The following is a 130,228-nucleotide window of genomic DNA, read 5'->3' on the forward strand; positions in this document are numbered from 1 at the left end:
GAGCCAAGATGGGGGCAAGGTGGCTTCAACACAATGGTGAGGGAGAGCCAAGATGGAGGCAAGGTGGCTTCAACACAATGGTGAGGGAGAGCCAAGATGGAGGCAAGGTGGCTTCAACACATCAAGTGTATTTATAAATAATATATAAATCAAAGCATACTTAACTGGAGTACACTGGCACACTCTGATAATAAAATGGTGCATCTGGAACAAATATGGCTCTGGGCCAATGGAGGCTCGTCAGAGGAGGAAGGGGAGGACCATCTTCCTCTGTGAATTTCATAAAAATAAAATAGTGAAACATTCAAAACTGTTTTCCTTTTTTAGATAAAAACCATTTTTTGTAATGAAGGTCTAGAGTCACCTCAACAGCACTCTCTTGGGTAGCAAATCAAATTTGATTGGTCATATACACATATTTAGCAGATGTTATTGCGGGTGTTGTGAAATGCTTGTGTTTCTAGCTCCAACAGTGCAGTAATATCTAACAATACACATATGTGTATGTGGATAGAATATTTAGTATATCTGTAGAATACGTAGGGTAGAAATGTATATACTGTATTGTAGTCAAGGCCATCCTATTCAACTACTGCTATACATATACTAATGAAGTGGGTAAAACAGTATGTAAACATTATTAAATGTCTTGGGCCGACTTGTGTTGACTGTTTAACAGTCTGATGGCCTTGAGGTAGAAGCTGTTTTTCAGTCTCTCGGTCCCAGCTTTGATGCACCTGTAATGACCTCGCATTCTGGATGGTAATGTGGTGAACAGGCTGTGGCTGAGATCCTTGATGATCTTCTTGGCCTTCCTGTGACACTGGATGCTGTAGGTGTCCTGCGTTGGGCTGACCGCACCACCCTCTGGAGAGCCCTGTGGTTGCGGGCGGTGCAGTTGCCGTACCAGGCGGTGATACATCCCAACAGGATGCTTTCAATGGTGCATCTGTAGAAGTTTGTGAGGGTCTTAGGTGCCAAGCCGAATGTCTCCAGCCTCCTGAGGTTGAAGAGGCGCTCTTACGCCTTCTCCACCACACTTTCTGTGTGGGTGATCCATTTCAAATCAAATGTATTTTATTGGTCACATACATATTTATCAGATGTTATTGGTCACATACACATATTTAACAGATGTTTTTGGTCCATACACATATTTATCAGATGTTATTGGTCACATACACATATTTAGCAGATGTTATTGCGGGTGTAGTGAAATGCTTGTAAAATGCTTTCAGATTGTCAGTGATGTGTACACCGAAGAACTTGGAACATTTTCACCTTCTCCACTGCGGCCCTGTCGATGTGGCTGGAGGCGGGCGTGCTCCCTTTGCTGTCTCCTGTAGTCCACGATTAGCTTCTTTGTTTTGTTGATGTTGAGGGAGAGGTTATTTTCATGGCACCACTCCGCCAGGGCCCTCACCTCCTCCCTGTAGGCCGTCTCATCATTGTTGGTACACGTGTGGCCATGCAGTCATGGGTGAACAGGGAGTATACCATCAGTATTCATGCAAAAAAAAAAAAAAAAAAAAAAAAAAAAAAAAAGCATCATGCAAAATATATTGCCACACTCCACTTACCAAGACTATTCCCAAATAAAGTTACTCGTTAAGGTAAGCTAGGACAACAACATAGAAACCGTGTCACAGTCATATTAAGTCAAGTAAATTGTAAGTAAATAAGTAAATTGTTCACCAATAAAGTAATTATCAGCGCTATTGGGAAAAGACAAATTGTAAGCGTTATTTTTACATATCTTACTGAAGAGTCACCTACAATAACTGGACAAGATTTCAGAAACGGATGTGCTACCATAGGACATGTTTAAACCGGTGCCAGAGCCAGAGGCGCGCGGAATGTCAACACCGCTGCGATTCCACAAGAGGCCACTGTAGAAGCCGTGTGACGTCACGAATTTAACTTCAAATGCCTTTAAAATCCTCTCGTTTCTCGCCGGGCGCAGTGGCGTGCGCCTGTAATCCAAGTTGCTGGGAGGCTTAGGCTGGCGGATCGTTTGAGCTCAGGAGTTCTGAGCTCCAGTGGACTATGCCGATCGGGTGTCCGCACTAAGTTCGGTATCGATATGGTGCTCCTGGGGAGCCCGGGACCACCAGGTCGTCTAAGGAGGGGTGCACCGGCCCAGGTCGGAAACGGAGCAGGCCAAAGCCCCCGTGCCGCTCAGTAGTGGGATCGCGCCTGTGAATAGACGCTGTGGTGCAGCCTGAGCAATATAGCGGGACACAGTCTTTTTGAGCACAACATTTGTATTATTATTTTTTTTAAACGTTGTTTTGCATTTGTAACATAAATATTCTGAAACTACATTTAGTGTTGAGTATCATCAGGAAGATACTGCGATATCCATTATTCGATTAATTTCTAAAGATAATGTTAATTTCTTTGCTTAATTTTTTGCCCTTTTCTCTGATTTAGCCACGATGTTGTGAAAAACTGTTCGTAGATGGGAGTCCCTCGACTGCCTCCTGTTGGTGCTCCGGTGTAAATTACTGGTTTTCTGATCAGTTCCTCGCGAGCTCCAGTAATGGACGCTGTTGTGGTAAATTAATATCACTGTAAAGCAATAGTAATGTAAAAAAAAAAAAAAGTTGTCTATAATTTCAATGGCGAAGCTGCATAAATGTGGGAGGAATGCAGATGTGACGTCATTGTTTTAGCACATGGTTCAATGTGCCAATAAAGTCACCACAACCGAACTGTTTAGTTTTTTTATTTTTCAAAATGCCGCTGTCTTGGGAGCTAGAATTGGGACGATCGTGTATACTGCGTTAATGATACAAAAAAGAGTAATGGAGAGCACTGCAAACGTAACATTTGAGGTAATGGAGAGCACTGTATAACACGGCAAACTTAATATTTCAGGCATTTGTGGTAAGTACCTGAGGGCTGCCATCTTCATGCATGTCAAATCAAATTGTCGTCACATGCCCCGAATACAACAGATATTCCTTACCTTATGTAAGCACGTTCATCTGCTTACTTACTTAAGCCCTTTAACCAACAATGCAGTTAAGAAAATACCTCTAAAGTATGAGATAAGAATAACAAATAATTAAAGAGCAGCAGCAAATTACAATAGTGGGGCAAAATACAGGGGGTACCAGTACAGAGTCAATGTGGAGGCTATATACAGGGGGTACCGGTACAGAGTCAATGTGGAGGCTATATACAGGGGTACCGGTACAGAGTCAATGTGGAGGCTATATACAGGGGGTACCGGTACAGAGTCAATGTGGAGGCTATATACAGGGGGTACCGGTATAGAGTCAATGTGGAGGCTATATACAGGGGGTACCGGTACAGAGTCAGTGTGGAGGCTATATACAGGGGGTACCGGTACAGAGTCAATGTGGAGGCTATATACAGGGGGTACCGGTATAGAGTCAATGTGGAGGCTATATACAGGGGGTACCGGTACAGAGTCAATGTGGAGGCTATATACAGGGGGTACCGGTATAGAGTCAATGTGGAGGCTATATACAGGGGGTACCGGTACAGAGTCAGTGTGGAGGCTATATACAGGGGGGCTACCGGTACAGAGTCAGTGTGGAGGCTATATACAGGGGGTACCGGTACAGAGTCAATGTGGAGGCTATATACAGGGGGTACCGGTACAGAGTCAATGTGGAGGCTATATACAGGGGTACCGGTACAGAGTCAATGTGGAGGCTATATACAGGGGGTACCGGTACAGAGTCAATGTGGAGGCTATATACAGGGGGTACCGGTACAGAGTCAATGTGGAGGCTATATACAGGGGGTACCGGTACAGAGTCAATGTGGAGGCTATATACAGGGTGCTACGGTACAGAGTCAATGTGGAGGCTATATACAGGGGGTACCGGTACAGAGTCAATGTGGAGGCTATATACAGGGTGTTACGGTACAGAGTCAATGTGGAGGCTATATACAGGGGGTACCGGTACAGAGTCAATGTGGAGGCTATATACAGGGTGTTACGGTACAGAGTCAATGTGGAGGCTATATACAGGGTGTTACGGTACAGAGTCAATGTGGAGGCTATATACAGGGGCTATCGGTACAGAGTCAATGTGGAGGCTATATACAGGGGTACCGGTACAGAGTCAATGTGGAAGCTATATACAAGGGGTACCGGTACAGAGTCAATGTGGAGGCTATATACAGGGTGTTACGGTACAGAGTCAATGTGCGGGTGCACCGGTGTCGAGGTCATTGAGGTAATTATGTATATGTAGCTAGAGTTATTAAAAGAGGCTATACATAGATAAATAACAGAGTAGCAGCAGCTTGTAGGGAGGGCAATGCAAATAGTCTGGGTAGCCATTTGATGAGCTGTTCAGGGGTCTTATGGCTTGGGGGTAGAAGCTGTTTAGAAGCTTCTTGGACCTAGACTTGGCGCTATGACTAGAGTGGCTGGAGTCTAAGCATTTTTTGGGCTTACAGCCTGGTATAGAGGTCCTGGATGTTAGGAAGCTTAGCCCCAGTGATGTACTGTGCTGTACCCACTACCCTCTGTAGTGCCTTGCGGTCGGAGGCCGAGCAGTTGCCATACCAGGCAGTGATCCAACCAGTCATGCTCTTGATGTTGCAGCTGTAGAACTTTTTGAGGATCTGGGGACCCTTGCCAAATCTTTTCAGTCTCCTGAGGGGAATAGGTTTTGTCGTGCCCTCTTCACGACTGTCTTGGTGTGTTTGGACCATGTTAGCTGGTTGGTGATGTGGCCACCAAGGAACTTGAAGCTCTCAACCTGCTCCACTACAGCCCCGTTGATAAGAATGGGGGCGTGCTCAGTCCCCCTTTCCTGTAGTCCACAATCATCTCCTTTTGTCTTGATCACATTGAAGGAGAGGTTGTTGTCCTGGCAACACACGGGCAGGTCTCTGATCTCGTCCCTATAGGCTGTCTCATCGTTGTTGGTGAACGGGCCTACCTCTGTTGTGTCATCAGCAAACATAATGATGGTGTTGGGAGTCGTGCCTGGCCACGCAGTCATGAGTGAACAGGAAGTACAGGAGGGGACTGAGCACGCACCCCTGAGGTGCCCCCGTGTCGAGGATCGTCGTGGTGGACGTGATAAGCATTAAAATTAGAACGCAGCCCGAAACAAATTCTTAAAAATTGCAGCAAATCAAGACTGTATAAAAACATAAGTGGTTTCACAAATCATTGACAAACCAAAACACACTAAACCTTTTTATTATTATCATTATTTTTATTATTATTATTATTATTATTATTGAGTATTGTCTGCATATCATTACAGGTCGTGGTCCTCAGGGTGGTAGAGCTCACTCATCAGCCGGTAGATGTAAGAGGGAGCGTTGCCGCCGATGTTAGAGATGAACAGAGTGATGAGTTCAGGAGGAACGTAGTCGAACACTGGGCAGTGCACGTTGACCTTGGATAGAATCTCTCCTACAGAGACAAACACATAGAGGTCAGAATCTCTCCTATAGAGAAACAGAGTAAAGTCACATGTTGAACACAGGGCAGTGCACGTTGACCTTGGACAGAATCTCTCCTATAGAGAAACAGAGTAAAGTCACATGTTGAACACAGGGCAGTGCACGTTGACCTTGGACAGAATCTCTCCTATAGAGAAACAGAGTAAAGTCACATGTTGAACACAGGGCAGTGCACATTCACCTTGGACAGAATTTTTAAAAACATGTTTTTGCTTTGTCATTATGGGGTGTTGTGTGTAGATTGGGGGGGAAATACTAAAATACATTTTAGAATAAGGCTGTAATGTAACAAAATGTGGAAAAAGTCAAGGGGCCTGAAAAGTTTCCCATAATGCACTGCAGGTGAGAAAAAGGATGGGCAAAGAATGCAAGTTTACCTTCTGTGAAGGGAAGCACCTCGTGTGGGGAGACAAACTTATGGAATGTGTCCTCTTCATTGGGAAACTGAGAACACAAAACCAAAAATCCAACCAGTCAAGTCACACAGTGATGAATATAACAGAAGACAACGTCACAGTCCGAGGGTGTTTGGCCTCACCTATCAGTGAAGCAGGGCTCACTGACAAGCACACTTCTATTCAGAAAGTCACTATTCTGTTCCTGACGACTGTTGTTATGACTACCTGAGGAGAGAGCTTGAACATGGGAGCGCAGACGATGAGCGGAGTCGAGTGGTGCCTGGCTGCTAGAGCTACAGTGTGGGTTCCGTTGACCGCCCTGAGCCCGCCATTGGCCAGAACCGTCTGTGTTCCGATGATGACCTGGTGAGAGGATAACCAATAGGAGGAACAGAACAGATTCAAAACTGGTTTAGTTGCGTTGACAACAGACAAGCGTCCTCTAGTGAACAAAAGACTAAGACAAAAAACAACAAAAAGTCATTGTTAAGTAAATCAAGAGTTCTGATGAAATAATAATTTTGAATTAAAATGCATCGATATTACTAAATGTTCCGTCTGTGTAAAAAAATTTTTTTTTTTTAAATCAAAATAAAGCAACAAACAGTAAAAGTGTGAAATTCACCTTATTCACTCGGGACATCACTGCAAATATGGCGGCGTCGGCTATTACCGTGGTCTCGATGCTGGCTTTGGAGAGATTCGTAGCCATTTCATGACCCTTGGGAAAGAGGCAGGCAGAAGGGTCGTTACTACGGTGTGTTGCCCAAATGTAAAATGTTCATTATTCAATAACTTCCAAGAGAGACAGTAAATTCATGAAATAGATTAAAACATGGGGGGGTATGACATTTAAATGTTTTTTAATTAAATTGGGATCGTTAATGTTAAGAAAATATCACGAACAGAAATGTTTAAAATCACAGTGCAGTTATCACAAAATATTAAATAATGTGTGGTTTGAAGGACGGGTGGAATAAATGGGAAAACAATGCATTAAAACTCCATAAAATATATAATTCTATAGAGAGCAGGGCCTTAATATAACAAACAAAGTCAAGGGGGTCGGTCTGAAAGCACTGTATCTAGAACCAGTGGGTGGGGGACAGCAGCTAGGTGAGCGCCGTCTGGTAGGTATCCAAGACTGTGGTAGATTGAACTGCACTGACCCCTAGCAGTCATAAGTAGGACCAGATTTGAAGAGTGAATTCACATCATTTTAATGATTTTTTCACTCTCTCTTATCTTTTAGCACGAGAAACACGAAAGCAGCCATTTTGACTGGTTATGAATTGTATTGTTTTTTTCTTACTCCGCCATTTTTAAAGTCATGCCTCCCTCTGTCCTTGACTTGTCCTAAACTAATCTATACAAAATACTGTCTAAATCCGTCTATATAAAATACTGTCTAAATCCGTCTATATAAAATACTGTCTATACAAAATACTGTCTAAATCAGTCTATACAAAATACTGTCTAAATCAGTCTATACAAAATACTGTCTATACAAAATACTGTCTAAATCAGTCTATACAAAATACTGTCTAAATCCGTCTATATAAAATACTGTCTATACAAAATACTGTCTAAATCAGTCTATACAAAATACTGTCTAAATCAGTCTATACAAAATACTGTCTATACAAAATACTGTCTAAATCAGTCTATACAAAATACTGTCTAAATCCGTCTATACAAACACACTGCCGTTGGAATCTTAATATCACAAACAGAACTGGAACCAGTTTTAGGAGGCCATGTCATTTTAATGGTTTTCCCCAGCTCCTCCTCCCCCTCCTCCCGACAGCGAGGCCTGCTCCCCCTCCTCCCGGCAGCGGGGCCTGCTCCCCCTCCTCCCGGCAGCGGGGCCTGCTCCCCCTCCTCCCGGCAGCGGGGCCTGCTCCCCCTCCTCCCGGCAGCGGGGCCTGCTCCCCCCTCCCGGCAGCGGGGCCTGCTCCCCCTCCTCCCGGCAGCGGGGCCTGCTCCCCCTCCTCCCGGCAGCGGGGCCTCCTTCCCTCCTCCTCCTATCTCCCGGCAGCGGGGCCGGCTTCCCTCCTCCTCCTCCTCCCGGCAGCAGGGCCTGCTCCCCTCCTCCTCCTCCCGGCAGCGGGGCCTGCTCCCCCTCCCGGCAGCGGGGCCTCCTCCCCCTCCTCCCGGCAGCGGGGCCTGCTCCCCCTCCTCCCGGCAGCGGGGCCTGCTCCCCTCCTCCCGGCAGCGGGGCCTGCTCCCCTCCTCCCGGCAGCGGGGCCTGCTTCCCTTCTCCTCCTCCTCCTCCTCCCGGCAGCGGGGCCTGCTTCCCCCTCCTCCTCCTCCTCCTCCTCCTCCCGGCAGCGGGGCCTGCTCCCCCTCCTCCTCCTCCTCCTCCTCCAGGCAGCGGGGCCTGCTCCCCCCCCCGGCAGCGGGGCCTGCTCCCCCTCCCGGCAGCGGGGCCTGCTCCCCCTCCCGGCAGCGGGGCCTGCTCCTCCTCCCGGCAGCGGGGCCTGCTCCCCCTCCTCCCGGCAGCGGGGCCTGCTCCCCTCCTCCCGGCAGCGGGGCCTGCTCCCCCTCCTCCCGGCAGCGGGGCCTGCTCCCCTCCTCCCGGCAGCGGGGCCTGCTCCCCTCCTCCCGGCAGCGGGGCCTGCTTCCCTCCTCCTCCCGGCAGCGGGGCCTGCTTCCCTCCTCCTCCTCCCGGCAGCGGGGCCTGCTTCCCTCCTCCTCCTCCCCCTCCCGGCAGCGGGGCCTGCTCCCCCTCCCGGCAGCGGGGCCTCCTCCTCCTCCCGGCAGCGGGGCCTGCTTCCCTCCTCCTCCTCCCGGCAGCAGGGCCTGCTCCCCTCCTCCTCCTCCCGGCAGCGGGGCCTGCTCCCCTCCTCCTCCTCCCGGCAGCGGGGCCTGCTCCCCTCCTCCTCCTGCTCCCCTCCTCCTCCCGGCAGCGGGGCCTGCTCCCCTCCTCCCGGCAGCGGGGCCTGCTCCTCCTCCCGGCAGCGGGGCCTGCTCCCCTCCTCCTCCTCCTCCCGGCAGCGGGGCCTGCTCCCCTCCTCCTCCTCCTCCCGGCAGCGGGGCCTGCTCCCCTCCTCCTCCTCCTCCCGGCAGCGGGGCCTCCTCCACCACCCGGCAGCGGGGCCTGCTCCTCCTCCCGGCAGCGGGGCCTGCTCCTCCTCCCGGCAGCGGGGCCGGCTCCCCTCCTCCTCCCGGCAGCGGGGCCTGCTTCCCACCTCCTCCTCCTCCTCCCGGCAGCGGGGCCTGCTTCCCTCCTCCTCCCGGCAGCGGGGCCTGCTCCTCCTCCCGGCAGCGGGGCCTGCTCCCCTCCTCCCGGCAGCGGGGCCTGCTCCCCTCCTCCCGGCAGCGGGGCCTGCTCCCCTCCTCCCGGCAGCGGGGCCTGCTCCCCTCCTCCCGGCAGCGGGGCCTGCTCCCCTCCTCCTCCTCCCGGCAGCGGGGCCTGCTCCCCTCCTCCTCCTCCTCCCGGCAGCGGGGCCTGCCCCTCCTCCCGGCAGCGGCGCCTGCTCCTCCTCCCGGCAGCGGCGCCTGCTCCTCCTCCCGGCAGCGGCGCCTGCTCCTCCTCCCGGCAGCGGCGCCTGCTCCTCCTCCCGGCAGCGGGGCCTGCTCCCGACAGCGGCGCCTGCTCCTCCTCCCGACAGCGGGGCCTGCTCCCGACAGCGGGGCCTCCTCCCGACAGCGGGGCCTCCTCCCGACAGCGGGGCCTCCTCCCGACAGCGGGGCCTCCTCCCGACAGCGGGGCCTCCTCCCGACAGCGGGGCCTCCTCCCGACAGCGGGGCCTCCTCCCGACAGCGGGGCCTGCTCCCGACAGCGGGGCCTGCTCCCCCTCCTCCCGACAGCGGGGCCTGCTCCCCCTCCTCCCGACAGCGGGGCCTGCTCCCCCTCCTCCCGACAGCGGGGCCTGCTCCCCCTCCTCCCGACAGCGGGGCCTGCTCCCCTCCCGACAGCGGGGCCTGCTCCCCTCCCGACAGCGGGGCCTGCTCCCCTCCCGACAGCGGGGCCTGCTCCCCTCCCGACAGTTGAAGGTGCCGTGCCCAGTTGACAATCACCCCTATAATTACCTCAAAATATAATCTCAAAATGGTATGTACCCTCTTATCAGTCCACCGAATCACAGAAGTCTTATCAGTCTACTCTGGCCTACTAGGGAGTACACAATGAGAGTGTGTGTAATTTACCACGGCAATAAGACCCAAGACGAACGGATGCACATGCTCTGTTAGTGTCGCTACAAGATCTGAATGAAAACGCCTCCGATGGAAGAAATGAATCATGATGTCACTGATGATTATTCTGCCTCTGAGCCTCAGTCTGAACCTACACCTCCGAGGCCTATGTGCAAAAAAAGCCAGAACAGTATGCACTGAGCAGGTGCCCGCGCCACCACCCAATAAAAGCAGGTGACAAAGCTACGGGCCGATTATCAGCACAACATGGTCCTCACAGAGAGGGCAGGCCTTACATCTCAAGCAAACATCAACAGCGCACTCACCAGCTTTGGTTGTTTATGTGACATGCTACAGTACATCAGGGACTGTGGCTGAGACGCACAGGGAGCAAAGAGACACTGCCTGTGAGCGTTTATTTAAATGCTGTACGGCTCAGTACATCACTGGGACCACGCTTCCTGTCTATCCAGGACCTCTATACCAGGCGGTGTCAGAGGAAGGCCCTAAAAATTGTCAAAAAGACTCCAGACACCCAAGTCATATACTGTTCTCTCTGCTACCGCACAGCAAGCGGTACCGGAGCTCCAAGTCTAGGCCCCTGTATATAGCCTCCACATTGACTCTGTACTGGTACACCCTGTATATAGCCTCCACATTGACTCTGTACCGGTACCCCCTGTATATAGCCTCCACATTGACTCTGTACCGGTACCCCCTGTATATAGCCTCCACATTGACTCTGTACCGGTACCCCCTGTATATAGCCTCCACATTGACTCTGTACCGGTACCCCCTGTATATAGCCTCCACATTGACTCTGTACCGGTACCCCTGTATATAGCCTCCACATTGACTCTGTACCGGTACCCCCTGTATATAGCCTCCACATTGACTCTGTACCGGTACCCCCTGTATATAGCCTCCACATTGACTCTGTACCGGTACCCCCTGTATATAGCCTCCACATTGACTCTGTACCGGTACCCCCTGTATATAGCCTCCACATTGACTCTGTACCGGTACCCCCTGTATATAGCCTCCACATTGACTCTGTACCGTAATACCCTGTATATAGCCTCCACATTGACTCTGTACCGTAATACCCTGTATATAGCCTCCACATTGACTCTGTACCGGTACCCCCTGTATATAGCCTCCACATTGACTCTGTACCGGTACCCCCTGTATATAGCCTCCACATTGACTCTGTACCGGTACCCCCTGTATATAGCCTCCACATTGACTCTGTACCGTAATACCCTGTATATAGCCTCCACATTGACAATGTACCGTAATACCCTGTATATAGCCTCCACATTAACTCTGTACCGTAATACCCTGTATATAGCCTCCACATTGACTCTGTACCGGTACCCCCTGTATATAGCCTCCACATTGACTCTGTACCGTAATACCCTGTATATAGTCTCCACATTGACTCTGTACCGTAATACCCTGTATATAGCCTCCACATAGACTCTGTACCGTAATACCCTGTATATAGCCTCCACATTGACTCTGTACCGGTACCCCTGTATATAGCCTCCACATTGACTCTGTACCGTAACACCCTGTATATAGCCTCCACATTGACTCTGTACCGGTACCCCTGTATATAGCCTCCACATTGACTCTGTACCGTAATACCCTGTATATAGCCTCCACATTGACTCTGTACCGGTACCCCTGTATATAGCCTCCACATTGACTCTGTACCGTAACACCCTGTATATAGCCTCCACATTGACTCTGTACCGTAATACCCTGTATATAGCCTCCACATTGACTCTGTACCGGTACCCCCTGTATATAGCCTCCACATTGACTCTGTACCGTAATACCCTGTATATAGCCTCACTATTGTTGTTTTACTGCAGCTCTTTAATTACCTGTGACTTATTTATTATTCTTATCCCCAAAAAAAGGAAACAGCATTGTTGATTAGGGGCTTGTAAGTAAGCATTTCACTGTACCTGTTGAATTCGGCGCATCTGACTAATAAAATTAGATTTGATGTGTATGTGGAGCACTCTGTGGAGAAAGCATGTACATGGACAGCTTCTGGTCAGACATGTACTGTATGGGATACGTTACGGGATCGCTCTAGAGATCCTACTTTACGGGATCGCTGCAGAGAGATCCTACTTTACGGGATCGCTCTAGAGATCCTACTTTACGGGATCGCTCTAGAGATCCTACTTTACGGGATCGCTGCAGAGAGATCCTACTTTACGGGATCGCTCTAGAGATCCTACTTTACGGGATCGCTCTAGAGATTCTACTTTACGGGATCGCTGCAGAGAGATCCTACTTTACGGGATCGCTCTAGAGAGATCCTACTTTACCTCCGTTTTGATGGCAAAGAAATTAGAATGAGACGTCTGGAACTGACAAATTGAAAATGGTGTCCTACGTTTGGAAACTGACAAATTCAAAATGGTGTCCTACGTTTGGACCAAGTATAGACAATAATTGACTCCTGTCATATCAACACTTACGTCTATATTCATTATAATGCCATTATTTATTTTGTGCTGACTAACTATTTATTTAAGTTTAGGCTACTAACGATTTTCTTTGCGTTTTAAATTATTTTATCGTTATAAAAATAAGCTTTTACTGTTTTCCAACTCATACAGTATGCTTTCTGTTTCCTAGTTGTAACAAAGGCACTCGACTAAATAAAATTGAGTGAACACTTGAATTGTTTTGTTTTGTTTTTCCCATGTAGCCTTACATAAAACATAAACTAATACGGTAGAATTTGAAATAAAATTTTAAAAAATGTATTCCAATGTATTAACACACTGAATTTGTTCAGCAAGAATGACTGCTCGTTAGCTTGAAGAGGGGTTCCTCGAGGCACAGCGTTCGTAGTGTTGAAGAGGGGTTCCTCGAGGCACAGCGTTCGTAGTGTTGAAGAGGGGTTCCTCGAGGCACAGCGTTCGTAGTGTTGAACATTTAAACCATTTTTTTTTTTTAAATGTCAGTTTAAACTTTAAAAGAACATTTGACATTTGTCACATGATCCCCAGCTCCCATGTGTGTTCCTTTTGTGAATATACAGGCGTGGGATAGAGGCAAGATGGAGGGGGTTGATGGGAGTGAATGAGGGATGAAAGGATGGCGTATACCTGGCAGAAGGGGGCACACTCGGCCACGATGACGTGGAACTTGCGTTTCCTCGCTGCGTCTTTGAGGAAGGCCTCGACGGTGCGTGAGCGGCCGACAGTCATGATGACCTCGTTGGAGTGGATGTGCTCCAGGGCCTGCATGGCGATGTTGTCTGTGGTGCCATCTGGGAGAAAGAAGAAGACCGTTAGCTCAGTGCTGCTTGACCATGATTATACCCATGGGGAGGTGTAGTGTAAAAACAACAGAGACAATTGGTTTAAACTAAATGAGACGTTCGTTTGAATCATTTGGATTTCAGCCACAACCAAGTATAGAACTATGACCTTAATAGGTCTATGAAGGAGGTGGAGAAGAGAGAGACTGATGGTGGAGTATGTGTGTGTGCTCTAAGACAGTGTTTCCCAATTCTGGGTCCTCCAGTACCCCCAACAGCCCGGACAATCATACTCAATTCAACTCATTGAGGGCACAATGATTAGTTAACAAGTTGAATAGGGTGTGCTTGTCCGGGGCTACATAAAAATGTTTTAAAAAATACTTTGGAGGGCCAGAGTTGGCAAACACTGTTCTAAGTGAACGTGTCTTACCTAGCTCTGTGAGGAGTTCATTGATGGCCTCTATGACATTAGCTTTGAGATGAACAAAGTGTTGTCTGAAGTTCTCCTCGCTCAGCCCCCCTGACGTTAGCAACTTGTGAAGGGATTCCTGCTGGTCTGTCTCCTCGCTGCTACCACGAGACCTAGGGGATACACACACACACACACACACACACACACACACACACACACACACACACACACACACACACACACACACACACGGAGAGAGAAAAAACTTCACATTTCCAAATATTGCATCATTTGGCACCTTGCCATGGCAACTATTGTTGTTGAGTTCCACAGAACACAAGCAACGTTAGCAGCAGACGCTCAAACAACTTCAATCATTTGTGGTTGTTGCTTGTAGCTGCATGTCAGCATATTCATAAACTCACCTGGCATACTCCTCCTCCTCCCTGATGATAAACTCACCTGGCATACTCCTCCTCCTCCCTGATGATAAACTCACCTGGCATACTCCTCCTCCTCCCTGATGATAAACTCACCTGGCATACTCCTCCTCCTCCCTGATGATAAACTCACCTGGCATACTCCTCCCCCTCCCTGATGATAAACTTACCTGGCATACTCCTCCCTGATGATAAACTCACCTGGCATACTCCTCCCTGATGATAAACCCACCTGGCATATTCCTCCCTGATGATAAACTCACCTGGCATATTCCTCCCTGATGATAAACTCACCTGGCATATTCCTCCCTGATGATAAACTCACCTGGCATATTCCTCCCTGATGATAAACTCACCTGGCATATTCCTCCCTGATGATAAACTCACCTGGCATACTCCTCCCTGATGATAAACTCACCTGGCATACTCCTCCCTGATGATAAACTCACCTGGCATACTCCTCCCTGATGATAAACTCACCTGGCATATTCCTCCCTGATGATAAACCCACCTGGCATATTCCTCCCTGATGATAAACCCACCTGGCATATTCCTCCCTGATGATAAACCCACCTGGCATATTCCTCCCTGATGATAAACCCACCTGGCATATTCCTCCCTGATGATAAACCCACCTGGCATATTCCTCCCTGATGATAAACCCACCTGGCATACTCCTCCCTGATGATAAACCCACCTGGCATACTCCTCCCTGATGATAAACCCACCTGGCATATTCCTCCCTGATGATAAACCCACCTGGCATATTCCTCCCTGATGATAAACCCACCTGGCATATTCCTCCCTGATGATAAACCCACCTGGCATATTCCTCCCTGATGATAAACCCACCTGGCATATTCCTCCCTGATGATAAACCCACCTGGCATATTCCTCCCTGATGATAAACCCACCTGGCATATTCCTCCCTGATGATAAACTCACCTGGCATATTCCTCCCTGATGATAAACTCACCTGGCATATTCCTCCCTGATGATAAACCCACCTGGCATATTCCTCCCTGATGATAAACTCACCTGGCATATTCCTCCCTGATGATAAACTCACCTGGCATATTCCTCCCTGATGATAAACCCACCTGGCATATTCCTCCCTGATGATAAACCCACCTGGCATATTCCTCCCTGATGATAAACCCACCTGGCATATTCCTCCCTGATGATAAACCCACCTGGCATATTCCTCCCTGATGATAAACCCACCTGGCATATTCCTCCCTGATGATAAACCCACCTGGCATATTCCTCCCTGATGATAAACCCACCTGGCATATTCCTCCCTGATGATAAACCCACCTGGCATATTCCTCCCTGATGATAAACCCACCTGGCATATTCCTCCCTGATGATAAACCCACCTGGCATATTCCTCCCTGATGATAAACCCACCTGGCATATTCCTCCCTGATGATAAACCCACCTGGCATATTCCTCCCTGATGATAAACCCACCTGGCATATTCCTCCCTGATGATAAACCCACCTGGCATATTCCTCCCTGATGATAAACCCACCTGGCATATTCCTCCCTGATGATAAACCCACCTGGCATATTCCTCCCTGATGATAAACCCACCTGGCATATTCCTCCCTGATGATAAACCCACCTGGCATATTCCTCCTGATGATAAACCCACCTGGCATACTCCTCCCTGATGATAAACCCACCTGGCATATTCCTCCCTGATGATAAACCCACCTGGCATACTCCTCCCTGATGATAAACCCACCTGGCATATTCCTCCCTGATGATAAACCCACCTGGCATACTCCTCCCTGATGATAAACCCACCTGGCATACTCCTCCCTGATGATAAACCCACCTGGCATACTCCTCCCTGATGATAAACCCACCTGGCATATTCCTCCCTGATGATAAACTCACCTGGCATATTCCTCCCTGATGATAAACCCACCTGGCATATTCCTCCCTGATGATAAACCCACCTGGCATATTCCTCCCTGATGATAAACCCACCTGGCATATTCCTCCCTGATGATAAACCCACCTGGCATACTCCTCCCTGATGATAAACCCACCTGGCATATTCCTCCCTGATGATAAACCCACCTGGCATATTCCTCCCTGATGATAAACCCACCTGGCATATTCCTCCCTGATGATAAACCCACCTGGCATATTCCTCCCTGATGATAAACCCACCTGGCATATTCCTCCCTGATGATAAACCCACCTGGCATACTCCTCCCTGATGATAAACCCACCTGGCATATTCCTCCCTGATGATAAACCCACCTGGCATATTCCTCCCTGATGATAAACCCACCTGGCATATTCCTCCCTGATGATAAACTCACCTGGCATATTCCTCCCTGATGATAAACTCACCTGGCATACTCCTCCCTGATGATAAACTCACCTGGCATACTCCTCCCTGATGATAAACCCACCTGGCATATTCCTCCCTGATGATAAACCCACCTGGCATATTCCTCCCTGATGATAAACTCACCTGGCATATTCCTCCCTGATGATAAACCCACCTGGCATATTCCTCCCTGATGATAAACTCACCTGGCATATTCCTCCCTGATGATAAACTCACCTGGCATATTCCTCCCTGATGATAAACTCACCTGGCATATTCCTCCCTGATGATAAACTCACCTGGCATATTCCTCCCTGATGATAAACTCACCTGGCATATTCCTCCCTGATGATAAACTCACCTGGCATATTCCTCCCTGATGATAAACCCACCTGGCATACTCCTCCCTGATGATAAACCCACCTGGCATATTCCTCCCTGATGATAAACCCACCTGGCATATTCCTCCCTGATGATAAACCCACCTGGCATATTCCTCCCTGATGATAAACCCACCTGGCATATTCCTCCCTGATGATAAACCCACCTGATGATAAACCCACCTGGCATACTCCTCCCTGATGATAAACCCACCTGGCATACTCCTCCCTGATGATAAACCCACCTGGCATATTCCTCCCTGATGATAAACTCACCTGGCATATTCCTCCCTGATGATAAACCCACCTGGCATATTCCTCCCTGATGATAAACTCACCTGGCATATTCCTCCCTGATGATAAACCCACCTGGCATACTCCTCCCTGATGATCTTGAGGACGCGCAGTACCATGTTGCCCACGGTGGTCTCAGACGGCTGGGCGGCTGTCATTCTCCTCCCTTCCTTGCGAATAATTTCCATCAGGTCGCCTATCATCAAATACAAGAGGATATATTTTATCATACAATTATTCCTAGTAATGAATTGTGTTTTTAGACATGGCTAAATCACGAACCCATTGGACCTGTTCCAACAATTACAGACGAAATGACAGTCTATCGTAGCAGTTCACATTTTGACATAGAAAATCGATTTGATTAAAAAAAAAAATAACCCGTGGCAGATATACTATCAAACGTTAGCGAGGAGGTAAATTAACTAGCTAACTACCCGAAAGTTAAGCTATCGAATAAACTGAAAATTCTCCTATTAACTATAAGACTTTAGATAACGTTACCTGCGCTGCTCCATCGTGCCTGGGCTGTTACTTTCCGGAGCAAAGCTGTCGTTTCTCTGGCGGTTTCTCCCGACCCTCGGATCGGTCCTGTCCCACAACCTCCCCGCTTTAAATCGGCCAGAAAAGCCTCAATTCGCTCTGTTAAATCTGCTTCTTTGTCAGCCCCGGGCATTCTGTTATCTGAATTCACCAGCTGACCTTAACTCGATGCTTTATCAAAACAAGTTGGTGTTGTCGACATAGAAAATGATAGAGATCTCTAGTAGCCAAAAGGCAATTTTAGCATGAACTTTTAGCACGGGCAGCGCCATTTAGGGCTTCCGCCATGCTTCCGATATTTTAAAGTAGTTCATTGGGTGAGGCGTCCTATGTGTTGTAGCCTCAATGGCGCTGCCCATGCTCTCACAGATGCCGTAGTGGAACAAATATAAAGACGAGTACTCTATCTATCTCTATGGTTGTAAAGCATTTGCATAGGGAAGTCACGTGAACCGGAACCAGATTGCGCGTGAAAGGAGGATGCTTCCGGTACATTATTCTAGTCCAATGCTGATTGGACCAAATTATTAGAAGGACATCTTGTAATATTTTCAGATTTCATAAAAATAGATTTCACCAGTTTTCGCATAAAATAGACATTTAACCAATACCATTTACTTTCTATAAGAGTATCTATGTCATGAGCCTTTGCTAGGTAAAGCCCTGCCTTATCTCAGCTCACTGGTCACCATAGCAGCACCCACTCGTAGCACGTGCTCCAGCAGGTATATTTCACTGGTCACCCCAAAGCCCATTCCTCCTTCAGCAGCCTTTCCTTCCAGTTCTCTGCTGCCAATGACTGGAACAAACTGCAAAAAAATCACAGAAGCTGAAGACTCATATCTCCCTCACTAACTTTAAGCACCAGCTGTGAGAGCATTTCACAGATCACTGCACCTGTACATAGCCCATCTGTAAATAGCCCATCCAACTACCTCATCCCCATACTGTTATTTATTTTTCTCCTTTTCACCCCAGTATCTCTACTTGCACACTCATCTTCTGCACATCTATCACTGCAGTGTTTAATTGCTATATTGTCATTATTTCACCACTATGGCCTATTTATTGCCTTACCTCCCTTATCTTACCTCATTTGCACACACTGTGTATAGGCTTTCTCTATTGTATTATTGACTGTATGTTTGTTTATTCCATGTGTAACTCTGTGTTGTTTGTTTTGCACTGCTTTGCTTTATCTTGACCAGGTCGCAGTTGTCGATGAGAACTTGTTCTCAACTAACCTACCTAGGTGAAATAAAATAATAAAATAAAATGATCTAAAGTGAAACATTAAACCTATTTCCAATGATAATATAGACAGACATATGATGGACCATGTGGTGTCCCTCCCTTAGAGGTTATTCAAATCTACAAGCAACACGTTTTGTACATCCATCCAATATTTTATTGAATAAAAGCCCAAACACAAACCTTTACAAATTGATATCAATCAATATAGAAATCATTGATTGAAAACATTGCAAATGTTCACTGTTAAAAATGTATGTATCCCACATGGTTTTCGTTTTTTTTTTTAAACGATTTGGTGCTATTTTCACAAATATGTACAGAACCCCAAACTGGTAACACTTGTAATGCAGCCAGTCTTATATTCAAATCCTTTCAATATTAATGTATTTGGTTTGTAGACATCGTTCACTACACAACCATTAATTCAAAATATAAGTTTACTGTGAAATAAGAACATTGGTTTAATCACCAAAACACAACCTAATGACATCTCCTTAATTTAGTTATTTTAACCAATTAATCCAAAAACACGTTTAAGATACGTTTCAATTTGCTCTTTGAATGTAGTATGCTCCAGTAGTGTAAATTACAGTACATGACACTGTTTCACATTCGGCAATACACTTGCACTACCCATTAAAATGAACTGGACTTGAAATGTCAATAACTTCTATCCCATGTCTGATCATTGAAGACATGGGATAGACATGGGGAACTCTGGTAATCTTTCATAAGGTAATCAAAGGAAAGAAAAGTTTAAGGCGTTAGATTGCATCAAACCTGTCTGGAACATTTGTCCGTAGGTTCTCATCGAAATCACAGTAAATATCCTAATTGTTCATGCACCAGGCCTGATATAGGTCTGGATTGACGTCATTGCATGAGTCATCCATGGCCTAGAGGGTGGTGGTTCGCTCGTGGGGGTGGAAGTGTCTTCCACGTGTACAGGTGTACTTAATGTATTGTACTCAGGTGTACTTAATGTATTGTACTCAAGTGTACTTAATGTATTGTAGTGGTTCTGTACGTGTCTGTTTTTTTTACCTTTATTTAACTAGGCAAGTCAGTTAAGAACAAATTCTTATTTTCAATGGCAACAGTGGGTTAACTACCTGTTCAGGGGCAGAACGACAGATTTGTACCTTGTCAGCTCGGGGGTTTGAACTTGCAACCTTCTGGTTACTAGTCCAATGCTCTAACCACTGCCGTCACTATAGTTCATAAGAGCATGGCACTAGCAACACCAGAGGTGTGGGTTCCATTCCTACTGGGATCACGTACCAAAAAGTGGACTGTTGTCGCTTTTGGTAAAAGTGTTTGCTGTGTAAATGGACCGTACTACCCAATGCTATTTTAGTGAAGCATTTATTTATTGTTAAGGACTTTCTGGATTATTTGCGTATTGGCATTGTATTACTGCAACGCAGGAGCTAGAAACACAAGCATTTCGCTGCGCCTGCTGTGACATCCGCTAATCTGTGTACGCGACCAATAAACTTTTTAATTTGTAACATATAGTACGTCTGACTTTGTCAATATCAGATTTGTTTTACTTACTGTGAAGTAAAATCATAATAATAATACATAGTTACTTACGTTTCTACAGACATCCATTGTCATTATTTAGTTCTCAAAATCTGTAGTAGACAAAATGTAAAATCGATCCATTTACCAAACGTTCCGTAGGTTTAATCAAACGTTCCATTGGTTTAATCAAACGTTCCATGGGTTTAATCAAACGTTCCATGGGTTTAATCAAACGTTCCGTAGGTTTAATCAAACGTTCCGTAGGTTTAATCAAACGTTCCGTAGGTTTAATCAAACGTTCCGTAGGTTTAATCAAACGTTCCATGGGTTTAATCAAACGTTCCATGGGTTTAAGTGATCCCTGATAAAGAGCAGTTGGATTATGTAATAGGAAAACCTCTTAAAAGAGAATCATACCTAAAGTAATGTGAGCATTGAGAAAAGCAATGACTGTATATGAACATGTATTGCAATGTGAAACATGCATTTCTAGATGAAACTGATTAAATTTGGTGTAAAAATAAAGTGACTGTTGTACTTAGTCAATTGAAAATGTGCTTAGTTTTGAAACGGGCTTTTTGATGATCTGTTTCGAATTTCGTATTAAGAGTTGTGGAAATATACCACATACATGTGAAAATTGCACCAATGAGATTTAAAAAATAAAATAAAAAACATTTTAAACCAACCCCAAATCCTCACCTAGCCCAAACCACAGAATTATCTCCAAAAGAAAGCTGGATGGATCTTGGATGGTTGGTGTAGATTCAAGGGGTCTCAAAAGAAGAGACATTTCCCAAAAGGCCCTGCAGCTCTACTCGTCTTATAATCTATTCAGATGGAAAAGTACATAGATGTGGCTGTTATCTTTTGTACATCTTTTAAAAACTTAAAAGCGTGCCATGGTTCCGCTATAAAATGACCTAGTTTTCAAGATTATATTGACTGCATCTCAAATGCCACCCTATATAGTGCAGTACTACCCTGGTCAAAAGTAGTGCACTAGGCCTATATAGGGAATAGGGTTCCATTTGAGAGATAGCTACTCTTTCCCTGAACTTATTAACCCCCCCAATAACTGCCCTGCATTTACAATCAAAACAAACTAAAGCCACTCAAATTTAGCTACCAAACATGTATGCAAATTAATTAACTGGCAAAAGCATAAAAGTTCAGTGGTCGCCGTGGTTTCTATTCTGAGTGACAACACATTCCACCTGTCGTTCATAGAGGCCTTCAATTTTAAAAAAATATTTTAAAAAAAAGGTCCCCAAGAATATCGTCTATGCCCAAACGGTACCCTAGGGAATAGGTTGCCATTTTGGGCTGAACCCTATATCCTACAGGTCGCTTGGCATGGCAAAGATTTTATAAAACGATATAAAGGGGGAATAGACCTTTCTCAAAGGTGCATCCATTCATCCCAACAAAATCAAACTCCAGATCAAACTATACAGGTTAAAAATGTCAAATTAAAATCAACAAAGCATCAGGTGCTTATTCAGCAGGATGATAATACATTTCAGAACAAATTGCAGATTGAACAGACGTGCACGTTTCAAGCCTGGACTTGAAATCTGTGTATATTCTACATTGGTTTGTTAATGTTTCACTCCACTGAATGAGTCCCAGGTGTACATGGCTTTCAGAGAATAAGCTACCCTCAGTGCTCTCAGCACCACAACCCTGAATCCTTCCCCGGCTCATTCTTTTTGTTGTCATTATAGGGTATGTCCAAAACACCATCTTACTCCCTATACAGTGCACTACATTTGCCAGGAGGGTGGGGGAACCAGGAGCCCTATTGGGGGGGGAGGGAAAACCAGGAGCCCTATTGGGGGGAGGGGAAACCAGGAGCCCTATGGGGGGAGGGAAAACCAGGAGCCCTATGGGGGAGGGAACAGGAGCCCCATGGGGGGGAACAGGAGCCCCATGGGGAGCCCTATGGGGGGAAACAGGAGCCCTATGGGGGGGGAGGGAAAACCAGGAGCCCTATGGGGGAGGGAAAACCAGGAGCCCCATGGGGGGAGGAGGGAACAGGAGCCCCATGGGGGAGGGAACAGGAGCCCTAGGGGGTAGGGAACCCCTATGGGGGTAGGGAACAGGAGCCCTATGGGGGAGGGAACAGGAGCCCTATGGGGGAGGGAACAGGAGCCCTATGGGGGGAGGGAACAGGAGCCCCATGGGGGGAGGGAACAGGAGCCCTATGGGGGGAGGGAACAGGAGCCCTATGGGGGGGGAGGGAACAGGAGCCCTATGGGGGGAACAGGAGCCCTATGGGGGGAGGGAACAGGAGCCCTATGGGGGAGGGATGGGGGGAGGGAACAGGAGCCCTATGGGGGGGGGAACAGGAGCCCTATGGGGGGAGGGAACAGGAGCCCTATGGGGGAGGGAACAGGAGCCCTATGGGGGGGGGGAACAGGAGCCCTATGGGGGAGGGAACAGGAGCCCTATGGGGGAGGGAACAGGAGCCCTATGGGGGAGGGAAACCAGGAGCCCTATGGGGGGGGGAAACCAGGAGCCCTATGGGGGGAGCCCTATGGGGGGAACAGGAGCCCTATGGGGGAGGGAAAGGAGCCCTATGGGGGGAGCCCTATGGGGGAGGGGGAAACCAGGAGCCCTATGGGGGGGAACAGGAGCCCTATGGGGGGGGAAACAGGAGCCCTATGGGGGGGAGGGGGAACAGGAGCCCTATGGGGGGGGGGGGGAACAGGAGCCCTATGGGGGGAGGGGGAACAGGAGCCCTATGGGGGGAGGGGGAACAGGAGCCCTATGGGGGGAGGGGGGAACAGGAGCCCTAGGGGGGAACAGGAGCCCTATGGGGGGAACAGGAGCCCTATGGGGGGGAACAGGAGCCCTATGGGGGAAACCAGGAGCCCTATGGGGGGGAGGGAGCCCTATGGGGGGAACAGGAGCCCTATGGGGGAGGGGGGAACAGGAGCCCTATGGGGGAGGGGGAACAGGAGCCCTATGGGGGGGAGGAGCCCTATGGGGGAAACAGGAGCCCTATGGGGGAAAACCAGGAGCCCTATGGGGGGGAACAGGAGCCCTATGGGGGGAACAGGAGCCCTATGGGGTGGGGGAACAGGAGCCCTATGGGGGGGGGGAACAGGAGCCCTATGGGGGAACAGAAGCCCTATGGGGGCTCTGGTAAGCAAAAAATAAAACATGTAGAGCACTCAAGGAAATATGGTGTCATTTAAAAACACAGGCTGCTGTCCTCACTCCTGAATAGTGGTGGTTCCAGGTGTGTAAGGGTCAAAATAAGAACACTGGAAGAGATCGAGACTGGCACACTGTCCAATAAAGGACTACAATTATTCCCGTTTTGCCTCAGGTTTTGGATTTATTCCTTCTTTTTTGTCTCTCGACAGTACGCGGGTCTCCATCTCCTCCAGTCACAGCGCTAGTTTTGATGACGTTAGTCCGAAGATGGTGGAGATTGATCGGGTAAGCATTTGGCTGCTCTCCCCGGGCAGAGTGGTGATGCCTCTACTCAATGAGCTTCTTTGCCTTGAAGAAACGTCGCAGGTAGAAGACCTGCCAGGTGGCCAAGCCGATCAGACAGCACATAGAGAAGATGCTGAAGTACAGGACACGTGTGTTGGTGGACTCTGGAAGAAGGAGAACAGAGTGAGAAATATACTAACATTACAGAAGAGACTTGTTTTGTTTCATTTTTTTTCTCCTCCAATTATATTCATTAGTATTTATTTTCAAACTTTATTGAGACTTTGTTATACACATACTTTATATAAATTGTGACTTGTTAGAGATGCGTAGGTGATTTTTACAATGAGCTAAGACTAAGCATTAGTGGGCCAATACATAACTCGAGAAATGTAACAGCAAGTTCCACAAGAATCGTGCATGTATTGACAACAAATGGGGAGGTTTGTGTTTAAATTTGAGTTCCACAATCCTTTACCAAGTTAGGATCAGGCTAGAATACATTGTGGTACTACTTTATCGGTACAAGTGCTTTTTTTACCGTTGGTATCCCTCATCTCCTCCTCTCTCCTCTTCATGTAGGCAAAGTCATTGACGATGGACTCCGATAGGTCCTCCAGCCGCCTTAGCTCCACCTCCAGGGGCTTCAGCTTCTCCACCTTGGCGATCTGATTGGACGAGAGACAACAAAATCAATCAACAACGCAACGCCACAATCCATCCCATGTCAGTAGGTGTTTATTGGATTGGATGTTTGATGGACGGGAACAAATACATTAAATTGTTTTAAAAGTTTGAGAAATGTGAGTGGTCTTCTGTAGTTCAGTTGGTAGAGCATGGCACTTACAATGCCTGGAAAGTGGGTTTGATTCCAGGGATCAACCAAATGTAAAAATGTATGCATGTATGTATGCATGCATAACTGTAAATCACTTCGGATTAAAATGTCTGTTAAATGGCAAATATTTTGTATTATATTATTCAAATGAGGCTTGGACTGTGCTGTGACCCAGTTTGTCCAGTTGGGGTCGCTCTTGAGCTATTCAGCAGTACTGCCAGATCGCAGCAGAGAACAGCTTGTGTTCCTGTTGAACTAATCTGTCTGGTATGTAGAACGCTCTACCCTTCCTCCTGCTTTAGTTTAGCAAACGTATTGATTCCCAAGCAGAGAATCTGGTCACACATGCTACAACTTTTTTTTAAAAGGATGTGATATGATTAGCAGATGTTGGAAATCGTTTCGTTCAGAACAGAACCGTTATTATTTGTGTCCTGTTCCGACCAGCAAAATAAAGTTCTGAACCGGGTCGAACCACAAAAATGTACTGGTCTATATCGTTCCTTTTTAAACCTCATATATACACACACACACACACACACACACACACACACACACACACACACACACACACACACATAGCTATATATAGAAGCTTGCTGTGGAGTGAGTGCCGCTAGAGAAGTTGCTGTGGAGTGAGTGCTGATTAGAAAGCTTGCTGTGGAGTGAGTGCTGATTAGAGAAGCTTGCTGTGGAGTGAGTGCTGCTAGAGAAGCTTGCTGTGGAGTGAGTGCTGCTAGAGAAGGTTGCTGTGGAGTGAGTGCTGCTAGAGAAGGTTGCTGTGGAGTGAGTAAACAATTTCATCTGTATTGGAAAGTCATTAAATGCAAATACTATTTTAATCATAATGGAAGGCTAACACACTGTGCTGCCAGTCAGTGTTGGGTGCGAGTGCAACTGACATTTTTAGGGTTGCTGGAGATGGAGGCTTGGAGCGCTGGACATCTTGTGATGACTGCATTATACCTACAGAGGAGGCTTGGAGGCTGTTTTAGGTGGAGGGCTGCTGGAGGGGAAGGTTGCCTTTTAGTGGAGGGGAGGGGCTAGTGCTGCTGGAGGGTTGCTGGTGGAGGAGGGTGCTGCTTTTAGGTGGAGGGGGAGGGGCTACAGTTGCTGGTGGGGGAGGGCTATAGTAGCCTTCGGTGGGGGGGCTAGGGCCTTCTACAGTAGCCTTCTGGGGAGGGGCTACAGTAGCCTTCTGTGGGAAACGGCTCCTATGGAGGAGCTTTGAATGTCTTTATAAACTTCAGAGTTGGTTTAACGTTGGATCAGAGCAAACGTTAGCTTTTAACAAGCTTCTGTGTTCAGAGCGGCACCAGAATAAAAACACATCTTACCTTTTTGTAGTTAATAAATCCAATGTGAAATGTTAAATGTTAAAAATGTTAAATGTTGTTAAAAATATCTCCCTAATTTTTACGCGTGTAACGCCGTCAGTATGCTACAGTAACCTAGGCTGGACAGTAACCTAGGCTCCAGAGGGGGGCTACAGCTGGCTCAGAGGGGGTCTAACCTGTCCAGAGGGGGGTCTACAGTAACCTAGGCTCCAGGGGGAGGCTACAGTAACCTAGGCTCCAGAGGGGGCTACAGTAACCTAGGCTCCAGAGGGGGGCTACAGTAACCTAGGCTCCAGAGGGGGGCTACAGTAACCTAGGCTCCAGAGGGGGGGCTACAGTAACCTAGGCTCCAGAGGGGGAGTCTACAGTAACCTAGGCTCCAGAGGGGGAGGCTACAGTAACCTAGGCTCCAGAGGGGGAGGCTACAGTAACCTAGGCTCCAGGGGGAGGCTACAGTAACCTAGGCTCCAGAGGGGGGGGTCTACAGTAACCTAGGCTCCAGGGGGGGGCTACAGTAACCTAGGCTGAGGGGGGGCTACAGTAACCTAGGCTCCAGAGGGGGGGCTACAGTAACCTAGGCTCCAGAGGGGGGGGCTACAGTAACCTAGGCTCCAGAGGGGGGGGCTACAGTAACCTAGGCTCCAGAGGGGGGCTACAGTAACCTAGGCTCCAGAGGGCTACAGTAACCTAGGCTCCAGAGGGGGAGGCTACAGTAACCTAGGCTCCAGAGGGGAGGCTACAGTAACCTAGGCTCCAGAGGGGGGCTACAGTAACCTAGGCTCCAGAGGGGGGGCTACAGTAACCTAGGCTCCAGAGGGGGCTACAGTAACCTAGGCTCCAGAGGGGGGCTTAACCTAGGCTGGAGGGGGGGCTACAGTAACCTAGGCTCCAGAGGGGGGCCTACAGTAACCTAGGCTCCAGAGGGGGCTACAGTAACCTAGGCTCCAGAGGGGGGGGCTACAGTAACCTAGGCTCCAGAGGGGGCTACAGTAACCTAGGCTCCAGGGGGAGGCTACAGTAACCTAGGCTCCAGAGGGGGGCTACAGTAACCTAGGCTCCAGAGGAGGGGCTTAACCTGGCTCCAGAGGGGGCTACAGTAACCTAGGCTCCAGAGGGGGCTACAGTAACTTAGGCTCAGAGGGGGGAGGCTACAGTAACCTAGGCTCCAGAGGGGGGAGGCTACAGTAACCTAGGCTCCAGAGGGGGAGGCTACAGTAACCTAGGCTCCAGAGGGGGAGGCTACAGTAACCTAGGCTCCAGAGGGGGGAGGCTACAGTAACCTAGGCTCCAGAGGGGGAGGCTACAGTAACCTAGGCTCCAGAGGGGGGGAGGCTAAGTAACCTAGGCTCCAGAGGGGGAGGCTACAGTAACCTAGGCTCCAGAGGGGGAGGCTACAGTAACCTAGGCTCCAGGGGGGAGGCTACAGTAACCTAGGCTCCAGAGGGGGAGGCTACAGTAACCTAGGCTCCAGGGGGGAGGCTACAGTAACCTAGGCTCCAGAGGGAGGGGCTACAGTAACCTAGGCTCCAGAGGGAGGGGCTACAGTAACCTAGGCTCCAGAGGGGGGGCTACAGTAACCTAGGCTCCAGAGGGGGGGCTACAGTAACCTAGGCTCCAGAGGGGGAGGCTACAGTAACCTAGGCTCCAGAGGGGGGCTACAGTAACCTAGGCTCCAGAGGGGGCTACAGTAACCTAGGCTCCAGAGGGGGGGCTACAGTAACCTAGGCTCCAGGGGGGGCTACAGTAACCTAGGCTCCAGAGGGGGCTACAGTAACCTAGGCTCCAGAGGGGGTAACCTAGGCTCCAGTCTACAGTAACCTAGGCTCCAGAGGGGGGCTACAGTAACCTAGGCTCCAGAGGGGGGCTACAGTAACCTAGGCTCCAGAGGGGGGCTACAGTAACCTAGGCTCCAGAGGGGGGCTACAGTAACCTAGGCTCCAGAGGGGGGGCTACAGTAACCTAGGCTCCAGAGGGGGGGCTACAGTAACCTAGGCTCCAGAGGGGGGCTACAGTAACCTAGGCTCCAGAGGGGGGGCTACAGTAACCTAGGCTCCAGAGGGGGGGGCTACAGTAACCTAGGCTCCAGAGGGGGGCTACAGTAACCTAGGCTCCAGAGGGGGGGCTACAGTAACCTAGGCTCCAGAGGGGGGGGCTACAGTAACCTAGGCTCCAGAAGGGGGCTACAGTAACCTAGGCTCCAGAGGGGAGGCTACAGTAACCTAGGCTCCAGAGGGGGGGCTACAGTAACCTAGGCTCCAGAGGGGGCTACAGTAACCTAGGCTCCAGAGGGGGGAGGCTACAGTAACCTAGGCTCCAGAGGGGGCTACAGTAACCTAGGCTCCAGAGGGGGGAGGCTACAGTAACCTAGGCTCCAGAGGGGGAGGCTACAGTAACCTAGGCTCCAGAGGGGGAGGCTACAGTAACCTAGGCTCCAGAGGGAGGCTACAGTAACCTAGGCTCCAGAGGGGGAGGCTACAGTAACCTAGGCTCCAGAGGGGAGGCTACAGTAACCTAGGCTCTACAGTAACCTAGGCTCCAGAGGGGGAGGCTACAGTAACCTAGGCTCCAGAGGGGGGCTAGGCTACAGTAACCTAGGCTCCAGAGGGGGGGCTACAGTAACCTAGGCTCCAGAGGGGGAGGCTACAGTAACCTAGGCTCCAGGGGAGGCTACAGTAACCTAGGCTCCAGAGGGGGCTACAGTAACCTAGGCTCCAGAGGGGGGCTACAGTAACCTAGGCTCCAGAGGGGGGCTACAGTAACCTAGGCTCCAGAGGGGGGGCTACAGTAACCTAGGCTCCAGGGGGGGGCTACAGTAACCTAGGCTCCAGGGGGGGCTACAGTAACCTAGGCTCCAGAGGGGGCTACAGTAACCTAGGCTCCAGAGGGGGGGCTACAGTAACCTAGGCTCCAGAGGGGGGCTACAGTAACCTAGGCCCCAGAGGGGGGAGGCTCAGTAACCTAGGCTCCAGGGGGCTACAGTAACCTAGGCTCCAGAGGGGGGGGCTACAGTAACCTAGGCTCCAGGGGGGGGGCTACAGTAACCTAGGCTCCAGAGGGGGTCTACAGTAACCTAGGCTCCAGAGGGGAGGCTACAGTAACCTAGGCTCCAGAGGGGGGGGCTACAGTAACCTAGGCTCCAGAGGGGGGGGCTACAGTAACCTAGGCTCCAGAGGGGGAGGCTACAGTAACCTAGGCTCCAGAGGGGGGAGGCTACAGTAACCTAGGCTCCAGAGGGGGGGTCTACAGTAACCTAGGCTCCAGAGGGGGGGGCTACAGTAACCTAGGCTCCAGAGGGGGCCAGTAACCTAGGCTCCAGAGGGGGGAGGCTACAGTAACCTAGGCTCCAGAGGGGGGGAGGCTACAGTAACCTAGGCTCCAGAGGGGGAGGCTACAGTAACCTAGGCTCCAGAGGGGGAGGCTACAGTAACCTAGGCTCCAGAGGGGGGGGGCTACAGTAACCTAGGCTCCAGAGGGGGGCTACAGTAACCTAGGCTCCAGAGGGGGGCTACAGTAACCTAGGCTCCAGAGGGGGGGCTACAGTAACCTAGGCTCCAGAGGGGGCTACAGTAACCTAGGCTCCAGAGGGGGGCTACAGTAACCTAGGCTCCAGAGGGGGGGCTACAGTAACCTAGGCTCCAGAGGGGGGCTACAGTAACCTAGGCTCCAGAGGGGGGGCTACAGTAACCTAGGCTCCAGTAAGTAACCTAGGCTCAGAGGGGGGGCTCAGGCTACAGTAACCTAGGCTCCAGAGGGGGGCTAAGTAACCTAGGCTCCAGAGGGGGGGGGCTACAGTAACCTAGGCTCCAGAGGGGGAGGCTACAGTAACCTAGGCTCCAGAGGGGAGGCTACAGTAACCTAGGCTCCAGAGGGGGGGCTACAGTAACCTAGGCTCCAGAGGGGGAGGCTACAGTAACCTAGGCTCCAGAGGGGGGCTACAGTAACCTAGGCTCCAGAGGGGGCTACAGTAACCTAGGCTCCAGAGGGGGGGCTACAGTAACCTAGGCTCCAGAGGGGGGGGGCTACAGTAACCTAGGCTCCAGAGGGGGGCTACAGTAACCTAGGCTCCAGAGGGGGGGCTACAGTAACCTAGGCTCCAGAGGGGGGGCTACAGTAACCTAGGCTCCAGAGGGGGGGCTACAGTAACCTAGGCTCCAGAGGGGGCTCCTAGGCTCCAGAGGGGGGGGCTACAGTAACCTAGGCTCCAGAGGAGGGGCTACAGTAACCTAGGCTCCAGAGGGGGGGCTACAGTAACCTAGGCTCCAGAGGGGGCTACAGTAACCTAGGCTCCAGAGGGGGGGCTACAGTAACCTAGGCTCCAGAGGGGGAGGCTACAGTAACCTAGGCTCCAGAGGGGGAGGCTACAGTAACCTAGGCTCCAGAGGGGGCTACAGGGCTACAGTAACCTAGGCTCCAGAGGGGGGCTACAGTAACCTAGGCTCCAGAGGGGGGGCTACAGTAACCTAGGCTCCAGAGGGGGAGGCTACAGTAACCTAGGCTCCAGAGGGGGGGCTACAGTAACCTAGGCTCCAGAGGGGGGGCTACAGTAACCTAGGCTCCAGGGGGGCTACAGTAACCTAGGCTCCAGAGGGGGGTCTACAGTAACCTAGGCTCCAGAGGGGGGCTACAGTAACCTAGGCTCCAGGGGGAGGCTACAGTAACCTAGGCTCCAGAGGGGGGCTACAGTAACCTAGGCTCCAGAGGGGGGCTACAGTAACCTAGGCTCCAGAGGGGGGGCTACAGTAACCTAGGCTCCAGAGGGGGGGGCTACAGTAACCTAGGCTCCAGAGGGGGCTACAGTAACCTAGGCTCCAGAGGGGGGCTACAGTAACCTAGGCTCCAGAGGGGGGCTACAGTAACCTAGGCTCCAGAGGGGGGGCTACAGTAACCTAGGCTCCAGAGGGGGGCTACAGTAACCTAGGCTCCAGAGGGGGGCTACAGTAACCTAGGCTCCAGGGGGTCTACAGTAACCTAGGCTCCAGAAGGGGGTCTACAGTAACCTAGGCTCCAGGGAGGGAGTCTACAGTAACCTAGGCTCAGAGGGGGGGGCTACAGTAACCTAGGCTCCAGAGGGGGCTACAGTAACCTAGGCTCCAGAGGGGGAGGCTACAGTAACCTAGGCTCCAGAGGGGGAGGCTACAGTAACCTAGGCTCCAGAGGGGGGAGGCTACAGTAACCTAGGCTCCAGAGGGGGAGGCTACAGTAACCTAGGCTCCAGAGGGGGGAGTACAGTAACCTAGGCTCCAGAGGGGGAGGCTACAGTAACCTAGGCTCCAGGGGGAGGCTACAGTACAGGCAGAGTTGTACTGGCTCCAGAGTACTCACCCAGGCTCCAGGGGGAGGCATGTTGGGGGAGGCTACAGTAACCTGGCTCCAGAGGGGGCTCACCCACTCAGGCATGTTGTAGGCTCCAGAGGGGGAGGCTACAGTAACCTCTCCAGAGGGGGAGGCCCAGTAACCTAGGCTCCAGGGGGAGGCTACAGTTAGGCTCTAGGGGAGGCTACAGTAACCCAGGCTCAGAGGGGGCTATGTTAGGCTCCAGAGGGGGGAGGCTACAGTAACCTAGGCTCCAGAGGGGGTCTACTCACCCACACAGGCATGTTGTACTGTAGAGTACTCACCCACACAGGCATGTTGTACTGTAGAGTACTCACCCACACAGGCATGTTGTACTGTAGAGTACTCACCCACACAGGCATGTTGTACTGTAGCGGTACTCACCCACACAGGCATGTTGTACTGTAGAGTACTCACCCACACAGGCATGTTGTACTGTAGAGTACTCACCCACACAGGCATGTTGTACTGTAGAGTACTCACCCACACAGGCATGTTGTACTGTAGAGTACTCACCCACACAGGCATGTTGTACTGTAGAGTACTCACCCACACAGGCATGTTGTACTGTAGAGTACTCACCCACACAGGCATGTTGTACTGTAAAGTACTCACCAGTAGCCGGTGTCTGTTAAGGCATCCCCACTCATGAGCCTCGAGCTCAGATCAGTATTAGATTCTCAATACAACCCATGATATGATCACACACACACACACACACACACACACGGTACCAGCAGCTTGTCCAGCACACGCATTGTGTAATACCCAAATTACACTCCCTCGGCTGTCTCCTGAAGTCCACGATCACAGTATAGGGCATACAGTATAGGGAAGACAGTATAGGGGGAGACAGTATAGGGGGAGACAGTATAGGGAAGACAGTATAGGGAAGACAGTATAGGGAAGACAGTATAGGGGAATACAGTATAGGGAAGAATACAGTATAGATTGATTGAACTTCAGGAGACAGCCGAGGAGCACTGCCCTCTGGTCAAATGAAAGACTTCGTCTCTACTCACCTCCTCGTAGTTCTTAGCCTCTACACCGTGCTTCATGTCCAGATTAACCAGCTGGTCGGGGACTCTCCCAGTTCCTGGGTGACAGAACATACACCTTTATTCAGTACATTTCCATGCAAAGGCTTTAACTCGCTCATTTAATAACAGCAAGCAATAACACCAGTTGTCAGGACTCGTTCCAGTCACGTGGAGTGCGTTCAGCAGGACGCAATGTTTTGTTTCACTCGGATAGAAATGGGATATGTTGAAATGCATTGTTCAGCTACTGAATGTTAACCCCGCTCTAGATAATTTCCCAATCCACTGGTTTCTTGCACTTCATATTTCCAAATAATGAATCTCATGTCATATACAGTGTCAACGTTCATAATCACTACGTTATCTGTGCATGGTGACACGGTGTCGTACTCTGGGTTGTTCTGAACACAATGAGCCTGTTTTGTCGTGTCTCACACACCTGAATCCTCTCAGGACTCCTTTCTATGGGCACCAATGGGATGATCTGTTTCCCTGAATTACACGTGAAAGCCCAACACTGTAATATGTTTTATAACAACTCATGTTGGCCATAGAAGAAGCTTTCAAATGATGCCCACCTGACCCTGATTGGTGATTTATAAATGGTCTGTTTTAGGGTTGCCTAAACGACAGTTGTGGGGATGCTGTTTTGTGTCCCAAACAAAACAACTACAAGTGTCCTTGCTCTAGTTCCTCGACGACTCAGCGAGGAGCTCAAAAAAGCAACTTATAGATGAACTCTTTGAGTCATAAAAGTGCATTGAAATGACTTAGGAACTGTGTACACTGGAGAGAGGAGTGGGGCCACTTGGAGACACCAGTTTGTCATCTCAGAACCCAGAACCAAATGTAGCATGTGCTGGCCAGCCTATAGATGTGGTAGAGGGGTCAATGGAACACAGACCGCGGGGAGACAAAAGGAGGACGCCGGATTGGCGCACATTCAACAAATATGATCAAAAACATGTGGATTTATCAAATCTGTCATGATTTACGTATTGTAAAAGGCAGTGTGGAATACACATATAAACAATAGCCTAAATGTAGGCTAACTTTGCAGGGGGGCAATGAGAAGATCCGGGAAGATCTTTCCCACAAGCGTTTCCATGGCATTTCCATTGTTTGGGTCAAGTTCCATTGACTTCTTGACCGCATTGAATGCCTGAAATCTAGAACCTGTTTTGCTAACATTTCACTCCATGTACAGTGCCTTCAGAAAGTATTCAGACCCCTTGATATTTTCAACATTTTGTTACGTTACAGCCTTATTCTAAAATGTATTATGTTGTTTTTTCCCCCCTCATCAATCTACACACAATACCCTATAAAGGATTAAGCAAAAACAGGTTAAACATCACATTTACATAATTATTCAGACCCCTTTCTCAGTACTTTGTTGAAGCACCTTTGGCAGTACCTTTGATGATTACAGCCTCAAGTTCTCTTGGGTACGAAGCTACAAGCTTGGTACACATGTATTTGGAGAGTTTCTCCCATTGTTCTCTGCAGATCCTCTCACGCTCTGTCAGGTTGGATGTGGAGTGTTGCTTGCAGAGCTATTTTCAGGTCTCTCCAGACATGTTCAAATCGGGTTCAAGTCCGGGCTCGGTCTGGGACACTCAAGAACATTCAGAGACTTGTCCCGAAGCCACTCCTGCATTGTCTTGGCTGTGTGTTTAGGGTTGTTGTCCTGTTGGAAGGTGAACTGTCGCCCCAGTCTGAGGTCCTGAGCTCTTTGGAGCAGGTTTTCATCAAGGGTCTCACTGTACTTTGTTCATATTTCCCTCGATCCTGACTAGTCTCCCAGTCCCTGCCATTGAAAAACATCGCCACAGCATGATGCAGCATGATGCTGCCATCACCATGCGTCACTGTAGGGATGGTGCCAGGTTTCCTCAAAATGTGACACTTGGAATTCAGGCCAAAGAGTTCAATCTTGGTTTCATCAGACCAGAGAATCTTGTTTCTGATGGTCTGAGAGTCTTTAGCTGCCTTTTGACCAACTCCAAGCAGACTGTCATGTGCCTTTTACTGAGGAGTGGCTTCCGACTGGCCACTCAACCATAAAGGCCTGATTGGTGGAGTGCTGCAGAGATGGTTGTCCTTCTGGAAGGTTCTCCCATCTCCACAGAGGACCTAAAGAGCTCTGTCAGGGTGACCATCGGGTTCTTTGTCACCTCCCTGACCAAGGCCCTTCTCCCCCGATTGCGCAGTTTGGCCATGTGACCAGCTCTAGGAAGAGTCTTGGTGGTTCCAAACTTCTTCCATTTAAGAATGATGGAGGCCACTGTGTTCTTGGGGGCCTTCAATGCTGCAGAAATATTTTGGTACCCTTCCCCAGATCTGTGCCTCGACACAATCCGGTCTCTGAGCTCTATGGACAATTCCTTCCACCTCATGGATTGGTTTTTGCTCGGACATGCACTGTCAACTGTGGGACCTTGTATAGACAGGTGTGTGCCTTTCCAAATCATGTCCAATCAATTGAATTTACCACAGGTGGACTCCAAGTTGTAGAAACATCAAGGATGATCAATGGAAACAGGATGCACCTGAGCTCAATCTACACTTATGTAAATAAGCAATTTCTTTTTTTGTAAATATATTTGCACAAAAAAAAAACAGTTTTTCGCTTTGTCATTATGGGATACTGATAAGGAAAAAAATATTTAATCAATTTTAGAATAATTTTGAAACAGTCAAGGGGTCTGAATACTTTCCCGAATGCATAGCATTACAAAGAGTGGCAAGGAGTGGCACGATAACTCATTTGTTAACAATTTGTCACAAGACACTACTTGTGGATGGCATAATGCAGTTAAACTATCAATTACAAACATCTAGGTGAAGGAGTACCCATCACTCTCTGTAAAACACAGAAGAAAAACTATACACATTATCTATGTCCCAAATGCCATCAGGGAACTACTTTTGACCAGGGCTCATAGGCCCTGTGGTCAAAAGTAGTGCACTTAAATAGGGAGCCATTTTGGGACGTAGACTGACTTACCCATTGGTGACTTGCTCTCAAAGCACACTTCAAACATGTCATAATCTTCTGTTGTGAAGGCAAACTTCCCTTTCGTTGCATCTTCCTTCAAGTAGAGGATGTGTCCCGATGAGTCTGTGATCTAAAAACAGTAGACAAACAAAATGACACGAATAAAAAAAAGTTGAGAGATACATCACACGTTATGACGGCTGCTGTATCACGGCAGTCGCTGTGGGCAATGTTGTGTTTACTTAAATGACGTGTAATGAAAAATAACTCACAACACGATAATGTGCTAAATGTAACCGTATAACTTTAGACCGTCCCCTCGCCCATTACCCGGGCTCGAACCAGGGACCCTCTGCACACATCAACAACAGTCACCCACGAAGCATCGTTTACCCATCGCTCCACAAATGATGGCAAATGATATACCTATTTTAAATCCTGCGTGCCCTGTGCTGACATCCACATGATAAATCTACAGCATGCTAACATAGCTAGCCTAGCTAGCAGGTTACACGTATCACAGAGTGGTTGATGGGGGGGGGAGTTAAGACTGACGTGTAACATCCTGAATGAATGTTCACCAACTCAACTGACACTAAAACATTTTTTTTTTTTAAATGGGGTTAGCAACACAATAACAGTTAGCTCTGATCTGCACATTTTTTTCCCCCAATTCCTTTACACATGTAATACTTCATGAACTTGGTTTGAGAAATGTACAATCCTACCTATTTTAATGTCAACAAACACATTTTCACAGGGTAAGAACCAGGAAGGATGTGTCACAGGCCCAACCAAGCTAACCATAGCTAGCAAAGCTAACCATAGCTAGCAAAGCTAACCATAGCTAGCAAAGCTAACCATAGCTAGCAAAGCTAACCATAGCTAGCAAAGCTAACCAGAGTTAGCTACAAACTAACAACAGTCCGCTATTGGAAGCAAATACACACAGATAACAGGGCGCTGAGGTTATCATATCCACGTATTGCATTTCGTTGTGATAACGTTACTTCTCATCGGGAAATAATATGACCGAACTACGTTTTGGGCCTTCAATGCTAACAGTTAGCAGCTAACTAGCGTAGCCGAGCAACGTCGGTATTACCCAAACATCATCAAACTCACCTTCAGGTTGGTTTTAGTGTTGGACTCGTCGTTGATATCATACTCCCCCGTGACGAGCACGTCTTTGTGAATCTCTTCCCGTAGACATTTTCTTGAATTTACAGGTAGAAAGAAAGAAATAGAAAATACAGATTCAATGAGAACAGGTAAAAGCAGTAAGGCAGCGAACCGAGCCATGGCTACAAGCCGAATAAAACACGAGCGACAACTGCAGCTCCGCTGAAGAGCTCCCTCTTACACCTCGGATTTCTCCACAGCGCCGCAGCTGTCAGGGAGGGCTACTGACAGTTTGGTCTGATGATAGATAGATAGATAGATAGATAGATAGATAGATAGATAGATAGATAGATAGATAGATAGATAGATAGATAGATAGATAGATAGATAGATAGATAGATAGATAGATAGATAGATAGATAGATAGATAGATAGATAGATAGATAGATAGATAGATAGATAGATAGACAGACAGACAGACAGACAGACAGACAGACAGACAGACAGACAGACAGACAGACAGACAGACAGACAGACAGACAGACAGACAGACAGACAGACAGACAGACAGACAGACAGACAGACAGACAGACAGACAGACAGACAGACAGACAGACAGACAGACAGACAGACAGACAGACAGACAGATAGACAGATAGATAGATAGATAGATAGATAGATAGATAGATAGATAGATAGATAGATACATAGTCTTAACTCAAGCAGCTCTGTCGCATGCTGGGTATGTACATAGTCAATGGTAGGCTTCGAGGGGACTCCTATGGTAGGTACACCTATAGCTCATCTCTTGGTGACCTCAACCCAGACTCTCAGAGCGTTCAGTCAGCCCACTGACACCCCTATCAGATCAAAGCAAAATCACAGTCTACTTGAACAGAGGAATACTCAATCATGAGGCATCAAAGCCAAAGGAACTGAGTAACATTAAGAAATGCTATAAGATATAAGGAATGCAGTTTGGAAACCTACCAAAAAACAATTAGGCAACTACAAATTCAATCCCTTTTAGACAATTTCCTGGGTAAAACGTTCCACTGTAATAGTGAAGGTGTAAACTTGGCAGTAGAAAATCTTAACAGTTTTTTGACCTCTCAGCTTCCCTATCAAATCTAAAAAATCTCAAGTAGAAAACTGAAGAAAATGGACAACAATGACAAATGGTTTAATGAAGAATGCTAAAACCTATGAAAGAAATTGAGAAACAAAAACTAGTTCAAACTAAAAACTAAAACAATACAGAAACCCAGAAAATCTGAGTCTACACCTTCACTATGATGAATCACTAAAACAATACAGAAACCCCTGAGAAAACCTGAATCACTAAAACAATACAGAAATACAGAAAACCTGACACCTTCACTATGGTGAATCACTAAAACAATACAGAAACCCAGAAAACCTGAGTCTACACCTTCACTATGGTGAATCACTAAAACAATACAGAAACCCAGAAAATCTGAGTCTACACCTTCACTATGGTGAATCACTAAAACAATACAGAAATACACCACAGAAAACCTGACAGAAAACTAAAACAATAAGGAACAGCATGTCAGAAATCAGCTCAATGTAACTGAAGAATCCATAGAATCTACTCACTTCTGGGAAAATTGGAAAACACTAAACAAACAAGAACACAAAGAATTATCTATCCAAAATGGAGATGTATGGGTAAACCACTTCTCCGATCTTTTTGGCTCTATAACAAAGAATAAAGAGCAAAAACATATGCAGGATCAAATACAAATCTTAGAATCAACTATTAAAGACTACCAGAACCCACTGGATTCTCCAATTACCTTCAATGAGCTACAGAACAAAATAAAAACCCTCCAACCCAAAAAGGCATGTGGTGTTGATGGTGCCCTTAATGCAATGGTCAAATATACGGACAACAAATTCCAATTGGCTATACTAAAACTCTTTATATCATCCTTAGCTCTGGCATCTTCCTCAATATTTGGAACCAAGGACTGATCACCCCAATCCACAAAAGTGGAGACAAATTTGACCCCAATAACTACCGTGGGATATGCCTCAACAGCAACCTTAGGAAAATCCTCTGTATTATCATTAACAGCAGACTCGTACATTTCCTCAATGAAAACAATGTACTGAGCAAATGTCAAAATGGCTTTTTACCAAATTACCATACGACAGACCACGTATTCACCCTGCACAGCCTAACTGACAAACAAACAAACCAAAACAAAGGCAAAGTCTTCTCATGCTTTGTTGATTTCAAAAAAGCCTTCGACTCAATTTGGCATGAGGGTCTAATATACAAATTGATGGAAAGTGGTGTTGGGGGTAAAACATACGACATTATAAAATCCATGTACACAAACAACAAGTGTGAGATTAAAATTGGCAAAAAAAACACGTTTCTTCACACAGGGTCGTGGGGTGAGTCAGGGATGCCGCTTAAGCCCCACCCTCTTCAACATATATATCAATGAACTGGCACGGGCACTAGAAAAGTCTGCAGCACCTGGCCTCACCCTACTAGAATCTGAAGTCAAATGTCTACAGTTTGCTGATGATCTGGTGCTTCGGTCACCAACCAAGGAGGGCCTACAGCAGCACCGAGATATTCTGCACAGATTTTGCCAGACCTGGGCCCTGACAGTAATTCTCAGTAAGACCAAAATAATGGTGTTCCAAAAAAGGTCCAGTCGCCAGGACCACATATACTAATTCCATCTAGACACCATTGCCCTAGAGCACACAAAAAAACTATACATAGCTTGGCCTAAACATCAGCGCAACAGGTAACTTCCACAAAGCTGTGAACGATCTGAGAGACAAGGCAAGAAGGGCCTTCTTTGCCATCAAAAGGAACATAAAATTCAACATACCAATTAGGATCTGGCTAAAAAATACTTTAATCAGTCATAGAGCACATTGCCCTTTATGGTTGTGAGGTCTGCGGTCCGCTCACCAACCAAGATTTCACAAAATGGGACAAACACCATATTGAGACTGCATGCAGAATTCTACAAAAATATCCTCAGTGTACAACGTAGAACACCAAATAATGCATGCCGATACCCACCAATCATCAAAATCCAGAAAAGAGCCATTAAATTCTACAACCACCTAAAAGGAAGCGATTCCCAAACCTTCCATAACAAAGCCATCACCTACAGAGAGATGAACCTGGAGAAGAGTTCCCTAAGCAAGCTGGTCCTGGGGCTCTGTTCACAAACACAAACACACCACACAGAGCCCCAGGACAGCAGCACAATTAGACCCAACCAAATCATGAGAAAACAAAAAGATAATTACTTGACACATTGGAAAGAAATAACAAAAAAACAGAGCAAACTAGAATGCTATTTGGCCCTAAACAGAGAGTATACAGTGGAAGAATACCTGACCACTGTGACTGACCCAAACTTAAAGAAAGCTTTGATTATGTACAGACTCAGTGAGCATAGCCTTGCTATTGAGAAAGGCCACCGTAGGCAGACCTGGCTCTCAAGAGAAGACAGGCTATGTGCTCACTGCCCACAAAATGAGTTGGAAACTGAGCTGTACTTCCTAACCTCCTGCCCAATGTAAGACCATATTAGAGAGACATATTTCCCTCAGATTACACAGATCCATAAAGAATTCGAAAACAAATCCAATTTTGATAAACTCCCATATCTACTGGGTGAAATTCCACAGTGTGCCATCACAGCAGCAAGATTTGTGACCTGTTGCCACAAGAAAAGGGCAACCAGGGCAACAAACACCATTGTAAATACAACCCATATTTATTTTCCCTTGTGCACCCTTAACCATTTGTACATCGTTGCAACACTGTATATATACGTAATATGACATTTGTAATGTCTTTATTGTTTTGAAACTTCTGTATGTGTAATGTTTACTGTTCATTTTTATGGTTTATTTCACTTTGTATATTATCTACCTCACTTGTTTAGGCAATGTTAACACATGTTTCCCATGCCAATAAAGCCCCTTGAATTAAATTGAATAGATAGATACGATAGATAGATAGATACCATAGATACCATAGATACATAGAGGATACATAGAGTCCATAATAAAGCGCCTATAAAATCATATCTATCTATTATAATTTGGGGGTGGGGGTGCTTATATTTGTCAAGTGTTTTGGCATATCTAAACTCTCCTTGAAACACCTGCAGTGGAGTGGGATCACAGCCCAGGTCACCCTTGTACAGCAATTATGTTTAGTGCCTTGCTCAAGGTCACAGTCGGCTCCGGTATTCAAACTAGCAACCTTCCAGTTATTGGCCCAATGATCTAACCTCGAGGCTACCTGCCACCCTTTATCTAGCTAGGCCTGTATTGGCCTCATTTGAAACTGTATTTTATCACTCTTTTGACAGTAGCTACGTGGTCCTACCAGTTAACTGAAGAATTCATTAACCATGTTTGGTGAAAAGTAGCATTTCATTTGATTACGTAATGACCTAACAAACCAGAGAGTACAGTAAGTGGTTAATCCTCAACAGCATTACACAACAGGACGTATCACATTCACAGTCACTGGGTATCCTGAAGATCCCCAAAGCTATTATTTTGTTGTCAGCCGCAGCTCAGGGATTACCCAATTAGGATTGATGGAGCTGTCCGGTTTCCAGGGAAACCTCCACTTCCGGATCCCCTAGAGAAGACCCAGCACTCCAGTCGGGCCCGCTAAGAGCAGAGGCAGTCACTGAGTGAACACTAATCATTAGACAGGTAAAGCTGTGTCTCCCACTGGTGTTATGGCTGTACGTCAATTCACCCCTCTGAATTTGTCACTCTCACTGCCACTATTCTGAATTGCCATTACCCCTATGTTTGATGGTATTTAACCTCTATTTATCCAGGTTAGTCTCGCTGATTAAGATCAGATCTATTTCACCACAAGAGAGGTATGCTATTCTGCTGCCAAAATTCCCTAAATGAAATTGCAGTGACCTTCCATTTCTACGAGAGCCATAGATAAAGCTACTTGCCAGCCTCTGTAGAGCCATACAGTAGATAAAGCTACTGACCTGCCTCTATAGAGACATAGATAAAGCTACTGACCTGCCTCTGTAGAGCCATAGATAAAGCTACTGACCTGCCTCTGTAGAGCCATAGATTAAGCTATTGATCTGCCTATAGAGCCATAGATAAAGACCTGCCTCTATAGAGCCATGACCTGCCTCTATAGAGCCATAGATAAAGCTACTGACCTGCCTCTATAGAGCCATAGATAAAGCTACTGACCTGCCTCTATAGAGCCATAAAGCTACTGATCTGCCTCTATAGAGCAATAAAGCTACTGATCTGCCTCTATAGAGCAATAAGGATACTGACCTGCCTCTATAGAGCCATAAACCTACTGACCTGCCTCTATAGAGACAGTATATAGCTCTGGTTTTCAACCTGGGAGTGATGAGGGTAATAGAGCACTTATGACCTGTTACGACCTGCTATGACCAGATACGAGCTGTTATGACCTCTCTAATGCCTTGGTCCTGTGACAAATGTCATTATCAGAGCCAGAGGTTGAGGATTATGACACCTCTCACTAGGAGTGGATGGCGGGATGACGTCAATCGTGTTTCCACACCTTCTAGGTAATGGCCCTCCCTACCTGAGACCGTGTCGGTGACCTTTATTGCAGGAGCTCCTATACAAACAAACTACAACTGGAGAGACTCTAGACATTGATACTGCGTGTCACTCAGGATGAAGCAATAGTGCTGTGGATACTGTACATAATACACTTCAACAGCAGAAACCAGACTGGTCATGCGTGGTAATTGCATTGTGACTTCCTGAAAAATGTTTATTTTTATCCAGCCCCCTATATATGAATGTTAACAGAGGTCCAAATGGGTCTGCTTTCTTGTCTGTCTCAAATATGATGTTGTCATCATCTCCTATGAAAGCATGTATGAGAAATATGGTTCATTCATAGGAAATATTGACACGTGACGCAAATCCCATATTGTCATTATACATTTATATATGAGACATTACCAACTGTGACCTGTGGTGGGTTGTTTTCTTAGTGCGTGAATCTATTTAAGATAATCCTCAAACAGACATACGGACACAGGAAGAGAGGCTGAGGCAACTGCTATTGGATTTCTGACGAATTCATCCATGTCCTGACTCCTGGGAGTTGAGAGGAGCCAAACGATGAGGATGGGGCTACCATGAAGATGGTGCAGAACCAAACGATGAGGATGGGGCTTCCATGAAGATGGTGCAGAACCAAATGATGAGGATGGGGCTACCGTGAAGATGGTGCAGAATCAAATGATGAGGATGGGGCTACCATGAAGATGGTGCAGAACCAAATGATGAGGATGGGGCTACCATGAAGATGGTGGGGCAGATGGTGCAGAACCAAATGATGAGGATGGGGCTACCATGAAGATGGTGCAGAACCAAACCGTGAAGATGAGGGATGGGGCTACCATGAAGATGGTGCAGAACCAAACGATGAGGATGGGGCTACCATGAAGATGGTGCGGAACCAAACGATGAGGATGGGGCTACCATGAAGATGGAGAGGAGCCAAACGATGAGGATGGGGCTACCATGAAGATGGAGAGGAGCCAAACGATGAGGATGTGGCTACCGTGAAGATGGAGCGGAGCCAAACGATGAGGATGGGGCTACCGTGAAGATGGAGAGGAGCCAAACAATGAGGATGGGGAGATGGAGAGGAGCCAAACGATGAGGATGGGGAGATGGAGCTGAACCAAACGATGAGGATGGGGAGATGGAGCTGAACCAAACGATGAGGATGGGGAGATGGAGCTGGAGCCAAACGATGAGGATGGGGAGATGGAGCTGAACCAAACGATGAGGATGGGGAGATGGAGCTGAACCAAACGGGGAGATGAGGATGGGGAGATGGAGCGGAGCCAAACGATGAGGATGGGGAGATGGAGCGGAGCCAAACGGAGATGCTTGTTGGCACAAATACGAATTCAGTTCTCCCTCTCATCACTGCACTCTCTCTCTCTTCTTAACTCTCTCTCTCTTCTTTACTCCCTCTCTCTTTCTCTCCCTTCTTCTCCCTCTCTCTTCTCTTCCCTACCCCTCTTTCTATCTCTCTCTACTCCACCCTCTCTCTTCTCTTCCCTACCCCTCTTTCTATCTCTCTCTACTTCCCCCCTCTCTACCTCCCCTCTCTGTCTTATCCTTATCCCCCTCCACACCCCCTCTCCCTCCTTTTATTTTGTTCCTTTTTTTCTCAGGCAGACGCTACTGCCTGCTTCCTCCCCTGGGTTGCAGCATCGACGCAGGTTGGCGTCAGAGAGGTCTAATTTTACTGCTGTTGATGCTGATGCTAAAAGAAGTGACGAGCACCTGCTATTACTGCCGACGCTCCTTCTCCTCGGGGCTGGCAAGGCATATTAATAGAGTGATGAATGACACACTGATGGAGCTGAAGACAAGGCATATTAATAGAGTAATGAATAACACACTGATGGAGCTGAAGACAAGGCATATTAATAGAGTAATGAATAACACACTGATGGAGCTGAAGACAAGGCATATTAATAGAGTGATGAATAACACACTGTTGGAGCTGAAGACAAGGCATATTAATAGAGTGATGAATAGCACACTGATGGTGCTGAGAGCAAGGCATATTAACAGAGTGATGAATAACACACTGATGGAGCTGAGAGCAAGGCATATTAACAGAGTGATGAATAACACACTGATGGAGCTGAGAGCAAGGCATATTAACAGAGTGATGAATAACACACTGATGGAGCTAAAGACAAGGCATATTAATAGAGTGATGAATAACACACTGATGGAGCTGAAGGCAAGGCATATTAATAGAGTGATGAATAACACACTGATGGGGCACTGAGCACTTACGACATGAAGAGGATTGGGCCAATAGGTCTAGTCTCTCATACTCCAAAACAAGGATGCTTGTGATTGAACCTGAGGAGTTCTATCAAGAGATTTGAGCAGATATGCACTATCACGGCTAGAGAGGAAACTATAGCATCAATATTGGTGCAGGGTTAGCGGGTAGCCTATAGCATCAATATTGGTGCAGGGTTAGCAGGTAGCCTATGTCATCAATATTGGTGCAGGGTTACAGGGTAGCCTATAGCATCAATATTGGTGCAGGGTTAGCGGGTAGCCTGTAGCATCAATATTGGTGCAGGGTTACAGGGTAGCCTATAGCATCAATATTGGTGTAGGGTTAGCAGGTAGCCTATGTCATCAATATTGGTGCAGGGTTACAGGGTAGCCTATAGCATCAATATTGGTGCAGGGTTAGCAGGTAGCCTGTAGCATCAATATTGGTGCAGGGTTACAGGGTAGCCTATAGCATCAATATTGGTGTAGGGTTAGCGGGTAGCCTATAGCATCAATATTGGTACAGAGTTACAGGGTAGCCTATAGCATCAATATTGGTGCAGGGTTAGCAGGTAGCCTATAGCATCAATATTGGTGCAGGGTTAGCGGGTAGCCTGTAGCATCCATATTGGTGTAGGGTTAGCGGGTAGCCTATAGCATCATTATTGGTGCAGGGTTAGCGGGTAGCCTATAGCATCAATATTGGTGTAGGGTTAGCAGGTAGCCTATAGCATCAATGTTGGTGCAGGGTTAGCGGGTAGCCTATAGCATCAATATTGGTGCAGGGTTAGCAGGTAGCCTATAGAATCATATTGGTGCAGGGTTAGCGGGTAGCCTATAGAATCAATATTGGTGGGTTAGCAGCCTATAGCATCAATGTTACAGGGTAGCCTATAGCATCAATGTTGGTACAGGGTTAGCAGGTAGCCTATAGAATCAATATTGGTGCGGGGTTAGCGGGTAGCCTATAGAATCAATGTTGGTGCAGGGTTAGCGGGTAGCCTATAGCATCAATATTGGTGCAGGGTTAGCAGGTAGCCTATAGCATCAATGTTGGTACAGGGTTACAGGGTAGCCTATAGCATCAATATTGGTGCAGGGTTACAGGGTAGCCTATACCATCAATATTGGTGCAGGGTTAGCGGGTAGCCTATACCATCAATATTGGTGCAAGGTTAGCGGGTAGCCTGTATCATCAATATTGGTGTAGGGTGAGCGGGTAGCCTATAGCATCAATATTGGTACAGGGTTAGCAGGTAGACTGTAGCCTCAATATTGGTGCAGGGTTACAGGGTAGCCTGTAGCATCAATATTGGTGTAGGGTTAGCGGGTAGCCTATAGCATCAATATTGGTGCAGGGTTACAGGGTAGCCTATAGCATCAATGTTGGTACAGGGTTAGCAGGTAGCCTATAGCATCAATATTGGTGCAGGGTTATTGGTGTAGGGTTAGCAGGTAGCCTATAGCATCAATATTGGTGCAGGGTTAGCGGGTAGCCTATAGCATCAATATTGGTACAGGGTTAGCAGGTAGACTGTAGCCTCAATATTGGTGCAGGGTTACAGGGTAGCATATAGCATCGGTGTTGCAATCTACTGCAAAGATAGCCTGCAGAGTTCTGTCCTACTTACTATCCAGGTCTGTACCCAAACAATTTGAACTTCTACTTTTAAAAATCCACCTCTCTAAAAACAAGTCTCTCACCGTTGCCACCTGCTATAGACCACCCTCTGCCCCCAGCTGTGCTCTGGACACCATATGTGAACTGATTGCCCCCCATCTATCTTCAGAGCTCGTGCTGCTAGACGACCTAAACTGGAACATGCTTAACACCCCGGCCATCCTACAATCTAAGCTTGATGCCCTCAATCTCACACAAATTATCAATGAACCTACCAGGTACCACCCCAAAGCCGTAAACACGGGCACCCTCATAGATATCATCCTAACCAATTTGCCCTCTAAATACACCTCTGCTGTTTTCAACCAAGATCTCAGCGACCACTGCCTCATTGCCTTCATCCGTAATGGGTCAGCGGTCAAACGACCTGCACTCATCACTGTAAAACGCTCCCTAAAACACTTCAGCGAACAGGCCTTTCTAATCGACCTGGCCAGAGTATCCTGGAAGGATATTGATCTCATCCCGTCAGTAGAGGATGCCTGGTTATTTTAAAAAATGCCTTCCTAACCATCTTAAATAAACATGCCCCACTCAAGAAATTTAGAACCAGGAACAGATATTGACCTTGGTTCTCTCCAGACCTGACTGCCCTTAACCAACACAAAAACATCCTATGGCGTTCTGCATTAGCATCAAACAGCCCCCGTGATATGCAACTTTTCAGGGAAGCTAGAAACCAATATACACAGGCAGTTAGAAAAGCCAAGGCTAGTTTTTTCAAGCAGAAATTTGCTTCCTGCAACACAAACTCAAAAAAGTTCTGGGACACTGTAAAGTCCATAGAGAATAAGAACACCTCTTCCCAGCTGCCCACTGCAGTGAAGATAGGAAACACTGTCACCACTGATAAATCCACCATAATTGAGAATTTCAATAAGCATTTTTCTACGGCTGGCCATGCTTTCCACCTGGCTACCCCTACCCCGGTCAACAGCACTGCACCCCCTACAGCAACTCGCCCAAGCCTTCCCCATTTCTCCTTCTCCCAAATCCAGTCAGCTGATGTTCTGAAAGAGCTGCAAAATCTGGACCCCTACAAATCAGCCGGGCTAGACAATCTGGACCCTTTCTTTCTAAAATTATCTGCCGAAATTGTTGCCACCCCTATTACTAGCCTGTTCAACCTCTCTTTCGTGTCATCTGAAATTCCCAAAGATTGGAAAGCAGCTGCGGTCATCCACCTCTTCAAAGGGGGGGACACTCTTGACCCAAACTGCTACAGACCTATATCTATCCTACCCTGCCTTTCTAAGGTCTTCGAAAGCCAAGTCAACAAACAGATTACCGACCATTTCGAATCCCACCGCACCTTCTCGCTATGCAATCTGGTTTCAGAGCTGGTCATGGGTGCACCTCAGCCACGCTCAAGGTCCTAAACGATATCTTAACCTCCATCGATAAGAAACAATACTGTGCAGCTGTATTCATTGATCTGGCCAAGGCTTTCGACTCTGTCAATCACCACATCCTCATTGGCAGACTCGACAGCCTTGGTTTCTCAAATGATTGTCTCGCCTGGTTCACCAACTACTTATCTGATAGAGTTCAGTGTGTCAAATCGGAGGGTCTGTTGTCCGGGCCCTGGCAGTCTCTATGGGGGTGCCACAGGGTTCAATTCTTGGACCGACTCTCTTCTCTGTATATGTCAATGATGTCGCTCTTGCTGCTGGTGAGTCTCTGATCCACCTCTACGCAGACGACACCATTCTGTATACTTCCGGCCCTTCTTTGGACACTGTGTTAACAACCCTCCAGGCAAGCTTCAATGCCATTACAACTCTCCTTCCGTGGCCTCCAACTGCTCTTAAATACAAGTAAAACTAAATGCATGCTCTTCAACCGATCGCTGCCTGCACCTGCCCGCCTGTCCAACATCATTACTCTGGACGGCTCTGACTTAGAATATGTGGACAACTACAAATACCTAGGTGTCTGGTTAGACTGTAAACTCTCCTTCCAAACTCACATCAAACATCTCCAATCCAAAGTTAAATCTAGAATTGGCTTCCTATTTCGCAACAAAGCATCCTTCACTCGTGCTGCCAAACATACCCTTGTAAAACTGACCATCCTACCAATCCTCAACTTCGGCGATGTCATTTACAAAATAGCCTCCAATACCCTACTCAATAAATTGGATGCATCACAGTGCCATCCATTTTGTCACCAAAGCCCCATATACTACCCACCCCTGCGACCTGTACGCTCTCGTTGGCTGGCCCTCGCTTCACACTCGTCGCCAAACCCACTGGCTCCAGGTCATCTACAAGACCCTGCTAGGTAAAGTCCCCCCTTATCTCAGCTCGCTGGTCACCATAGCAGCACCCACCTGTAGCACGCGCTCCAGCAGGTATATCTCTGTGGTCACCCCCAAAACCAATTCTTCATTTGGCCGCCTCTCCTTCCAGTTCCCTGCTGCCAATGACTGGAACGAACTACAAAAATCTCTGAAACTGGAAACACTTATCTCCCTCACTAGCTTTAAGCACCAGTTGTCAGAGCAGCTCACAGATTACTGCACCTGTACATAGCCCATCTATAATTTAGCCCAAACAACTACCTCTTTCCCTACTGTATTTATTTATTTATTTTGCTCCTTTGCACCCCATTATTTTTATTTCTACTTTGCACATTCTTTCACTGCAAATCTACCAGTGTTTTACTTGCTATATTGTATTTACTTCGCCACCTTGGCCTTTTTTTTTGCCTTTACCTCCCTTATCTCACCTCATTTGCTCACATCGTATATAGACTTGTTTCCACTGTATTATTGACTGTATGTTTGTTTTACTCCATGTGTAACTCTGTGTTGTTGTATGTGTCGATCTGCTTTGCTTTATCTTGGCCAGGTCGCAATTGTAAATGAGAACTTGTTCTCAACTTGCCTACCTGGTTAAATAAAGGTGAAATAAATCAAATAAATAAAAAATATTGGTGCAGTTTAACCCTTAACAGTTGGATCAATCATTAAACTTCTCTGAGAGAGTTTTGGAGTGTGGTTCTTTGGAAGAATACACAATAAGGAGATAGAGATCAGGTGAAGCAATAAAGAACCACTGTGAAACATATGTCTTTGTAACTATTGCACAAAAGGGTGCGTCTATGACAGAACAGTCAGTGAGAGCAGTACATTGCGTCTTTTAGTGTGTGATTGCCGACTTCCTCTTACCGACCCGCCCTCCTCTACGTTCACTAGAGCACGCACAAAAGCATTTCCTGAGTCACAGTCATTGAGCAAACTGCCTCCGTTTAAGTATATACAAGGGAAATATAGGGGACATAGGAAATGAGCGAATGGGTTTGAATAGATGGCTGGTGCTGGGGTAGGAAGGAGGTGGATGAGAGTACATCAGTACATGAGAGTAAAATGATACGCTGCAGTGACAGAGATGTGTGATATATAGGCCCTCTGGCCCTCAATTCATAATCTGGCCCTCAATTCATAATCTGGCCCTCAATTCATAATCTGGCCTATCATGGCCACCTAATCATCCCCAGCTTCCAATTGTCTCATTCATCCCCTCTCTTCCTGCTGTAAACGAGAATATGTGCTCAGTCAATTTACCTGGTAAAATAAGGGTGAATAATAAATAAATCCCACCCGACTCTTCCTCTTTTATGGCCTGTGGATCATGATATGGGATTCACATTTACATCATTCTTATACGTGCCATGCTCAAAGGCACACTGGTAGATGTTTTATCTAGTCGGCTCATGGGATTCAAACCAGTCTACCTTTCGGTTACTTACTCAACACTCTTAATCGCTAGGCTACCTGGCACCTGTAATGATAGGGTTGCTAGGCTACCTGGCACCTGTAATGATAGGGTCGCTAGGCTACCTGGCACCTGTAATGATAGGGTCGCTAGGCTACCTGTAATGATAGGGTCGCTAGGCTACCTGTAATGATAGGGTCGCTAGGCTACCTGGCACCTGTAATGATAGGGTCGCTAGGCTACCTGTAATGATAGGGTTGCTAGGCTACTTGGCACCTGTAATGATAGGGTCGCTAGGCTACCTGCCACCTGTAGTGATAGGGTTGCAAGGCTACCTGCCACCTGTAGTGATAGGGTCGCTAGGCTACCTGGCACCTGTAGTGATAGGGTCGCTAGGCTACCTGCCACCTGTAATGATAGGGTCGCTAGGCTACCTGCCACCTGTAGTGATAGGGTCGCTAGGCTACCTGTAATGATAGGGTCGCTAGGCTACCTGGCACCTGTAATGATAGGGTCGCTAGGCTACCTGTAATGATAGGGTTGCTAGGCTACTTGGCACCTGTAATGATAGGGTCGCTAGGCTACCTGCCACCTGTAGTGATAGGGTCGCAAGGCTACCTGCCACCTGTAGTGATAGGGTCGCTAGGCTACCTGGCACCTGTAGTGATAGGGTCGCTAGGCTACCTGGCACCTGTAGTGATAGGGTCGCTAGGCTACCTGCCACCTGTAATGACAGGGACTGGCGCCACAGAATGGACTCCAAAGTCAAGTATAGCATTATCAACCTCCTACTCATCATGGGACCGACCAGGGTTGGGGTCAGTTGCATTTAAATTCCAGTCAATTCAGGATGTGCACTGAAAGTCCAATTCTCTTCTATGCTTTTCAATTGGGAAAAGTGGAATTTGATTTACTTTCTGAATTGACTGACTGGAATTTAAATTCATTTGACCCCAACCCTGGTACAGACTTCCTAGGGGCAATCTGAGCTTGCAACTTTGCTGTCCTAGTCCGTTTTCTTCTGGCTTTTGTTCATTTAGTTTAGTTTGTTTTATAAATGCTTGAGTAACTCTCTGCTGTTCCTAGTTTGCCATTTGAATGAAGAGACATTCTCTTCAGTGTGACCAGACTGTGTGGCCTGCATACCTTAATAAGACCAGCATCAGAGGAAACTAGAGTAGGTTTGTGGGGTGTATGAATAATTCAATAAAACATAGCTTTGCTCTTAAATCGGAAGTCTTCTTACTCAGACCATCACTCTAGTTCACTGTTATATCTGCCTGTGGCCCTACTTTGTCCATTATGCCCAGACTAGTAGACATAGTGTAGAGGTTTCTGCTTTCAAATACAGCATTTCAAATATAGACCAACAGCAGCCCCATTTTCTTGAGAACTTTTCTTCTCTTGTTCAAATGTTAGACCAGGGCTCTCCAACCCTGTTCCTGGAGAGCTTACTGTCCTGTAGGTTTATACCAGGGCTCTCCAACCCTGTTCCTGGAGTGCTACTGTCCTGTAGGTTTATACCAGGGCTCTCCAACCCTGTTCCTGGAGAGATACTGTCCTGTAGGTTTATACCAGGGATCTCCAACCCTGTTCCTGGAGAGCTACTGTCCTGTAGGTTTATACCAGGGCTCTCCAACCCTGTTCCTGGAGAGCTACTGTCCTGTAGGTTTATACCAGGGCTGTCCAACCCTGTTCCTGGAGAGCTACTGTCCTGTAGGTTTATACCAGGGCTTTGTTCCTGGAGAGATACTGTCCTGTAGGTTTATACCAGGGCTCTCCAACCCTGTTCCTGGAGAGCTACTGTCCTGTAGGTTTATACCAGGGCTCTCCAACCCTGTTCCTGGAGAGCTACTGTCCTGTAGGTTTATACCAGGGCTCTCCAACCCTGTTCCTGGAGAGCTACTGTCCTGTAGGTTTATACTCTCCAACCCTGTTCCTGGAGGCTTACTGTCCTGTAGGTTTATACCAGGGCTCTCCAACCCTGTTCCTGGAGAGTTACTGTCCTGTAGGTTTATACCAGGGATCTCCAACCCTGTTCCTGGAGAGCTTACTGTCCTGTAGGTTTATACCAGGGCTCTCCAACCCTGTTCCTGGAGAGCTACTGTCCTGTAGGTTTATACCAGGGCTCTCCAACTTGTTCCTGGAGAGCTACTGTCCTGTAGGTTTATACCAGGGATCTCCAACCCTGTTCCTGGAGAGATACCCTGTAGGTTTATACCAGGGATCTTCCCCTGTTCCTGGAGAGCTACTGTCCTGTAGGTTTATACCAGGGCTCTCCAACCCTGTTCCTGGAGAGCTACTGTCCTGTAGGTTTATACCAGGGCTCTCCAACCCTGTTCCTGGAGAGCTACTGTCCTGTAGGTTTATACCAGGGCTCTCCAACCCTGTTCCCAGAAAGCTACTGTCCTGTAGGTTTACACCAGGTCTCTCCAACCCTGTTCTGAGGTGTTCCTCATATTTGTCCTGTTTACAAAAAATTAAATGCATATTACCAAGAAACCATTTCAGGCTATCAATCAAATTAGAGTAGCTAGACTGTCTGACTATCTTAGCAGGCAATAACTAAACGTAATGAAATTCCTTTCAATCTTTTACCCAGATTTTAGCAGAGATGCAGAGAAGCATATTTTGTTTTTTTAATAAAGAACCACAAGTCAGGATACAGACAGCTCAAAAGGTGTGCTTAGATATGTAATAATATATATATATATATATATAGCATTAAGAATAATGATTATGACTCTAGATTGCAGGAAAAAGCTGTTTCAAGTGTTTGAAAAATGCTACATTCTCCAATTTACTTAACGGGGAATACCTCCCTGGACCCACTTCCAGCCATTCTCACATAACTTGCGCCCCCTCTGATCTTTATGCAACATTATATAAATCCCTTTTAGAGGGTCAGAAATAGACCTAAACATTCTGCAGGTGGACTTAAACAAAAATCCAGTCGTTTGATCATGCGAAAGCTGTAGCTGTTGCTCTAATATTATCCGACATGGCACGTTGTGTTCCTGACTGGGACGTATAGATCTGTTACAGTAGTAGGCTAGGCTGTAGCTATATAAAGCAGACGTGCATCTAGTCCTACTGACTGTAGCCTAAAGCATGAGCTTCATAAATGAGTGAAGAAATATTAGAAAATAGACCATCTTCATTATTTAGCTGGATTCCTAATAAATTACCTCCACATGCGGTTTGCTGTAAACATAAATCTCTTGCCTAGAGGCGCTATTATCCCTAGTAGCCGAACGCATGATCGAAGATGTCAATATTCACCATTTTAGAGACAAAGTTGCTCGAGGAAACAGATTGTAAAGTGCAAAATAATTGATTGCCAATTCGATTGAACTTCAACACGCAAAAATATGTTCCAGAAATCATTTCTAGCTGGGTAGGTTGAGGCAGCAATATCTATATTTGGGCACGGAAAAGAACGTCACAGCGACCGCGTTCGGTGTCAAGTTAAATAAAAAAGAACGTTTAAGCACGCACAGACGTCAGAGCGCTCTGACGTGGAGTCAACCTTGGCAACAGAGCCATGGAACAATAAACAGCGCACGGAGAGGTGCAGACCACTACGTTATTAATAATGACCCAATTTTAGACAATTGTGTAACTGCCCCCTATAGAAAACTCATTCACTTTCATAGTCTATATAAAGTGTAATTAGTTATACATTTCAGTGCAAAAACTGATGATTTGTCTGTGTGTATTTTTTAAATTATAGGTAGACGTGAATAAATAATTTAATAATATTTTATTCGTTCAACAGTTTATTTTTTTTAAACATTTTACAAAGGTTGTCCTTTGTAGTATAAAAATAATTTGAAATTTCACAAAAGAAAAACGTTTTCACAGAAAACTTTCATACTAGGAGAGACCAACCAGACATGGCTAGACAAGCACATGATTATTATTAAATATCACAAACATACAAGAAGCTCACATTCCATCAACCAGAAAACAAACAGGTCAAGATAACTATTGCTCTGAACACAGAAACAACTGTTATCTAGCACCATAAAAAACAACTATTTTGTAAACCCAAACTATTGGTTTTATTAGTTAAACATGCTTTAATCAGCTACATAGTCAAAAGAGGCAAGTAATAGCCTATTATAGTCCATACAAAACAAATATATTTTGCTTCCTGGTTGTGTGAGTCCAAGTCCATATCTCTGCGATCATTCTGCAGTCACCACAGACTGGTACTGTACATGGGGGAAGTGCTAAATGTGCTCTAGAGGAAATGGTGTTGTGTGGAAGAATGTGCCTTCCCCCAAGCGCACTACTTTAGACCAGAGCCCTATGGGACAAAAAAAGCAATTAACTAGGTCATAGGGTGTCATTTGGGACACAGCTATAGTTTTCCTGCTCACAGGGCTAGGAGTATAGGGGAGCTGAGGGACTAGGGTTCTCCTGCTCACAGGGCTAGGAGTGTAGTCAGAGCTGAGGGACTAGGGTTCTCCTGCTCACAGGGCTAGGAGTGTAGTCAGAGCTGAGGGACTAGGGTTCTCCTGCTCACAGGGCTAGGAGTGTAGTCAGAGCTGAGGGACTAGGGTTCTCCTGCTCACAGGGCTAGGAGTGTAGGGGAGCTGAGGGAGTCAGAGGATTGATCGTTGCTGCTGCTCCCTCTCTGTTGGGCTACGCCACAGGTAGGCAACGCCTCCGCCTCTGGATAGCTGAAGACGAAGGAAGATGTGTACGTGGTGCAGGCTGGGGTGCAGGTGACCACAGGGGTGCACAGGGGCTCAAAGTCATTATTGGCTGTGCTGTAGAGAGGCTCCCAGTCCTGGGTGTACAGGGAGCTGGTAAGGTCTACATCGGGCACCGACCGGGCTGTCTCCATCTCCGTCTTGACGAGGAGAGACAGGGACTCCTCCAGGCAGGCTGTGTCCAGGTCGGCCATCTTGACGTCGGAGACGGTGGACAGGAGGGGGCTGCTGGAGAAGATTGAGGCTGAGAGGTTGGAGCTGGCGGTCAACGGAATGGAGGTGAGGGGAGTTGCAGAGCAGACGGAGCTGGAGACCATGCTTTGAGGCTGGGGTGGAGACAGCTGGATGGAGACCCCGTAGGAGTGGGAGGGGAAAACAGTGTCCATATCAGAGGGGATCTTGCAGATGGGCTGGTGGGCTGCCAGGATAAACTCCAACTTCTCCTTCTCTTTGAGCAGGTTGGCGATGTCATTCTGGAGAGCGGACTTCTCGTCCTCCAGCTCGTCAGTTTCACCCTGCAGAGTGTCGGTGAGTTCCTTCCTCCTGTTGCGACATTTAGCTGCTGCCTGCTTGTTCCTCTCTCTACGGAAATTCTTCTTCTCCTCCTCCTCAGGAGAAAGCTGTAGAAGAAAAAAATAGAAGAAAATGAATTCCCCACCATCTTTGAATGCAATGTCATCATTAAATCCTACATGCACTGTTCTCCATATTCAAAACCAAATGAATAATTATACAATGCTTCTAGATCAGGTCTAAGATCAGTTAAGATATTTACCTGTTCCATTTTGGCTCTGCGCCCAGAGCTGTGGCCCTTGTTCCTCATGGCGCTAGTGTAGGTTGGGGGGCTGGCACTGTAGGGATGGACTCTGTGAGAAGGGGCCACGGAGGATACGAGCGGCTGGTCCATCCACTGCAGGTCTGGACTGGCAGAGATGGCCGTGACAGTAGGGATGAAGGATCCACTGGACGCTGAAGTCAGGTCTGTGAAGTCCTGTTCCAGAATGAGGAGAGAATTCAGTAGTCAATACAGGAGCATTTCTATCCAGACAGGGTAGGCTACTAGGGTGGGTGGGTGATGCTGCTGAAGCAATGCACCGCATCACGTCCCTTCATGCATATGAATGAAGCCAGTTGGTCGGTCTATTAAAAAGCCATACGGTCTATAAATATCCCTCCTGATGTAAGCTACGACGCAGAACTTTTCACTGGAGTTTCCTCGCTAAATGAATTAACTATAGGAGTATGTTGTCAGTGTTGCAGAGCAGAACCGAGTCTGATGCTTTATTACGCTTCGACAGCTAGGCTACTATAAGGAGACTTCATGCACTGTTATAGCCTAACATGTTATTGTTTATCTAATAGAATTACAGTAAAAAAAAGGATTACTGTAATGTTAATACACTATAGTATCAGTGCTGGACTTGAACTGAAGTAGGTGCTGATGCGGTTTATAAAATTTATCTGCGAGAGTTCCACAATACATTCGAGCTAATATTCTATAAAGGAGTACAGGAGCGTTGAACTCAAACAGTATTACATTTGAGGTGTCGATACTCAGCTCTGGTGAGCTCCTTCCCAAGTCAAGCGCTGACTAGTAGTACAGTTATCAATGACATTGTAACTAAGGAAATATGCCATAATTGATCGATCAACGTACCTGAGATTGCGGAGAGCATATAGTGGAGTAAGATCCGGCAGGAGAGTTGTAGTAAGCCAGGTTGTCGCAAGGAGAAGCGGTACTGCACCGGGAAGAGGAGTCACAATCTGTGTTGAAAGCGGAGTACATTATCGTTTCAGGAGATCACGAAGAAACTCGGCAAAATCCAAAAAGCGTCGGATAAAGTTGTCAAAGTTAAGTGATCCCTTTTGGCAGGTTAGCTGTTGTTGATAGAGATCCTGTGTTGAAGTCTAGTTCGTATCTTTGCGTTCTCTTTTTAGCTGCTAAAAGTTTGACTGCCGACTCTGACAGCTCGCTGGGTTTTTATAGTTTTCCACCCGACTGGCGAGGAAACACTCATGACGTAGACATGGATCGTACCTCCATGAGCAGCACGACATAACAACAGTTTTAAAACATACTAAATATTCATTTTGACACTCGTAACACGTTGCATAGTGTAGAATAGTTCAAATATGTGATTTAACGTGCGTTTGATGTGTGTTTATTGTATAAGATAAAAAATATAAAAGTTGGAACATCGAAGTTACCATTCCTAAGAAATGGAATGTTCCAAAAGGAGATCCCGTCGACGTAATTTACCTTATATGGTGTATCCTGTTAAATGGGCGTGCCCTGCTTGGAAACACCAAAACTATCCTGAGATCAGCTACAATTGGCCGACAGTAGCATAACATTATAATGTAACGACAACCAGTGTTGGGGTAGCTACTCTGAAAAATATACATGGCCTTACACCAAACCATAGGAACACCTTCATAATATTGAATAGTTCACTATATCCAAACTACTTTGTGAAAAAGTATCATATATCTAAATCTGCAATGTCATAGACTACAAATTGCAAGGACAGATCACACTGGAGTCAGATGTTAATAACAGAATGTGTAATTTCGCGTATTAAACACATAAACTATGTTTCAAGTGAGAATTAATTGCACGTTTTAATGTCACGGGCACAAGTACAGTGAAATACCTTTTCTTGCCAGCTCTAAATCCAACAATGCAGTAATCAGTATAGCACAAAAAAAGACCACATGGTAGAACATAAACACACGAGAAATAAAAATAAGAAATGAGAAGAACACAAGAAATTAAGAAGCTGTATACAGGGTCAGTTCCAATACCATAATAACAATGTACAGGGATACTGGAGTGATGGAGGTAGATATGTATAGGGGTAAGGTGACTAGGCATCAGGATATATGATTCTATGTGAGTGTGTGTGCATGTGTGTAGAGTCAGTATAAATGTGTGTGCATGTTATGTGTATGTGAGCAAATTAAGTGAGTGAATGTGTGTGTGTGTTTTAAAGTTGCTCCAAACATCACATTTTTCACACCCTGGGTTGTTCCTGATGCTCTGTATCATCCCATTTCTCCAAACATCAAATTTCTAAAGTTAAGAGTTCAATTTAGGCCCTCATTCTGATTGGTTAAGGTAAGATTTAAGGTTTGTGATAGGGTGAAAACATAAAGTAAAACCACTGTTCACCAAATATGTTATGTCCTCGGTTAAGGAGGGTCCCCAAGGACTATGTAGCGTTTCACATTACATCCGATTTCAGTTAAGTCATTGAGAAGATACTAAAGCACCTCACCAGTGTGAACCGATTCAACACAAAGGTAGTACTTATAACTGAAACAACGGACCAATAACCTGCGTATAGAATAGAATAACTTCTGATTGGCTGGGCCTAGCTCCCCTGTGGGTGGGCCTAGCTCCCCTGTGGGTGGGCCTAGCTCCCCTGTGGGTGGGCCTGTGCCCTCCCAGGCTGCACCCCTGCCCAGTCATGTGAATTCCATAAATTCATTTACAGCATAGAAACAAAAGCTTTATGGAACTATTGTGCAGATCATAAACAGAGGGCTAAATCATAATAAACAGCCGCTGAACTGAAGCCAACAACATCTCCTAGACTACGCATGTACTTTGGCCCAAGGCAACTGAAGCCAACAACATCTCCTAGACTACGCATGTACTTTGGCCCAAGGTAATGTTTGTACCTGTTGGGCCTACCTGTGGAATCCAGGTGAGGTGATGGGAGGGCGTGGCAGTAAGTGGAACAACAGGTACAGAGTAGATTCTTGATGAAAACCTGTTCCAGAGCGCTGAGAACCTCAGACTGGGGTGAAGGTTCACCTTCCAACAGGACAACGACACTAAGCACACAGCCGAGACAATACAGGTGTGTCTTCGGGACAAGTCTCTGAATGTCCTTGAGTGGCCCAGCCAGAGCACGGACTTGAACCCGATCTAATATCTCTGGGTAGACTTGAAAATAGCTGTGCAGCGACGCTCCCCATCCAACCTGACAGAGCCTGAGAGGATCTGCAGAGAAGAATGGGAGAAACTCCTCAATTACAGGTGTGCCAAGCTTGTAGCGTCAAACCCAAGAAGACTCCAGGTTGTAATCACTGCCAAAGGTGCTTCAACAAGGTACTGAGTAAAGGGTCTGAATACTTATTTAAATGTGATATTTGCATAAGTAAAAACCTGTTTTATCTTCATCATTATGAGGTATTGTGTGTAGATTGACGAGGGGGGAAAAAAACTATTTAGTACATTTTAGATTAAGGCTGTAACGTTACAAAATGTGGAAAATATCAAGGCGTCTGAATACTTTCTGAAGGCACTGTGCGTCTCATATTTAATATATTATCTATATTATATTATATATGATGATTCAATTCCATGTTTATTTTTTGACTCAACAAGTCCTGAATAAGTTAAAATAGATCCAAAAATATACCTCCCCGTGTAGGCTTCATAACAAACTTTATTTATTCTGCAAAAGTTTTGATAAACATTCTTAAATAGTTTAAAAAAAACATCACTCTCATAGACCAGTAGCCTATATATTAGAAGAGGGTTCCCCGCCCCCCTTCCCTCTCCTCCCCAGTGGCCGTGTTGCCCTGGTTTCTGTTTTGTTGAACATTCTGCGTTGTCCCGGCAACGCCCCACCCCTTAGCGTCTGTGACGCTCTGGTTTTTCATAGCGGTCTTTCAGAGCGGAGCGGTGGAATGCAACGCATGGTTAGTTGATCACTGTTTATTTAGGTAGCCAGAGTGATTGGCAGACTCGAAATACACAACATCGGACTTGATTTTGAGGGGATTTCAGATGTTTGTTTATGAACATAGAGTCAAATGCAATTTATTTAGGCTATAGCATACGTAGAAGTTGTAAAGAAGGTTTTAAACAAGGTTAGGCTATACTCTCCCATCAATGATTTTTTCCCCCAAATGGTTATACACAAGAGCAAGCACATTTTTTTGCCGAACAAAATATAAAATGCTTGATTTATTTTCTTCTGTCATCATATATCAATTTTAGAAATAGTTTTATGGGAGTTTTAATAGAAAAAAATGCGAAGTAAAAGGATTCCTTGTGAGCGTTCCCATAAGCGTAATCAATCAGAATTTGCCTTTCCATAAATGCAAATTAAAAGTAAGCGGGATGTAATCAGTCCTTCCTTTGAATAATTGCTTCTCAATTCTATTCAATAGTGCACAAACAGTTCCCTATTCAGACCTCTCTTTCAACAAGGGTCTGCTCAACGATTTCATCTGCCTGGTTTGTTGCCTAAAATGCCAATGATGTCATCTGTAGACCCTAACAGGCGTTTGGATCTAAACATAGAACTCCTTTCAAAGCATTTCTCACATTCACACTTAAGTGACCAGAGTGAAACAGGGGACATGGCTGCTGGTAAACACGAGGCATACCCTCTTTTGGCAGGTAGCCTAGCAGTTAAGAGCAATTTTTTTTAAATATTTTACCTTTATTTAACTAGACAAGTCAGTTAAGAACAAATTCTTATTTTCAATAATGGCCCTAGGAACAGTGGGTTAACAGCCTCTTTAGGGGCAGAACGACAGATTTGTACCTTGTCACCTCAGGGTTTTGAACTTGCAACCTTCCGGTTACTAGTCCAACGCTCTAACCACCAGTAACCGAAAGGTCGCAGGTGGGAATCCCCAAGCCGGCAAGGTGAAACAATCTGCCATTCTGCCCTTGAGCAAGACAGTTAACCCCCAACAACTGCTCCCAAGCAATGTTCCCTCTCATTTATTTTAATCACTGAGCAAATTTCAGGTCTGCTGAGTGCAAACTTGAGCATTGTGAAAATTATGTGCAACTTCCAGTGTGCATTTACTGTGAACACTGAGGCTGTACCCACTTTAAGTTACAGTTTTAACATTGGTCAAGTAGGATTCTGTGGCTATTTGATCATAACGTAGGCCTACCAGAGTGGCCTACCATCAAAAAACAATGGAGAAAATGCATCCCATAACATTTTAAAATGGAAATAGCTGTTCTATCGTTCAGCCTACAGTAGCAGCCAATGAGTGGTGTTCAATGCCTACATTCCATGAGACTTTGGAGAGAAAAAAACAAGCAGGGCTTGACATGAACCTGTTTATGCACTTGTCCTTCAGGCAAGAAGGTGACTGAAAATTATGTTGTTTGATGCATGAAACCACTTTACTAAATAAAATGCATCATTATCCCCATACCATTATTACATAGAATCAGACAAATGATGATACCTTCTGCCTATTGGTTACTTAGCTTAATCAAGCCTGTCTCAAAATACAACACTGCTCCTTTAAGACAAAAACAAAAAACATTTCTCAAAGATGTATAGAAATACATATGTTTTCTGCTCTTGAAGGAAGGAATCACACCCCCATTGCAGACTACAAATGATCTGTACCTGGGCTGATAACTCACTAACTAGCAAAAGATATGAACAAAATGTACAAATGATCTATAACTGGGCTGATAACTCACTAACTTGCAAAAGATATGAACAAAATGTACAAATGATCTATAACTGGGCTGATAACTCACTAACTAGCAAAAGATATGAACAAAATGTACAAATGATCTGTAACTGGGCTGATAACTCACTAACTAGCAAAAGATATGAACAAAATGTACAAATGATCTATAACTGGGCTGATAACTCACTAACTAGCAAAAGATATGAACAAAATGTACAAATGATCTGTAACTGGGCTGATAACTCACTAACTAGCAAAAGATATGAACAAAATGTACAAATGATCTATAACTGGGCTGATAACTCACTAACTAGCAAAGGATATGAAGAAATGTACAAATGATCTATCATTCAAAACTAGCAGTATTTCTCTTGATTCGTCATTCGGGATAATGGGATAATTAGGAGTACACTGCTATCTCCCATCTCTGGATCGAGGTATGTTTTCTGAGCCATATCTCATGCCCATTCCACACGGTCCTTATCATAGCAGCCTTGTTCCGTCTAGAGAGAGATTGTAATGAACATCTAGACCTTTTTCATTCAGGCCTCCCTTCCAGGATTGATGCACTACCCAATTTCTAAATTGCACCTTGTGCATTCTACTATTACAACATTCAAGAGTATATTGAAATCTGGAGTATATTGAAATCAGTGGTTGCCACAGTTTGGCAACCACTGATCAGTGGTTGCCACTGATCAGGCAGATATGCTACTTTAAAAACATTTGGACAACACTGGGCCAATTGTGCCCTGCCCTATGGGACTCCCAATCACATCCAGATGTTTATTTTTTACCTTTATTTAACTAGGCAAGTCAGTTAAGAACAATTTCTTATTTTCAATGACAGGAGCAGATTTGTACCTTGTCAGCTAGGCAGATTTGAACTTGCAACCTTCTGGTTACTAGTCCAACGCTCTAAGCACCAGGCTACCCTGCCGCACCAAATATGCTTCAGCCTGGATTCAAACAAGGGACTGTAGTGACGCCTCTTGCACTGAGATCCAGTGCCTTAAACCACTGTGCCACTCGGGAGCAAAACATGCTGCCAGTAATATTCTTAAAGAAGCTGTTGAGAATAAGACCATTCATCTGAGCAAGGAAAGTGTCCCAAATGGCACCCTATTCCCTACAAAGTGGTACACTACTACCCTATGGGCCTTGGTCAAAAGTTATTCTGCTGTCCCCATGGGATAACCCTTTTTGGTTCCAGGTAAGAACCCTTTTTTTGGTTCCATGTAGAAACCTGTACCTGGAACCAAACAGGGTTCTTCAAAGGGTTCTCCTATGGGGACAGCCAAAGAACCCTCCTAGGTTCTAGATAGCACCTTGTTTTCCTCAGAGTGTAGGCTATATAAGGAACAGGGTACAATTTGATTATGGGATGTAGACATATTCGATGATACACTCCATCTCCTGGAGAAAAATATTGCAAGAATAAGATTGAATCATTATAATATGCATGTAGCCTATTCTAAAAGTTAGGACTTTAATAGAATGAATGACTGACACGGATTCATTTCATTGTCTATTTCAGTTTTTCTCTAGGGAGTGTTTGAATGGTCCACTTAGCTCAACACTCAAGGCGGCCTGTGAACGGAAACTCCATATATGGTCCTAACGGTCTCCACTCTGATTGGTTCTCTGGCTGCAGCGACAGGTCTGTTGCTTGAGCAGTATTTGTCAAGTTTAGGCAATATGTAATAATTATAATCACAGCTTTAATCTCACAAATAATTACAGAGAGACGTCTCTGTAGCAGGTGTGTATAGTTGGCAAACCCTCAAGAAATCTATTTTCAATGTCCTTTCTATTTAAACATGGAACGATGTCCATCTGTAACACACGTATGGTTATGCTATGAGTGGATGCAGAAACCCCGCCTGCTATTCAGATATCGACAACAATACAAGTGTTATTAAAATGATTAAAACAAATAGCAGGTGTATTAAATATTAGAAGACTAGATTCTGTGTGGATTCTGTGTGGATAGTCTCCTACACAAGATTGCTGTGTTTTGGAGGACATTTAAGGTCGGAGGTGTATATGAAATGATACGATTGGCAGATGATTTCATTCGACATGTTTTCCATAGGAACAGCCTAGAGATATAGGCTATATATAGCGTGGTACATATGTGTTCAGTGTATGATCTGAAACGTGGCCATGTGTGTATTACGAAACAATGTTGTTATTTTTTACAAAAGGAACGTAGGCTTTAACGTGCCTAATGCAAATGCTGCATACTGTAGGTTGCTATATGATGTGACGTAGATCATTAATACGTTGGTGGTGGTTACAAAGTAGGTATCTATTTCTTGAAGAGGGGTGCTTAATATGTAAACATTTGGTCATATTTTAATAGTGGGCCTAATTAATTTGGATAACAGTTAGACTGCTCTCAACTCTCAGTTAAAATGTATAGTTAATATTGCTGCTCCATTGATAAAACAAGCCTGTTGATTCTACCCAACAACACCCTTCTCTCTTTGTGGAATGGTACGTTCTCTCCACACAGATTTCATTCATAAAATTCCAGCTCACTATAAAAGGAGGCGCGCTCCACTATCTGCACCAACTACCATTCACGTGAAAGAACCCAGAAAAAGTGATGCACAGAGGTGATTGAACAGCAGCGCGGTCGATAATAGCCTATAATATAGGAGGAATAGTGATTTGTTTTTATGCTTTATTGATACACATCATCATGTATCCAGACTCGAGCCCAAACTACAATGTCTCGAGCTCGTCCGGCAGCAGCAGCAGCAGCAGCAGCAGTTTAGCATCGCCTACCGGAGACATACCCGCGTGCAGTCAGCGGTCTCCAAGCTCACTCACGAGCGCATCATCAATAGACAGCAGCACGTCTCAGGTACGAATGGATTCTTAATAGAAAAAAAGAAAAAACCCGCTTGGAATTGCGTTGGAGAATTATTTGGAAATGTTAATTGTGTCTGTGTTGCATTAAGTTTGTGGCAAAATCAATCATTTATATATATATTTTTTTATTGCATATTAATTTAGAGTGATTCTGAATCTGCAGCCTATTTGCCTACTAGACCGTGAACCGATCGTGATAGAAAATATGTAGGCTCCAATGTCAGCTCCGTTACTGCGACACACAGCCTATCCAGATGTTTATGGCTTGTTGAAAAAGCCCTTATTGAGAAGGTACCATATAGGCCTGCCTACATGCCACCGTCGTCAGACTGTTGGCTGATCACCTTCAAATTCCTGACATTCCTGGAGCGCTATAGGCGGTCCATGTTTACCAAATGATCATTGAAGACTTGAATGATGCCGTCATGCCAATAGATGATGAGGATGGTGATCATCATGAAGATGGTGATGACGATGATTTGTGATGATAATGATTGGTTTAGCTTTTATTGGCAACATGAGATGGACTGTCGTGTTTTTACGGTTGTGTTACTGTGATCAGGGCACTCTTGTGAATGAGACCCTGGCCTCAATACGTTTCCCCTTGAATCATAAAATAAAAATTGCGTGACATCAAACCCTAATTATTGATGTTGTAAATGAGTACATACTTAGCTATAGATACAACATCAATTGTGCTATAACCAAATCATTGATGCACATCACGCCCTTTTTGGAAAGGTCAACCACGCATGTCATCGGAGTCTATTAAGATTTAATCGATTCAACATTCCTTGTGTTGTTTTTGCAGAATGTCTGCGGTGAAACAGACTGTCCACGGCAGTCTGCCGTTGTTCCTACAGTGACTGCGATCTCAGCCTTCTCGGATCTGCAGTGGATGGTCCAACCGACCACCGTCATCTCAGCATCTGCCTCCCCCTCCTCCCCTTCCAGCAGCGCAAAGCCTACAAGAGCTCATGGCGCAACCCAGTCATCTTCAAGAGCGGGAGGGAACACGGAACAATCCACCAGCACGAGAGGGAAAAAACAGGTAAGCTGTGTTTTATATCATGGACAATTTCGATATAATTTTTAATATGCAGTCCTGAATGGTCGAATGTGCTGTGTGTGCACGTGACTGGATAGACTGTGCCAATGGTGCAGCATAAACACAGTGTTCTAGAGGTCTAGTATCGAGCTTGTTACTCACTCAATGTGTAGCCTAGCCAAGGAAAGTCTACAGTCAGCAACCATGGGATATTTTCTGACACCGCATCACAAAAAAATGTATAGGCTATTTTAAGGCTCCCTTTTGCCAAATATTGAATTAGCCTTAAGGGTCCAAGTGATGCATTGGCAAGATTCCTTATGCATTTATAGTGTTCTCTTTTGTTGTGACTGATCCAGGCTACATCAGAAGAGGATGAGAGGAGGAAGATCAGGAGAGAGAGGAATAAAGTCGCAGCGGCCAAGTGTCGCAACAGACGGAGGGAGCTCACCGACACCCTGCAAGCCGTAAATACACCTTGTTCCCATGTCAAACTGTCATGCGGAGATGCTTAGCAGAATGAATTTGCAATGGGTTTTTAAAAAAACTTTTTTTTTTAACCTAAAGTGATTGATGCTCTCTATACTTCTTACTTGACCATGTATCGTCTTTTTTTAAATTGGCATTTCATAAACATGGTAATTGATTAATGTGTGGTTCTCTCCTTATAGGAAACTGATCAGCTTGAAGAGGACAAAGAGGCCTTGCAGACAGAGATAGCCCACCTCCTGAAAGAGAAAGAGAGTCTGGAACAGATCCTATCCGCCCACCAGCCAGCCTGCAAACTAGCCGCAGCTGAAGACAACAACGTGGAGGAAGACATCGACGAAGACATCGCCGATGACATCGACCGCATGCTCCAGGACCCTCCGGATTCCCCCCAGCTGCTCTCCATCTTGGAGAATGAAGACAAACTCCAACTCCCAGAGGGAAATGCAACACTAGTGAATGTGTCTGACACTCCTTCGCTTCAGGACATGGAAACTGTTGTGGTTCCCTCGAACATCTCCATCTCTGCGTCAGCCATCTTGGGTAACTCCAACATCCTGCTGTGCTCCAGCGCTGAGGAAGAACCCATGGACGACCTAAACTTCGACCGGGATGACTTAGACAACCTGGTCCCTAGCCTGGAACTCAACATGGCTGTGGCCCCTGAGACTGCCCCGTCTGTTCCCGACATCGACCTCCTCGGAGGCCCCTTCTGCCTCTCAGACTGGGAGACCCTGTACAAGTCGGTGGCCAACAATCTGGAGCCCCTCTGCACCCCCACGATGATGACTTCCAGTGACAGTCCTACCTGTAGCAGTTACCGCTCTGTGTTTAGTTTGAATTACACAGAGATAGACTCTTTGGCGGGGACAGGAGTTGCAACTCCAGCTCTGAGACCCTCAAATGAGGTGTTGGTGGTAGATCTGATTTGATGAACGGTAATCTGAACTCTCCCACACTGTTGACCTTGTGACACTGTTATGGGACTGGTGGGACATATACATATAGGGCTAGTTTCCCCTACTCACAGATTGAGCCTTAGTCTTCGATTAAAAAAGCAGTGTTCAATGAGGATTCTCCATTGAAAGTGCCTCTTTAGTCCAGGACTAGGCTTAATCTGCGTCTGAGAAACACGGCCCTTGAGGTTGATATTGAACCAATAAGCTATGGTCTATTCATCTACCTCCCCCCTGATGTTTTGTTGTGCTTGTTATGATGTTTTGTTAACATTTAACCTTTAGCACCAAATTAAATGGTTACTGTGACTATAACAGTATCAACATCTTCCATATATATATATATATATATATATATATATATATATATATATATATATATATATATATATATATATATATATATATGGAAGATCTATATATATTGGTGCACCTGTGAGGGCTGTTCACGCTCTTGAAAAATATATCTATTTGTTGTCCTTGTATCAAAATTAAATGCATGCAAAATCATACCATTTGATTAAAAAGGGGTGCTATATCTTTGTTTTTCCATCCTTAAATATAAATGTGAAACTAGACTGTGGTTTGTGAGGATACTGATATCAGATTGTGTCTTATTAACAGGTGAAATTACAGTTTGAGTAATGTGGACATCATTTTTACTGTAAAGTGACATTTCTTTCTGGTTTTCCATGAAAACAGAGCACCTTGTATTTTATCAAGATGTATTTTATGACATAGTTTATTTTTTTACCTTAAAAAGTTTTGACTAATTGTTGGTAACACAGACAAATAAAATAATAAAACTGGTTGTTTGGACCCTGTATACGGATTGTTTGCTTTGAGGGAGTTGTATAAATCTACCGTCTGCCTCTACGACATGTACAACGATGTATCATTTTACAAACGCGATCTCTCCCGTGCCAGTAGGATAGCTAGCCCAATAATTAACGTGAAACAAATAATCCAATAATTTCAACATAGAAACTGTAAAACGTCAACAACAACAAAAAGAGACAAGCATAGGCTTTCACTAACCAGCGCCAGGTCCATGGACAGGTCTTCACTGATAACGTCACCAACTAGCTTGGTTAACTCGGACTGGCCAACCATAATAGTCGTTGCCTTTGTACGTCATTGGATATTCATGTATTCATAATTTAATGAAGTTGTATCTCGTCATTGAATCTCTGTTATAGCCCTAAAAAGAAAAGGTTCCCGGTGGATGCTTTAGGGTTTCTTCAAATTTAAACTGTGGGGGAACCCCTATAAGTTCTTCAAAGGACCCTCATTAATGGTTCCACAAATAAACTTTTGTGTTTCCTTTTTAATAATCAGCATAACAATAACAACAATGTTTTAGTTGTCAGTGTTTATTATGATTTTAGCGGCTAAGCATAATTTAAAAAAAAATCTAAATATGAGATAAACTCCATGCCCCAAGTCCAATAGGTATATCCTCTGGCGTGTTGATGTTAATGTGTTGGTGTTCTCCGTATCCATCGGCAACATGGTTTTTCAGTGCATGGGGATTGAACAGGTGTCCTGTTATATTCATCAGAGGTGTAGGGAGGGTGAAGTCTGTGAATACCAAAAAATATATAATTATTTAGATTATTATCAAAAGATGCACATAACAGTATTCATATATTTTTTGTTTGTTTTTGTGGTAAACATTATGTGAATTACAAAACTGGTACACTACCTTGTCCTCAGTGTAGAGCCCTCTGGTACACATACCTTGTCCTCAGCGTAGAGCCCTCTGGTACACATACCTTGTCCTCAGCGTAGAGCCCTCTGGTACACATACCTTGTCCTCAGCGTAGAGCCCTCTGGTACACATACCTTGTCCTCAGTGTAGAGTCCTCTGGTACACATACCTTGTCCTCAGTGTAGAGCCCTCTGGTACACATTCCTTGTCCTCAGTGTAGAGTCCTCTGGTACACACACCTTGTCCTCAGTGTAGAGCCCTCTGGTACACATACCTTGTCCTCTGTGTAGAGTCCTCTGGTACACATACCTTGTCCTCAGTGTAGAGCCCTCTGGTACACATACCTTGTCCTCAGCGTAGAGCCCTCTGGTACACATACCTTGTCCTCAGTGTAGAGTCCTCTGGTACACATACCTTGTCCTCAGTGTAGAGCCCTCTGGTACACATACCTTGTCCTCAGTGTAGAGCCCTCTGGTACACATACCTTGTCCTCAGTGTAGAGCCCTCTGGTACACGTACCTTGTCCTCAGTGTAGAGCCCTCTGGTACACATACCTTGTCCTCAGTGTAGAGTCCTCTGGTACACATACCTTGTCCTCAGTGTAGAGCCCTCTGGTACACATACCTTGTCCTCAGTGTAGAGCCCTCTGGTACACATACCTTGTCCTCAGTGTAGAGTCCTCTGGTACACATACCTTGTCCTCAGTGTAGAGCCCTCTGGTACACATACCTTGTCCTCAGCGTAGAGCCCTCTGGTACACATACCTTGTCCTCAGTGTAGAGTCCTCTGGTACACATACCTTGTCCTCAGTGTAGAGCCCTCTGGTACACATTCCTTGTCCTCAGTGTAGAGTCCTCTGGTACACATACCTTGTCCTCTGTGTAGAGTCCTCTGGTACACATACCTTGTCCTCAGTGTAGAGCCCTCTGGTACACATACCTTGTCCTCAGCGTAGAGCCCTCTGGTACACATACCTTGTCCTCAGTGTAGAGTCCTCTGGTACACATACCTTGTCCTCAGTGTAGAGCCCTCTGGTACACATACCTTGTCCTCAGTGTAGAGCCCTCTGGTACACATACCTTGTCCTCAGTGTAGAGCCCTCTGGTACACGTACCTTGTCCTCAGTGTAGAGCCCTCTGGTACACATACCTTGTCCTCAGTGTAGAGTCCTCTGGTACACATACCTTGTCCTCAGTGTAGAGCCCTCTGGTACACATACCTTGTCCTCAGTGTAGAGCCCTCTGGTACACATACCTTGTCCTCAGTGTAGAGTCCTCTGGTACACATACCTTGTCCTCAGTGTAGAGCCCTCTGGTACACATACCTTGTCCTCAGTGTAGAGCCCTCTGGTACACATACCTTGTCTTCAGTGTAGAGCCCTCTGGTACACATACCTTGTCCACAGTGTAGAGCCCTCTGGTACACATACCTTGTCCTCAGTGTAGAGCCCTCTGGTACACATACCTTGTCCTCAGTGTAGAGCCCTCTGGTACACATACCTTGTCCTCAGTGTAGAGCCCTCTGGTACACATACCTTGTCCTCAGTGTAGAGCCCTCTGGTACACATACCTTGTCCTCAGCGTAGAGCCCTCTGGTACACATACCTTGTCCTCAGTGTAGAGCCCTCTGGTACACATACCTTGTCCTCAGTGTAGAGCCCTCTGGTACACATACCTTGTCCTCAGTGTAGAGCCCTCTGGTACACATACCTTGTCCTCAGTGTAGAGTCCTCTGGTACACATACCTTGTCCTCAGCGTAGAGTCCTCTGGTACACATAACTTGTCCTCAGCGCAGAGTCCTCTGGTACACATACCTTGTCCTCAGTGTAGAGCCCTCTGGTACACATACCTTGTCCTCAGTGTAGAGCCCTCTGGTACACATACCTTGTCCTCAGTGTAGAGCCCTCTGGTACACATACCTTGTCCTCAGCGTAGAGTCCTCTGGTACACATAACTTGTCCTCAGCGTAGAGTCCTCTGGTACACATACCTTGTCCTCAGTGTAGAGCCCTCTGGTACACATACCTTGTCCTCAGTGTAGAGCCCTCTGGTACACATACCTTGTCCTCAGTGTAGAGCCCTCTGGTGTACATACCTTGTGTAAGTAAGCAGTCCTGTCATCTGCGCCCAATGCAGCTATATAGCCTTGAAGAAATGAATATTTATTTTTATATACATTTTTTACTTTACCTTTATTTAACTAGGCAAGTCAGTTATTAAGAACAAAATCTTATTTACAATGACGGCCTAGGAACAGTGGGTTAACTGCCTTGATCAGGGGGAGAATGACAGATGTGTACCTTGTCAGCTCGGGGATTCGAGATCTTGCAACCTTTCAGTTACTAGTCCAAACCACTAACCACTAGGCTACCCTGCCGCCCCTCCACTCTAACCACTAGGCTACCCTGCCGCCCCTCCACTCTAACCACTAGGCTACCCTGCCGCCCCTCCACTCTAACCACTAGGCTACCCTGCCACCCCTCCACTCTAACCACTAGGCTACCCTGCCGCCCCTCCACTCTAACCACTAGGCTACCCTGCCACCCTCCACTCTAACCACTAGGCTACCCTGCCGCCCCTCCACTCTAACCACTAGGCTACCCTGCCGCCCCTCCACTCTAACCACTAGGCTACCCTGCCGCCCCTCCACTCTAACCACTAGGCTACCCTGCCGCCCCTCCACTCTAACCACTAGGCTACCCTGCCGCCTCTCCACTCTAACCACTAGGCTACCCTGCCGCCCCTCCACTCTAACCACTAGGCTACCCTGCCACCTCTACACTCTAACCACTAGGCTACCCTGCCCCCCTCCACTCTAACCACTAGGCTACCCTGCCACCCCTCCACTCTAACCACTAGGCTACCCTGCCACCCCTCCACTCTAACCACTAGGCTACCCTGCCGCCCCTCCACTCTAACCACTAGGCTACCCTGCCGCCCCTCCACTCTAACCACTAGGCTACCCTGCCACCCCTCCACTCTAACCACTAGGCTACCCTGCCACCCCTCCACTCTAACCACTAGGCTACCCTGCTGCCCCTCCACTCTAACCACTAGGCTACCCTGCTGCCCCTCCACTCTAACCACTAGGCTACCCTGCCACCTCTCCACTCTAACCACTAGGCTACCCTGCCGCCCCTCCACTCTAACCACTAGGCTACCCTGCCGCCCCTCCACTCTAACCACTAGGCTACCCTGCCGCCTCTCCACTCTAACCACTAGGCTACCCTGCCGCCCCTCCACTCTAACCACTAGGCTACCCTGCCACCTCTACACTCTAACCACTAGGCTACCCTGCCCCCCCCTCCACTCTAACCACTAGGCTACCCTGCCACCCCTCCACTCTAACCACTAGGCTACCCTGCCGCCCCTCCACTCTAACCACTAGGCTACCCTGCCGCCCCTCCACTCTAACCACTAGGCTACCCTGCCGCCTCTCCACTCTAACCACTAGGATACCCTGCCGCCTCTCCACTCTAACCACTAGGATACCCTGCCGCCTCTCCACTCTAACCACTAGGATACCCTGCCGCCCCTCCACTCTAACCACTAGGACACCCTGCCGCCCCTCCACTCTAACCACTAGGCTACCCTGCCTCCCCTCCACTCTAACCACTAGGCTACCCTGCCTCCTCTACACTCTAACCACTAGGCTACCCTGCCTCCTCTACACTCTAACCACTAGGCTACCCTGCCGCCTCTACACTCTAACCACTAGGATACCCTGCCGCCCCTCCACTCTAACCACTAGGCTACCCTGCCTCCTCTACACTCTAACCACTAGGCTACCCTGCCACCTCTACACTCTAACCACTAGGATACCCTGCCTCCTCTACACTCTAACCACTAGGCTACCCTGCCGCCCCTCCACTCTAACCACTAGGATACCCTGCCGCCCCTCCACTCTAACCACTAGGCTACCCTGCCTCCCCTCCACTCTAACCACTAGGCTACCCTGCCTCCTCTACACTCTAACCACTAGGCTACCCTGCCTCCTCTACACTCTAACCACTAGGCTACCCTGCCGCCCCTCCACTCTAACCACTAGGATACCCTGCCGCCCCTCCACTCTAACCACTAGGCTACCCTGCCTCCCCTCCACTCTAACCACTAGGCTACCCTGCCTCCTCTACACTCTAACCACTAGGCTACCCTGCCGCCTCTACACTCTAACCACTAGGCTACCCTGCCTCCTCTACACTCTAACCACTAGGCTACCCTGCCGCCTCTACACTCTAACCACTAGGATACCCTGCCTCCTCTACACTCTAACCACTAGGCTACCCTGCCGCCCCTCCACTCTAACCACTAGGATACCCTGCCGCCCCTCCACTCTAACCACTAGGCTACCCTGCCTCCCCTCCACTCTAACCACTAGGCTACCCTGCCTCCTCTACACTCTAACCACTAGGCTACCCTGCCGCCTCTACACTCTAACCACTAGGCTACCCTGCCGCCCCTCCACTCTAACCACTAGGCTACCCTGCCGCCTCACAAATATGCTCATTTCCTGTGAATTTTTTCCCGTTTCTGTTTTAGAAAAAAAAAGTCAAAGTATCCAATAACACAACCATTTACATATGAAAAGATACATGATATCATCATAAAGCAATAGCAATTAAGATCATAAAGGGGTAAACCTTACCTTAAATTGAGGAGATCTTTACATTTTTCAGTTAAGAGCCTGCACCTGCTGCTGTTGTCTCAAATTCAGTTGGGCAGTTAGGTTTCCTGCAAGAACCCCCCAAAGAACTAAAGAGGTTCCTTGATGAACTACACCTCCTATGGTGTTATTGGAAGAACCTTTGGTAGGCATTTTTTTTTCTCAGTAGCAACAACCATAAGGTCCTTCAAGGAATTTTAAGATGCTTAGAAGAACCGTTGTTGATCCCCTGTCATTTTTGGAGCTAGCTACATGCCAATGATTTGTTTAGCATAGCAACGTTGAATGAATAGAACGATTAGAATTAACGACTGGGTCAAACTATTTAAGTGATAATGCCCGAGAAGCCGATGTTTGGAGGATATATTTGCACGGCTGTTGTTAGGCCAGAGGGCCGGCAAATCATGCCACCTATATCCTCCAAACAACGGCTTTGAGGGCATGATCACTTTTATACAACGGGTTACCAACACATTCAAATAATGATTGACACATTTGAATTAAAAACGTTATTATGATTAATTTATTCATACTAATTCATCCTTCCACAAGATATAGTCCCGGCACAAATCTAGGGTTGCGGCCCAAACCCGCTGGTCGTTCAGTCTTTTTGTTCTGTATCTGGTTCTCAGAGGGCTCTACACTGTGGACGTTCTTGTCCCTTGTATAGCCAACTACGAATAATTTACAGTCATGTCAAAAAGTGCAGCCAGAGTAACAGCAAAGTAGCCTGCCTGCCTGCCTAATCCCGAAATGTGCATTACTATGGGACAGCTGGAGATCGAATTTGAATATTGAAACAATGTTGCAAATGTCAGAGAGACAGACTGCAAGGTTTATACAAATCTCCACTGTTGAAAACTAAATGTTAGTCTAAAAGAAATGTGAGATAATGTCTAGATGCTTTTTATAGTGGAGATCAAGGTTATAATTTCCCTGCCTGGGTTGATGAGACAGTGGATTGTGCAGTCAGATGGAACAGAGTAAATAGGCATTTTAACTTCATAGATTTAGGCGGTGGTAATTTGTGTAATAGAAAGGGCTAGAATGCGGGTTTAACCAATCAGCATTCAGGATTAGACCCACCCCTTGTATAAAAATGAAATAACTAAGACCAGACCGTTTGGGTAGCAACTTCAGAATACAAAATAATAATTTACTCGTGAAAATCATACATATTTTTTAAATCAATATGATGACAACCTCGAACAAGGGAATAATCGTGACAACTCCATCCAAGGGATGCATCCCAGCCCTTCGCCTCGGGCCTCAGAACAGCCCTTGTCGGGAGTTGTCAACATATAGTTCCCGGGTTCTCAGGTAGTATTGCTTAAATATACCATTGACATATCTTTTTGTTGACTATTTTAATGGAATACATTACATTCGTATGTATAGTCTATTGTTTAGGTCGTGAATAATGATATTTGAACCAAAATGGACCATGATAGGCATTTGAAAAGCCTACAGCTATGTCAAATGCTCTTTCCATAAATTGTTCTAGTCTTGAACTTTATAAATTAATGTCATCAAGGACAGACTTTTTAACGAGGTCTTTTTAATGATGGCGAAACAACAAGATCACGTTAAGTATTTATTATCGTTAATCTCTTGCCAATATTCTCACCATCAAAGCAAAAGCAGAAATGCACACCAGCACAAAGCGTGCCGGGTTCGGCTAGAAGGGATACTGCTTTAGTCAACATTTTCTTTTGGCAGCCGGTTAGGATAATTAACATAGCAAATTAGGAGAATTAGGTTAGGTTTAGGGTTAGCTAAAACGCAAAAACAAATCAACTTTCGACGTTAATTTGACAAAAAAAAAAACTGTATCATCTAGGCATGACAAGTGTGCCAGTTGCAGTATTTTTTACGTCACGACGTGTTTGCACTGGACGCGATTGCGTTGCACTTCCATGTCCATATTTGGAGAGTTCAGATGTTTTGTTTCCATGGAGACGCGATGGAGAGGTGTTGGGTTTCGAGAAGGAAAGATTTTCCCGGGAAAAAAAAGACAAGACAAGGCAATGCAGAGGCAGAGCGAGTGGAACCCGAGAGAACCGTTGTTGTCGAGAAACAAACAGTCCTTCGCTCCAGGAATTCCATCGTAATAGTGTGCTCTTTCAAATGAATATTACATTGCCAGTTGTCATGCTGTGCACGTTTATTATCGGCTTATCATCTTGTCTATGCAAACAGCCTGCTGCTCGCTCCTACCCATGCCCATTCTAGTCTTGATGCTAGAATATAATAGCCTATTCAGTTCTAAAATTGCCTCAGAATTGCCACTTGGCTTGCCATGTAGCCTACAGACAGCATAAGAAAGATAACAGGACTTTTTTTTCATAAATAGAAGGAATGCATATTTCTGCCTAATATATTGTATTCATGTGTACATAGAGCAACATGGTATTTGTGCCAGAAGACTGTCATGCTGTGCACGAAATCTTGCTGACCTGAGAAATTATTCAATAGAGTGACAAGACTTCCATCTTTAATCATGTTGCTGAAGCCCCATTCCAGTGTGCAAACATCTCCCTGTAGGATTGGAGATTTATTTCCTCTGCTAAAAAATGATGTGTATGAGGTAGGCTATATGCCATTCAATTGTGTGTGTGTGTGTAAGTGAAGGGTACTTGTTTGAGCGTGGGCATTTTCTCATTCAGGTAGCCTCATATGTGAGCAGTAGAGGGAGCTGTAAAAGAGGAGATTCTCTTGACATTCACATTCTGTGCATGTTTGTAGGCCTATCTAATCAGGAGGCCTTACGTAAACCTGAACCAAAATGAAAACCTAACTGCCAAATTACACTGACTGTACAAAACAATAAGAACACCTGCTCTTTCCATAACTGACCAGGTGAATCCAGGTGAAAGCTATGATCCCTTGTTGATGTCACTTGTTACATCGACTTCATTCAGTGTAGATGACAGGGTTAAATAAGGCTTTTAAGCCTTGACACAATACAGCCCCATAGTGGAGGTGTCATAATACCCATAAAACCTAGTGGTCAAACAAGGAAATGGTTCCAATCGTTTTTTCCCCCCACAATTCATTTTTCCCACAGGGGGATTTTTTTTAGAAACTCTTAAAATAAGGACTGTGTTTTGTGTATTGATAAAAGTCACCCTGTCCTAGAGAGATTTACACAGTTATCAATATGTCACGCCAGGGTGAGCCTACACGAAACACAGCCCACATCTAGGAACAACTACACTTAAAATAAGGGCTGTGTTTCGTGTTACGTGCGTTTCCGGGAGCTTGTGTGGCCCACCACTTCGCAGCTGAGCCGTTGTTGCTCCATGCCAGGGTGAGCCTACACGAAACACAGCCCTTATTTTAAGTGTAGTTGTTCCTAGATGTTTCCACTTCACAATAACAGCACTTACAGTTGACCGGTGCAGCTCTAGCAGGGCAGAAATTTAACAAACTGATTTGTTGGAAAGGTGGCATCCTATGATGGTGCCACGTTGGAAGTCACTGAGGTCTTCAGTAAGGTCATTCTACTGCCAATGTTTGTCTATGGAGATTGCATGGCTGTGTGCTCGATTTTATACACCCGTCAGCAGAGGGTGTGGCTGAAATAGCCAAATCCACTAATTTGAAGGGGTGTCCACATGCTTTATATGTATATAGTGTACCTCTTAAATGTAACTAACTGTAATTGAAAATGTTATCTATGTAATCTCCAAAAAGTAATAATGCTGCAAACTTCAACAAAGGTAACAATTTCACCTTTCAGGCAAAAAAAAAAAAATGTTATAAATTGCTGAGGTGTAGTCACTTACTGTACAAAGCACAAATATGATAAAGCATGATAGGATGCTATATTATCCTTCCATACAATGCAGTATTCTATATTATCCTTCCATACAATACAGTATTCTATATTATCCTTCCATACAATACAGTATTCTATATTATCCTTCCATACAATACAGTATTCTATATTATCCTTCCATACAATACAGTATTCTATATTATCCTTCCATACAATACAGTATTCTATATTATCCTTCCATTCAATTCAATACAGTATTCTGTATAGTGATGTATCCCTTTTGTTTCAATATGTTCCCTCGTACAATAACCTGATGGGTATTTTTCGCGTCTTTTATGTTAAAAGGAGTCCACAAAACAAAACGTAGGCCTACATTTGTATACATTGATACCTATGCTTCATAAAGCATCTTTGAAACAGTTTTCTATGTACTATATATATATATATATATATATATATATATATATATATATATATATATATATATATATATATATATATATATATATATATATATATAAATATATCAAAGACATTTTTCAGGGGCTATTTCCAGGTGGAAATGTTACATAATGTGTGTTACATAATGCACCTGGAATTCCATACAGGTCTCTAAGACTCGTCTTACATACAGTCCTATCTTACTGGAAGAGTGTGTTCATTTTTCCTAAGGGTACGATCTCCCCCTCCTATTCCTCATGATCAGTCTCCTATCCCCTCTCTGTGATATTCATAAGGATGTGCTATATTTACAGGGATAAGTTTGGAAGGCATCGTCACCTGACGCCGGTGACGCCACAGCTCTGAGAACATGGAGGGGGGGGGGCAACCTTGTGTTGTTGGTGGAATTAGTGTGTATATGGAATCAGATGATCGTAAGCACAGAGCAATAGGCAGCGCAATAGACTAGAATATCTTTGTTGTCGTAATCTCACGCCCTGGCCATAGAGAGGCTTTTATTCTCTATTTTGGTTAGGCCAGGGTGTGACTAGGGTGGGCATTCTAGTTTCTTTATTTCTATGTTTTCTATTTCTTTGTGTTTGGTACGGGTGTGGTTCTCAATCAGAGGCAGCTGTCTATCGTTGTCTCTGATTGAGAACCATACTTAGGTAGCCTTTTCCCCCACATGGGTTTGTGGGTAGTTGTTTTCTGTATAGTTTTAGTTACCTTACAGAACTGGTTGTTTCTTGCTTTGTTATTTTTTTGTTCTAGTGTTCAGATTTTTAATAAATATCATGAACACGTACCACGCTGCGCTTTGGTCCACTCCTTCTTCAGACGAGCGTTACACGTAACCCTTTTCTGTATCCCAGTTACACCTCAGAGGACATATTTATGGCCCCCCATTAAAATCAAAGCATCAGTTGACTGTTAGGAGACTTATAGGCCAGATAGGTGGATGGGAGAAACATGGCCATCTGTTTCTCCCAGTATCGCAGCCATGGTAACTATCTAACCTGTTGAATAGATTCTGATCAGGGACGTCACGCATTTAACATGTTTGAGCGGGGACGGGTGGCCAAATTCAGATATTTTTTCCATTTATTCTGATCACATCTATATTTCTATCCTTTTAATGTGCGAAATTGAAGGAGAACATGCCCTTGAATCCTTGATAGGTTTTCAACTTCTTAACTACTTTTGGACTACTGTTATCCAAATACTTAGTGTCTCAGTTCCTTAATATTATGTTAGATTTAAAACATTTGTCACCGTGTAACTTCTAAAAATGGTCAGATATGGAACTGCTGTTAATATAATGCCAGACAGAGACTGAAATAACTGTGAAGACAGACAGATGTGTTGACGCGATTGACAAGACTGTCTGGGATTCTTTTCAAGGGAGAAAAAGGAAGGAAGGATTATTATGGAAGATATGATGTCCATCTGTCTGATGATATCGATAGACAGACAGTGAGTCAGAGAAGAGAAGTGTCTGGACTGGAGTTTTGCGTTATAGGACATTCCCCTCAGGATTATATACAGATACATATAGTAGACCATATTGAATCTTTTCCATGGCTGTTTTGCATTAATGCAGCTTGCAGGAGTACCATATCCTATGCTGACTCATGTTTTTATTTGAGTCTTCTTGGCAGGGGTCACATGCCTTGGACATAAACTTGGAACTATTACATGTTTTAGTAAATACTATATAATAAAGACTAGTAATAAAGAATATCTTATAAATGTAAATTAAAAGCCAGTTCATTAATAAGGGTACATTTCCTGAAGTAAACTGCCATTTCACTTTCAATTTCTTATATTGATGTTACACTCCCACCCACACAGAATACACTGTTCCCTATATAGTGCACTAAATGTTTAAAAAAGCAGATATAGCAACACCTCGCAGCACAACGCCGCTCCTCTATTTGACCGAGTTAGTTTGTGTGTATGTATTGATAAACCCCAGGAAGAGAATCTGCTGTTATAGTTAACGAGGATCCTGATAAACCCCAGGAAGAGAATTGCTTTATCTGTTTTTTGAAACCAGGTTTGCTGTTTATTTGAACAATATGAGATAGAAGGAAGTTCCATGCAATAAGGGCTCTATATAATACTGTACGCTTCCTTGAATTTGTTCTGGATTTGGGGACTGTGAAAAGACCCCTGGTGGCATGTCTGGTGGGGTAAGTGTGTGGTTCAGAGCTGTGTGTAAATTGACTATGCAAACCATTTGTGATTTCCAACATATTAAAGTTTCTTATAAAAAGAAGTGATGCAGTCAGTCTCTCCTCAACTCTTAACCAATAGAGACTGGGCATGTATAGTATTTATATCAGCCCCTCTGATTACAATGAAGAGCAAGACATGCCGCTCTGTTCTGTTCCAGCTGCAGCTTAACTAGGTCTTTCCCTTGCAGAACTGGACCACACGACTGGACAGTAATCAAGATGAGACTAAACCAGAGCCTGAGTTGGTCCAGAGTAGAGTGAGGGATGTAGGGTTCCATTTGGGACGCATGCTGGGAAATGATACCAAATGATAACAAATGTAATCACGTACGCCAGCCTTGATCATAGTGCAGAAAGCTATCAAAGACCCAACGCTTCTAAAGTGGGCAAAGAAAAATGCAATATTTAAACACAGATTTGTATTTATGTCGTGTTTTCTTTTTCAGCTCTGAATCCGTAATTGAATGAAAATGGCTCCAGTAATGTTTCTGGTTTTGCAAGAGATGAGAGAATCTCTCGACACGGGTTCATATTACTCTGATTTGTCTCTACTGAGATTAAACAGATAATTGATATTAACTGATATCATCGACTGCATCCTTATGTAATACATGTATCACTAGCCACTTTAACTATGCCACTTGGTTTACATACTTATCTCATATGTATATACTGTACTGATATCATCTACTGTATCTTGCCTATGCTGCTCTGTACCATCACTCATTCATATATCCTTATGTACATATTCTTTATCCCCTTACACTGTGTATGACAGTAGTTTTTTTTGGAATTGTTAGTTAGATTACTTGCTCGTTATTACTGCATTGTCGGAACTAGAAGCACAAGCATTTCGACACTCGCATTAACATCTGCTAACCATGTGTATGTGACAAATAAAATTTGATTTGATTTGATTTGATTTGATGGAATTTTATTATGCTCAGAGTGGTATATTTTCACAGAAATGTCACTGTGAAAGGTTATTGTTTTTGTTGTACCCTAGGCCTTCTCTCCAGTGAGACCCCACAGTGCCAACTCGGCACACAGACCATTAGGTTTCCTCTACTGATTGCCATTTTTGTCTGTACTGCCTCCCTCCTCAGCCTCCTACCGAGCAGGGGATCTGTTGAAAGTCTTTGTCCACGCAGGAAGACTGACAGACAGACAGACTGACAGACAGACAGGTAGACAGACTGACAGACAGACAGGTAATGGCACTCTATTCCCTATATAATGGCACCCTATTCCCTATATAATTATGTAGAGAATAGGGTGCCATTATGTAGGGAATAGGGTGCCATTATGTAGAGAATAGGGTGCCATTATGTAGAGAATAGGGTGCCATTATGTAGAGAATAGGGTGCCATTATATAGGGAATAGGGTGCCATTATGTAGAGAATAGGGTGCCATTATGTAGAGAATAGGGTGCCATCATGTAGGGAATAGGGTGCCATTATGTAGGGAATAGGGTGTCATTATGTAGGGAATAGGGTGCCATTATATAGGGAATAGGGTGCCATTATGTAGAGAATAGGGTGCCATTATGTAGAGAATAGGGTGCCATTATGTAGAGAATAGGGTGCCATTATGTAGAGAATAGGGTGCCATTATGTAGAGAATAGGGTGCCATTATATAGGGAATAGGGTGCCATTATGTAGAGAATAGGGTGCCATTATGTAGAGAATAGGGTGCCATTTTTGACACCACCGAGGAGTAAGCTAGAGCCAAACAGGAAGGATGTAGACTATAGCCTTGACTCTCTCTCTCTCAAAAAACCCACTCAGGACCCCATTGTGAAATGCCTCCAATCCACCTCGACTTGTCATCTGTGTCATCTGTGTTTGGAGAGAGACTGTGACGCATAGACCCGACCTTCCTCAGAACCCCCCTTCTCAGGAACTGGACGGTGAAACCAAATTAGAATCACTAAAAAGAAACAGAGGAGGGGATATTTGTGGTAACGCAGCGGTTCAGATAGAAGCGCAGCTGCTTATTCCTTCCAGGTGGACCACGGACGGTGGAGAGGGCATCATCATGATCTTGTTGGACTGGCTGTCTATCAATTCAAGTACCCACCCGTCTAATATATATTATCTAGAATGTCTAAATCAAGACCCAGACAGATACAATTTTTGCAAGTTTTTTAAGTCATGTCTTACATACAAGTACACTGTTCTTGATTGAGATTATAAGGGATAAATACTTCAGTAACTGATGCCAACAAAACCTGACGTATTTTATATTTGTAGTTCATCTGTTGATTACATTTACGTTGTATTTTGGAGACGCTTACAGTATCATAATTCATCTGAGAGAGCTGGCATACGGGGTTAGTTCGCTAACTGTCAGACCATGCTCAGGTCTCAGTCACTGTACAGGTAGACAGAGAAAAGTGAAAAAACTCCGACTATAGGGAGCTAACACTGAGAGAAATGTTCAGAATTCCAGTACACCAAATAAGAGCAGCCTGTGCAACATACTGAACTGACTTTAAGATGAATTGACGGAGCATCCGATTACAACTCTAAATATATTAAATCGCTCTGTCGACTCTCGCGCTCTCCTTCTCTCTAGCACGCGCGCACACACACACACACACACGCACACACACACACACAATAACTTTATTTTGTTTATGCTTTTCACATTTATATTTATAAACAAATAAGACATGTATGTTTATAGCCACAACTTGGCGTGGATGCACTGGGTCTCTCCAGTTTCCAAAACAGGCATCTGTAAGTTTCCTCGCACCAGAATGTTGTGTGTGTTTTTTTGGGGTTGCTAGGGGTGGAGCGTTTTATTCAGGCCTGCCTGTATTTCTATCCATGCGTCTGGGACAAGCAAGTTCCGCATTCCCGAACCCTCCCAGTTAGCGATCACTATTTAAACGGGCTGACGCAAGGACTTTTAATATCAAAACCTATATCCGATTCACAAGTTACGGACACGTTATATCACCGCAGATTTTGGACCTAATACAGGTAAATGAACCTATTAACTTACCATTTCTGGTTTAAGTTACTAAACTTAGACGAACTCGATTAACTGTTTAGACATTATTTACACATGTTAACGTTTTTCTAATAGGTTTTAAGTTATGTTTTTGTGTTTCATGATCATTTTTATTTTTTACAATTGTATTATTTTACAACAAGGTTATTTGACTAGTTTCGGCTTGCGATAGTTTAATGCACTAGACTAGACGCATTATAAAATCACTTATATTGTAACTTTTTCTCATGGATTTTTGCACAACAACTCTTTGTTGTTTTTATTGTTACAACTTCTTGATCAAACGGTACAAAGTAGCGAATGAATGTCGCTTGCAGCGTGCCTTGAACACTACTATAGAATAGATTGTTACGATGTAAGGAGGTGGTGAAAGTTAATATCAACCACAAGCAGTCCCCGCTGCGAGGTACCAACGTTTATGTAACATTAAGTTTGCTATACACGCGACATTTGTGGCGCTATCAGCGGTATTTAGAACAGAAAGCAGAATTGGGGGGAAACATTCTTTCGTATGAGGGGAGATCGTTTTGTTTTAGTTTTCTTGGTGATTTTATTTGTGTTGGAAAAAAAGTATGTAAAAAACATAGTATTGTTTTTCATTGCTTTTTAGGCTCCAGTCGCAGACTAGCAGCCCACTCAAGTTCACACAGACAGGCTGACATTTCCGTTTATGCATTTAGAAGTCAAATGTAAACTCACTGCCATGCTCGTGGCTAATAGCTCGATTATATGTTTATGATTAAATTATTATCATCCTCATCATCCCTCTTCTTCCTCATCTCCATCATCTTCATCATTTAGAAAGTGAATAATATATATACAGTAACAGTCAAGTTCAGACACACCTACTCATTCAAGGGTTTTTTCTTAATTTTTGACTATTTTCCACCATGCAGAATAATAGTGAAGACATCACAACTATGAAATAACACATTTGGAACAAAAACAGTGTAAAAGAAGTCAAAATATATTTTACATTTGAGATTCATCAAAGTAGCCACTCTTTGCCTTGATGACAGTTTTGCACAAACTAGGCATTCTCTCAACCAGGTAGTCACCTGGAATGCATTTCAATTAACAGTTGTGCCTTGTTAAAAGTTAATTTGTGGAATTTCTTTCCTTCTTAATGCATTTGAGCCAATCAGTTGTTTTGTGACAAGGTAGGGCTGGTATACAGAAGATAGCCCTATTTGGACAAAGACCAAGTCCATGTTATGGCAAGAACCGCTCAAATAAGCAAAGACAAACAACAGTCCATCATTACTTTAAGACATGAAGGTCAGTCAATCTAGAACATTTCAATAACTTTGAAAGTTTCTCCAAGTGCAGTCGCAAAAACCATCAAGCGATATGATGAAACTGGCTCTCATGAGGACCGCCACAGGAAAGGAAGACCCAGAGTTACCTCTGTTGCAGAGGATACGTTCATTAGAGTTACCAGCCTTAGAAATTACAGCCCAAATAAATGCTTCACAGAGTTCAAGTAGCAGACACATCTCAACATCAACTGTTCAGAAGAGACTGCGTGAATCAGGCCGTTATGATCGAATTGCTGCAAAGAAACCACTACGCAAGGACACTAATAAGAATAATATACTTGCTTGGACCAAGAAACATCAGCAATGGGCATTAAACCGGTGGAAATCTGTCCTTTGGTCTGATTTGTCCAAATTTGAAAAATTTGGTTCCAACCGCAGTGTCTTTGAGAGACGCAGAGTAGGTGAACGAATGATATCTGCATGTGTGCTTCCCACCGGGATGCTTGGAGGAGGAGGTGTGATGGTGTGGGGGTGCATTGCTGGTGATACTGTCTGTGATTTATTTAGAATTCAAGGCACACTTAGCCAGCATGGCTAACACAGCATTCTGCAGCGATACGTTGGCGCTTAGTGGGACTCTCATTTATTCTTCAACAGGACAATGATCCAAAACACACCTTCAGGCTGTGTAGGGGTTATTTGACCATGGAGAGTGCTGCATCAGATGACCTGGCCTCCACAATCACCTGACCTCAACCCAATTGAGATGGTTTGGGATGAGTTGGACTGCAGAGTGAAGGAAAAGCAGCCAACAAGTGCTCAGCATATGTGGGAACTCCTTCAAGACTGTTGGAAAAGCATTCCTCATGAAGCTGGTTGAGAGAATACCAAGAGTGTGCAAAGCTGTCATCAAGGCAAAGGGTGGCTACTTTGAAGAATCTCAAATATAATTTCATTTTTTAACACTTTTTTTGGTTACTACATGATTCCGTATGTGTTATTTCTTAGTTTTGATGACTTCACTATTATTCTACAATGTAGAAAATAGTTTTAAAAAATAAAGAAAAACCCTTGAATGAGTAGGTGTGTCCAAACTTTTGACTGGTACTGTATATCTGAAGCATGTTTCTTCTGTTTTGAAACATGTTATAGGAGTTAAAATAACTATTATTCATATCTTCTTAACAGTGTCTAAAACATACCACCACCACCACCAGAAGGGGATTGCAGTCCAACTTGTGAGTAAGTAGCCTATTCCATTATCTTCGTCTTTAAGGAAATGATCCATCTGCTCCTTGTGAGATAACCTGTGTGTAATTACAGTGTGTTATAAGGGTCTGTTTACATTGGAGTTTTAGAGTTTACATTGCCTGGTTTCACAATGTTTTACGTGGTTGTTGGTGTTCCATCAGTGAAAGAAACAGTGTCATGAAGTTAACGTTGTCCTGGAAACAGCCTCAGTCACGGGATGCGTCTGAAATGGCACCCTGTTCCCTATCTCTCTCCCCCTATTCTGAAGGGAGCACCCTATTCCCTATCTCTCTCCCCCTATTCTGAAGGGAGCACCCTATTCCCTATCTCTCTCCCCTATTCTGAAGGGAGCACCCTATTCCCTATATCTCTCACCCTATTCCAAAGGGAGCACCCTATTCCCTATCTCTCTCACCCTATTCCCTATCTCTCTCCCCCTATTCCCTATCTCTCACCCTATTCCAAAGGGAGCACCCTATTCCCTATCTCTCTCACCCTATTCCCTATCTCTCTCCCCCTATTCCCTATCTCTCACCCTATTCCAAAGGGAGCACCCTATTCCCTATCTCTCTCACCCACCCTATTCCCTATCTCTCTCCCCCTATTCCCTATCTCTCACCCTATTCCAAAGGGAGCACCCTATTCCCTATCTCTCTCACCCTATTCCCTATCTCTCTCCCACCATTCCGAAGGGAGCACCTGATTCCCTATATAGCACCCTATACCTTAATATAGCACCCTATACCCTAATATAGCACCATATACCCTTAGTCTGGTTAGGTTTACATCAATACCCCAGCCTATCAGCCCCAGACTCTTCCACCATTAATACCCCGACCTAACAGCCCCAGACTCTTCCACCATTAATACCCCGTCCTATCAGCCCCAGACTCTTCCACCATTAATACCCCAACCTAACAGCCCCAGACTCTTCCACCATTAATACCCCCGCCTAACAGCCCCAGACTCTTCCACCATTAATACCCCAACCTAACAGCCCCAACTTAACCCCTGCTCCATTCTAACAACTCATTCCTTTGAATGAGTGTGTACAATTGAAAGAGTGTATGCCTTGTCTTAGTATGTGTACAGTATATACCCCGGGGCGGCAGGGTAGCCTAGTGGTTAGAGCGTTGGACTAGTAACCGGAAGTTCTAATCCCCGAGCTGACAAGGTACAAATCTGTCGTTCTGCCCCTGAACAGGCAGTTAACCCACTGTTTCTAGGCCGTCATTGAAAATAAGAATTTGTTCTTAACTGACTTGCCTAGTAAAATAAAGGTTAAAAAAATATATATATATATGAATTAGAGTGTTTCTATGAGTGTTTGTCTATGTGCATGTCTATGAGTGTGTGTTGAGGGGTTTAAATGCCCCACTGTCTGCCTGCCCGGGCCCATCCGTGGGATGGTTTCTGCGTATATTGAACACTGCTGTGGATTAATGGGGAGGGTTGGCGAGCCGACAGGCTACTAGGGCCGACGGGACCCGGACTGAACATCTCTCTCTTTCTCTCGGTCTCACACTCTCTCTGTCTCTCTCTCTTTCTTTCTCTGTCTCTCCTCCTCTCGGTCTCTCGGTCTCTCCTCCTCTCGGTCTCTCTGTCTGTCTCTCTCTCTGGGTTTATTTTAAGTAGAAATGCCTTCCAGTGCCTTTCTCTTGGGAGAGATGGTTGCCAGGCTGCCTGCCTGCGTCCTCCCTGCTCTCTCCCCTACATTAATGCATTGCAGCTATCCACACAACAACTAGACCTAGCTAACAGCTAGCCACACAACAACTAGACCTAGCTAACAGCTATCGACTCAACTAGACCTAGCTAACAGCTATCGACTCAACTAGACCTAGCTAACAGCTAGCCACACAACAACTAGACCTAGCTAACAGCTAGCCACACAACAACTAGACCTAGCTAACAGCTAGCCACACAACAACTAGACCTAGCTAACAGCTATCGACTCAACTAGACCTAGCTAACAGCTAGCCACACAACAACTAGACCTAGCTAACAGCTAGCCACACAACAACTAGACCTTCTAACAGCTATCCACACAACAACTAGACCTAGCTAACAGCTATCCACACAACAACTAGACCTAGCTAACAGCTATCCACACAACAACTAGACCTGGCTAACAGCTAGCCACACAACAACTAGACCTAGCTAACAGCTATCCACAAACAACTAGACCTAGCTAACAGCTAGCCACACAACAACTAGACCTAGCTAACAGCTATCCACACAACAACTAGACCTAGCTAACAGCTAGCCACACAACAACTAGACCTAGCTAACAGCTATCCACACAACAACTAGACCTAGCTAACAGCTATCCACACAACTAGACCTAGCTAACAGCTATCCACACAACAACTAGACCTAGCTAACAGCTAGCCACACAACAACTAGACCTAGCTAACAGCTAGCCACACAACAACTAGACCTAGCTAACAGCTATCCACACAACAACTAGACCTAGCTAACAGCTATCCACACAACAACTAGACCTAGCTAACATCTAGCCACACAACAACTAGACCTAGCTAACAGCTAGCCACACAACAACTAGACCTAGCTAACAGCTAGCCACACAACAACTAGACCTAGCTAACAGCTAGCCACACAACAACTAGACCTAGCTAACAGCTATCCACACAACAACTAGACCTAGCTAACAGCTATCCACACAACAACTAGACCTAGCTAACAGCTATCCACACAACAACTAGACCTAGCTAACAGCTATCCACACAACAACTAGACCTAGCTAACAGCTAGCCACACAACAACTAGAGTAGGAGCAGATCCTTGCCTAGTGCTATGGGTACACGGCAGTGTGTTTTCTTAGTCTCTAAGTCAACCCACATGTCATGTATAAACATTGGACAGAGGCTGAGACGTTTCTAACCTAGATGGACAGTATGGAAGTGAACACCCAGAAGTGAAAGGGTGTAACCTAAAAAAAAATATGTTTTTTAAATGTATGCAGTCGCTGGAACAAACGTATTTTATAGAAAAAGACAGAAAGCCATTGAGAGGTCATGAAACGCCCTGAGACAGAAGCAACAGTTAGAGAACTATATCACTTCCAGATGTCACAATTCTTTTGTGAAGCGAAACGAATTATATCTCCCTCTCCAACAGCGATTTATATATTATATATATATATATATATTTACACATGCTGCTATTGTGTTGTGACATTACCTGATGTGTGACTATGGCAGTGTCCCAATCGGCACCCTAGTCACCTACATATTGCACTACAGGTAACATAGAGCTGGTCAAGAAAAGGCCCCATAGGGCCCTGGTTAAGAGTAGTTGACTATGTGAGAACAGGGTGCCATTTTGGACTTAGACATTGACTTATGTTTGCTGCAACTGACCACACCACTCTGGTTAGAGAGGGGAGGAGGAGGAGAGGAAGGGAGAGGAGAGGAGAGGAGGAGGGGAGGAGGAGGAGAGGAGGAGGAGAGAGGAGAGAGAAGGAAGGGAGAAGAGGAGAGGAGGGGAGGGGGGAGAGGAGAAGGAGAGAGAAGGAAAGGAGAGGGGAGGGGGAGAGGGGAGAGGAGAAGCTGTTGGCCAATGTTTCGCTGGCTGTTGGCCAATGTGTTAATTTCTAGCATCGCTGGAAAAGCCAAGGTTATGTGGTATAGGCGTACAGGGAACTCCATGCATTCTCCATGCATTCTGCAGCGCCTGGGTTCTGGTTAGATCATACTTGAATGCAGCTCCTCCGTGGTTATTAACCCACTCATGACCAAATGCTTGTGGCAGTAGTCAGCTGGTCTAGATGCTTCTGACCTCATTGCAGGTGCCTCGACTTAGTCAGGATTAGACTGAAACGTGAATTGCAATGATCCTCAGCCTGCGTTCCAAATGGTATACTATTCCCAGTAGTGCACTATATAGGAGATAGAGCTCCGTTTAGGATGCATCCTGGATGATGAATGATGGATGATCACCCTGGATGATGTATGATCACCCTGGATGATGGATGATGTATGATCACCCTGGATGATGTATGATCACCCTGGATGATGTATGATCACCCTGGATGATGGATGATGTATGATCACCCTGGATGATGTATGATCACCCTGGATGATGAATGATGGATGATCACCCTGGATGATGAATGATGGAGTGATCACCCTGGATGATGGATGATGTATGATCACCCTGGATGATGTATGATCACCCTGGATGATGAATGATGGATGATCATCCTGGATGATGGATGATGTATGATCACCCTGGATGATGTATGATCACCCTGGATGATGAAGTACCTATCTTGGATATTAACCCATCCTGAAGTCTCTTACATGAAGTCATCATGATCTGTTCCAGACATTTACACTATAATGAATAATACCAATCCCTTCTACCTCCCTACCACAGAGCCAGGCTAACATTTGGCTAATGATATCTAATGATATCTAATGATATCTAATGATAGCTAATAATAGCTAATGATAGCTAATGATAGCTAATGATAGCTAATGATAGCTAATGATAGCTAATGATAGCTAGCTAACGTCTGTCATAGCCTCAGACTCATTGACCATGTTGTTGGGGGTTCTTTCCCCTCTTCATTGATTTACGGTAGCCTGGTCGCAGAACGGTTTGCGCTGTCTTGACAACTCATACATGGCAATACAAACAGGTATGGGGATCAGGCTTAAATTTGGTAATGAATATTATGGAAATGTTTAGTCATAGTGAACACGTTTTTTGAGAGGCTGGTTTCTCAACGCTGGGCCTGCCAGAGGAAGGGAGCACATCAAGCCTGATGAGGCCATTAGAAGAAGGAGAAATGAAAGCGGTGGGCTGAGATCCTGTTTTCTCTTCTCACACATTTCTATGAGTTGAATGACTCAATATGAACAGCAGCAGAGCAGATAAGAGCAGAGAACAGCACTACACTACACTGTCCTACACTACACTGTCCTACACTACACTACACTGTCCTACACTACACTACACTGTCCTACACTACACTGTCCTACACTACACTGTCCTACACTACACTACACTGTCCTACACTACACTACACTGTCCTACACTACACTACACTGTCCTACACTACACTGTCCTACACTACACTGTCCTACACTGCACTACACTGTCCTACACTACACTGTCCTACACTGCACTACACTATCCTACACTACACTACACTGTCCTACACTACACTACACTGTCCTACACTACACTACACTGTCCTACACTACACTACACTGTCCTACACTACACTACACTGTCCTACACTACACTGTCCTACACTACACTGTCCTACACTACACTACACTGTCCTACACTACACTACACTGTTCTACACTACACTACACTGTCCTACACTACACTGTCCTACACTGCACTACACTATCCTACATTACACTACACTGTCCTACACTACACTGTCCTACACTACACTGTCCTACACTACACTGCCCTACACTACACTACACTACACTACACTGTCCTACACTACACTGTCCTACACTACACTACACTATCCTACACTACACTACACTGTCCTACACTACACTACACTGTCCTACACTGTCCTACATTACACTGTCCTACACTGTCCTACATTACACTACACTGTCCTTCACTACACTACACTGTCCTACATTACACTACACTGTCCTACACTACACTGCACTGTCCTACACTACACTGCACTGTCCTTCACTACACTACACTGTCCTACACTACAATACACTGTCCTACATTACACTACACTGTCTTACATTACACTACACTGTCCTACACTACACTGTCCTACACTGCACTACACTGTCCTACACTACACTGTCCTACACTGCACTACACTATCCTACATTACACTGTCCTACACTACACTACACTGCCCTACACTACACTACATTGTCCTACACTACACTACACTGTCCTACACTACACCTCACTACACTACATGACACTGTCCTACACATGCTGGATTGGATTTCACCATGAGGCCAATGGTGACTTTAAAACAGTTACAGAGTTGAATGGCTGTGATAGGAGAAAACTGAGGACGGATCAACAACACTGTAGTTATTCCACAATACTAACCTAAATGACAGAGTGAATAGAAGGAAGTCTGTACAGAATAAGCACAGGCAAACCCCTAGATGAAAACCTGGTTCAGTCTGCTTTCCACCAGACACTGGGAGATGAATTCACCTTTCAGCAGGACAATAACCTAGAACACAAGGCCCAATCTACACTGGAGTTGGTTACCAAGACGTCATTGAATGTTCCTGAGGGGCCCAGTTACAGTTTTGACTTGAACATCTATGGGAAGACCTGAAAATGGTTGTCTAGCAACGATCAACAACCAATTAGACAGAGCTTGAAACATTCTGAAAAGGATAATGGGTAAGTGTTGGCCAATCCAGGTGTGGAAAGCTCTTAGAGACTTACCCAGAAGTCACAGCTGCAATCACTAGCAAAAAGGTGCTTCTACAAAATATTAAGGGCTGTCAATACTTATATATATATCAGACATTTCTGTATTTCATTTTCAATACATTTGCTAACATTTCTAAAATAAATAAAGAATCATGTGTAGATGGGTGAGAAAATAAATCAATTGAATCCATGTTGAATTCAGGCTGTAACACAACTAAATGTGGTATGGGGTATGAGGGGGTATGAATACTTTGTGATGGCTCTGTATATGGGTTATTAGTGTGGGCCTACCTATGTTAGCACATATTGTATAGTAAAATACAGTTAAACATTACACACAGTGTATACATCTATTACACTTGGAGCAAGACAACAGTGTAACGGTTTTCTAGGTGTGAAGGAGAGTCGGACCAAAATGCAGCGTGTAGATTGCGATCCATGTTTAATAAACAAACGTAACACGAATCTAAATACAAACACTACAAAAACAACAAACGTAACGAAAACCGAAACAGCCTATACTTGTGTAACCTAACACATAGACAGGAACAAGGACACTAAGGACAATCACCCACGACAAACTCAAAGAATATGGCTGCCTAAATATGGTTCCCAATCAGAGACAACGATAAACACCTGCCTCTGATTGAGAACCACTCCAGACAGCCATAGACTTTGCTAGATCACCCCACTAGCTACAATCCCAATATATACACACCACATACAAAAACCCATGCCACACCCTGGCCTGACCCAATACATGAAGATAAACACAAAATACTTTGACCAGGGCGTGACAGAACCCCCCCCCTAAGGTGCGGACTCCCGAACGCACCTCAAAACAATAGGGAGGGTCCGGGTGGGCGTCTGTCCATGGTGGCGGCTCCGGGGCGGGACGTGGACCCCACTCAGTCAATGTCTTAGTCCCCTCTCCTCGCGTCCCTGGATAGTCCACCCTCGCCGCCGACCATGGCCTAGTAGTCCTCACCCAGAACCCCACTGGACTGAGGAGCAGATTGGGACTGAGAGAAAGCTCGGGAGTGAGAGGAAGCTCGGGAGTGAGAGGAAGCTCGGGAGTGAGAGGAAGCTCGGGAGTGAGAGGAAGCTCGGGAGTGAGAGGAAGCTCGGGAGTGAGAGGAAGCTCAGGCAGGTTGATGGATCTACCAGATCCTGGCAGTTCTGGCAGATCCCGGCTGACTGGCGGATCTGGAAGAGTCTGGTTGACTGGCAGATCTGGAAGAGTCTGGTTGACTGGCAGATCTGGAAGAGTCTGGTTGACTGGCAGATCTGGAAGAGTCTGGTTGACTTGCAGATCTGGAAGAGTCTGGCTGACTGGAAGAGTCTGGTTGACTGGCAGATCTGGAAGAGTCTGGTTGACTGGCAGATCTGGAAGAGTCTGGCTGACTGGCAGATCTGGAAGAGTCTGGCTGACTGGCGGATCCTGGCAGACTGAAAGATCTGGCTGCTCCATGCTGACTGGCGGCTCTGGCTGCTCCACGCTGACTGGCGGCTCCGTGCAGACTGGCAGCTCCTTGCAGACTGGCAGCTCCTTGCAGACTGGCAGCTCCTTGCAGACTGGCAGCTCCTTGCAGACTGACATCTCTGGCTGCTTCATGCAGACTGACACCTCTGGCTGCTTCATGCAGACTGACAACTCTGGCTGCTCCATGCAGACTGACAGCTCTGGCTGCTCCATGCAGACTGACATCTCTGGCTGCTCCATGCAGACTGACAGCTCTGGCTGCTCCATGCAGACTGACAGCTCTGGCTGCTCCATGCAGACTGACAGCTCTGGCTGCTCCATGCAGACTGACATCTCTGGCTGCTCCATGCAGACTGACATCTCTGGCTGCTCCATGCAGACCGACACCTCTGGCTGCTCCATGCAGACCGACACCTCTGGCTGCTCCATGTAGACCGGCAGCTCTGGCTGCTCCATGCAGACCGGCAGCTCTGGCTGCTCCATGCAGACCGACAGCTCTGGCTGCTCCATGCAGACCGACAGCTCTGGCTGCTCCATGCAGGCTGCAGCTCTGGCTGCGCTGAACAGGCGGGAGACTCCAGCAGCGCTGTAGAGGAGGAAGGCTCTGGCTGCGCTGAACAGGCGGGAGACTCCGGCAGCGCAGTAGAGGAGAAAGGCTCCGGCAGCGCTGGAGAGGCGAGGCGCACTGTAGGCCTGATGCGTGGTGCTGGCACTGGTGGTACTGAACCAAGGACACGCACAGGAAGCCTGGTGCGGGGAGCTGCCACCGGAGGGCTGGTGTGTGGAGGTGGTACTGGATAAACCGGACCGTGCAGGCGCACTGGAGCTCTTGAGCACCGAGCCTGCCCAACCTTACCTGGCTCGATGCCCACTCTAGCCCGGCCGATACGCGGAGCTGGAATATACCGCACCGGGCTATGCACCCGCACTGGGGACACCGTGCGCACCACTGCATAACACGGTGCCTGCCCGGTCTCTCTAGCCCCCCGGTAAGCACAGGGAGTTTGCGCAGGTCTCCTACCTGGCGTAGCCATACTCCCTGTGAGCCCCCCAAAGAGATTTTTGGGGCTGACTCTCGGGCTTCCGTCCGCGCCGCCGTGCTTGCTTCGCCAACCTCATTCTCTGATAACCTTCTGTGCACTGCTCCATCGAATCCCAGGCGGGCTCCGGCACTCTCCCTGGGTCAACCGCCCACCTGTCTATCTCCTCCCAAGAAGTATAGTCCATACTGTCCTCCTCTTTGGGCTGCTCCTGTTGCCTCTTCTCCTGCTGCACCTTTGGGCGGCTACACTCCCCTGGTTTAGCCCAGGGTCCTCTCCCGTCGAGGATTTCCTCCCATGTCCAGAAATCCTTCTTACGCATCTCCTCTTTGTGCTGCTCCTGCCTGTTGACACGCTGCTTGGTCCGTTTGTGGTGGGTGATTCTGTAACGGTTTTCTAGGTGTGAAGGAGAGTCGGACCAAAATGCAGCGTGTAGATTGCGATCCATGTTTAATGAACAACGTAAACAAGAATTAACACAAAACACTACAAAAACAAAGAACGTAATGAAAACCGAAACAGCCTATACTTGTGTAACCTAACACATAGACAGGAACAAGGACACTAAGGACAATCACCCACAACAAACTCAAAGAATATGGCTGCCTAAATATGGTTCCCAATCAGAGACAACGATAAACACCTGCCTCTGATTGAGAACCACTTCAGACAGCCATAGACCTTGCTAGATCACCCCACTAGCTACAATCCCAATATATACACACCACATACAAAAACCCATGCCACACCCTGGCCTGACCCAATACATGAAGATAAACACAAAATACTTCGACCAGGGCGTGACAAACAGTGTATAAATCTATTACACTTGGAGCAAGACAACAGTGCTGGATGAATGACATTTAATGACCACTTTTATTTTCGTGTCAAATCGCCATTTGGCAACCCATCCCTTATGGGATTAATTGACACGTAAACAAACATTACAATATGTCACTATGGTAATCATCATGGAAGTCTGCTGGGGGGGGGGGTCTGTTCAGGGTTCTGTTTCAGCCCAGCACTAGCACACCTGATTCAAAATCAAAACCTATTGAGCTGATAACCCAGTAGATCAGGGATCACAGGGAGGTTGGCCCACTGCTGGTATGGAGTTGTTGTTTTTTTCATCTGAAACGATGCTTTAGTAGTAATAACCTATTTGTTACTACTCAATTATCTATTTGACCAATAAGATCAGGGGGGGTTGGTGGTATATGGCCAATATACCACGGCTAAGGGCTGTGAGGCACGATGCAACGTGGCGTACAGCCCTTAACTGTGGTATGTTGGTCATATACCACCAACCCCCCAAGGTGCCTTATTGCTGTTTTAAACCGGTTACCAAGGTAATAAGAGCAGTAAACAAGTAATTTGTGTATACACTATTCAGGACTCGAACGACACAATTTATATTAATCTTGACATACAAGTTGACATACAGTTGACATACAAGTTATCGTACAAGTTATCATACAAGGCATATTTGTACATTTTGTAGAGAAGTGTTGATTCATTGAAGTGAAGTGTTTAAACTTGTTTTTAATGTTAAACTATTATTCAAGATGAACTAGTGCCAATGTTGATTAATTACAGTGGTTCTGTCTGTATTCTTTTTTTGAAATTGAACCTTTATTTAAATTAGGCAAGTCAGTTTAAGAACAAATTCTTATTTTCAACGACGGCCTAGGAACAGTGGGTTAACTGGTCTAGGAACAGTGGGTTAACTGGTCTAGGAACAGTGGGTTAACTGGTCTAGGAACAGTGGGTTAACTGGTCTAGGAACAGTGGGTTAACTGGTCTAGGAACAGTGGGTTAACTGGTCTAGGAACAGTGGGTTAACTGTCTTGTTCAGGGGCAGAACGACAGATTTGTGCCTTGCCAGCTCAGGGATTCGATCCAGAAACCTTTTGGTTACTGGCCCAACGCTCTGACCACAAGGCTACCCTGCTGCCCTGTATTCTCAAAACAACATTTTCATTGTGTCTACTTGTAAGATGAGAAATCTATTTGATTCGATTGTCACTCTTTCTCAGTATATCAGCTATCTGAACCCATTCTGTTGCTTATCCTATAGCATGCATCACCAATGAGGCATTATGTACATGTTGAGCTAATGTTGTCAATTTAAAATTATATCAGTAGACAATGTATTCCAGATTCCAGATTTTGTACATTCCTTTTAAGTTCTGACATATAAAATGGTTTAGTACAAATCCAACCCTTGCAATTTAGGTATGGTATGAAAATAAGGAGATGACAATTAGGCTACAGGAGATGAGCATTCCAGTTAACATATATAATGAGGTAAATGTTATTTTATTCATTTTTTTTTAGCAATGTTGCTTGCAAAAAGGTTGCAGTTGTTCCCATAGTAGATAGTAGACCAGGGGTATTCAACTCTGACCCTACCAGGTCCGGAGCCTGCTGGTTCTCTGTTCTACCTGATCGTTAATTACATCCACCTGATGTCCCAGGTCTAAATCAGTTCCTGATTAGAGGGGGATTTTTTTTTATAGGAGTGGAAATGACTTCGAGGTCCAGAGTTGAGGGGAGATTTCTTTTTTTCTACTTATTTAATTTAACCTTAAATTAAACTTGGCAAGTCAGTTACGAACAAATTCTTATTTTCAATGACAGCCAAGGAACAGTGGGTTAACTAGGCTACCTGCCGCCCCAGATAGACAGTGCATGGTTGCTCTATGTAGGCCTACCACTGACCCTGTATAAGCTATATACTGAGCTCACAGCGAACCTTTTTTTAGGTCAATAATATGCTGGTTTTATTAAGATGTTGGCTTTATAATTGTGAGGAAAAATTGAACTAGCTAGTAGCTAACAGTAGCTAGTTATACCTAAGTAGTCTACAAGATTAACTTCTCAAAACGACCCTCGTTGTGCCTAGCTGCTTCCTGCTTCCTGTCCCTGGTGCTATTCCTTATTACACTGTAGCTCCTACGACACTCATTTGGTGTCCCAAGCGAGGCATTTTATTGGTTTGACGTGTTGTGAGGTTGAGTTCCCAACCTTTCTCCAGCTGATGTCTGCCATGGATCTTTCCAGTTTTTTTGGGAAGCGACGAGGCTAATCAACTTGAGGTATAGACTTGACCAGGTAAATCCAGGTGAAAGATAGGATCCCTTAATGATGTCACTTGTTAAATCCACTTCAATCAGTGTAGATGAAGGGGAGGAGACGGGGTTAAATAATGATTTTTATGCCTTGAGACAATTGAGACATGGATTGAGTATGTGTGCCATTCAGAGGGTGAATGGGCAAGACCAAATATTGGAATGTCTTTGAACGGGGTATGGGAGTATGTGCCTGGCATATTGGTTTGAGTGTGTCAAGAACTGCAACGCTGCTGGGTTTTTCAACAGTTTCCTGTGTGTATCAAGAAAGGCCCACCACCCAAAGGACATGCAGCCAACTTGACACAACTGTGGGAAGCATTGGAGTCACCATGGACCAGCATCCCTGTGGAATTCTTTCCACAACTTGTAGAGTTCATGCCCTGACGACTGGTACATGTGCCTGACTGCACACACACTTACGTACGCAGGCAGACAGACAGACAGGCAGGCACACAGGCAGGCAGACAGGTACACAGGCAGGCACGCTCACACACACACATACACACACCCACGTGTCATATTTGATTGATCTTGTGCGTGTGCTCGCAGGACAGGACCTGCCTTGAGTGCAGTTCTATTTCCTAACTAATACATGCCATTTCCTCTCCCACCCGGACTGTGCTGTGTGTTTGGCTTCTCCTGAGGCCACTTCCACTAGGCAGTGCTCTACTCTACCCTGCTATGCTCGACCCTGCCCTGTTCTGCTCTACCCTGTTCTGCTCTACCCTGTTCTGCTCTACCCTGTTCTGCCCTGCTCTACCCTGTTCTGCTCTACCCTGTTCTGCTCTACTCTACCCTGCTCTGCTCTACCCTGCCCTGTTCTGCTCTACCCTGTTCTGCTCTACCCTGTTCTGCTCTACCCTGTTCTGCCCTGCTCTACCCTGTCTGCTCAGACCCTGTTCTGCCCTGCTCTACCCTGTTCTGCTCTACCCTGCTCTGCTCGACCCTGTCCTGTTCTGCTCTACTCTACCCTGTCTGCTCAGACCCTGCCCTGTTCTGCCACCCTGTTCTGCTCGACCCTGTCTGCTCACCCTGTTCTGCCCTGCTCTACCCTATTCTGCTCTACCCTGTTCTGCTCTGTTCTGCTCTACCCTGTTCTGCCTGCCCTGTTCTGCTCTGCCCTGTTCTGCTCTACCCTGTTCTGCTCTACCCTGCTCTACCCTGTTCTGCTCTACCCTGTTCTGCTCTACCCTGTTCTGCTCTACCCTGTTCTGCTCTGCTGCTCTACCCTGTTCTGCTCTGCCCTGTTCTGCTCTGCCCTGTTCTGCTCTACCCTGTTCTGCTCTACCCTGTTCTGCTCTGCCCTGCTCTACCCTGTTCTGCCTGCCCTGTTCTGCCCTGTTCTGCTCTGCCCTGTTCTGCTCTGCCCTGTTCTAAGCCTGTTCTGCTCTACCCTGTTCTGCTCTACCCTGTTACTGCGCTACCCTGCTCTACCCTGTTCTGCTCTACCCTGTTCTGCTCTACCCTGCTCTGCCCTGTTCTGCCTACTGTTCTGCCTACCCTGTTCTGCTCTGCCCTGTTCTGCCCTGTTCTGCCCTGTTCTGCTCTACTCTGTTCTGCTCTGCCCTGTTCTGCTCTACCCTGTTCTGCTCTGTCCTGTTCTGCCCTGTTCTGCTCTGCCCTGGTCCCTGTTCTGCTAGTTCTGCTCTACCCTGTTCTGCTCTACCCTGTTCTGCTCTACCCTGTTCTGCTCTACCCTGTTCTGCTCAGCCCTGCTCTGCTCGTGCCCTGTTCTGCTCTACTCTACCCTGCTCTGCTGTTGACCCTGCCCTGTTCTGCTCTGTTCTGTTCTGCTCTACTCTACCCTGCTCTGCTCGACCCTGTTCTGCTCTACCCTGTCTCTACTCTACCCTGTTCTGCTCACCCTGTTCTGCTCTACCCTGCTCTACTCTACCCTGTTCTGCTCGACCCTGTTCTGCTCTACCCTGTTCTGCTCTACCCTGCCCTGCTCTACCCTGTTCTGCACTAACCTGTTCTGCTCTACCCTGTTCTGCTCTACCCTGTTCTGCTCTGCCCTGTTCTGTGTTCTGCTCACCCTGTTCTGCTCTGCCCTGTTCTGCTCTACCCTGTTCTGCTCTGTCCTGTTCTGCCCTGTTCTGCTCTGCCAGCTGGTCTAGGGTGTTCTGTCAGACTACCCTGTTCTGCTCTACCCTGTTCTGTCTGCCCTGTTCTGCCCTGTTCTGGAACTAGTCTGTTCTGCTACTGCCCTGTTCTGCTCTGCCCTGTCCTGTTCTGCCCTGCTCTACCCTGGCTTCTTCTCTACTACCTGTTCTGTTCTGTTCTGTTCTGGTCCCTACTGCTCTGACCCCTGTTCTGCTCTGTCCTGTTCTGCTCTGCTCTACCCTGTTCTGCTCTACCCTGTTCTGCTCTACCCTGTTCTACTCTGCTCTACCCTGTTCTGCTCTACCCTGTTCTACTCCGCTCTACCCTGCTCTTTGTGGCTGTCTTTGTCTGTCTGGTCTGGGTACAGTACGTCTGCTGTGTGTGTGCGCTAGCGGGCACGCGTGTGTGTGTATGTGCCAGCTGGCTGTTCTGCTTGACTGCAAGAACACAGAGAGGGTGTTGCATCATCAAACACTGAACGCTGATCCTGGTTAGCAGGCTGAGAAAGAGGAGAAAATATGGTAGTTAATCAGACTACAGTAAGCCAGCTGGTCTAGGGTGGTAGTCTGTCAGACTACAGTAAGCCAGCTGGTCTAGGGGTGGTAGTCTGTCAGACTACAGTAAGCCAGCTGGTCTAGGGTGGTAGTCTGTCAGACTACAGTAAGCCAGCTGGTCTAGGGTGGTAGTCTGTCAGACTACAGTAAGCCAGCTGGTCTAGGGGTGGTAGTCTGTCAGACTACAGTAAGCCAGCTGGTCTAGGGGTGGTAGTCTGTCAGACTACAGTAAGCCAGCTGGTCTAGGGTGGTAGTCTGTCAGACTACAGTAAGCCAGCTGGTCTAGGAGTGGTAGTCTGTCAGACTACAGTAAGCCAGCTGGTCTAGGGGTGGTAGTCTGTCAGACTACAGTAAGCCAGCTGGTCTAGGAGTGGTAGTCTGTCAGACTACAGTAGGCCAGCTGGTCTAGGGGTGGTAGTCTGTCAGACTACAGTAAGCCAGCTGGTCTAGGGGTGGTAGTCTGTCAGACTACAGTAAGCCAGCTGGTCTAGGGGTGGTAGTCTGTCAGACTACAGTAAGCCAGCTGGTCTAGGAGTGGTAGTCTGTCAGACTACAGTAGGCCAGCTGGTCTAGGGGTGGTAGTCTGTCAGACTACAGTAAGCCAGCTGGTTTAGGAGTGGTAGTCTGTCAGACTACAGTAGGCCAGCTGGTCTAGGGGTGGTAGTCTGTCAGACTACAGTAGGCCAGCTGGTCTAGGGGTGGTAGTCTGTCAGACTACAGTAAGCCAGCTGGTCTAGGGGTGGTAGTCTGTCAGACTACTCTTTCTCTCTTTCTGTCTATTTAAAATTTAGCTCAGAAAGGAACCACAGTCTTCCAGTATAGTCAGTCAGGGACAGGTCCTGGGTCCCAAATGGCACCCTATTCTCTATGTAGTGCACAATTTGACCAGGGCTCTATGGTCCCTACTTCTGACCAGGGCTCTATGGTCCCTACTTCTGACCAGGGCTCTATGGGGCTCTATCCCTACTTCTGACCAGGGCTCTATGGTCCCTACTTCTGACCAGGGCTCTATGGTCCCTACTTCTGACCAGGGCTCTATGGTCCCTACTTCTGACCAGGGCTCTATGGTCCCTACTTCGATATGGAATAGGGTGCCCTTTGGGATGTAGACAGGGAGTCAGCTGGTCAGCTCCACAGGCAGCATACAGGCAGCTGTCCTGTCCTGTCCTGTCCTGTCCTTCTCACCTCACAATACACGTCTTTGTTGGGTTAGGCTGAGATGAGGGCTTTGTACAAAGGGGCCATAACCTGTTGATTCACTGCTTGATACTGAAAATACTGGTGTGTATCGGAGACGAGGTGCATGTGAATTAGCATCGCCTACTGTATGGGAAGTAAATACAGACAGTAGGGCTCAGATGCGCTGTTCCACTGTATGGGAAGTAAATACAGACAGTAGGGCTCAGATGCGCTGTTCCACTGTATGGGAAGTAAATACAGACAGTAGGGCTCAGATGCGCTGTTCCACTGTATGGGAAGTAAATACAGACAGTAGGGCTCAGATGCGCTGTTCCACTGTATGGGAAGTAAATACAGACAGTAGGGCTCAGATGCGCTGTTCCACTGTATGGGAAGTAAATACAGACAGTAGGGCTCAGATGCGCTGTTCCACTGTATGGGAAGTAAATACAGACAGTAGGGCTCAGATGCGCTGTTCCAGATGCGCTGTTCCACTGTATGGGAAGTAAATACAGACAGTAGGGCTCAGATGCGCTGTTCCACTGTATGGGAAGTAAATACAGACAGTAGGGCTCAGATGCGCTGTTCCACTGTATGGGAAGTAAATACAGACAGTAGGGCTCAGATGCGCTGTTCCACTGTATGGGAAGTAAATACAGACAGTAGGGCTCAGATGCGCTGTTCCACTGTATGGGAAGTAAATACAGACAGTAGGGCTCAGATGCGCTGTTCCACTGTATGGGAAGTAAATACAGACAGTAGGGCTCAGATGCGCTGTTCCACTGTATGGGAAGTAAATACAGACAGTAGGGCTCAGATGCGCTGTTCCACTGTATGGGAAGTAAATACAGACAGTAGGGCTCAGATGCGCTGTTCCACTGTATGGGAAGTAAATACAGACAGTAGGGCTCAGATGCGCTGTTCCACTGTATGGGAAGTAAATACAGACAGTAGGGCTCAGATGCGCTGTTCCATGAGCGACATTTGTTTTGTTTTTGACCATCAGGAGTCTCGGTTCTAACATGTCATTAGAGAAATGTCTTCATTGTCCATCCACTTCCCTTCAGGCTGGTTTGTACAGGCTTTATTTCTCTCATGTTTCTCTGAGACACTCTGTCTCTCTGTCTCTCTCTCACTCTGTCTCTCTGTCTGTCTCTCTGTCTCTCTCTCTCTGTCTCTCTCTCACTGTCTCTCTCTCTCTCTCTCTCACTCTGTCTCTCTCTCACTCTGTCTCTCTCTCACTGTCTCTCTCTCTCTCTCTCTCTCTCTCTGTCTCTCTCTCACTCTGTCTCTCTCACTCTCTCTCTCACTCTGTCTCTCTCTCTGTCTCTGTCTCTCTCTCACTGTCTCTCTCTCTCTCACTCTGTCTCTCTCTCTGTCTCTCTCTCTCTCTGTCTCTCTCTCACTCTGTCTCTCTCTCACTCTCTCTCTCTCACTCTCTCTCTCACTCTGTCTCTCTCTCTGTCTCTCTCTCTGTCTCTCTCTCTGTCTCTCTCTGTCTCTGTCTCTCTCTCACTCTGTCTCTCTGTCTCTCTCTGTCTCTGTCTCTCTCTCTCTGTCTCTCTCTGTCTCTCTCTGTCACTCTGTCTCTGATTGCAATAAGAAGTCCTGTGGTATTTTATTGCATACCAACCCTCTCTTTGTTTTGTTCAGTGATTGTGGGCAAATCAATGCGATACATGATTAATCACAGCCTGAACATGGAACCAAGATACTAGTGTAGATTAACATTCCAGTGTAGAATTCAGTGAAATCCAGTCTGTCAATTCCATTAAATGGTTGTCTGTGGAGGACATTGGACAATAGCTTTTAAACTGTGTGGGAAAGGAATATATCCTATGGTTGAAATGTTTTGGACATTAAATGAACCTCCCTTTTTCTTCTTCTCTGTGTGGTTGTTTCTGAGATGACAAATAATTACATCAGTCATTGACAGGATGATTTTAATCTTAACCTCTCTCCTCTCTCTCTCTTCCTTTACCCTCTCTCTCCATTCCTTTCCCTTCTCTCTCCTCTCTCTCTCTGTTCCTTTCCCTCTCCCTCCCTTCTCTCTCCTCTCTCTCCTTCTCTCTCCTCTCTCTCCCTTCTCTCTCTCTCTCTCTCTCTCCGTTCCTTTCCCTCTCTCTCCTCTCTCTCTCCTCTCTCTCTCTCCTTCTCTCTCCTCTCTCTCTCCTCTCTCTCTCCGTTCCTTTCCCTCTCTCTCCTTCTCTCTCCTCTCTTTCTCCCTTCCTTTCCCTCTCTCTCCCTTCTCTCTCCTCTCTCTCTCCTTTCTCTCTCCTCTCTCTCTCCTCTCTCTCTCCGTTCCTTTCCCTCTCTCTCCTCTCTCTCTCCCTTCTCTCTCCTCTCTCTCTCCGTTCCTTTCCCTCTCTCTCCTCTCTCTCTCTCTCTCTCTCTCCCTTCTCTCTCCTCTCTCTCTCCCTTCCTTCCCCCTCTCTCTCCCTTCCTTCCCCTCTCTCTCTCCCTTCCTTTCCCTTTCTCCCTTCTCTCTCCTCTCTCTCTCTCTCTCTCTCTCTCTCCTCTCTCTCTCCGTTCCTTTCCCTCTCTCTCCTCTCTCTCTCCCTTCTCTCTCCTCTCTCTCTCCGTTCCTTTCCCTCTCTCTCCTCTCTCTCTCCTCTCTCTCTCCCTTCTCTCTCCTCTCTCTCTCCCTTCTCTCTCCTCTCTCTCTCCGTTCCTTTCCCTTCTCTCTCCTATCTCTCTCTCCGTTCCTTTCCCTCCTCTCTCCGCTCTCTCTCTCCCTTCCATCCTCTCCTCTCCCATCCTCTCCTCTCTCCCTTCCTCTCCTCTCTGTCTCCACAGCGGTGGCGTATGGTAGCTGGGTCTGACATGATGCCCGGTCAGATCCCTGACCCTTCCCTGACGGCCGGCTCCTTGCCCAGCCTGGGCCTACTGGCCGGCATATCTGCCACCACGCTCACCGACCAGCTCAAACTGGCACAGGACTTCAGGAACCTGGGTGCCATGTTGTCACCGCTGCATATCCTGGGACGGCTGGGCAAGAGGCCGCTCACTGCTATCAAGGGAGAGGTGAGGAGGAGGAGGTGGAGGAAGAGAAGGATGAAGAGGAGGAACGGTGGTGGATGTTGATATTTTCGAGGGATGCCATGTTTTTTATATTTTTTATGATCGACTGATGTTTAGATGTTGTCAGCCTGTCTAACGTTTAGCTCCACCCAGTGGCCAATTTCAGAAGTAGTTTAGATGTTACACAACTTAAAGGTCCAATGCAGCCATTTTTATCTTAATATCAAATCCTTTCTGGGGAGCAATTAAGTACCTTACTGTGATTGTTTTCAATTAAAATGGTAAAACAAAAGAAACAGAACTTGCTTCTTAGCAAAGAGCCATTTCTCAAGCAAGAATTTGCAAGGACTGTCTGGGAGTGGTCTGAGTGGGGAGGTGAAAACTGAAAACTAGCTGTTATTGGAAGAGAGGTTTGGAACTCCCTTTCTTATTGGTCTATTAACTAATTTACCACATGGTGATGTCACAATGGAAAGGCCAAAACTCCATCTCACCAAAACAGGCTCAAATTTCAGGCAGTCTTTTCAAACTGCTCTTACACTAAAAGGGCATTTTACACAATTTCACAATATTATTCCAACCTCATAGTGTGGAAATATATAAATAGACAGTGGGGCAAAAAAGTATTTAGTCAGCCACCAATTGTGCAAGTTCTCCCACTTAAAAAGATGAGAGAGGCCTGTAATTTTCATCATAGGTACACTTCAACTATGACAGACAAAATGAGAAAAGAAATCCAGAAAATCACATTGCAGGATTTTTAATGAATTTATTAGCAAATTATGGTGGAAGATAAGTATTTGGTCACCTACAAACAAGCAAGATTTCTGGCTCTCACAGACCTGTAACGTCTTCTTTAAGAGGCTCCTCTGTCCTCCACTCGTTACCTGTATTAATGGCACCTGTTTGAACTTGTTATCAGTATAAAAGACACCTGTCCACAACCTCAAACAGTCACACTCCAAACTCCACTATGGCCAAGACCAAAGAGCTGTCAAAGGACACCAGAAACAAAATTATAGACCTGCACCAGGCTGGGAAGACTGAATCTGCAATAGGCAAGCAGCTTGGTATGAAGAAATCAACTGTGGGAGCAATTATTAGGAAATGGAAGACATACAAGACCACTGATAATATCCCTCGATCTGGGGCTTCACGCAAGATCTCACCCCGTGGGGTCAAAATGATCACAAGAACGGTGAGCAAAAATCCCAGAACCACACGGGGGGACCTAGTGATTGACTTGCAGAGAGCTGGGACCAAAGTAACAAAGCCTACCATCAGTAACACACTACGCCGCCAGGGACTCAAATCCTAGTGCCAGACGTGTCCCCCTGCTTAAGCCAGTACATGTCCAGGCCCGTCTGAAGTTTGCTAGAGAGCATTTAGATGATCCAGAAGAAGATTGGGAGAATGTCATATGGTCAGATGAAACCAAAATATAACTTTTTGGTAAAAACTCAACTCGTCGTGTTTGGAGGACAAAGAATGCTGAGTTGCATCAAAAGAACACCATACCTACTGTGAAGCATGGGGGTGGAAACATCATGCTGTTTTTCTGCAAAGGGACCAGGACGACTGATCCGTGTAAAGGAAAGAATGAATGGGGCCATGTATCGTGAGATTTTGAGTGAAAACCTCCTTCCATCAGCAAGGGCATTGAAGATGAAACGTGACTGGGTCTTTCAGCAGGACAATGATCCCAAACACACCGCCCGGGCAACGAAGGAGTGGCTTCGTAAATAGCATTTCAAGGTCCTGGAGTGGCCTAGCCAGTCTCCAGATCTCAACCCCATAGAAAATCTTTGGAGGGAGTTGAAAGTCTGTGTTGCCCAGAACAGCCCCAAAACATCACTGCTCTAGAGGAGATCTGCATGGAGGAATGGGCCAAAATACCAGCAACAGTGTGGGAAAACCTTGTGAAGACTTAAAGAAAACGTTAGACCTCTGTCATTGCCAACAAAGGGTATATAACAAAGTATTGAGAAACTTTTGTTATTGACCAAATACTTATTTTCCACCATAATTTGCAAATAAATTCATAAAAAATCCTACAATGTGATTTTCTGGATTTTTTTCCCTCATTTTGTCTGTCATAGTTGAAGTCATAGTGGTACCTATGATGAAAATTACAGGCCTCTCTCATCTTTTGAAGTGGGAGAACTTGCACAATTGGTGGCTGACTAAATACTTTTTTGCTCCACTGTATATAAAACACGGGAAATCCTGTTTTTGACTCTACTGGGCCTTTAATCATTTCAATCTGGGTTCTCTGAAACTATTCACTTTTGCCTCCAAGATGGCAAGCACAAGTATGAAGCTGAGACGTTGTTACTTGAAATTCACAATAAAACAAACTAGGAGTGAAATACCACTGCATCAGGAGTATAAAATGCAGGAAAGATAGAACCCAAGGTTGGAATAACTATATTTAATAATATGCAGGCCTTGAATAAGGTCACCATTAGCTAATCACAATACTTCCTTCTCCCTGCAGATGGACGAGGACGATGAGAGGAGGAGACGGAGGAGAGATAAGAACAAAGTGGCAGCAGCACGATGTCGGAACAAGAAGAAGGAGAGAACAGACTTCCTCCAAAGGGTTAGTCTCTTTGCTATTTCAAAATGGCGGCAGAGTTCTTTATGTGTACTCTGGTGTTCTTTATGTGTACTCTGGGGTTCTTTATTTATACTCTGGTGTTCTTTATGTGTACTCTGGTGTTCTTTATGTGTACTCTGGGGTTCTTTATGTGTACTCTGGTGTTCTTTATGTATACTCTGGTGTTCTTTATGTATACTCTGCTGTTCTTTATGTGTACTCTGGTGTTCTTTATGTGTACTCTGGTGTTCTTTATGTGTACTATATACTCTGGTGTTCTTTATGTGTACTCTGGGGTTCTTTATTTATACTCTGGTGTTCTTTATGTGTACTCTGGTGTTCTTTATGTGTACTCTGGGGTTCTTTATGTGTACTCTGGTGTTCTTTATGTATACTCTGGTGTTCTTTATGTATACTCTGCTGTTCTTTATGTGTACTATATACTCTGGTGTTCTTTATGTGTACTATATACTCTGGTGTTCTTTATGTATACTCTGCTGTTCTTTATGTGTACTCTGTTGTTCTTTATGTATACTCTGGTGTTCTTTATGTGTACTATATACTCTGGTGTTCTTTATGTGTACTATATACTCTGGTGTTCTTTATGTGTACTATATACTCTGTTGTTCTTTATGTATACTCTGGTGTTCTTTATGTATTCTCTGGTGTTCTTTATGTGTACTATATACTCTGGTGTTCTTTATGTGTACTATATACTCTGTTGTTCTTTATGTATACTCTGGTGTTCTTTATGTGTACTCTGGTGTTCTTTATGTATACTCTGGTGTTATTTATGTGTACTCTGTTGTTCTTTATGTATACTCTGTTGTTCTTTATGTGTACTCTGGTGTTCTTTATGTGTACTATATACTCTGGTGTTCTTTATGTGTACTATATACTCTGGTGTTCTTTATGTATACTCTGGTGTTCTTTATGTATACTCTGGTGTTCTTTATGTATACTCTGGTGTTCTTTATGTATACTCTGGTGTTCTTTATGTATACTATATACTCTGGTGTTCTTTATGTATGTTGTTCTTTATGTATACTCTGGTGTTCTTTATGTATTCTCTGGTGTTCTTTATGTGTACTATATACTCTGGTGTTCTTTATGTGTACTATATACTCTGTTGTTCTTTATGTATACTCTGGTGTTCTTTATGTGTACTCTGGTGTTCTTTATGTATACTCTGGTGTTATTTATGTGTACTCTGTTGTTCTTTATGTATACTCTGTTGTTCTTTATGTATACTCTGGTGTTCTTTATGTATACTCTGGTGTTCTTTATGTATACTCTGGTGTTCTTTATGTATACTATTTACTCTGTTGTTCTTTATGTATACTCTAGTGTTCTTTATGTTACTATATACTTGTTGTTCTTTATGTATACTCTGGTGTTCTTTATGTATACTCTGGTGTTCTTTATGTATACTCTAGTGTTCTTTATGTGTACTATATACTCTGTTGTTCTTTATGTATACTCTGGTGTTCTTTATGTATACTCTGGTGTTCTTTATGTATACTTGGTGTTCTTTATGTATACTCTGGGGTTCTTTATGTGTACTCTGGTGTTCTTTATGTGTACTATATACTCTGTTGTTCTTTATGTATACTCTGGTGTTCTTTATGTATACTCTGGTGTTCTTTATGTATACTCTGTTGTTCTTTATGTATACTCTGGTGTTCTTTATGTATTCTCTGGTGTTCTTTATGTGTACTATATACTCTGGTGTTCTTTATGTGTACTATATACTCTGTTGTTCTTTATGTATACTCTGGTGTTCTTTATGTGTACTCTGGTGTTCTTTATGTATACTCTGGTGTTATTTATGTGTACTCTGTTGTTCTTTATGTATACTCTGTTGTTCTTTATGTATACTCTGGTGTTCTTTATGTATACTCTGGTGTTCTTTATGTATACTCTGGTGTTCTTTATGTATACTCTGGTGTTCTTTATGTATACTATTTACTCTGTTGTTCTTTATGTATACTCTAGTGTTCTTTATGTGTACTATATACTCTGTTGTTCTTTATGTATACTCTGCTGTTCTTTATGTGTACTATATACTCTGGTGTTCTTTATGTGTACTATATACTCTGGTGTTCTTTATGTTCTTGCTATGTGTACTATGTATACTCTGGTGTTCTTTATGTGTACTATATACTCTGGTGTTCTTTATGTGTACTATATACTCTGGTGTTCTTTATGTGTACTATATACTCTGTTGTTCTTTATGTATACTCTGGTGTTCTTTATGTATTCTCTGGTGTTCTTTATGTGTACTATATACTCTGGTGTTCTTTATGTGTACTATATACTCTGTTGTTCTTTATGTATACTCTGGTGTTCTTTATGTGTACTCTGGTGTTCTTTATGTATACTCTGGTGTTATTTATGTGTACTCTGTTGTTCTTTATGTATACTCTGGTGTTATTTATGTGTACTCTGTTGTTCTTTATGTATACTCTGTTGTTCTTTATGTATACTCTGGTGTTCTTTATGTATACTCTGGTGTTCTTTATGTATACTATTTACTCTGTTGTTCTTTATGTATACTCTAGTGTTCTTTATGTGTACTATATACTCTGTTGTTCTTTATGTATACTCTGGTGTTCTTTATGTATACTCTGGTGTTCTTTATGTATACTCTGGTGTTCTTTATGTGTACTATATACTCTGTTGTTCTTTATGTATACTCTGGTGTTCTTTATGTATACTCTAGTGTTCTTTATGTGTACTATATACTCTGTTGTTCTTTATGTATACTCTGGTGTTCTTTATGTGTACTATATACTCTGGTGTTCTTTATGTATACTCTGGTGTTCTTTATGTGTACTATATACTCTGTTGTTCTTTATGTGTACTATATACTCTGTTGTTCTTTATGTATACTCTGGTGTTCTTTATGTATACTCTGGTGTTCTTTATGTGTACTATATACTCTGTTGTTCTTTATGTGTACTATATACTCTGTTGTTCTTTATGTATACTCTGGTGTTCTTTATATATACTCTGGTGTTCTTTATATATACTATTTACTCTGGTGTTCTTTATGTATACTCTGGTGTTCTTTGCAAATTGGCTGTAGAATCTAGAATAGATTGTATGGTTACTTCTAAATCATTTGTGAAGAATCTACGTCGTGTTTATAAAGACGTGATGAGTGCTCTCTGTCATAGTCAAGGTTTGTTGAAGGTTACTTTCTAAATGTAATCCATTACAGTTACTAGTTACCTGTCAAATTATAAATCGGTAACATAACTTTTGGATTACCCAAAGTAATCTGATTACTTTCAGATACTTTAAAAGGACTTTCAAGAAGCATTAGAAGAAGACACAAAATGTATATTACCAATTGAACAACATTTATTGCAGGATAAATCAATGCTGTCGTGTACATAGCTGGCCATATATATATATATATATGTAACATTTGACTTTATGGGTTATGTAGACTTATTCTAACCCATCGCTTTCTACTACAGATAATAATATGATTAGGCTATATCTTTACATTTAAAAAACAAAGTCTGTCAGATTTCTAGTCATTCTAATTAATTTAATATTCCTTCGATCTTCAAGAATAGGACTTGGAAATATGGAAATATAGATTTAGCTTGAGCATAATTAGCCAACTATGTTGTTTATGATTGCGTTGTCATGGAGGACTGATTGGGCTCATTGCGTCCAGTTGAAAAATGAACTCTGGTCTTGGAATGGCATATTGTGAGCACTACTGAAAAATTATATTTGCATGTTGCATTTTCTATAAGTCTATTGTTTACTTGTTTTGTTGGTGACACTTTAAATATCTTGATCATTTGCATCTGTTTATGTCTGTCAAAAGTGTGCATGTGTCTGTTAGGTGTATGGATTTTCAATAAAAGTCCCACTCGTGGTCTTTTCAAATGAAACTTGTTTTTAACAGTATGGAGCCCAAATAGCACAGAGGAGTTTAGAAGGGAGGAACTCCCTCAAACTGTTATTCTATAGGCTGGGATCCACACTATGCAGCTGTTATTCTATAGGCTGGGATCCACACTATGCAGCTGTTATTCTATAGGCTGGGATCCTCACTATGCAGCTGTTGTTCCATAGGCTGGGATCCACATAATGCAGCTGTTATTCTATAGGCTGGGAGCTGTTATTCTATAGGCTGGGATCCTCACTATGCAGCTGTTGTTCCATAGGCTGGGATCCACATAATGCAGCTGTTATTCTATAGGCTGGGAGCCACACTATGCAGCTGTTATTCTATAGGCTGGGATCCACACTATACAGCTGTTATTCTATAGGCTGGGATCCACATAATGCAGCTGTTATTCCATAGGCTGGGATCCACACTATACAGCTGTTATTCTATAGGCTGGGATCCACACTATACAGCTGTTATTCTATAGGCTGGGATCCACATAATGCAGCTGTTATTCTATAGGCTGGGATCCACATAATGCAGCTGTTATGCAGCTGTTATTCTGGGATCCAGGCTGGGGGATCCACACTATGCAGCTGTTATTCTGGGATAGGCTGGGCTGGGATCCACACTATGCAGCTGTTACAGGCTGGGATCCACACTATGCAGCGGTTACTCTATAGGCTGGGATCCACACTATGCAGCTGTTATTCTGGGATCCACACTATGCAGCTGTTACTCTATAGGCTGGGATCCACACTATGCAGCTGTTATTCTATAGGCTGGGATCCACACTATTATTCAGGCTGGGATCCACACTATGCAGCTGTTACTCTATAGGCTGGGATTATGCAGCTGTTATTCTATAGGCTGGGATCCTCACTATATGCCAGCTGTTATTCTATAGGCTGGGATCCACACTATGCAGCTGTTATTCTATAGGCTGGGATCCACACTATACAGCTGTTATTCTATAGGCTGGGATCCACATAATGCAGCTGTTATTCCATAGGCTGGGATCCACACTATACAGCTGTTATTCTATAGGCTGGGATCCACACTATACAGCTGTTATTCTAGCTAATGCATGTCTATAGGCTGGGATCCACATAATGCAGCTGTTATTCCATAGGCTGGGATCCACACTATGCAGCTGTTACTCTATAGGCTGGGATCCACACTATGCAGCGTACTCTATAGGCTGGGATCCACACTATGCAGCTGTTACTTCTGGGATCCACACTATGCAGCTGTTACTCTATAGGCTGGGATCCACACTATGCAGCTGTTACTCTATAGGCTGGGATCCACACTATGCAGCTGTTATTCTATAGGCTGGGATCCACATAATGCAGCTGTTATTCTATAGGCTGGGATCCACATAATGCAGCTGTTATTCCATAGGCTGGGATCCACACTATACAGCTGTTACTCTATAGGCTGGGATCCACACTATGCAGCTGTTACTCTATAGGCTGGGATCCACACTATGCAGCTGTTGCAAGAGCCCCTTTTTCACTGGCTGTCCACTGGTCGCAAAACCAATGAGTGATCGGCAGCTTAAACTTCTTCAATTCCACCATTACTGGGTTAAAATATACATACACTTTTGTGAACAGCCATCCACAACCCGTGAGGCACAAAACGATAAAATGACAGAGTAGCAGTGTGATTCACATCAATATAGATATCAACACTAATAGATAAATGACAAACATCGCAAACATCCCTTTTTTTCTGAATTTAAAAGTAATCTCGTTTCGTTTTTCAAAAGTATATTTCTAATGCTGTTAAAGTAATGGATGACAGTTTTAATGCTGGTAAAGTAACATTTTACAAAGTTCATAAAAAAAAATATCTGTTACATGTAACCCATTACACCCCAGTCCTGCTTATGGTTTGTTTACAATGGGACCTCGGGTCATTATTATTGTAAAAGAGAAAAGGTTCTCGATGTGTTACCTGGTTAAATAAAGGCTAAATCAATGACCTAACAGTATACCCCCCTCCCCTCTCTGTCCTCCCTGTAGGAGTCGGAGCGTCTGGAGGTGGTGAACTCCGACCTAAAGGCCCAAATCGAAGAGCTGAGGATGGAGAGACAGCAGCTAATGGTGATGCTCAACCTCCACCGCCCCACCTGCATCGTCCGCACCGACAGCGTCAAGACCCCTGAGAGCGAGGCCAACCCCCTGCTCGAACTCCTGGCCGCCGAAAAGCTGGAGGCCTCTAAGTGAAACCACGGAGGAAAAGTGAAACAGAAGGGCGGGGACGAAGGAAGGAATCCGACCGGAAGAAAAGCAACTGTCATCAAAGATGACGAAAGATTTTTAAAAATCAGCTGATGCTTTTGTTGTTGAAGCACTTAATGTACTGTGTGTTGAGCGCCAAGCTGGAGACTCGAGTCTGCCTTCGCCCAAAAGACCCCGGGGTTGTTAGGGTTCCGTTGCCTCGGTAACACCTCGGTAACGTTACCCGATTGGGTTCCGAGGGAAGAGGGAGGAGCCTAAATGCCCAACCCAGTTATCTCTGCGTCATAATAAGTCTTTTTGTTTTTGAAACCAAGTCAGTGCCACACCGTTTACTTACTGCAACCAACCACCATTACAATAAGGGACAGATGGAAGAAGATATATTGTGATATATTTATATATCAGATGGAAGAAGATATATTGTGATATATTTATATATCAGATGGAAGAAGATATATTGTGATATATTTATATATCAGATGGAAGAAGATATATTGTGATATATTTATATATCAGATGGAAGAAGATATATTTTGATATATTTATAGATAGTGGAAACTATCGTTTCGGGAAGGGGAAACACTAAGATCAATCACTATGGTGCTCTGTTACCGGCACTTACCGACTCTGAGACAAACAAAGGTTGTTGTTGTTGTGATATTCTAAACATGTATAACTGTAGAGGCACACAGGTGTAGCCAGCTAGTATACTGTATACCATTTTGAAATACACAGGTGTATCCAGCCAGTATACTGTATACCACGTTGAAATACACAGGTGTATCCAGCCAGTATACTGTATACCACGTTGAAATACACAGGTGTATCCAGCCAGTATACCATGTTGAAATACACAGGTGTATCCAGCCAGTATACTGTATACCATGTTGAAATACACAGGTGTATCCAGCCAGTATACTGTATACCATGTTGAAATACACAGGTGTATCCAGCCAGTATACTGTATACCATGTTGAAATACACAGGTGTATCCAGCCAGTATACTGTATACCATGTTGAAATACACAGGTGTATCCAGCCAGTATACTGTATACCATGTTGAAATACACAGGTGTATCCAGCCAGTATACTGTATACCATGTTGAAATACACAGGTGTATCCAGCCAGTATACTGTATACATGTTGAAATACACAGGTGTATCCAGCCAGTATACCATGTTGAAATACACAGGTGTAGCCAGCCAGTATACTGTATGTTGAAATACACAGGTGTATCCAGCCAGTATACCACGTTGAAATACACAGGTGTAGCCAGCCAGTATACTGTATACCATGAAATACACAGGTGTGCCCAGCCAGTGTACCACGTTGAAATACACAGGTGTAGCCAGCCAGTGTACCACGTTGAAATACACAGGTGTAGCCAGCCAGTGTACTGTATACCATGTTAAAATACACAGGTGTAGCCAGCCAGTATACCATGTTGAAATACACAGGTGTATCCAGCCAGTATACCACGTTGAAATACACAGGTGTATCCAGCCAGTATACTGTATACCATGTTGAAATACACAGGTGTAGCCAGCTAGTATACCATGTTGAAATAAACAGATGTATCAGCCAGTTGAAATACACAGGTGTAGCCAGCCAGTATACTGTATACCACGTTGAAATACACAGGTGTATCCAGCCAGTATACTGTATACCATGTTGAAATACACAGGTGTATCCAGCCAGTATACCATGTTGAAATACACAGGTGTAGCCAACCAGTATACCATGTTGAAATACACAGGTGTAGCCAGCTAGTATACCAGTTGAAATACCAGTGTATAGCCAGTATACTGTATACCATGTTGAAATACACAGGTGTAGCCAGCCAGTATACCATGTTGAAATACACAGATGTATCCAGCCAGTATACCACGTTGAAATACACAGGTGTATCCAGCCAGTATACTGTATACCATGTTGAAATACACAGGTGTAGCCAGCTAGTATACCATGTTGAAATACACAGATGTACCAGCCAGTATGAAATACACAGGTGTAGCCAGCCAGTATACTGTATACCACGTTGAAATACACAGGTGTATCCAGTCAGTATACTGTATACCATGTTGAAATACACAGGTGTGGCCAGCCAGTATACCATGTTGAAATACACAGGTGTAGCCAGCCAGTATACCATGTTGAAATACACAGGTGTAGCCAGCCAGTATACTGTATACCATGTTGAAATACACAGGTGTATCCAGCCAGTATACTGTATACCATGTTGAAATACACAGGTGTAGCCAGCTAATACTGTATACACGTTGAAATACACAGGTGTATCCAGCCAGTGTACTGTATACCACATTGAAATACACAGGTGTATCCAGCCAGTATACCATGTTGAAATACACAGGTGTAGCCAGCTAGTATACTGTATACCACGTTGAAATACACAGGTGTATCCAGCCAGTATACTGTATACCATGTTGAAATACACAGGTGTATCCAGCCAGTATACTGTATACCATGTTGAAATACACAGGTGTATCCAGCCAGTATACCATGTTGAAATACACAGGTGTATAGTATACCACGTTGAAATACACAGGTGTATCCAGCCAGTATACTGTATACCACGTTGAAATACACAGGTGTATCCAGCCAGTATACCACGTTGAAATACACAGGTGTATCCAGCCAGTATAGTGTATACCACGTTGAAATACACAGGTGTATCCAGCCAGTGTACTGTATACCACGTTGAAATACACAGGTGTATCCAGCCAGTATACCACGTTGAAATACACAGGTGTAGCCAGCCAGTATACCATGTTGAAATACACAGGTGTAGCCAGCCAGTATACCATGTTGAAATACACAGGTGTATCCAGCCAGTATACTGTATACCACGTTGAAATACACAGGTGTATCCAGCCAGTATACTGTATACTATGTTGAAATACACAGGTGTATCCAGCCAGTATACCACGTTGAAATACACAGGTGTATCCAGCCAGTATACCACGTTGAAATACACAGGTGTATCCAGCCAGTATACCATGTTGAAATACACAGGTGTATCCAGCCAGTATACTGTATACCATGTTGAAATACACAGGTGTATCCAGCCAGTATACCATGTTGGTGTAAGCCAGTATACTGTATACAAATACACAGGTGTATCCAGCCAGTATACTGTATACCATGTTGAAATACACAGGTGTATCCAGCCAGTATACTGTATACATGTTGAAATACACAGGTGTAGCCAGCCACGTTGAAATACACAGGTGTATAGTGTACCACGTTGAAATACACAGGTGTAGCCAGCCAGTGTACTGTATACCATGTTAAAATACACAGGTGTAGCCAGCCAGTATACCATGTTGAAATACACAGGTGTATCCAGCCAGTATACCACGTTGAAATACACAGGTGTATCCAGCCAGTATACTGTATACCACGTTGAAATACACAGGTGTAGCCAGCCCATGTAAATACTGTATAGCCAGTATACCACGTTGAAATACACAGGTGTAGCCAGCCAGTATACTGTACACAGGCGTACCACCAGTTGAAATACACAGGTGTAGCCAGCCAGTATACTGTATACCATGTTGAAATACACAGGTGTATCCAGCCAGTATACTGTATACCACGTTGAAATACACAGGTGTGCCCAGCCAGTGTACCACGTTGAAATACACAGGTGTAGCCAGCCAGTGTACCACGTTGAAATACACAGGTGTATCCAGCCAGTATACCACGTTGAAATACACAGGTGTAGCCAGCCAGTATACTGTATACCACGTTGAAATACACAGGTGTATCCAGCCAGTATACCGTATACTATGTTGAAATACACAGGCGTATCCAGCCAGTATACCATGTTGAAATACACAGGCGTATCCAGCCAGTATACCACGTTGAAATACACAGGTGTATCCAGCCAGTATACCATGTTGAAATACACAGGTGTATCCAGCCAGTATACCATGTTGAAATACACAGGTGTATCCAGCCAGTATACCATGTTGAAATACACAGGTGTATCCAGCCAGTATACCATGTTGAAATACACAGGTGTATCCAGCCAGTATACCATGTTGAAATACACAGGTGTATCCAGCCAGTATACCATGTTGAAATACACAGGTGTATCCAGCCAGTATACTGTATACCACGTTGAAATACACAGTCGTATCCAGCCAGTGTACAGTATACCATGTTGAAATACACAGGTGTAGCCAGCCAGTATACCACGTTGAAATACACAGGCGTATCCAGCCAGTATACTGTATACCATGTTGAAATACACAGGCGTATCCAGCCAGTATACTGTATACCATGTTGAAATACACAGGCGTATCCAGCCAGTATACTGTATACCATGTTGAAATACACAGGTGTATCCAGCCAGTATACTGTATACCACGTTGAAATACACAGGTGTAGTACTATTCTAGGATTTGTTCATTACCAAGTTGGAACATATTTTTATTGCATATTATAATGCTTGTTGTTGTTGTTGTTGTTGTATATCCTCTGCCTTGACGATGGAAGTATCCGGTTGATCCGATTCGAGGTGACGCTGGCGTCATGAAATAAAAGCACATATATATACTTTATGAAATAATGTTTACACTCCTGTTGTTTATTAAAAATAAAATTTAAAAAGGCATTGTTAATTCAAATGTCTGTATTTCAATATACTTATTTTATACCGTTTTATAAGTGACATATATATATATATATTGTGTATGAAAAGCCTTGTAATTGTTGTAATCACTTGATGTGATTTTTGTGCATTTGACATCAGTGTCTCGTTGTATTTTTTTCAATATTAAAAGGACCCAGAGCAGTCAAAAAAAAACAAGTGATACCTGTGTTTTATATATATATTTCCACACTATGAGGTTGGAATAATGTTGTTCCAAACGTCTCTGACAATATCAGCTATTTTTCAGTTTTCCCCTCCCCAACTCAAACCACTCCCACACAGACAGTCCTAGCAAAATGATTGCTTGAGAAACTGCTCTTTGCTAAGAAGCAAAACAATTTTTCTTTCTTTTTGGACCACGGTAAGGTGGTCCAAAAATTGTTACCCAGAAATGTTCACATGCCCCTTGCTTTCATTTCAACACACCAGCTCCTTTCCACACGCCCAGTACTTTCACCTACTCGCCAATACTCCGCTCACCATATTGGGAGGTAGCTACCTCCTTCTCTAAAAAGTTATCTACTGGAGAATTGGATATAATGATGAGATACTCTACATGGCCAAAAGTATGTGGACACCTGCTCGTATAACTTCTCATTTCAAAATCATGGGGGCATTAATATGGAATATCCAATTCATCCCAAAGGTGTTCAGTGGGGTTGAGCTTAAGGCTCTGTGCAGGCCAGTCAAGTTCTTCCACACCGATCACGACAAACCATTTCCGTACGGACCTTGCTTTGTGCGCGAGGGGGGCATTGTCATGCTGAAACAAGAATGTGCCTGCTGAAACAAGAATGTGCCTTCCTCAAACTGTTGCCACAAAGTTGGAAGTGATTGTGTGATCCACTGTGATAGATGGAATCAAACCAGGGTCTGTAGTGACACCTCTAGCACTGAGATTCAGCGATTTAGACCACTGTGATAGATGGAATCAAACCAGGGTCTGTAGTGACACCTCTAGCACTGAGATTCAGCGATTTAGACCACTGTGATAGATGGAATCAAACCAGGGTCTGTAGTGACACCTCTAGCACTGAGATTCAGCGATTTAGACCACTGTGATAGATGGAATCAAACCAGGGTCTGTAGTGACACCTCTAGCACTGAGATTCAGCGATTTAGACCACTGTGATAGATGGAATCAAACCAGGGTCTGTAGTTACACCTCTAGCACTGAGATTCAGCGATTTAGACCACTGTGATAGATGGAATCAAACCAGGGTCTGTAGTGACACCTCTAGCACTGAGATTCAGCGATTTAGACCACTGTGATAGATGGAATCAAACCAGGGTCTGTAGTGACACCTCTAGCACTGAGATTCAGCGATTTAGACCACTGTGATAGATGGAATCAAACCAGGGTCTCAAATTCATGCAAATCATCCCTATTTCTATGTCCAGTTCAGTACCTAGAATACAAGGGTTGGATTTGCACTAATCAATTTCAAGTCAGAAAGATCATGTAGCAAATCTGTCTTACGGTTAGCCTCATATACATGATGTACTGGTATCAATGTTGACTGGGCTCCCGGTTTGTGCCATCAAACCCCAGCAACTTTGTAGCCCGCCTGATGTTTAACCATCCCAAGTTCTCCCGTGTCACCCTGCTCCTCCTCACTCCTCCACTGGCTTCCACAAGAAGCTCACATCCACTACAAGACCATGGTGTTTACCTATGGAACAGCAAGAGGAACGACCCTCCCTACCTTCAGGCTCTGTTCAAACCCTACACCCTAACCTGAGCACTCCGTTCTGTACAGCCACCTCTGTCTGGTCTCTTGGCCCTCCCACTCCTGACGTCAATAATCCCATGATGTCAGTAATCTCCAGGTTGGATAGTTGGAGCTCTAGAAAGATGCCCCAGTTTCCAACTTGGAATTCTGAGCAGGATGACTGTTCCAACAAAAAGATTCCAGTCGAACTCCTTTCTTTTCCCGAGTTCCCAGTCGTCTTGTAATGCACTTAAGTCAGAAGTCGGAGATTTCCGAGTTCCCAAGTTTGTCTTGAATGCGGCAATACAGAACATACCATACTGGGTCACCCATAACAAGTGAGCAAGCTTTGAGCACAGCTCGAGACAAAATTAAATTTGAACACCGCTGCAATTCTATATGCCACCACAAGAGATCGTTATGCAATCATATAAACTGTGTGACGCGTGGTGTGACGTCACGAATTTAACTTCAAATGCCTTTAAAATCCTCTCGTTTCTCGCCGGGCGCAGTGGCGTGCGCCTGTAATCCAAGTTGCTGGGAGGCTTAGGCTGGCGGATCGTTTGAGCTCAGGAGTTCTGAGCTCCAGTGGACTATGCCGATCGGGTGTCCGCACTAAGTTCGGTATCGATATGGTGCTCCTGGGGGAGCCCGGGACCACCAGGTCGTCTAAGGAGGGGTGCACCGGCCCAGGTCGGAAACGGAGCAGGCCAAAGCCCCCGTGCCGCTCAGTAGTGGGATCGCGCCTGTGAATAGACGCTGTGGTGCAGCCTGAGCAATATAGCGGGACACAGTCTTTTTGAGCTGGATTTTTTTGTTTTTAAAAATGACGTGTTAATTTTCCTCTTGTAAATCCGTTCGATGTTGTTCTTCTTCTTCTAGCTCGAACACGTGTACAGGAAATAGATATGTCCCGGACTGTCCATACAATGTGTGTGAAACGTTGGCGATATGACTTAATGTCTGTAGTATAATCAATGAACTGTAATTGTTTTCTGTTCGTTTCAGCTCAGGAAACTACTGAAATAAATGTTTCTTTATGGAAAGACGCCGCAAACACTGACTTCTATATCGCCTCCTACTGGAATAAAGGTGAAATAATCATTATTATTAGGAAGCGTTACTTAAAACATCCAACAGGGGCCGCTCTTTGACCGTCGACTGGTATGTGACTTTCTATGTGTGGGGTTTGGCGGCTGATGGTGTTTCACAACACGTTTTTTGATTGGTTATTGAGCTATCCAAACGTGAGTTATAGTCCCTCCCTCTTTGCGGACATTGACGGGACTCGATTCATGTGTCATGTAAAAATCTCCCCTGCTTGAAATTGCACCGCGGCCATCCTAGCCTTTCAGCATCACGTATTATTCATGCTGCCTTATTTACACCGGGTCAAAAGTTGATTGTATTCGTTATGGAATGCAATCCCAGGCATGAGCCAGGAGCCCCATTCAAAACCCACGGCTTAGTCGGTTTCAAAACAAAAGTGACAGAGTGACTAGTTTGAAAATTCAAATATATATTGTAAGTATTTTTCTGGGCAATGCATCATGCTTCCTTGTTGACAACATGGCCGAGCGTCGCAGATTACTGTTCTGTTTGAGAGGGCGCTCCTCTGTCACTGCGTTTTCCCGGTGGTTCAACCATGTCACGAGTGAAAATGTATTGGTCGCGGTATTTTTTGGGCAACTTCTACCAACATTTTGGCGTTTCAACAACAAAACCATCTATTTCACTGTGACCTGTTTCTGACTATTAGGCAGGCTGTTGTTGACTATCAGGCTGTTGCTGACTATCAGGCAGTGTGGCAGGCTGTTGTTAACTATCAGGCAGTGTGGCAGGCTGTTGTTAACTATCAGGCTGTTGTTAACTATCAGGCAGTGTGGCAGGCTGTTGTTAACTATCAGGCTGTTGTTGACTATCAGGCTGTTGCTGACTATCAGGCTGTTGTTAACTATCAGGCTGTTGTTGACTATCAGGCTGTTGTTAACTATCAGGCTGTTGTTAACTATCAGGCTGTTGTTGACTATCAGGCTGTTGCTGACTATCAGGCAGTGTGGCAGGCTGTTGTTAACTTTCAGGCAGTGTGGCAGGCTGTTGTTAACTATCAGGCTGTTGCTAACTATCAGGCAGTGTGGCAGGCTGTTGCTGACTATCAGGCAGGCTGTTGTTAACTATCAGGCAGTGTGGCAGGCTGTTGTTAACTTTCAGGCTGTGTGGCAGGCTGTTGTTAACTTTCAGGCAGTGTGGCAGGCTGTTGTTAACTATCAGGCTGTTGCTGACTATCAGGCAGTGTGGCAGGCTGTTAACTATCAGGCAGTGTGGCAGGCTGTTGTTAACTATCAGGCAGGCTGTTGTTAGGCTGTTGCTGACTATCAGGCAGGCTGTTGCTGACTATCAGGCAGGCTGTTGTTAACTATCAGGCAGGCTGTTGCTGACTATCAGGCAGGCTGTTGTTAACTATCAGGCAGTGTGGCAGGCTGTTGTTAACTATCAGGCAGTGTGGCAGGCTGTTGTTAACTATCAGACAGTGTGGCAGGCTGTTGCTAACTATCAGGCAGTTTGGCAGGCTGTTGTTAACTATCAGGCAGTGTGGCAGGCTGTTGCTGACTATCAGGCTGTTGTTAACTATCAGGCAGTGTGGCAGGCTGTTGTTAACTATCAGGCAGTGTGGCAGGCTGTTGTTAACTATCAGGCAGTGTGGCAGGCTGTTGTTAACTATCAGGCAGTGTGGCAGGCTGTTGCTGACTATCAGGCAGGCTGTTGTTAACTATCAGGCAGTGTGGCAGGCTGTTGCTGACTATCAGGCTGTTGTTAACTATCAGGCAGTGTGGCAGGCTGTTGCTGACTATCAGGCTGTTAACTATCAGGCAGTGTGGCAGGCTGTTGCTGACTATCAGGCTGTTGTTAACTATCAGGCAGTGTGGCAGGCTGTTGTTAACTATCAGGCAGTGTGGCAGGCTGTTGTTAACTATCAGGCAGTGTGGCAGGCTGTTGTTAACTATCAGGCTGTGGCTGACTATCAGGCTGTTGTTAACTATCAGGCTGTTGCTGAATATCAGGCAATGTGGCAGGCTGTTGTTAACTATCAGGCAGTGTGGCAGGCTGTTGTTAACTATCAGGCAGTGTGGCAGGCTGTTGTTAACTATCAGGCAGTGTGGCAGGCTGTTGCTGAGTGAAAGTGTTTGTCGCTGCATTTGAGTCACGCGAGTGAGAGGCGACAGCAGCACGCGCAGTATTGACAACTTTTCGCCAGTTGTAGGCTATTCAGATACCAATTATCAACCCTTTCCCATAAAATATTAACACGATAGAACTGATGTGCACCAATAAATATTCACAACAAAGCACTGGAAAACGACTAGTTTAAACCGCATTCTAATGTGGCCTTTGTTCATGGAAAACCGTATCAAACAACGGGTTTAACGCATGCTCTGTTCTTGGGTCTCGAGCGGGCAATCAGCGTTGCACTAGTGGTAATTTGAAATGGAAGTTATTGAGTCATGTGCTTCCTGTTATGGGGAAAAGTTCAGAATGAAACTGACAGGCTACATTTGCATATGTTGGCCAGCATATTCATTTCTATGCCATTGTAGCCTAACATTTTGTTCAATAAATATGTTGAAATGAAGATATCACTAGTCATTGCAAATCAATTTGTGTCACTTGTGTAGCCTACCTGCTTGCAAACGGATTAAATAAATATGGTATAACTTCAGTTTATTGTTCTTGTAGAATTGTGTTATTATGCAATAAATAATGACCATGTTTAGTTAATTCAATTGGAAGTTTATCAATTATGATCGTGCATGCTCACAGTTCTATCACAATTGCTGATCAGCTGTTATTTGAAGGCATTCTATTGACGCTGTCAATCAGATTAGGCTACAGATTTAAAAAATAAATTAAAAAATAACCTGGCAGTTGTTGACACGTTTATTCAGAATATCAATATTTATATAGAGTACCAGTCAAAAGGATGGACACCTACATTGTAGAACAATATCAAAATATATTTTATATTTGAGATTCTTCAAAGCAGCCAACCTTTGCCATGATGACAGCTTGGCACACCCTTGGAATTATCTCAACCAGCTCCATGAGGTATTCACCTGGAATGTGTTTCAATTAACAGGTGTGACTTGTTAAATTAATTTGTGGAATTTTTTTCCTTAATGTGTTTGAGCCAATCAGTTGTGTTGTGACAAGGTAGTGTGGGTATACAGAAGATGGTCTTTTACTAAATAAGACTAAGTCCATATTATGGCAAGAACAGCTCAAATAAGCAAAGAGAAATGACAGTTCATCATTATTTTAAGACATGAAGGTCAGTCAATGCAGAACATTTCAAGAACTTTGAAAGTTTCTTTGAGTGCAGTCTCAAAAACAATCAAGCTCTATGATGAAACTGGCTCTCATGAGGACCGCCACAGGAAAGGAAGACCCAGAGTGACCTCTGCTGCAGAGGATACGTTCATTAGTTAACTGCACTTCAGATTTCACCCCAAATAAAATATTCACAGAGTTCAAGTAACAGACACATCTCAACGGTTCAGAGGAGACTGTGAATCAGGCCTTCATGGTCGAATTGCTGCAAAGAAACCACTTCTAAAGGAAACCAATAATAAGAAGAGACTTGCTTGGGCCAAGAAACATGATCAGTGGACATTAGATGCACTTAGTTTTACTAGCATTTAAAACCAGTTGGAGGCCACAGAAGGAGTGTTGTATGGCGTTGAAGCACAGTGTCCAAACAAGGGCCAGATGTATACATAATGGTGTCGTTCGAAGAGGGGGATGACTGTGGCAGCTTTCCAATCTTTATTTACTTATTTATTTACTAATTTATTTACTCATTTATTTACTTTATTTATTTACTTGTTTATTTACTTGTTTATTTACTTATTTATTTACAAATTTATTTACTTGTTTATTTACTCATTTATTTACTAATTTATTTATTTATTTACTCATTTATTTATTTATTTACTCATTCATTTATTTCTTCCATGTGCATTTATTACACCATCATTGTGCCCAAAACAATCCTGCATATACAGAAATGGGTGTATTGAGCTATAGGCCCAGATCATACGGAAGTCATGACTCCACGTGAATAGCAGGCTGGTCCTTCGTGTTGGTACAGAACAGATATGAATAGCAGGCTGGTCCTTCGTGTTGGTACAGTACAGATATGAATAGCAGGCTGGTCCTTCGTGTTGGTACAGTACAGATATGAACAGCAGGCTGGTCCTTCGTGTTGGTACAGTACAGATATGAATAGCAGGCTGGTCCTTCGTGTTGGTACAGTACAGATATGAATAGCAGGCTGGTCCTTCGTGTTGGTACAGTACAGATATTGTAAAGAAAAAACAAACCATTGTTTTTTATTTGTTTTGGTTTTAGCACTTTGGGAAGAATTTATTTCTTTAACATTGTGATCGCAAACAAAAAATAGCAGACGACACCTAGTACACAACAAAAATTGTAACAAATAATCAAAAGAGTATAAACATTTAATTGCGGGGATACTCTTTAAAAAAAACAGGAACTTCTTGTTTTAAAGCTGAAATTAGTAGCTATTTGGGCGACCCAACCAAATTTCACATAGAAATGGAGGAGTAGATCTGTCATTCTCATTGAAAGCAAGTCTTAAGACGCAGTAGATCTGTTCTATGTGCGCTAATTCTATGCTTCCCGTTCTTTATTTTCGTCTTTTATTTTCGGTTTTGTACACCAGCTTCAAACAGCTGAAAATACAATATTTTTGGTGATGGGAAATATATTTCACAGCGGTTCCACGATTCACTTGTTTTGCCACATAAACTGAAATTAGACCAACGATTAGAATTTTAGCAACCAGGAAATGGAGGAGGGATTTTTGCATAGTACATCTTTCACGCAACCCTAGAAATCACTTCCTTCAATGGTGCCCTATTCTTAACAACAAAGCAAGATACAGATCTTGACCCAAGTTGAGTTTCACGGAGCGCCTGCTCCCTCTTCGCAGAAGAAAAACCAAAAAAAACCCCATCACAAGTCCAATTTGGGTTATTTTCACAGAATCAACAGCACCCAACATCTTTTCCACCCACGTGATAGCACAAATGGATCAGCCAAAAGGCCTGGATCCACTTTCTCCAAAATCTCACTCCCACTGTACCGAACTAATCTTTCTCATAACCATGTCCATCAATTCAAAAACTTGGGCTCCGAGCTCTTCACCTCACTTAAATCTCCCTCATTCACTTCCATCTCCAGAACTACTGGACCCCAGTGTTCTCCAACATGCCATTTTCAACAGATTCAAACTCAACCTTTGCCTCCTTCACTCTCTTCAACCTCTTCTTCCTCCTCATTTTCCTCATCCCCTTGTCACTCGAAATCCACCTTTCCATATCCCTGTCCCAATATTAATCTTCTCCCGGCTCTGCTAGTGGCCCATTGGCATCTCGACGGGACGGAACTCCAACTCATGAGCATAATTAGACAAGGCTGGTATACAATCGTGTCCCTGCCGGTAAACCAATTCAACCCAAAACTGGCCTTGACTATCCGCCGTTATGGCATTATCTCCAGAATAGGCTACTGAGGATGGGGTCGTAATTTCAATCACTGAATCAAATATGTACAGTACTAGTCAAAAGTTTTAGAACACCTACTCATTCAAGGGTTTTTCTTAATTTTTTACTATTTTCTACATTGTAGAAAAATAGTGAAGACATCAAAACTATGAAATAACACATATGGAATCATGTAGTAACCAAAAAAAGTGTTAAACAAAACAAAAATATATTTTTATATTCTTCAAATAGCCACTGAAAATAGCTGACTGGTGGCTTCAAAGCCTCATAATTAATGGCCAATACATAGCATCATCAATCCAGGGTTGAAATACATCATTGGTTGGGATGCATTCTGGTCTTGTCCTTGAAGCTCTTCAGAACATGTTTCTGTGTTGGAGGCTCTTCTGCCAGGCAGGAGGTGTTTAGGTCTGCCTTTTCTTCAGGCGCACAATGATTGTTTTCTTGATCTCATGACACCAAATGCAACAAAAACAACAACAACAATAACTTCAAAATGGTGGCTACATTATGAAGAGAGACCTTCCATGTAAGAACAACAGCAGTAACTTCAAAATGGTGGCTACATTATGAAGAGAGACCTTCCATGTAAGAACAACAGCAGTAACTTCAAAATGGTGGCTACATTATGAAGAGAGACCTTCCATGTAAGAACAACAGCAGTAACTTCAAAATGGTGGCTACATTATGAAGAGAGACCTTCCATGTAAGAACCTTCCAACAGCAGTAACTTCAAAATGGTGGCTACATTATGAAGAGAGACCTTCCATGTAAGAACAACAGCAGTAACTTCAAAATGGTGGCTACATTATGAAGAGAGACCTTCCATGTAAGAACAACAGCAGTAACTTCAAAATGGTGGCTACATTATGAAGAGAGACCTTCCATGTAAGAACAACAGCAATAACTTCAAAATGGTGGCTACATTATGAAGAGAGACCTTCCATGTAAGAACAACAGCAGTAACTTCAAAATGGTGGCTACATTATGAAGAGAGACCTTCCATGTAAGAACAACAGCAGTAACTTCAAAATGGTGGCTACATTATGAAGAGAGACCTTCCATGTAAGAACAACAGCAGTAACTTCAAAATGGTGACTACATTATGAAGAGAGACCTTCCATGTAAGAACAACAGCAGTAACTTCAAAATGGTGGCTACATTATGAAGAGAGACCTTCCATGTAAGAACAACAGCAGTAACTTCAAAATGGTGGCTACATTATGAAGAGAGACCTTCCATGTAAGAACAACAGCAGTAACTTCAAAATGGTGGCTACATTATGAAGAGAGACCTTCCATGTAAGAACAACAGCAGTAACTTCAAAATGGTGGCTACAATGGTGGCTAGAGAGAGACCTTCCAAGAACAACAGAGACCTTCCATGTAAGAACAACAGCAGTAACTTCAAAATGGTGGCTACATTATGAAGAGAGACCTTCCATGTAAGAACAACAGCAGTAACTTCAAAATGGTGACTACATTATGAAGAGAGACCTTCCATGTAAGAACAACAGCAGTAACTTCAAAATGGTGGCTACATTATGAAGAGAGACCTTCCATATAAGGTTACATGCTGTACATGTACTAGACTAGAGGACATAGATAAATATTTCATGGTTTCTGATAAAATACACAGGAACAGCGAGCGCCATCTTCACAAAATAAAACGATCAGAAAACCCTGAAAGACATACGCAAAGGTTATTTCTGTATTCACCAATATAGTCTGTACAATCCCCCCCCCTATTCTGACTGGAAAAGTGACACATAAAATCAGAACAAATGTAAATAATGTCCTGACTTGCAGGTTGATGATCACTACATGACCAATGATGTGGACACCTGCTCGTCAAACATCTCATTCCAAAATCATGGGCATTATATGGAGTTGGTCCCCCCTTTGATGCGAGGCTTTTCACTAGATGTTGGAACATTGCTGCAGGGACTTGCTACATTCAACCACAAGAGTATTAGTGAGGTCGGGCACTGATGTTGGGGGTGATTGGGCCTGGCTCGCAGTCTGCGTTTCAATTCATCCCAAAGGTACTCGATGTGGTCAGGGCAATGTGCAGGCCAGTCAAGTTCTCCACAGCGAACTCGACAAACCATTTCTGTATGGACCTCACTTTGTACACGGTGGCATTGTCATACTGAAACAGGAAAGGGTCTTCCCCAAAATGTTGCCACGAAGATGGAAGCACAGAATAGTCTAGAATGTCATTGTATGCTGTGGCGTTAAGATTTCCCTTCACTGGAACTAAGGGGCCTGAACCATGAAAAACAGCCCCAGACCATTATTCCTCCTCCACCAAACTTTACAGTTGGCACTATGCATTCGGGTAGGTAGCGTTCTCTCCAAACCCAGATTCGTCCGTTGTACTGCCAGATGGTGAATTGTGATTCATCATTCTAGAGAATGTGTTTCCACTGCTCCAGAATCCAATGGCGGCGAGTTTTATATCACTCCAGCCGACGCTTGGCATTGCACATGGTGATCTTAGGCTTCCACGGCTGCTCGGCCATGGAAACCCATTTCACGAAGCTCCCGGCGAACAGTGCTTTGCTGACGTTGCTTCCAGAGACTGTTTGGAACTTGGTGAGTGTTACAGACGATTTTTACACACTACGTGCTTCGGCACTCAGCGGTCCCGTTCTGTGATCTTGTGTGGCTTACCACTTTGTGGCTGAGCCGTTGTTGCTCCTAGACGTTTCCACTTCACAATAACAGCACTTACAGTTGAACCGGGACAGCTCTAGCAGGGCAGAAATTTGATGAACTGACTTGTTGGAAAGGTGGCGTCCTATGATGGTGCCACGTTGAAAGTCACTGAGCTCTTCAGTAAGGCCATTCTACTGCCAATGTTTGTCTATGTTGGCTGCATGGCTGTGTGATTTTATACATGTGTCAGCAACAGGTGTGGCTGAAATGGCTGAATTCACTAATTTGAACGGGTGTCCACATACTTTTGTATATATATATATATATATATATATATAGTGTAACTTCCAGGTACCTTACACGTCGCCCATTATAGTAAAGCTGAGTGGAGTTTTTTACATACCGGGATGGTTGACTGGATGGTTGACTGGATTGTTGACTGGGTGGTTGACTGGGTGGTTGACAGGTTGGTTGACTGGGTGGTTGACTGTGTGGTTGACAGGTTGGTTGACTGGGTGGTTGCAGGTTGGTTGACTGGGTGGTTGGCTGGATGACAGGTTGATTGACTGGATGGTTGACAGGTTGGTTGACTGGATGGTTGACAGGTTGGTTGACTGGATGGTTGACTGGGCCTCACCTCAGACGACACCCCTTTCTCTTTCAAGTGCATTACTTCTGACAGGGTCCAATAGGTCTCACCCCCTGTGACTATCCCCCTGAGGCTGGTGAGGTGCTGAGATAGGAGTAGTGTAGGCTGGTGGAAACTCCAAAGCTATGTGCTAATGTGTGAGACTCAGTCATCCGTTAAGAGTTTGTCTAAACTACAGTATGGTAGATCCTCTTCCCCAGTCATCCATTAACCTCTACAGGATAGGTGTCTCCCCCCCCCCGCGGGACGGTTGAGCTAACGTGCGCTAATGTGATTAGCATGAGGTTGAAAGTAACAAGAACATCTCCCAGGATAGACATAGACATATCTGATATGAGCAGAAAGTTTACATTCTTGTTAATCTAACTGTACTGCCCATTTACAGAAGCTATTACAGTGAAATAATACCATGCTATTGTTTGAGGAGAGTGCACAGTTATGAACTTGAAAATGTATTAATAAAACAATTAGGTACATTTGTGCAGTCTTGATACAACATTTTGAACAGATATGCAATGGTTCATTGGATCAGTCTAAAACTTTGCGCGTACACTGCTGCCATCTTGTGGCCAAAATCTAAATTGTGCCTAAACTGGAAAAATACGCAGACAACATTATTCTGTATACTTCTAGCCCTTCTTTGGGCACGAGCTTCAATGCGATACAACACTCCTTCCGTGGTCTGGGCCCAGGTTATAGAAGGAGACAACAGATCTGGGACCAGGCTACAGGAGGAGACAACAGATCTGGGACCCGGCTATAGAAGGAGACAACAGATCTGGGACCAGGCTATAGAAGGAGACAACAGAACTGTGACCAGGCTATAGAAGGAGACAACAGATCTGGGACCAGGCTATAGAAGGAAACAACAGATCTGTGACCAGGCTACAGGAGGAGACAACAGATCTGGGACCCGGATATAGAAGGAGACAACAGATCTGGGACCAGGCTATAGAAAGATACAACAGATCTGGGACCAGGCTATAGAAGGAGACAACAGATCTGGGACCAGGCTATAGAAGGATACAACAGATCTGGGACCAGGCTATAGAAGGAGACAACAGATCTGGGACCAGGCTATAGAAGGAGACAACAGATCTGTGACCAGGCTACAGGAGGAGACAACAGATTTGGGACCCGGCTATAGAAGGAGACAACAGATCTGGGACCAGGCTATAGAAGGAGACAACAGATCTGGGACCAGGCTATAGAAGGAGACAACAGATCTGGGACCAGGCTATAGGAGGAGACAACAGATCTGGGACAAGTCTAAGTATTTGTATCTAACATTAAATTATTTGGTTTCTTCAACCGAAAGGTTGCAAGTTCAAATCCCCGAGCTGACAAGGTACAAATCTGTCATTCTGCCCCTGAACAAGGCTGTTCCTAGGCCGTCATTGAAAATAAGAATTTGTTATTTAAC

General features: G+C 45.1%; 5 protein-coding genes across 26 annotated transcripts; 2 read left to right on the plus strand and 3 right to left on the minus strand.

Annotated features, from left to right (window-relative positions):
• Window positions 1-5,211: 5,211 nt before the first annotated feature.
• On the minus strand, window positions 5,212-18,037 carry LOC112235304 (translation initiation factor eIF-2B subunit beta). Its single transcript, XM_042321362.1, has 8 exons — window positions 17,680-18,037; window positions 17,251-17,371; window positions 13,730-13,881; window positions 13,142-13,305; window positions 6,490-6,585; window positions 6,090-6,227; window positions 5,844-5,910; window positions 5,212-5,416 (listed from the first exon to the last, which is right to left on the minus strand). Exons 1-8 carry the CDS (start codon window positions 17,849-17,851, stop codon window positions 5,259-5,261), a joined length of 1,068 nt encoding a protein of 355 aa, XP_042177296.1. The 5' UTR covers window positions 17,852-18,037; the 3' UTR covers window positions 5,212-5,258.
• Window positions 18,038-23,819: 5,782 nt separating this feature from the next.
• On the minus strand, window positions 23,820-36,830 carry LOC112235303 (transmembrane emp24 domain-containing protein 10-like). The gene is made up of 5 exons (XM_042321363.1): window positions 36,625-36,830; window positions 35,509-35,629; window positions 32,481-32,554; window positions 24,491-24,617; window positions 23,820-24,113 (listed from the first exon to the last, which is right to left on the minus strand). Exons 1-5 carry the CDS (start codon window positions 36,799-36,801, stop codon window positions 23,992-23,994), a joined length of 621 nt encoding a protein of 206 aa, XP_042177297.1. The 5' UTR covers window positions 36,802-36,830; the 3' UTR covers window positions 23,820-23,991.
• Window positions 36,831-53,643: 16,813 nt separating this feature from the next.
• LOC112235302 (proto-oncogene c-Fos) lies at window positions 53,644-56,586 on the minus strand. Its single transcript, XM_024403725.2, has 3 exons — window positions 56,278-56,586; window positions 55,396-55,611; window positions 53,644-55,240 (listed from the first exon to the last, which is right to left on the minus strand). The coding sequence occupies exons 1-3, from the start codon at window positions 56,404-56,406 to the stop codon at window positions 54,476-54,478; spliced, it is 1,110 nt and encodes a 369-aa protein (XP_024259493.2). The 5' UTR covers window positions 56,407-56,586; the 3' UTR covers window positions 53,644-54,475.
• Window positions 56,587-58,676: 2,090 nt separating this feature from the next.
• On the plus strand, window positions 58,677-67,280 carry LOC112235301 (proto-oncogene c-Fos). Of its 3 annotated transcripts, XM_024403724.2 has the most exons (6): window positions 58,677-58,737; window positions 62,626-62,748; window positions 63,806-63,960; window positions 64,780-65,019; window positions 65,376-65,483; window positions 65,688-67,280. In XM_024403724.2, the coding sequence occupies exons 2-6, from the start codon at window positions 62,700-62,702 to the stop codon at window positions 66,435-66,437; spliced, it is 1,302 nt and encodes a 433-aa protein (XP_024259492.1). In that variant the 5' UTR covers window positions 58,677-58,737; window positions 62,626-62,699; the 3' UTR covers window positions 66,438-67,280. The 3 variants fall into 3 exon arrangements, with proteins under 3 accessions (XP_024259492.1, XP_042177298.1, XP_042177300.1); XM_042321364.1 differs by lacking the exon at window positions 58,677-58,737 and having other exon boundaries at window positions 62,325-62,748; XM_042321366.1 differs by lacking the exons at window positions 58,677-58,737; window positions 62,626-62,748 and adding an exon at window positions 62,755-63,709.
• A 14,875-nt stretch (window positions 67,281-82,155) lies between these two features.
• Window positions 82,156-116,661, plus strand: LOC112235299 (jun dimerization protein 2). 20 transcript variants are annotated; one of them, XM_042321369.1, is made up of 14 exons: window positions 82,157-82,282; window positions 84,761-84,814; window positions 103,536-103,763; window positions 106,258-106,362; window positions 112,303-113,421; window positions 113,753-113,788; window positions 114,121-114,206; window positions 114,425-114,467; window positions 114,531-114,688; window positions 114,858-115,058; window positions 115,089-115,598; window positions 115,658-115,700; window positions 115,916-115,958; window positions 116,111-116,661. In XM_042321369.1, the coding sequence occupies exons 3-5, from the start codon at window positions 103,545-103,547 to the stop codon at window positions 112,504-112,506; spliced, it is 528 nt and encodes a 175-aa protein (XP_042177303.1). In that variant the 5' UTR covers window positions 82,157-82,282; window positions 84,761-84,814; window positions 103,536-103,544; the 3' UTR covers window positions 112,507-113,421; window positions 113,753-113,788; window positions 114,121-114,206; window positions 114,425-114,467; window positions 114,531-114,688; window positions 114,858-115,058; window positions 115,089-115,598; window positions 115,658-115,700; window positions 115,916-115,958; window positions 116,111-116,661. The 20 variants fall into 20 exon arrangements, with proteins under 20 accessions (XP_042177312.1, XP_042177303.1, XP_042177308.1 ...); XM_042321374.1 differs by lacking the exons at window positions 115,658-115,700; window positions 115,916-115,958 and adding an exon at window positions 115,880-115,915 and having other exon boundaries at window positions 115,089-115,483; window positions 115,556-115,598; window positions 116,068-116,661; XM_042321375.1 differs by lacking the exons at window positions 115,658-115,700; window positions 115,916-115,958 and adding an exon at window positions 115,880-115,915 and having other exon boundaries at window positions 115,089-115,447; window positions 115,484-115,598; window positions 116,068-116,661.
• Window positions 116,662-130,228: the final 13,567 nt, after the last annotated feature.

This window comes from Oncorhynchus tshawytscha, linkage group LG05 (assembly GCF_018296145.1).
Source record: "Oncorhynchus tshawytscha isolate Ot180627B linkage group LG05, Otsh_v2.0, whole genome shotgun sequence".
In the NCBI taxonomy this organism is placed as follows: domain Eukaryota; kingdom Metazoa; phylum Chordata; class Actinopteri; order Salmoniformes; family Salmonidae; genus Oncorhynchus; species Oncorhynchus tshawytscha.

What these genes read in the sequence shown, in the direction of transcription:
- LOC112235299 (XM_042321378.1), top strand. Translation starts at nt 103,545, where the DNA reads ATGGTAGCTGGGTCTGACATGATGCCCGGTCAGATCCCTGACCCTTCC. An exon ending in TCACTGCTATCAAGGGAGAG is followed by an intron (nt 103,764 to 106,257) that starts GTGAGGAGGAGG and finishes TTCTCCCTGCAG; the next exon opens with ATGGACGAGGACGATGAGAG. An exon ending in GAACAGACTTCCTCCAAAGG is followed by an intron (nt 106,363 to 112,302) that starts GTTAGTCTCTTT and finishes TCCTCCCTGTAG; the next exon opens with GAGTCGGAGCGTCTGGAGGT.
- LOC112235302 (XM_024403725.2), bottom strand. Translation starts at nt 56,406, where the DNA reads ATGTACTCCGCTTTCAACACAGATTGTGACTCCTCTTCCCGGTGCAGT. An exon ending in TATGCTCTCCGCAATCTCAG is followed by an intron (nt 55,612 to 56,277) that starts GTACGTTGATCG and finishes ATTCTGGAACAG; the next exon opens with GACTTCACAGACCTGACTTC. An exon ending in GCAGAGCCAAAATGGAACAG is followed by an intron (nt 55,241 to 55,395) that starts GTAAATATCTTA and finishes TTTCTTCTACAG; the next exon opens with CTTTCTCCTGAGGAGGAGGA.
- LOC112235301 (XM_024403724.2), top strand. Translation starts at nt 62,700, where the DNA reads ATGGTCCTAACGGTCTCCACTCTGATTGGTTCTCTGGCTGCAGCGACA. An exon ending in GCACGAGAGGGAAAAAACAG is followed by an intron (nt 65,020 to 65,375) that starts GTAAGCTGTGTT and finishes TGACTGATCCAG; the next exon opens with GCTACATCAGAAGAGGATGA. An exon ending in TCACCGACACCCTGCAAGCC is followed by an intron (nt 65,484 to 65,687) that starts GTAAATACACCT and finishes CTCTCCTTATAG; the next exon opens with GAAACTGATCAGCTTGAAGA.
- LOC112235303 (XM_042321363.1), bottom strand. Translation starts at nt 36,801, where the DNA reads ATGGCTCGGTTCGCTGCCTTACTGCTTTTACCTGTTCTCATTGAATCT. An exon ending in ACACTAAAACCAACCTGAAG is followed by an intron (nt 35,630 to 36,624) that starts GTGAGTTTGATG and finishes TACTGTTTTTAG; the next exon opens with ATCACAGACTCATCGGGACA. An exon ending in AGGCTAAGAACTACGAGGAG is followed by an intron (nt 24,618 to 32,480) that starts GTGAGTAGAGAC and finishes TCGTCCAATCAG; the next exon opens with ATCGCCAAGGTGGAGAAGCT.
- LOC112235304 (XM_042321362.1), bottom strand. Translation starts at nt 17,851, where the DNA reads ATGCCCGGGGCTGACAAAGAAGCAGATTTAACAGAGCGAATTGAGGCT. An exon ending in TGAACTCCTCACAGAGCTAG is followed by an intron (nt 13,306 to 13,729) that starts GTAAGACACGTT and finishes TCTTTCTCCCAG; the next exon opens with ATGGCACCACAGACAACATC. An exon ending in GGTGCTTCCCTTCACAGAAG is followed by an intron (nt 5,417 to 5,843) that starts GTAAACTTGCAT and finishes TTGTCTCTGTAG; the next exon opens with GAGAGATTCTATCCAAGGTC.